Raw genomic sequence first — 143,625 nt, forward strand, 5'->3', positions numbered from 1 at the left:
ACCACCCCCCGTCCTCAAGGCAAAGGGGCCGCGGCAGCGTCCTGCTCCCGCCGGGACCCCGCCGCTCACCTCGGCTCGGCTGGAAGCCACGGCCGCCCTGCGGGCACACAGGCAGGCGTCAGGAGAGGGGCGGGATGTCCCCGCGTCCCCCGGCCCCACCGCGCCGGCCACTCGCCGCGGCGTCCCTCGCAGACTGTCCCTATTGTCCGCCCGCCGCCCCGCCCCGCCCCGCTCCGCCCCGGCGGGGGACACCCGCCGCCCCCGGTGGCCCGGGCGGTCGCTGCCGGCTTCGGGGGGGGAAGGGGGGGAACGCAGGGTCGTGCCGCCCCCCCTCCTCCCCCGGGGCCGGGCTGGCGCCGCCGGGCGCCGTCCGCGCCGAGGTGGAGCCGGCGAGGCCGGGCTGGCCCCGTGGACGGTCGACCAGCCACCGCGGTGGGGTGGCCCCCGTCACCACGGCGATGGGACGTGAGAGGACTCTGGCCATCACGGCAGAAGCTCTGCGGTCGCACCGGTGGAGGTGGCGAGTGGGACGACCAGGCCCCCCCCCCCGTCCCCTTTTTGCCAAAGCACCCCTTTTCCAAAGGGCTTCGCTTGTCTGTCGGTGGGGCCGGGTGTTTTTTCTCAGCCCCCCCGAGCGTGCCGGAGCCCACACCGTCTCGTATTTTGTAATTTAAAGATAGCCTTTAAAATGTTGGGAACTTTGCGGCATTGTTCGCTTTTGAACCGGGAGGAGCAGGTTTTACTCCTAAGTGTGTTCAGAGCAGAAGCGAGCCGCGCGTGCATTCCTCGCTGTCCCCAGGGCAGCTGAGGGAAGAAGGTTGTAGGCAGAAAGGAGGAGAAACCCCGGCAGCACAGCCAGGGCAGAGTTCCTGAGGGCTTGAAGAGAGAGACACCCACGGAAACCCTGCCCGACCTCTTGCCCAAAAGGTTTAGTGAGGTCACGGGACTTGCAGTGTTTTTCTTTTGTGCTGTGGATAACAGGGTGGTGACGGATCCAGTCGGTATCACCCATCACTGGAGAGCAGGGTTTACGGCGGGAGAGCTCTGAAGAACCAAAACCCCCTGTTGCCCCACGCTTTATTGTCACGTCAAACAGGAGGCTTTAGCGGGTAATGCCAGAGCGGACTTTGCCCTCTGTTTATAGTATGATTTCATCTCTGTGTGAGTGAAGGTAAACACCAGGAGAAGCGGAACAGTGGCACAGAGCCGCCGCTCCACCTGAAGCTGGGATGTCCGTAGACCTTTGCAGCTAAATTTTTAAATGTTGAAAAGTGCTTATATGTCTGTGTATATATGTACACTTACGCAAACCGCTTCTTTTTTTTGCACGATGCATAATAAGCCTCCTTGTAACATGGATGTTTTTCTCTCATCTTCCAAGCTCCGTAGCTGAGGCTGAGTCATCTGTAAAATGAACATGACAATGCTTATCTTCCAACTCATGCCAAGGACTGTGTTGCGAGGATGGTGTTTACATTTACACATAAAATAGGCTAGATGAAAATTGCCTCGAAAGTACAACATAATAAAAGGGAAATTAACCTCCATAATATCACTTCTTGCCAAGACTTTGCCCTCTTTACCAGTTCTGATATTTCAATTTTCGTATTTACTTTGCTTCAAATCAATAGTAGTTCCCCTCCTGAAACCAGGCTTAATTTTGCACATATAGGCAATCTTGCTTAATTCAGTGAGTTGACTCAAGCTTAAAATAAAATACGCAAATGTCATTGTAGGAGTGATTTCTGTTGCAAAGATAGCATGCTGATGCTGCCACAGCATTTCTTGATACAATAATAGTAAGTACTATTGAGCTGCTCTCAGATTCTCCCCAACTTCCCTTGGTGGAACAATAATGTCCACAAAGTGGATATGCATTAATATTAAAAACCAGAGCATCTATTATTAGCTGTGATGTAATACTGTCGATGTAATTTTCAGAGACACACCAAAACAACAGCTTTTTATACCATGGAACTATAACTTTGATTAAAGAGTGCTGAATTAAGCTAAAAGATTCTTACATAAAAACAAACAAACAAACAAAACAAAACAACCCAAGCAACTGTTTCTGTCCTTAATGCATTATTTAATACATTTAAAAAGTGGTACTTTTTCAGCTTTCCCCTGAGGTATGATTGATGCAAGGACAAAAATGGATTGATAGCAAGGAGAAGATTCAGGTTCACTTTTCTTGCTGCCAGCTGTCACAGCAGACGTACCTTCTTGGTTGAAAGACGGCTGTGAAGGCTGCTCCGTGCTCTCCTCTGCTGCCAGAGGTGTTGTGGTGCCAGGAAATTTCCACTGCACGTGACTGAAGGAAAACGCACTGTGTTTTGTGGCTGCTTTCATAGTTAAACTGGGGAATATTTAATAGCTCCGGTTATATTAATTATTAAATTTAACTGTTTCTTTGTAGTTGCATCCTTGAAACTGAGCCTATTACCATAGCATGACATGGTAAATCATAGAGCACATTTATTATATTCAGCTTTTTGGGGGAATTAAGGTTCTTGGGGAATATAGATTGTCTTGTGGTACGCCAACACACTGCAAACTGCTTATTTCTGCTACTGTCTTGATGGATCTATTTTTCAATAACTAATTTGTCTTGCAGAATCAATAATTTATTTTACCTTTTTTCCCAGAAGACTCTTCAAATCTCTTAAGTTCTTTAGGTAATACCTTATTGTTTTGTATTGAGCCTATCACAAAATGTCAGTAACCTTAATGTATGTCAGGTGTCTTAACATAAACTCTCATTTTGGAAGGAATTTTGTATGTGTAAATCAGGCTTCTCTACACAGACACTAACACCATATACTACATAGTATATATATATATATATATATAATGCCAATACTACGACTACATAGTGTATATATATATATAATGCCAATACTACGTAGTATTTCTCTCACCCAGTTTTCACTGTGAATTATATTTCCTAGTCATTTTGGGGGAAATTTACACACTTCCTGAGAAGACTATCGATACATAAAAAGATATTCCGGCAGCTGTATGGTGATGAACCTGTTAGCACTTGATGCACTGCAACAGGGACTTGTGCTTTGGCATCCGAGTGACCTGGGTTTTTTTAGGTATTCTGGGAACATCGACGCATGTTTTGTCATGCTATGACCTTCCACAAACGTTCATTTACTCATCATCAGATGTTTATCAGGGACTTTTTTCTGACCATCAGGCAGGCCCAGGCCACAGCACCTTAAGATCAAAACGGCCCCACATACAGTGGATGACCGCGCGAGGGTTGGGGAGGTTTCAGGGCCCTCCTGTCAGGCTCACAGTATTCAGAGGGTTATGGAAAACAGCACGCAAGGCCAGGGTCTGCCACAGGCCCCAAAAGGAATGTGCCCCTTCCCTTCTTTGCGGCCTGCACCGGGGCCTGCGCCACGCCCCGGCCTCGGCTGGCACCCTCTGCCCCTCTCCTCCCTCGTAGGGCGGATACCGAGGGTTTGCCCTGACGTGGCTGCCAGCCCTGGGCAGCAAAAAGACACCGAAGCCCAGCCCGTCCCGCAGACAAAATGGCCGCCGGCCGCCCCGGCCTGCGCAGCCCCTCGCGCTCGCGGGGCGGGGCCGCTGTGCGTCTCCTTGGCAACCGCGCCACCCCCGCCACTGCCCCTCCGGAAGTCCCGCCCCCAGCGCGTCGCGGTTGCTAAGGAGCTGCGCCGGAAGGGGCGGGGTCAAGCGGGGGCTGGCGGCGGCCGGGCGGGGGCGATGGGAGCGGCCGGCGGGGACGGCGGGCCGTGAGGGGAGCGGCGGCCACCCCTCCCTCCTGCCGGCAGGTGAGCGCGGGTTGGGTCCTCCCACACACACGCACGGTGCGGGCTGCAGCCGCCCTCCGCCGTCGGAGGAGGCGCTCGGCTTCCTCCCCTCCCTCCCCGCGATTGTCGCGACAGCTGAAGATCCCTGTGGGATCGCGACCCTTCCTGGGAGGTGGAGGGGGAAGGTAATCGTTTGGCCCAGGTTCCCCGTGCGGGCCCGCTCTCGGAGGGTGCCAGGGAGGGACGGGAGAGAAGCCAGGCGGGTTCAGCCTCTTCGTGCCGCTGTCGCGACAAGACCCGTCACGGGTGAGGCGTTGGTGGAGGCCCGAGCCTGGCTGTCTTCGCTGCGGTTCCCGGCGGGAGTGTGTGTCGTGCGCACGTGTCTGCTTCTGGGGCATTTGGTGGTCTGCTTCCCCGGGCTCCCCAGTTCCGATGGTCCAGTGACCCGGCGGCTTCATTCTTCAGCTCCTTTTTATCCCTAACATATTAGGACTGGCTCTGGCAGGCCCTCCCGGTCTCCTGTGATGGCACAATTGCATCATCCGAACTGGATTTTCCAATAATAAACTTAACAATGAACCACAATTAATGTTTTCAGTTGTTAGAAGCAAACAGAGCTCGCTAGATCAGAAGAGAAGGCTCGGAGGAGACCCTATAGGAGCCTTCCAGTACCTAAAGGAAGGATGGGGAGGGACTCTTTATCAGGGAGTGTAATGACAGGACACGGGGCAATGGCCTCAAACTGAAAGAGGGTAGATTTAGATTGGACATCAGGAGGAAATTCTTTATGGTAAGGGTAGTAGTGAGGCACTGGAACAGGTTGCCCAGGGAAGCTGTGGATGCCCCATCCCTGGAAGTGTTCAAGGCCAGGCTGGATGGAGCTTTTGAGCAACCTGGTCCAGTGGGAGGTGTCCCTGCCCATGGCAGGGGGGTTGGAACTAGATGGTCTTTAAGGTTCCTTCCAACCCAAACCGTTCTGTGAATGCTTGTCCCCATGCAGTCGCCGGCACTGCTTACATACACTTAATTTGCAGCATGAAAAGATGATCTGTGATCAGTGCGAGTAGCTTCCCTAGTGGCAGTAAATCCCGGGAAGAGCGATGACTGGGATGGTTTGGGGTCTCGCCATCACCTTATGAATTTATTCCAGTCATGTGCTGGGGCAAGAGGGCCTCGCCTTGGGTCTGGCTTCTGCCAGGCTTCCTTAAAGTGCTGTTGCCATGACCAGTAAAGGCAGTGTTTTGGGGAAGTGTCAGGCCTGCTGTGCTTATACTATATGCTTCCTGTCTTCTGGGTAGGAGGTCTGGTGCTCTGAGAAGGATTTGACTTACTGTACCGTTACCCTCCTATATGCGGGTTAAGGCCATGTTATACAGCTCTTCTTTGATGCTTACTGAAGCTGTGTATCTCAGCTGACCATAAGTTTGAATGCGTGGTTATCTCGTGCAATCTCATGAGGTTATCTAGAATACCTAGTTGCAGATTAGAGGATTCCTGTGGAAAATTGTGTTGTATTAAAATTATATTATTGAAAATAAGGCAGTTTTTGGTACAACTTATATTATTTATTGTGACTCCTTGTTTTGTGGGTTTCAGTAATCAAATTACACAAAATCAGCAGATTTTATTTACAGGCCCGTTAAACATCATCTGAGATGATCAAACAGTCCACATAAACCAAGGACTAATTTTCAGTCCGCTGTTGTATTACTATCCTTTTAATCCTCTTGTAGTGGAATGGCTTTATAAAGCCTAAAGTTCCCAGAACAGGAAAATAATGAAACTCTTGTAATTTTTATTGTTGTAGTAGAAGTTATCTTCAATTTTTAGCTTTGGTTTAATTTTAGCTTGCCGCCTTGTGGGTGGATCTTCTGTTGAATTGTCTCTGGCTTCTGAAGTCAAACAGTGCAGTCTCTGGGAGCCCAGTGAATCATGGAGCAGACCCACCTGCTACCACAAAATCCGCTTGCTGGTTCAGTACATTCAGGGTTCCTTGCCATAGGATGTGTAGCATGCGTTGAAATCTCTTCCTAAAGAATCCTACAGAATGGATGCTGTGACAGCTGTCGCATCCCAGGGTAGAAATGAGGTTGCAGCGTTAGAAGTGTTGTCAAGCTAGCCCTGCTTGTGGCAGTACACCAGGTCTCTTAATCTTTGCGAGGTGGCAGCTATGTGCTGCTATAAAGACAGAGGAGCAGGCAGCTACATTTGTCTGAGGCAGCGTTTCTGGAAGAGCAAGCCCTGAGGGTACTTGTAGCTTATGTACTAAGGATGCTGGAGTGAGACACTTGCAAAACAGGGAGCAAGATCAGGGAGTCGTGTGACAGAGACACAGGTGTGTACAGCTCTGTGTATAGCATTGGTGTTGGATGTTGCTAAACCTAATAGGGTAGTTTGGATATGTGGGGGACACGTTTTAAGGCTTCTTGAAAATTTTATGTTGTGTTTGGTTAACGCATCGTAGCATTTAGCGCATTTCCTTTTGAAGGGACAATTCTATTCCAAGCTGACTATTTCCTGAACTTTTAAAACCACAACAAGATAGTGTGTGGTACTGATGAGTCACTGATTGTGAGTCATACATACTTCAGTACAAATAAATGAATCCCTTTGTTTCATTTATTTTTGTTTTGTAGTATTTGGAAGGCCCAGAGAAAGATCACAACCTTGTAGAACTAGGTACGGTATAATCACAGACAAAAAAGACCCTGGGCCTGTGTATACTCATTTCTATCTGTCTATTTAAGCTTGATTTCAACTTGTTTTATCAATGTGAATAAAAATAAGTGTGTCTAAAACTCTTTGAAATGGAAGTCTAATAGTAAACATTTCTGCCCTGTGGAGTTTAAATAGTCTAGGAAGGAAAAAGTGGGAGCACTATGTAATGGGCTATGCCTCCCAGGAAGAGTGAAACCATAGGGGTGTTAGCTTGCTAGCAGATGTGCATCTCCATATCTAGTCCTAGAAACTGAATTCCAGAAACTGACCCCTTGAATTCCAGTCCAATATTGCAGAAATTGTATTAACTACATTCATTACTTACTTGCATTAGTTACAGTACTACATTAGTAAAGATAATTTGAAGTTTTAATTGACTTTTTAATGGAAAAGTATATGTAGAGGGAGCAGTAGATGGTGTTATGTGTGTGTGTCTCCCACTCCCTTGCATGGTGGTTTTTGTTCTTGGGAGAGAGGTATGTGCCAAAGAATCTGCTTTTGGCTCAAAGAGATTTTCTTCTGAATCAGCACTTCTCTGTGGTTGATTTTTGTGAAACTAGGAAAATTCATTAGGCTGCAATTGTAAAACTAATTTGTGGAATGAACTGCAGAAAGAGTAAACAGCAATATTGAAACTGCTTATGAGAGCTGTCTACCCCCGGCCTTATCAGTTATTATCATTTGCTTATGAATATGTTAGCTTGCTTAATAGTTTTATATCAATCAGGCCTAGATCCTGGGAGGCTGGGCTTCACCACTGAGAGATGGGGTAAATATGTTGTTCATTTTATAAAATATAGTGTTCTGTCCACATCAGCTGGATTGTAGGTTTTGGCTCTAGACTATGTATGCATGAAGGACGTCCTGCTTTGAGGGGGAAGAGCATCGTTTCAGTAGTCAGATCGGCACTACCACTGTCACTGGTGGGCCCAGCCTTGGCTGGCGGTGGGTACATCTTGGAGCCAGCTGGCACTGCCTCCATCGGACACGGGGGAAGCTTCTAATAGCTTCTCACAGAAGCCATCCCTATAGCCCTCCTGCTACCAAAACCTTGACACACAAACCCAATACACTTGAGCCTCCCAGAACAAGACAGACATCAATGAACTGGAGTGAGTCGAGCGGAGGGTTACCAAGATGGGCAGTGGGCTGAAGCATTTGTCTGGTGAGGAGAAGCTGGGGCAACTGTGTTTCTTCAGCCTGGAGAAGAGGTGGTTCTAGGGCCACCTAAAAGCAGCCTGCCTGTACCTACGAGGAAGCTATCAAAAAGATACACCCAGGTTCCTTAGCATGGTGAAGGGTGGAAAGATGAGAGACAACAGGTATAAGCTGAAAGAAGAGAGGTTCAGAATATGTGGAAAAATATATGGGAATAAACCCTTCCCCATGTGGCCAGTCAAGCGGTGAGACAGGACGCCCAGAGAATCCGTAAATCTTTGGAGTTTTTCAAAATGTGGCTGGATAAAGCTCTGAGCAACCTGGCCTGACCTCATAGCTAACGCTGCATTGAGTGGGAGGCTGGACAAGAGACCTCTTGGAGATCCCTTCCAGCCAGAATGATCACCTGATCCTAACAGAAAAGGCTGATCTGGACAAATGAGAGATCTAATGCAGAAAGTGACACCTAGGTGTCATGAGTTGAAATGCAGCTTATAAGCACTGTTCCTTAGGTTTGGGGAAATCCTGCTGTCAAGGATTTAGTGGTATTGGTTTATCCATATCCCCTCCAGCTGGAGCAAAAAGCACAATCATGGCTGCATGAAATACAGAGAAGAAAACATAAAGTTGGTAATTTTACTTTGGTTCCTTTCCTCGCGGTATAGCAAATCCTAATTCATGATAGAGCATGTAAGGGATTTCTCTTGGAATCGTTTACTTTTTTTCTACAGTCACTAAGTGATCCATGTGAACTCTCCTACTTCAAAACAAAGCAAAAACTTATATGCATCTAATTCTTGGTTAGAAATAATAAAATGTCTGTGCTCTGTGCTTGGTTCTGTAAATATTACCCAATAAGTGTACAATAGCGATTTCTGTCATTAGTGTATTTAGGGGGAGACATGAGTTATGTGCCCATTCATGAAAGATGGATTGGCTGGGGAGTGTGAAAGGTCCTTGTAAGTAGTGTCCTTGTTTCTAGTTGTCCAGTTGACAAATGCAGGGTTTCAGTCTGAACCTAAAATGTTATTTTCCTTGATTTTTAAATTAATTTACTACTTCTATTTTACTTACGTTAAAGTGCTTTCTAGATGCAACTTTTTTCTCACTTTCTTGGTTTGTATTCTCCCCTGTTTTCAACTTCACATCTTTAAACGTTTCTTTGCTAACAGGTTGATTCTGCTTTAGAATAATGGCAGGAAAAGTGAAATGGGTAACTGACATAGAAAAGTCTGTTCTGATAAACAACTTTGAAAAAAGAGGCTGGATTCAGGTGGCAGAAAATGAAGACTGGAATTTTTATTGGTAAGTACGTTAAAAATAACAATTTCTAAATTTGTGAAGCATTTTACCATCTTATGTTAATACCATTAATAATATATTAAAGTGCATACTGAAAAAAGAAAGATGCAGAAATTGTCACTGATTTACTGCAGTGCTGCTAAGAGTGTAATGTTGTTTTATTGCTTCTGTAATGTCTTATGCTGTTGCTGGTCTTCTGTTCAGATTTGCATTGGTACATTCCTGTATCTGTGCAGACCTGCTGAAGTCATTTGTGTTCCTCAGGGCAGAAGGTCCCATCTGCACGAATCCATTCCTATGCTACTGATCTCGTGTAGCGTTAGTTTGCCAAGGGTTTTTTTGTCAAGGTGTGGAAAGTCACTGACCTAGCAAGATATCAATTACTTCTGGGAATACCAATTGTAAAAAGTCCAGGGCAAAGGCTGTGCTCAGTGTTTTTTGTTTTGAAATGTGATACCTGATTTTATTTGATTTTTTTTTTTTTTTTTTTAATGCAGTAAGCGGGATTTTTCATTTACTGTTGGAGGGCATTTGTGGCCTGAGGGGAATCTTTGAATGTATCTTTTCCCAAAATTTTCTGGCTACACAACATAAGGAAAATAATCCCAGAGTACACAGTTCCAATATATGATAAAATATTCTTTTATCAGTGTGACAGGGGCTTGCCCTGTTACCAGAGTCCAGGCTCCTGTAATAAAGGCCTTGAGAACTGTACTTTCCTTCTCCTTCATGGTAATGATTTATATGCAGACTAATTATTTGGCGTTTCAATACTGAGAGTGAATGTGAAATTAAATCAAGATAATGGTGAAAGGAGGACAATAAATAATCTGGCTTCTTATTTGGCATTTGTCTACTATAAGACTGTAAAATGCTGTCCTAGAATGCAGTAATCTTTTAATTGGCAGAAACAATACTGTTTAAGTAAACGAAACAATTTATATTGTCCCTTTCAAATACGACAGAATGGCAGTTTGTGCTGCCAAATGTACCCTTTGTGAACCACTTATTTAAATGGGTAGGAATCTAGTAATCTGCTCATGCGTTTGGAATGCGGTTAGGGGGGAGTGGGGGAACAGGGCACTCATGGAAACTGTTGTGTGACTGGTTGTTTTGTTTTGATTTAGGGTTGTGGTTTTTTCTTCCTGAAATGATAACGTAGCGGATTGATGGCATTCAGGAAATATTCCTAAATTTCCAATGTGAGACATCTAATACAGAAAGTTCTTCGTATCTCTTATCTTCTCGTGCTCTTATCTTCTGTGAAAAATGAAGTAGATAACTGATTTGATGACTTTGTCACTGCAGCCCTCTGATCTGGTGTTTACAAGTGTTTTTAGCAAGATCTCTGAATCACTGTTTTCAGTTCATATGCTTGAAGTCCTTTGCAATTGGAGTAGCAAGGTAGTCACTAGGAAGTTATTTTTGTGGCTTTTTTTTAAGAGGAAAGCTGAATTTCCAGAGAGTGAAGTAACAGATTTAGAAAGATGCTTCTGTAGCATTTGGGTATGCATCAGTCATTTTTAGGCCCTGCTGGGGGTTGACCTGACTGTCCACAAGCCGGAGTCCAGTAGGACCAAGTTTTCATCTTCCTTTCCTCAATTTCTGTGCCAATTTCAGTAGTAGTAGAGGGATCAATAAACCCTCTGGCAGGATTTCACTGGTTTTTCTAATAGAAGTTCGGGATATGTTGGATTGTTGGTGCAGCAAAATATTATACTATAAAGAGAAATGAGATGGAGAAAAGATGAAATTAATGTAACAAAATAATTTCAATTTTGTCCTCCTGAATTGTGTTTCTTGGTAAAAATCATTTGGTATCTGTCTTTGCTTTCAGGATGAGTGTACAAACAATCAGAAATGTTTTCAGTGTGGAAACTGGTTACCGCCTCTCTGATGACCAAATTGTCAATCATTTCCCAAACCACTATGAACTGACCAGAAAAGATTTGATGGTAAAGAATATCAAGCGCTACAGAAAAGAACTTGAGAAAGAAGGAAGTCCTCTTGCAGAAAAGGATGAAAATGGGAAATATATTTATTTGGGTATGTGGTTCTCATTGTAAGCATTAATCTTTTTTCCCGCGTGGTCAATAACCTGGAACTGAGCTAGCTTTTCTGTGCATACGGCACTGAACCTCTGAAGTGTTAGAACGTTAAAGTGACTATCTTGAAATGCTCTGTCCCTGTCAATTAAATAAAGTGCACTTTGTCCTAAAATTATTTGCTGCATTTTGCAAACCTAATAGCAAACCTAATAACCTTCTCTCTCTGTCTTCTCTTTTTCCCTCCCCTCAAATCTGTCATTAGAGCATAGGGAAACACAAGAATAGTGAAAGCGATAAAAAAAGTAGCAGTGAATATTTCATATGAAATACTATATTTTCAAAGCTTTTCACAAACCTTGCTTTGAAGTATAATGGCTAATATTTTACAAATTGAGAGGAATAGAGAGGATGTCACTCGATTGGGATCTTTATTGAAATTAGAGACAAAGCAGGAATATAAGATTGAACATTTCTGTTACCAAAGCACTAAGGCCCAATTCTTCCACTGTGTACTTGCTAGTATTCAGCAGTATTCAAGGAGGAGAACAAACCCAGTTTGTATGCATGGAAGTTGTATTTAGACTTAGTTTTGTAAGTAGTAAGGTCCTTAAAGAAGACTAAATTTAACAGTGCAACATTAACTGAAGCAACATTGGATGAAGTGATAATGAAATTATTATTTTTGAATGTAAGGGTACAGAAATAGGTGTGCAACCAGGCTTTTTGTGTTTGCAGGGAGGAATCTGGGGGACGTCTTGGTTGGTTGGGTTTTTGTTGGTGTTGTTTTGTTTTGTTTTAAATTGTGTTGAAGAGGGAAAATTGTGGGATTAAGGTATTTTGCAATAAGATTAGTGGTGAAACCAAAGGGCTTTGGAACTTCATATGAGACAAGTTGGAGTTTCTTCAGTGCAAAAGTGAAACAACATTATCTGAAAATCTTTTACTGGAGCAAAAGCTATGTTAAACTTTTGCAGAAAAGCTCTATACAGAACTGAACGAACAAACTCTTCAGAGGAGAAATTTGGGGGAAGTTGGAGAACAAGTAATGACTGCTAGAAAATAAAAAAACCCCAAACTTCAAAACCCCACCAAAAAAAAAAACAAATCCCAAACCAAAACCAAACCAGCTATAGATCAGGAATGAGGAGGGTAAAGTTGTTTTGGAGGCCAGAAAGCACTGGAGTAAAACAGAGACAGGGGTATGTTGAGTGGATTTACATCTTGGAAAAGTGAAACGATTCATCCATGTAAGAAAAAAAGCAGTCCTGTATGGATGGATGTAAGGGTAATCTGACAGCAAAAAGCGAGAAATGCTTTTCTTTAGATTTCAGTAAGCATGGTAATACTGATTGTGGAGCAAATAAGAATGACTAATGGGAGTTACATGGAAATAAAGATGACCCACATTTTGCATGTGCAGAGAATGATAATCGTTGGCGGAATGGTAAAAGATGACGTAAGAAATTGAGAAGGTTTGATAGTTAAGTTGGAATTGTATGTAATACTCTAATTTCAAAGCATATAAACACAAGAAGAAAATTGACTCATGAATTAAAATCTATTAATCTGAAGTTAGCAGCATGCAATATTTTGCAACTGTTTGTTTAAGTAAAAACTACAACTAGAATTTAAATGAGGTAAAAAGCAACATGAGTCTTAATGAAGGTGGATCATGCCAGGCTGGAAAACTGAAAAGACTGAAATTTTTTTTAGTCTGTATTTGTCAATAGCCTTACCAGATACAGTGTCCTTAATTGTGCACCTTTTTTTTTTTTTCCCTTAACTCAGATTTTGTTCCTGTTACTTTTATGCTTCCTGCCGATTATAATCTCTTTGTTGAAGAATTCAGAAAAAATCCCTCCAGCACTTGGATTATGAAACCTTGTGGCAAAGCTCAAGGAAAAGGAATATTTCTAATCAATAAACTCTCCCAAATTAAAAAATGGTCTCGAGATAGCAAAACATCTTCGTAAGTTCTTAAAACGCAAACCCTTTATTGTACTTTCTATAATCAGGTGAACTTCATCAACATGCTAATTATCTGATGCATGGGAAAAGTACTTCATTATTATTGCTTTGTCATTATATAGTTAGTTTTGCATTTAATCTCAGTTGTTATCTGACTTCCTCCTTCAAGCAGATTTTAATACGACTTGTTTTGGTATAAGGAGGTACAAAGAACGGTTCAATTAACTATTCTTTATACAAATATTTTCAGTGTTGTTGGGGGAAAAAATTGCACAAAAATAAATTGTTCTGCTTCATATTATTAAATAACAGGAAGCAAGAGAAAAATCTTTCCCTAAGCAATTTCAATAATTATTTTATTTAATATATATTAAATCACTTTTTAAATTAGTACAAAGCATTTATATGAAATAAATACACTATCTGTTTGGACCACAAAATGATACACCTCATGTTGGCGATCTACTTTCAAATGGATGAAACAGGTTAGCAATCTATGTTTTTCTCTGTCTACTGAAAGTTTTGATCACACAACTAATGTTAATTTTTTTCCTGCTATAAAGCGACTGGCCGAATATCGCGTGAGTCTTCCCCCCTCCATTTGACCTGGAATCTGAAGAATGTCACAGCCTGAAAGTTATCTTAGCTTTTCACAGTGGTTTGCAATTGCACATTAAGCATAAGTACAAATATTCTAGGAGTATAAGACCTTAACTAATGAATGTAATGTCATACATACTCTTTGCTTGTCTGAACCATGCCAAGCTCTAAATGCTCTCCTAGGAAAAGACTGGCTGGTAGAGCGGCATTCTGAATAGTTCGGTCGGCTACCCTGTTTACTTCAAAACTGAGTTTAAATGGTTCATTGATCTTGGTCATGTGTTTAGTATTTTTAACTTTTTTTAGTATGTAATGCCTGATGCCAAGTGTGTATTACTAACCACTACAACTTTATACATTATCTTGGCAAAAGGTGCAAGATTTCTGTCAATCCAAAATTTACAGACTGCTTCTAAAGAGGAAAGAGACTTAGCAGATTGTGTCATTGCAATTGTTACATTCTGAAACATGGTTTGTATTTTTCAGGTTTGTATCTCAGTCTTCCAAAGAAGCCTATGTGATTTCTCTTTACATCAACAATCCATTACTTATTGGTGGAAAGAAATTTGATCTTCGTCTATATGTTTTAGTATCTACGTATCGTCCACTGAGATGTTACATGTAAGATTGTATATATTTGTATTTTGTTTTGAGAGAATGTTTAATGTAGTCAAAATAGTGTTGCACGCATTGCACAAAGAAGTTTAACATGTACATGGTATCCTAGGATGCTCTTTTCCTTATTTCTTATTGGGGTTTAACACATTTTAATGACTTTTTGCATTTAAGGTATAAACTTGGATTTTGCCGGTTTTGCACAGTAAAATATACACCAAGTACAAGTGAATTGGATAACATGTTTGTACATCTTACAAATGTTGCCATTCAGAAACATGGGGTAAGTGTACTGAGTTCCTAGGTGCTCTTTTGTAGCAAGACTGATTTTCTTACATTGTCCCAAAAAACTTGGAATAAAAAAGTTTATTTGTCATATTCTTCATCATCTTGCAATTAAAATACTTCATCTTGAACTTACAAATAAATTTCAGAAGACTGCAGATGAAAAGTATGCAAGATAACAAGTTGCAGCTCTGGAATAGACTGTGATATCTCAGTATTGACTTGCAGTAGTTAAAAGCAGGGTGTTTTTTTTTCTAGTCTCCTGTCATTTAAATGCTAATATGCTCACTTAGCAGTTGATTCTGTGAGCAGTGGAATTAATGAAGCCTGGTTCCTGTGGATTTGTATTTTATAATAACACTTCAATATCGCCTTCCTGATCTCCCCTTCCCTCTCCCTCTCTCCCATGCAGTTAATTCAGGTTTCCTATTTCTAGTACTTATTCATCACAGTACTTTCCAGCTTCTTCCTAGGTTTGCCCCCCGCCCCCAGCTTCCTTCTCTGGGTAAGAAAGGGAATGTGCAGTTGTGAGCTTGGAGATAAATGTTTGCTGCCTGGCCAGATGGTGGCTTCCTCTTGAATGGACAAAGATGGAGCTCTGCCTGCAGAACTGTTCTGTCCTATAATTTGCCATTGATATTCATAAAACATGTGGAAACCTGATAGCTTTGACAGCACTTCCCTGTGTCAAAATAGGCTGAAATTCGCCAGTAGGAGGAAAGGCTAGTGGGTCAGGGGTGACATGAACAGCTGGGCATACACTGTCACTGCACAAGCCTTGTTTCTTCAGGGAATCCACTTGATGATGATGACTGTCCCTTTTGCATTTTTAGCGGAAGTCTGTGATTTATAAACCGTGCCTCTGTTACAGTAATTAAAGCTCTATTGTTGCACTTCCTAATTTCATAGGTTTTATTTTAAGAGTATGGAAAATGTGTGTGTACATATGCATATGCATACACATGCATATATATATTCATATGTGTATACACATGCAAGATACATATAGTGTATCTTAAATTGCAACCTTGCTAAATGTGCCTTGTCTCTTTTTGTTCTGTAAGATGTGCAACATAGCAAAACTGTTTTTATCTGGGTATTCCTGTAACAACAATGTGAATTATAAATATCACTTATGGCGGTAGTTATATACCAGGGAAGTGTCAAAATATGGTGTTTTTCAGCACGACAAATATTTTCTTGCTCAGGTGCTGATTTGCGAAGTGCTTCAAACACATTATTGTTTGACAGGGCAGACTGAGAATTAGTTGTGTTGAAAGCAGATCTCATACAACTTAAAACATAAATCACGGTGCAGTTGGCAGTAGCAGTGAACAAGCGAGGCACGTGATATGTTGCCTATCCCACTATTACGCACCCTTTCATCTTCTCTACCAGTTAAAGAATGGCCTTCAAGATTTCTCCCAAATAAAAGTAGAAGTGAAAGTAGCGGTGAGGTCACTTTGAGAGAAGAAAGGACAACAGAAATAATAGCTTAAAGATGTGGAGTCATTACTAGAGTATTTGAAAAACTTTTTAGAAATTCTGAACTGCTAATACCTGTTGAGGTTTGCAGAAAGAAGTGAGAAAAGTTTAATGTAGAGCCACTATGTCCATCCTATCTACCCTTCCGTTTTAAAGGTGTCTAGTAACTTTGGAGGCACTTAGGCTATAGAGTTTTAGAACAAGAACCTAATTTGAACTGTCAAGTGATTTGTCAAAATTACGATGACGTCTGGAAAAACTCTTTAAGTTCTAGCTGTTAATCTCTACTGTAACCTCTATGTGAACCATAGAGTTACATTGTGTTTGAGCCCTACAAGCTCATGGGAAAGCATCCCTAATTGGAAAAGCGTACAATTCAATATCAGGGAGAGGGAAAGGAGAAAATGAAGGAAGGGGGTAAGTCAGTATACATTGCAATGTTTGTGCTGGACAAGACAGTTCTAAGTCATTATTCACTGCATGTGTAATACAAACAAAACAACAGTAATTCTTCTACTTAATTATTTTAAGTTAGTGATCTTCTAAGTAACCTGCAATATTCTACTTTGTTTTATTTTTTTTTTTTAAAAACAGCTATGATTGTGTAAAGCTTTTCTACCCAGTTGCAATCTATTTTGATTTGAGTACTTGTTCTGAAATGCAAAAAGGGTTGAAACTTTGATCTCTGTTCCCTTGCTGGAATCTGATCTCAAGACATTTTTTCCATGCAGCAAGTCCTGAGAACAGTGTTTCAGATCTTTATTTGTACAGTCCAGTTTTCCAAATTTACTAAGGGGGGAGCTGTAGAAAAAGCCTAAAAATAGATAGAGGCTTCTCTGACCTTGTCTTAGAGGACAAGAGATTTCATTCCTCTGACAACTTTTTTCTGCTCTGTGCATTCTGTGTTTTATAATTTAGTGTGCATACAATCATTAATTCTTAGAAATGCTCTGAGGAGAACCTTTATAGAGGGACAAAACATTTATTCTGAGAGTTATTTGTGGTCCAGATGTGTGTCTTTACATCAGTAAGAATACCCTCGGTTTGCTTTTGTCTTTCCATTTAAAAAGAATATAGAGCAGAGCCTTGATAACCTCTGAAAAGACAAATATAAGGTAACCTCCTTTTTTCCCCTGATCTGTTTCAGTAGCACTTAGTGTTTTTTCTATATCAAAATACTGAATTACCTGAAAAATAAACCTTTAAAAATAAACTCACTGTCCTCTTGAATGTAACTGTTGTCAGTATCACCATTAAGAATTCACAGTGTCTGCCTTTTGGTAAACAGACAAATCGCATTTTAAATGAATAAACACAGACAAGCGCTTTCAAGTGCTGCATTTTAAAACAGCTAACTTCAGTTAAATTTGTCTATTGCTGACTTAATTACTTCTCCCTTATCCCCAGAGGAGGAAAAAGTTCAACTCTTTCCTTTCACGTTTTAAAACTTGTATTTCCCAATCATAAATTATGTTTTACTATAAAACTGTCAAAGTAGAGTTGTTTTTTTTCTTCTGAGAAAGATTTATTACTTGATTTGCAATGTGTGATATAAACATATACAGCTATAATAAAGACAGTTGTTTATATAGTGGGCAGTTCAAAGTAAAACAGAAGTCTTCATAAAGCTGTAGAGTAGAGTAAAAGCAACTTGCTGAGCTTGTTTCTAGAGCAATACTTGCATGTAAGTATAAGTGGGATTTTTTTGTGTGAATGAAACAAAACTGCTGAACAACTTCAAAATCTTAGGCTGAATTAACTTCTTAACTCTTCAGGATGATTACAATCATATCCATGGAGGCAAGTGGACAGTGAGTAACTTACGACTGTATCTGGAGAGCACCCGTGGAAAGGAAGTCACAAACAAATTATTTGATGAAATTCACTGGATAATTGTGCAGTCACTGAAGGCTGTTGCAGTGAGTACCGTTCCTGGAATGCTGCCAGCGATAGCATTACGGCCACAGGCTTCTGGTAACCATGAAAGCGAGTTTGCCATCAAAACCCCTAAAATCTGTTTCCTGCTGTTTGAGTGATGGCGTTGATGCTGATTTCTGCAATTCTGTTATCTCTCGATTTCACTGAGCTGAGTGAACTTGAATCTTGGGTGGGTGGGTGAGCTGTCTGTGCATCTTGGGTGTGCTCTCTGGGCATGTCTTTCCTTGAGGGCTCTGTGAACTATTTAATATGACTTGATACTGCCCTTGTGAATAGAATTAAGCTCTGCCAAGTTGCGTGACGTCATTTCAGCAATAACAAATGTGTCAAAGAAAAAATAGCTCTGGAGGACAATTTATCAAAGAAAATGTAAGGCTATTAGTTCAGCAGAGTTACATAACTTACTTTCACCGCTTTTATACATGAGTCACATACTTATCACAACCTCATATTTAAAAAAAAAAGCAAAGAAAAGTAGCAACCAATCCTATGCTTGAGTGACTTTCTAGCGTTTGGGTAATATCCCATGAGTCCCTTAGAGAGCAGGTATCACCCTGTGGGTCAGCTGGGGTAACTGAAGAGCTCACTGATGCCAAGGACTGTCCTATTCCCAAGTGCATGGTCGTGTCATCTCTTCTGGGTTGGTCCTGGCTCCGTCATGAGCTGAATCAGCTCACTCGCCCAACTGACAATTACTATCTTAGTGTTCTGCCAATGTAATAAGCCGAATCACCTCACTGAAGGACCATATGAACACCAGAATCAGCAGGAGAAAGAGGGGCAAGGTCGTGAAGTGCGGATGAGTGGGAGATGGGGAAGGATAGCTCAACTCAGCCTCTGATGTGCAATCAAATTTGAAACCAGATGAGAAGAAAAAGGATTTAATACAAATGTTAGCAGAACCTTAAAAGAGAGGAGAAAGTGTTGAGAATTACTGACCATGCAACGCTTTGGTCCTCTGTCTTTCTGACAATGGCAAATGCAGTGAAAGATGCTCGTTCTTCCTTCCCCCTTTCACTCCCTGAAGAACTGAAAAGCTTTCATTATTAGTCTAGGGGAAATCATCGCACTAATCTGTTACAAAGGTTTCTTTAAAAGATCTGGTGAGATTTGCATAGAAGAAAAGTCTTACCATGCATACTGCAAATGTTTAGCAGATACTGGAAAACTACTGATTCTCTAGAGGATGTGCATCTCAGCACAACTTGGTCCTTGGTCTCTCTTGGCTTTTGGGATCATAGTTGATTTAGGCTAATTATAATTTTAAAATGTATCTGGTAATTGTTTGACCACAAATGTCTGCATAGTTACAGAGTATAGTTAAAGAAATGTATTTGAATAAGTCTCCTTTTCTGAAGTTTAAAGATTTCATGATTATGTGAAGCTATGTTATGTAAATTTTATAACTTCCTGATTTCTCCTGATGTGTGCAGGCTTTAAATATTGCTATTACTTTTGCAAAATATGAAACCACTTTTATTTTCACGCTAGAAACATAATGTAAAAGTAATGTAACTTAGTAGTTGGCATTAATGCAATCATTAATATTGAAATATTTACTTACAGTACAGCTTGGAAAAAAGAGGCAATCCTGAACTTACTAGTTAGCAAGCTTTTATTAGAATTACAATGCTGAAAACTGTTGTAGAAGATTCATAATGTAATTGCATGTGGTTTCTAGCAAACGAAGTGTGTAATTAGGTTACTTATTGAATTGTTGATTTTAATATTGTTGTCTCTTCTTTTTTTTTTTTTTTAATTAGCCTGTTATGAATAATGATAAACACTGCTTTGAGTGCTATGGATATGACATTATCATTGATGACAAGCTTAAACCATGGCTAATTGAGGTAAAGATACAAAAAATACAGGAACGAAGCTTCCTTCTCATTTCACAGAATAAAACTAAGTAGATGTCACTGTAGTCTTTCCTCTTTTGAAACAATATCTTTTGTTCCTCAGGTAAGTGGATTAAGAAAAATGCTGGAAAGTAAAATGGGCCATGTGATGACCCAGCTAGGATATGCTTTTGTTTCCTATTTGTTTCGTGTTTCTATTTGTTTGTGGCTTTCTGTTTTGTCTTTTAAATCCAGTGCGTCCATACAATTGGACTTCAGAGGCAGCCTGAATGTTATCAGCCCCATTAGATACTGTATCAGTAGCTGGAAGATTGGCGTTGGCTTGAGCGTAACATCAAACTTAAATGCTGTCATGGCCTTAATGTTGCAGCTTGAGAGGATAGAAAAGGGGCACATAAAGGATAATTGGGATATTTGGAAGGCTTTTTTTTCACGTAGATTTCTCTGTAGCGTATTAACTTTGGATCTGTAAGTTCAAAATAAATTATAAACAGCCCTCTTCCTTCTCAATCTAATTGGAAGTGAAAGATCAAAGGTAAATGGACTTTATAAAAAAAAATATAAAAAAAACTGTTTATTGTTCTGATACCACTTCTCCATAATAAATGTGGAACACAAGAGAGATGTTAAATGAAGCCCAGTTTTAATTAAAACAAGATGCAATGTAGTGCTTTGACTAGAGATGACGTATGTGTTTCTCCAGCTCACAGTTTAACAGGGGAGAACTCAGATTAAGAACATAAATAAAAGTTGTTTACCTAGAAGAAACCCACAGATTCCTGTATATAACAGCTGTTGGAGTGAACCAGGCAAAGTGTAAGCCCTGAAATCTATGTCTTGTCGATTAACCCTGGCGAATCTAGTCTCAACAAAAATCTTCAGGCTGACAAGGCAGACACTTAGTGGTGTGATGCTTTTGTTTTTAAGTAAAAAGAAAAATGCCCAGTGGGGGATTCCTTCTAGTATCTGAGGAACTGAAAGATGTGCTTTGAGACACTGAGTCTTAGTTTCCCACATAGTACATATAGTCATGACACATGCTGTTTGGAGAACTATATAACACTCAAAAAATTGATGCTGACATTTTTTTTTTCTTTTGTAGGTTAATGCTTCCCCTTCTCTTACTTCCAGTACTGCTAATGATCGCATCTTGAAGTATAATCTTATTAATGACACACTTAACATTGCTGTGCCTAATGGGGAAATTCCAGACTGTAAATGGAATAAATCTCCACCAAAAGAGGTTCTTGGGAATTATGAAGTCTTGTAAGTTTTATCAGTGTTCTCTATATATATGCAAATGTTTTTCAGTCACCTCACTTTTTTAATGTGCAATGTAGACGACAGAGATAAAGTGAACTTCATTCTAATGTGAAAAATGGGCACAAAGTGCCACTTCATTTTTTTGGTGCTGCAATAGCAACGTGGGAGGTGGACGTGCACTAAAGCAGGGTTACCTCACCTCATCTCCAGAGGGAATGTTACTTGCTTGGTAGGCCCCTGCCTGCACCTTCTGAGCTTCCAGCAGCTGGATTTGAGGGATAAAGGCAAAGAGAGTGTTTGTCTTCTACATGTGTAGAACTTTAATTGTATTGAATGTAATATATAGATGGTAGTTAAATAGATATAATAGCTATTTGATACAAATTTTCTCTCAGTTCATAGAAATGATGCCACTTGACTCCTGCATTTCATGGATATAATAAAAATTAGTTTTTTAGGTATTTTTTAAATTCCCCAATCTGTATTACAAAGAGAGAAATGAAGGAGACAGAGTTCTTTACATTGGAGTGTCTGAAGGACTTATCTAGGATTTATTGGTCTTATACAGAGGAATGCTGATTTAAATACCATATTGATGATACAGTTTCTCATATCTTTTGAGAAAATGTTCAGACAGGTTCTCTAGCACTAGTGGTGCAATTGTTCAATATGTCAGGAATGTGGTTATGTATGTAGCTGATCCACTAGTTCACACTGATCTTAAGTACTCTTTCTATATTCTAGTAAAGACAGTTAACTATATTTGTGTTGGATGAACTATCAGTTAAGTTTTAATGAATGTTATATACATGATAGCTGTGAATACCTATACAATAGTGTAACTAAGTGTATATTATGACTGTTCTACAAAATATTGTAGTATTGTCTTTATGCATCTATAGCCAAATTCTGCTTAGAATTTGCATGGCGGCTGAGGGATAAGTATATACTGAGGTTATCTGAGGCCATAATGGGCTTAGATATTTAAATAACTACTTGTCACTGTGGTTAAGTGTTACAAAATATATGTCATCAAATGCATTTAATTTAAGCACACTGTTCACCTCATTGTTTCCCTACTCGCTCTCCGATGCAACAGTGGAGTTTTTTAGCACTGCAGCTAACAAGCCGCTGTTTGAAGCAATAGCTTAAGACTTTATTAGAACTGCCAGCAGTCTTATGTTCCTGCTTAACCACAGACCTACGTAGTGAGGAGAAATACAGAAGTACGTGTGAAATTTCACAAGCATAACATTTCACAAACTCAGGAGTTCAACCAAAGCTGCCAGATGATTTGTTTCTTTCAAAAAGTAGCTGAAAGTATTTCAGTTGGTCTGTATTGTAATATCATATGGTAGTATACTTCCTTGAATAATAGCTGCATATCAAACTATGCATGTGTAAACCTGTGTGTAGAACAGCTTATATTAAATTCCAGTGCTAGATGTTAAGCAAAATAGAATATAGAGGACCCACTCTTGTTCGTGTAGTGAATAGCAGGACAAGGCATTGAATGGGTTATCTTGTTTTCAGATATGATGAAGAGATGGCGCAAAGTGATGGGCCTGATCGTGACTTGCGAAGTCGTTCTGGCCAGTCCAGTGGAGTAAAAGGAAATCGTGCAAGAGATTCAGGAAAGCCTGTACTAACCACCTGGAAGTGATAACAGAACAAACAGCTGCACTCTTGGTAGGAAGACATCGTGAACAAAAATGCAGTTTTGAACATATTCCTCTATTTTGCTGCGTTGCATGTGGGAAATATTAAAAGAGGGCAATACAGCCTTTGAAAAGAAGTGAAATAAACAGTCTAAAACCAGGAACTGTACTAGACATACACTGACTTGATGATTATTACAATAATATATATATAATATGTATATATAATTATTTTATATACATATACTTTGCATAAACTAATGTTCTCTCAGTAATGATTATTTATAAAGATGACAACTTTATACTTTCTTTATAAAGATGACAACTCAAAATATGCTTTCTGAAAGAAATGCCTTGCTGTTGTGGATGTTATTTATTTCCTATAGTAGCCTATCCCTAAGCCCCTATAATAAATGAGCTGTGGATTCTGTAAAAGTGTTGTAGTGGTGAGTGTTAATATTGTCACAATGATTGTTCAGATTCTTGCTAGTAAAAGAAGAGCAACTAGAAGAAATAGCAATGCATGGAGTTGAGGCTATTGTCAGTTAATGCAGCTAATGATTTATAACCAGTATTAAGAAGTAGAAAAGCAGCTCTTTATACGCTGAGGGTTTGGGGTTTTTTTAATTTCGTTTAAGTGCTTTGAGCTGCTAACTCTTTAAAGGTAGAAATATTCTTGGACTGAAGGGAGTGTTTCAAATGGTATTTTGATGCATTATTTCATTAGCCATTTTTATTTCAAGATAATGCATGTCTGTGGAAAAACAGACAGAACAACTACATACTGTAATAAATCTTGTTGCTTGAAGCTGATGATAAATCCTTATTTGCACCAGAATCTCTTTGAGTATTTATGTATGTATATAGGAAGTACATTATCTGTATATTTTTGTATATTTTTTGTGCACTATAACAAAAATATTGTTGCACGTGGTAAGCTATTTCTGGTAGCTCTGATTATTACAAAAGTTGTGATGATTACCTACCAAAATGTATAGAGCAAAAGTTAAAAATAGGTATTTCAGTCTTCTAACAGCATAGCATAAAAATAAACTAGTTGGGTCTGTGATTGGCTGTTGCTTCCACTTGCATTTCCACCAGTTATTGGGCGGTTATTTATAAATGTCGATGTGTAGTTTTGGTCGTCTTTATTCTCCTTCCCCCTCCTCCCTTTTTATGTTTTTTTTTTTTTTTTTTTTTGGATGGTGGAGTATTGCGAGAAAGAAGATGAAGGGAGAGAAAGATGAAGGAGGCTGAGAGTTGCAAATGTCCATGTAACCATAATACACTCTAATCTGGATGCCACTACTGCAGTGACACTCAGTCTGCCTGCCACAGCGGGTTACGTGCTTTGCCCTCCTATGTGGCAGGCCACTAAAAGTGTATGCAAAGTGAACTTTAACCTCTCCCAAAAGTTTAGAGTTTCTTGAAAGCATAAAACAGATCACCTGCACCACAGAAAATGTCAGTCCTTTTCCTGCTTTTGAAGGTCCTTCTAGAAGAGGGCAGCTGGTCACAAACTGCGGCCTTTGGGACAGTTGGTGCTGATGACTCTCAGTCTGAACAGAATCTGGCAAGAGCAGTTTTGGGCTCCCAAGGGAGGGCAGATGTGGGCTGGGCTGACCAATATCCTTACACGTGATCTGGGATTCATCCTTGAAGTAAAGAATGAAGTACGTAGACTGAATGAGTCACTCCCAAGTGTAATCCTCATCTTGGTTAATCTTGTATATTCCATTAAAATAAAGACCAAAATCCAACTGATTCTCTGGTCATGAGACTTGAATCTTCTCACTGGCCTCTAGAAAAGCACATTCAAGTTGGCTCTTGAAATAAGGCTAAGAAAAGATGATTACCGCAGCATAGCAAAGCTCCTCTAAATCCCATGTCTCATAGTTGTTGGGGCTGGGGTTTTGTGTTTGGTTCGTTGGTGGTTGGTTGTTTTTTTTTCAGTTTTGAAGTGTGAGTCTTGCTTGTATACTTGAACCTTGATACCTGTGCTACTCTTAGGTAGATGTGTGGTCAGATATCAAGGGTTGTTGTAATGATGTGATATTTAGTGGGCAGATGTTTCCGGCTTTACCCCCAGCTGCCTGTTGGGGGTAAAGTAGGAAGTAGCGTCAGCCTTAGGAACTGTGAGACTGTAGTAAATAGTATTTTGTAGTATGGCTATATTCCTTAGAGAGGTAACACAACAAGGATACTTGGACAGAAGAAAAATGCAGCTTTCTCTCACTTTAGTTTCCACGGCTTATAATTCATTTCTTTATTAGCTTGGACAAAGGAGGTTATTGTAGTCTTGTTCTGTCATAACAGCAGCACTAGCAAGGATGGCTACAATGGAATGATTACTTCTTCCCTTTAGCTTCTTCCCTGTTCATGCAGCCTACACTGGTGGGACTTTATAGGGAAGAGGTATAGTGAGAAATGCAGATGCTGGTAAAAAAAAGTCAACTTCCCACTGTTGTATCTGGAAGTCATAACATATCTGAGCTGCAGTGACTTTCGGTGTCCCTTTTGTGAAGGCTTATTGTAAAAGCAAAACCACACCTGGGTTTTTAGGCTTTAGTGCTGTAGAAGGCCTTGGAGACTTAATTCAGGGGCCACTTTTAGCTGTAATTTCACCATGAAGTAAAACTGATGGTTGCGTCTAAATAGTTTTGTTCTTCCAAACTTGTTTGTAGGTGGTGCTCTGTGTTGGCAACGGTGTCTTCTCAGGTAGGCAGTGAATTGAATCAGGGCCTGCAGAACGCGTTGACAAGACAGAATTGGAATGGCATTACCTGTAATACTACTAAGATTGAATGTTTTAATTGTTTGGGCGTTCTCTAATGGCTTGGAAAGGGTCAACTCATTTGAGCTTGCACTCTTATTACTCAGTATAATAATGCACGTCTTCCAGTCCTGACTTCTGACAAATTGTCACCATGTTAGATCAGAGAAAGTCTTACTATTGCTTTCAAAGAATAAGGATTTCTGTCCCAGTGTGTAGCAGATATATTTCATTCACATATAGTATTTGGAGAGCAGTATTTTGTATGGAAAATATTTTTGTTGCAGAGCTATGAATTTGGAACAAGCAAATCCTTCTCTCTGGCCTCTGTAGCATTGGGAAAGTATATTTCAAACACTTGAGGATGTAATATCTGAATGAAATATCTCTGTATAATATCTAGTAAATTATCATTACTACCTCAAAATCAAAACACTAAAGTATAACTAATTGGTGGGGGGAAAAAAGAAAAAAGCTTCAATAGGAATCTTTGGTTATGTAGTACTTAATCTCAGAACTAGAATTTAGATTTCAAATGTTGATTTCACATTTTACATAGTTAGATCTCCAACCAATGTATTGCTAGTAATTTATCCTGCTGACCCAAACATGAATTCAGTAATGCAATGTTCGTCTTTAAAGAGCAAGAAGTCAAAGAGGCTGTAGATACAGTGACCCTCTCTTCCTGATACCATTCTGCTTTCTTTTTAAAAACGATAGATCAGTGATTTAGATACATCAGACTGCTTTCTCCTCATTTCCTTTTCCAACAGGCTTTTTGCAGAGGTTAAAGTTTGAAGTTATTTTTGCTTCTAATACATGAAAAACCTACATATGCAAAGGGAGTTTTAAGGAACAAAACTGAAATAACATGAAATTCTAGATGACTAAGATTGGCTTTCTGATTATCAGTAACAAACCAACTTCCCAAAACCTTTTCTTTTCTACAAAGAACTTGAAGCCTCATATACATAAGAGAAATGTTCTTGAGAAACTCAAAATTAGGAACATCCATTGCTATGTAATATCAATTTTTTTCTGTGTAAGACCTGTTGAAAAATACAATGCTTCTTTGACAGAATTTGAATAAGGAAAGGGTCATGTTCAGTGTTAGCTGGAATGAGAGTTTGCTCTGTGCATGAAGCAGCTTGTCGCAGACTCTGAAACAGGAGGATGGCAAGGAAACAAAAGCAGTCATAGCTTACAGTTCTAGGGGAGGGGGAGGAGGGTAGTACGTGGATATCGCCGTGTGAGATGCTTGTTTGTACATGGCCTTGAACGATAAAGGTGAATGTCTGGTAAGGAGGAAGAGAAACGAAATGAAAACTTTAATTGCCTACTCAGGGGTAAAATCTTAAACCTTTCAATCCTGCGTCCTTAACTAAATCTATTGCAGTAGTAGGATAGAACTAGTGGTACAAAGTGGTGTATAAACTGATAACAGCCGGGGGCGTGCCCTGCTATCAGCTGGAACGGAGGTGATTAGAGAGATGGGTGCACCACTTGGTCTACGATAGGAGTTAAGGCCGAACTGATTGAAGGTGCGATGCTAACATGTATAATAAAAGATGTTAAACCTTGTGTGGATGCTCTCATTCAAAGGTAAGGTAGCTTGTTTTGCCCGAGCCTAATTCTCCAAAACGTTAAAGACTTTTACCTCTGACTGAGAGGGCTTAAGCAGGCTTAAATCTGAGTGACTGCAAGCAGACAAGCTCTTAGTTCTGAGTAACTAACCATGGCCCTGGGCCAATCATCCTCCACATGTATTTAACTGTAGGATAAAGAAACTGTTTTGCCTTTCAGTGGGACAAAATAAATCAGAAATAACAGTTGTCAAAAGTTCTGACTTTGGCTAGCGTAGTAACTTGCCAGGCAGAGCTAAAATAAATGTGCGTCTCAGTCCTCAAATACTGTTCTTCATATGCTCAAGTGATCGCTGGCATAACGACAGTATTGTACGAAGAATTAAATAGACAAGCTCTGAACAGCTATGGGAATTGTTATAATGACATCAGTGTAGAAGGAACTTATTGCTAGAGCTGAATAGTGGGGCTTGCTTCCTGGGCACTAACCTTTCTCCCTATTAATTCTTTGACATGGAAGGAATTAATAAGATTCTCAGAGAATAGCTTCTTTATATGACTTTAGGAACTTAATTAGAAGAAAAGAAACAGTATTATCCCTAATGCTACTTTGTTGCTGTTGGCTTTACAATAGAACTTCTGCCTAAAATGTCCCTGTCTCCTGATTCACTTCCTGCTATAAACTTAGCAAAACAATAGGCGTTTCACAGAAGATATATAGTCCTGCATTTCAGCAGCAGAACATGTCAGGCAGAGCTCATTTATCTGTAGCAAAGGACGGGCTTTACTCTGTCATTATAAACTAGTGCTGTTTCTGAAGTGGTTACTGTTCAGTTTACTTTTGTGGAAAAAAACAGAAGGCAACTTAGATTTGTGCCTGCTCTATAAAATAGCTCACTCAAGCCTTCAGGTCAGTGGGAAGGACTCCGTGCCATCTGGTGCGTAGGTATCAAAATATAACACTGGTGTCCATAGCTAGTTGTGCTAGGCTGTAGGGTTCCTTAACAAAAACAAACAAAAACTTTATCCCTGTATTCTCTGCAGAAATTAAATTAAATGCGTATAGCTGGGAAAAGCTGACTGTAGCCACAATTTTGTTAAAAATTTGATTATTAAGAGGAAATGGGAACATAAACGAGTATCTTGGAAAAACTGATTGTTTTTACTGAATAGTAGGAAGTTGTTTGTGCTAGACTGTACTTTTTTCCACTTATTTTAAGCTGCCATCAAAGCTTAGGCAAGCTTAAAGAAACTCCCCATACTTGAAGCAGTCCATAGCCAGAACTTTTGCAATTGTTATGATGACATAAGGCTATCTTCACTATTGAAAGAAGAGTTTCTATGCATGAATTATTCTCAAAGTTTGTACCTATTAAAAGCATATCATTCACATCTGAGATAATCATGGACAATTGTTGTGAACATAAAAGTTTGGTTTGTATGAAACACTAATTAAAAATATTAATGGGAAAAACAAAGAGATAATAAAGAGTATTTCAATGAAGAATGTATTTTATATATGAAAAGTTCTTTCCTAGTGAAAGGTGGGCAATGAAATAGTAACATTGATTGATTTGAATGGAATTAAATTTAATATTCTGAAATTCTGTGTCATTGGTTGGCATATATAATCAATAATGGCATTACAGTTGCAATCAAAATATGGTTCAGCATTTAAATTTAGATTTAAAATGTAAATAGATATATATATATAACACATGGAGTTTCTTTGTTAGAGATAAACATTCTAAAGAGAATGCTAAAATGTTATTGTGAGAGTCAAGAAATGACACTAAAATTTGCTCTGAGTGAAGCCAAGAGACAGAATTTCTTTACAGAGAAAGTAGTAGTGCTTAAAAGGACACATGGAATTTCTGAGGACAGCAAAAGACGCATCTTTAAAAATAGACTGTGTTAAAAGTAAAAATAACCGTGGGATACTTATCTAAAATGAGAGAGGAATTTTTTTCTTTCTTTTTTTTTCTTAATTTTTAATTTTTTTAGTTTTTTCCAGAAACTTCCTGTCCTGTTCCTAGCAGTCTAAATCAGATGTTCACCAGCGGGGCTGTGTAGATGGTTTCTTCTAAGAAAAAAGATAGAGATAATCTTTCCCAGGATGTCATATTCTGAATGTAACTGAAAATGTTCAGAGAACAACTGAATTTTAATACGTAAGGAAAAATATCAAAATACTAAAATCAAAATGATTAATACGTTAAAAGTATAATTCACTATACCAGTGAATTATTTATGGCATCATAACAGTGTCATCATGCTGGGACGTTGTATCACTGATGATAGATATAATTAGACCAGTAATCTCTTTTCATTCACTACAAGAAAAACTTACTGTTTGAATATGCATAAAGATAATTTACATTTTATAAATTGAAAAAAATAGTACTTTATTAACCACTGAGTTATATTTCCCCAAGCAGTTCTTCAAGTGCATATATGTATTTATTCAGTGCATATGGCCTCAAGTCTGTATATTTATACATACATTAGACTGTGTTACTATTTGTAATGAAGTCTAATTACTGCACCAGCATGTGTATTAACCTCAATGCAGGCAAATTCTGCTTTTGCATATAGAGGCAATTCACAGGAAGATCTATAGTGTTGATCCAAAAAGGAGACTAAGATGTCTCTAATAATGTTGCTTCCAAATTGTTTCAAGTGATACACTTGGAAAAAGGACAAAAATTTTACAATTAAAAATGTATTTTTAAAATTCAGGTAGCTGTTATTGTATTATTGACTTCCAAAGGTGTCTAAGCATTTTTTATCTTAGTGTAAAAAGCACAGGAAAGAAACATCTTGCAACCAGAAGAGAATATTCAGTAGCTTGAAAATACTGTTCCCTAAAGTGGTGCCTGGAGGAACCTCCAAATATTAATTAAAATGTTCATATAAATTGTCTTTTAGTGAACTTTCTTTTTTCCAATTAATAGCCCTGCCTTTACCTTTAATCTTTAAAATTATAATTTCATAGCATTTATAAGGATGTTTCATAGCATTTATAAAGATGTTAATAGATTTATAAAGATGTTTAAGTGAAAATTTGGAAAACACAATTGTTCTTTCTCAAGTTGTGTTAAAAACTGAATTCCGTTGTTAGTACAAAAGTGTTGTGTAAATTAGTCATGTCTGATCACCCTCCATTCCCTTGGAAGGCAGAACAAGTTCAAGTTCCATAGGAAGAGGACTCCCAAAACAATGCTGCCGCCTTTGCACTGTGACACAAGGGCTGAATTTACTGTATCTATATATATATTTTATTTTTTAAAAAAGTAGCATAGTAAATATATATATGTAAATATAGGAAATATGGATGTAACTATACTAATAAAATATATACAATGTATATATATATACATGATAATGTAATATCTAAAATAATAATATATATAGTATATACATATAAAATGTATAAGCAGTACAGAGGCCTAGCAAAGTCCACTCATGAGAACAGCTGATCTGAAGAAAAAGGCACTATTTTCCTAGTAGTTTTTGCAACCAGACCTGGGGTCTGAATATACACCTCTTGCCCCATTTACAGTCATTGCCCCCATACTGGCCTAATATAAGAACGTGAGCCCTGGTTTTCACAGGCACTAACATATATGTGATCGATACTGGGTTTGTGCATGGTAAAGTGATTTTTGGGGCACAAGGTGGCATTTGATCAACTCTGTGTGGAACATTTCGGGGGTTTTTTGTGTCAGTCCACCACTGGCTGCAGGTTGAACTTCTGTCCTCTGCTGAAATGGAATTCCCTTTCATCACAATACGAACTTCGTTCTACCAGGGAGTGCTATGATTTACACTGAATTCCTGTTCTGTTTCTTCAATCTTCGAACAAGTTTGAGCATTATTTGACCATACAAAGAGATGAATGACTGTTTTGATGTTGAGGTTGAAGAAAGTCTAAGTGCTTTGGCAGGGAGGATTTCCAGCTTTGACAATGCTCTAGGCAAAACGGAAGCTTGATTCGTGTCCATACAGAAAGAACTGTATTTATGATTATATATATCACTTGTAATCTCCTGTAAAGAGAGCTGGTTTATGCAAAGCTTGATCTCATATTTAATGAGACAGACTGTGCGGAAAACTGAAGCGCATCTGTGGTCAGAAGTGAGAGAAGAAACAATAAACTTCAAGATTCCTCCTCTCAAATGTGAACTTTTAACTTTCAACCCGAGAGAGAGAGAACAAACTGACATTAGGGAAAGGAGAAATCATGTTAAATCTTAGAAACCTTACCAACCTGACCAAATTTCGCAGTAATGTGAATTGCAATTAATTCAAATCGATTTTTTAAAGGACATTTCTTCAGAAGGTAAAATTTACCCCAGCGCTGTGGTCTTACAGTCCTATGGAGCTAATCTAAATTCCCAGTGAACCTAAAACTCCTTAAGTTAATGAGTCACGCACTTAGTGAAAGAGTACAGGAAGACTTGGCGTCTGTGCTGATTATACGCAGGCTTGCATAAGAAACATGGCCAAGAGGAAAGTACTCTTAGGACTGTTTTGCAGCCCTACCCAATGGTCCAAAGCTCGCTCTGTCCTCAAACCAGGCTGTCCCCTGGGACAAGGCTGGAGGCAGATCCGCGATGAGAAGGGCAGATGGGAGGGAAACGCTGAAACTGGTGGAGGAGAAGGCATAGGCTGAAGGGACGAAATAAGGTTACCGTGACGGCTGCTGCTTGGAACTTGCAATAACCCTCCGTCTAAAGCAAATAAGTCTAAAAGATAGGCGAGGGCTGGAATAACAGTTCTGCCGGCGATACTATTGAAGCGCCGTGTACCTCGGCGCGCAGAGGTTTAACCAAATCAGCCACGTTATTTTTAAAGGTGTCTCTGCCCTTGAGCCACCTCCCCGTCAAACGCAGCCGACGGACGGGCCCGCCGGAGTCCGGCTCCGTCTCCCCGAGCGAGACGCGGCTTCAGCTGACAAGAGAAGAGCCGGAGGAGGGAGAAGCGTTAATAAATGCAGCACCGTCATTGCCGCATTGTGGTGTCGGAGGGCACTGCCTTACACGGCGGGGCTGATCAGCAGGGAAATTAAAGCCTTCGCCGCTTTCGGGCGTTAAAAATAAGTCCCTCGTCACTTTTCGGGATCTGTCGGCTCCGTCAGATTCCGCTTCGGGAAACCCAAATCTTCTGCTCCTTCGCCGTCCCCCCACCCCCCGCCACGACCCATGCAGTGGAAACAGGGCCACGGGCGCGATGTTTTTATTCACGTCGCGCCCTGCCAGCGTGACCCTCGGCGGTTTCCGACCACGTATAGATATGTATACATCCCCCTATCTATCCGTAACCAACAACCGCTGCCCTCTCGGCCAGCCGGTCCGGGCGGCCGGGCTGCCCGGCAGACGCAGCCACCCCCTCATGAGGAGCCTACCCTGCCGCCCCGTCATGAGGAGCCCCCGGCTCGGAGAGTAGGGGGCTAACGGCCACCGACAGCCGTTGGGGAGCGCGCGCCCCCACCAACTCGCCAGCTACCTTTGCCCCCCGGCGCCCCCTTCCAGCCCTCGACGAGGAAGCGGCGTTAATTGGCAGTCTCGGAGAGCCAATGGGCGGTGGCGAGGCGGGAGGTCGCTCTTCGCCCTCGCCCAATCGAGCCAGGCGCCTGGCGCGTCCGCCAATCGGAGGGGCGGGGGAGGCGGGCGGACACCCGCCTCCCCCGCCCCTCCGATTGGCGGACGCGCTAGGCGGGCGCGGGGGGCGGCAGTCGGTGCGGCGGCGGGGAGGGGAGCGCTGGGGATTGTCGTGAGTTCCTCTGCACTCTCTCGCCGTCTCCGTCGGCTCTCTCCCTTCTTCCTTCGCTGCCGGCGGGTGCAGCGCAGGAGACCGGCAGTTCCCGGCGCTTCAGGTGAGGGCGGCGCCCTCCCCTGGGGCCCTTAGGCTCAGATGAGAGGTTTGAGTTGGAGGCCGGGGGTTTAGACCCCTGTCAGAGCCTTTTTGGGGGTGGGGGGGACGCGGAACGGCGGGCGGTGGGACCCCACCGGCGGGCGCGGGGAGGGCGCTTGGTTCAGCCGTGGCGCCTGGGCCGGCGCTGCCCGTGCCCCGTAGTGTGCCGCGAAGGCCGCGTTGGGTGCCGGGGGGCTGAAGCGGGGGGGTGCGGGCCCGCAAGCCCCGCGGTGGTGTCGGGGTTTCCTCTCCGACGGGCGCGGGGAAGGTGAAGGTCTCCTTGCCAGGGCGCCTGGCGGGGAAGGGCAGGGCTGGGGCTTGCCGAGGGATGACGACACTGGCTGTGGGGAGGCTCGGTTCCTGTAGGAGGGAAGAGCTCCCTGCTCGGGGAAGTTTAGTGACCCACTCGGTGGTGGGTGACGGCGTTGTGTTTTGGGAGGGGAGGAAAAGAGGGCGAGGAGGGAGACCTGAAATTGAGCCGTTGGGTTTTTCCTTCCCGGCTTTGAAATCCCGGCGTCCTGGATGACGGCAGGTAACGATGCAGGTTTGGTGGAGGAAGGTGTTTCTATGGGAGAGAGTGAGATTTTAGACGGTTTACAGCCTCCTGAGTACCGGTAATGACACAGCTACGTCAGGCTTCTCAGTCTTGCCATTGCTGCCTTCTCCTCTTGACTTTCCCATTTTTGGTTTGTGGAAAGAATCTCCTCATCTCCCAGAGTGAAATGTCTGTGTGAGAGACAGAAGTCTCTTTATGTGCATCGAGGCTACCTGGTTAGAGAAAGACTGGGTATCTACAGCGTCTGCTTGGATTGCTGTATCCATCTTTCCCGGCTGCTTGGCTGTCTCTGGTTGGAGTGACTCAGAAGCTGATAGTCTCAGTCTTCTGAGCCTTCATCCTTTTGCCCTAGCAGTAGAGGAGGCCAGAAAGGTGTGAGTGACACATGTTGTCCTTTGCAAACTGAACATTTGAAAACTAGATGTAATCTGGTAGTTTTAAATGTTTAGTTTTTTTGGTAGCTATTCTTGATTAAAACCGTAGATTAGTTAAGGTAATTTAAAACAAGTACACCACTGCTCATGTTCCCTGTACTGATTTCAGTAAGTTTGACCATTTGTACGTGACCCACACTGGGGTAAAAAATGAGCCTTCGTATGTGCTAGACACTTTTGTTTTCTTCTGTTGCACTCCACGACCTTGTAACAGACTGCTTGAAAGGTTGCCATAAGACTGTTTTCTCTCACTACAGGGGTATTTTTTCCCTTCTGTTAATTTGGATTTAATTTCAGGGTTTGCTCTGCCCTGCTGTAAAGACAGAGCCTTTCCACTGCTTTGAAAAGGTAGAAGTATGAACAGTGCACTATTATAATAGTCATAGTGAAGACTGCATTATGTAAGCAACTGAGTTTTCATTCTGGTTTTAGTGCAACAAAAAGGTCATTCTCCTCTGTCTGTGATGGGACTAATATAAAAACATTGCTTCATTGCTTTCTTGGGGGTGGGGGGGAAAGGCTTGTATTTCTGTTTAAAGGTGAGAGGTAACTAAAACAGTTTGCCAGCTGTATTTCAGATGGGCAAAATTTCTTAATTGTGTTTTTAACTATTAAGGTTATTAGCACCAAGGGCTAATGTGCTTGCTTTTTCATACCTGTACCTGCTTGAAATTATGTTTTGTCAAACTTGCAATTTGCCTTCAAAGATAGAGTTATGTTCTGCCAGTTATGACTGAATCAGCTTACACAGTAGCAAGTATTAGTGCACAGGGCATGTTTAATTAGCACAATGCAGCATCATTTTAGAGATCTCTGATCATATTATACCACAGCTTAGGTGTGGTAAGCAGGAGAGGATTGCAGGTGCCACCTCATGCTCTGTAGTGTTAACCTTGGCATGGCTGTTTAGTGTTCAAGTGCTCCAAACTCCCCTTGGTGCATAGTTCATGGTTCTAGAGTCACGTTCTTCAGCTCAGGGTCTATGTGTTATGCAGTACCGTACTAGAATAAACATTAAAAACTGCCCTGTGGGGTTAAACTGCATACCACACATCAAGCAGCAATATCAGTGTTAAAAGGAAGATACATAACACAATTGTAGTTAGCGATGAAATAGTTTACTAATGGTTGATAGGCAAAACTGTTTTGGAATTATTTTTTCACTGAATGTTTTTTCAGTCATTTTGAAGAGGGTGTGCTGCAAGTGGATGCAGTAGTTAATATTGAGCTGACAAATTAGATGGCATTTGTGATTGCTGGGTTTGATGTTAGCTGTATGCCTCTTTGTGGATGGTCTTAAGTGTTTTTAACTTTGTTTTTTAATGTGTCATAGGTTCATGAGAGAGTTTCTATATTCCACAAGTCATTTCTGTGACAAAACCTTCATTTTACTTTGTAGTGTATGTTTAACTGTATTTTTCTAGTTCTTCTTTTTAGTTCTTTTAGTATTTGAAATACTGTTATAGTAACATGGCCTTCTGATTGTGCAGTGATATTCTGGGCGACGTTTTGATCGATGACTGTTTGTAAATAATACCCTCAGAAAATACCTAGATGATATATTTTTCTAATGGGTAGATGTCTGCTTTCTTTTGTTGTATGAGGGCACTTGAATGTTGGTCTGAAAATCAGTATTGTGAAGCCGTTATTTTTACCAGGTGACATGTTTGAATGATTCAGTGTTAGGCATAAGAAGTTTTTTTTCTCGTGGTCTGTTTATACAACATATGTGTACCTCTTTCTTCTCTAGAGCTGAGCAAGCTACTTGCTTAAAGATGACCTTATGTCAATTCTGTACTTCCCTGATTGTGGTTAAAATGAGCCCAAAAGTTTCTGTGACTTGAATTGGTAGCCTTTAAATGCAGGACAAGAGACTTCTATGCGTGTTACAGGAATGGCAAAGGGTAAAATGCTCAGTGGTGCTGCTAGTCAAGAATTGCTTGTGCTTGTAGGAACCTGTGTGAGTAATATAAACTAGCTAAAAGGTAGCTTTCTGCTTCTGAGATGGTGCATGGTTTTCTCAATGTGGGAGTAGCAGGTCCTGGGAAAAGTTGCGTCGTCTTGTACAATCGGGCAGGAGAATGGTAGGTGCAGATCGAAGTTTTTTTTAAATAGATTTGTTTAAACATGCACGTAAACTAATACATTGGAGTAGTGTTTTGTTGATTCTTGGGATCTCTGCTTTTTAAAAGAAATTCTAAGATTTAATGACTTACTCCTTGCCTCAGCCCAGGAATGAAGTCTCTAATGCTTGAATTGAAGACTAGTCCGTGGGATGAACAACTTCTTTGTAACATAGGATTTAATTCAAATTCTGTCTTAATCCCTAAAACTTCAAGAAATGGCATTGTTCCTTTCAACTAAACCTAGTTAGTGATTTTTGACTTGACTTAATGTAACAATGAATTGTTCTCAGGACATGAAAAGGAAGAAAGCAGGAAATAACAGTGATGTAGCTGTATTGAGATAAACTGAGCTAAGTATTCTAAGTCTGTGGTTGAATACAATGGTGTACTTAATATGAATGTTAGCTGGCTAGCTGGCTTACTGGGGTTGGGAGGAATAACCTAAAGTCAGTGGTAAAAAGGCTGTTGTATCCTCGCATTGGTTGTCAGTTGAATTTGTCATGAGACTTGAATGTCATCCCTTTATGTGCTGTCCTGCAAGGTTCCTTGCTTGGGGCAAGGGAACAGTCAAAGTTTTTCTAACGGTGGTGGTCTAGAATCTGCCTTGATATGTGCTCCTTGGAGCGTGAGTAATTCTGCTTGAGCCACTGTGAACTGGTGTGTCTTGGTAGAGTCCCGTGAATCTTGGTGGACAGGATGTGTCAATATTTGAGAAGGTACTCAGCCCTAATTAGTAAATAGGGATAGAGCTAGCATGGATATTATAATGCTGCACAGTAATGAGCTCTGAAGCAGGAAGAAAATGTCTCTAAGGCTTTAAGTGATGTAGTTTGGTTCAATTTTTTAGAATATGCAAATATTTAAAAACTGTTCTGTCTTACACAACGTGTTGTAAATATTTTGACAGTGTTGGAAACCTGTATCTTGCAATGTTTAGTTTTGGGCCAATGCATGTTATTAACCCCTTTTGCCTTGTGTAGGACTCTGCTTAAAGTTAAGAATTAATTCCAAGGCAATTTTAAACAAACAACTTTGCCTTTTATCTTATACTCTAGACCAGTGAATAACAAACCAGATTACAATATAACAGCAAAAATGGCGCGGGTAAGAACAGTCTGTCAAATCATATTATTAAATGTTTGTTTCAAACAATTTTACTGAATGAGACTGGGTTTTATGTAATCTTTTGATGTAAATTTATAGATGTGACATAGTAGGTGCCCCGAGAATGGATGCCATGCAGGTTCTAAGTAGCACTGTGAGGTCAGAGTTTGCAAGTATGCATTTTAAATATCGTGTAATGCCTGTTGTGATTTTATGTATCACAGAATTGCGATGTACTTGGAAGCTCTTAGCTTTTGATTATAAAGTAGTAGGTTGTTTACTAATATTAAAACTGGATGACTGTGGTGTTTCTGTAATCTTCATTGTGAAGTGTCTTTTTGCAGAAATTATCTGTCTTGTTATTATTATTGGGTCTTTGTACATGAGTAGCACAAATAGGACTCATAAATCTGATTTTTATGTACGATAAGAAGGTAATCTCCCCCACATATCAGGCACTGCCAGCTGGTGATTGTAACAACAAAAGGTGTGTATTGACTGAGTTCTGAAAGGGCTAGCAGAGTTCTCATGCCTGCATCTGCAACTCTGCTTTCTAAGCCAAGGGTTCTGGGTTCCAAAAGCAGCTTGCACAGAACTTCTTACTTAGTATTGTAATGGTAGGTGAATATTGAAATAAGAATTTTAGTTGTTCTCAATAGCAGATGCACAGCCATACTTCAGTATTCTTTTAAGCTTATGTGGTGGGTTTTTTTTTGGTTGGATTTTTTTTTTAATTTCTGACTTAATAGGTCAAATGAAGGGTATGGGGTGAATATGGTTCATGTGTCCTTCTTAAAAGGAGTAATGTGAAGTACAGATTTCAATAAATGACCTGCTATGAATCATAGGACAAATGGGACATCTTTTTAGTTCGACTTATGTCTCTGATCCTCTCCCTTAATAGAGTCTTTCTTGGCAAATTGACAGGTACCTGGATCACTGCTGAGTGGAACAATGCTGCTTTCTTGTCAGGAGAAATGATAAATCTATAACAAACAGGTCTAGGTATGTTAAAGCAACGTTTTGTATTTAATGGAACCACATGTATACAACATCATCTGGTAGGCATGCTTACTTGCACAGTCCTTGAATAACATTTTTTTAAAGCATTTTTTACCAAAGTCTTCAGGTTTTCTCTGTCCCTTAGTAGTTACTGACAAAAGCTTCAATACTCTTTTTTGTCTGTTTGTTCTTGTCATTTATCTGAAATAATGTAACCAATCTAAGTAATCTAATATCTGGTCAACATACAGTTGTGCTTAAATTGAAGGAGAAACTGGACAGATTGGTTAAGCTCTAGGATGACGATAACTGAAGGGAATTATTTCCAAGTTCTTGCTGGTTTGAGGTGACGGTTCCATTCCAAAATGTGAGCACTCTGGTTTACGTGTGAGAACTGGAACTGGATAACCATTTTCTTCAAAGACCTTTTCTTTAATCTTTGTGTGTTAGGATAGAACTTCATATAAAGAATGCTGTCAGTCTTGTGTCATTCAAATACGGTGAGAAATAAATTGAGTGTTTAGGTGTTCCTCTTTTGGCAATGAAATTTTTGTCCCAGGGAACTTTTAGAGCTGCAAGTCATTCTTGCATTGAGTTGAGGTTTTTGTTTTTTTCTGAAAGCTGGTTCAATTGAAAGTAGGAACAACTGGCACATATGGATAAAGTATGATCAACCAATAACCTGTGATTCATAGTGCCGCTTCCCAAAGCAAACTTTGATGCTGTTTGAAGTAAACAGAATCATAAATGAAAAGGTAAGTGGAAGAAGTTTTATATGGTTATCATATCATTGATGGTCTGTGGTGGGTTGACTTTGGCTGGATGCCAGGTGCCCACCAAGCCGCTCTATTAATTCCCCCTCCTCAACTGGACAGGGGAGAGAAAATATAACAAAAGCCTTATGGGTTGAGGTAAGGACGGGGATTACCAATTACCATCACGGACAAAACAGACTTTACTCGGGGAAATTAAATTAAATTTATTGACAATCAAATCAGAGTAGGGTAATGAAAAATAAAACCAAATCTTAAAACACCTTCCTCCCACCCGTCTCTTCTTCCTGGGCTCAACTTCACTCCTGATTTTCTCTGCCTCCTTCCCCCCTAAAGGCACAGGGGGACTTGGAATGGGGGTTGCAGTCAGTTCTTCACGTGCTGTGTCTGCTGCTCCTTCCTCCTCGCACTCTTCCCCTGTTCATGCATGCCAGGAGCCTGCTGCAGTATGGATTTTTCACAGGGTCACAGCCTCATTCGGGCTGCTCTGGCATGGGGCCCTCCGTGGGCCTCAGGTGAATCTCTGTTCCACGGTTACCCTCCATGGGCTGCAGGGGGACAGCCTGCCTCACCACGGCCTTTACCACGGGCTGCAGGGGAACCTCTGCTGCAGTGCCTGGAGCACCTCCTCCCGCTCCTTCCTCACTGACCTTGGTGTCTGCAGAGTTGTTACTCTCACATATTTTCACTCCTCTCTTCCGGCTGCTGCTGCACAGTTTTTTTTTTTTTTTTGTCGGTTCCCCCCCCTTAACTGTGTTATCACAGAGGTGATGCCCATTGCTGATGGGCTCGGCCTTTGCCAGTGGTGTGTCTGTCTTGAAGCCGTCTGGCTCTATCGTACATGGGGGAAGCTTCTAGCAGTTTCTCACAGAAGCCACCCCTGTGGTCCCCCTGCTGTCAAAACCTTTCCACACAAATGCAATACATGGTCTAACAATGAATTCGATGGCAGTTGTATTATACCAGAAGTTCTGCCTTTTGGGTTAATACATGTGATGATTTGGTGTAGATTTTTTTTTTAAAGGTATTTTAATGGGATGTACTCCACTCATGTTCTTTGCAGAATAGATAAATTTATTTGCAAATTCAGAATTAACTTCCTGTTCTTCTGGTTTTTTTCCCTTATCTTCGTTTCTTGCAATTTTGGAAATATCCTCAGGAGTGTGTTTTGGAGATGGCTTTAATGAGTAGGCACTTTTTAATCTGTGGATCATGCATTGATGTTCTGTAGGTATCTGAAGAGATGATCTTCAGATAAATGGATTTAAATTGCTGCTGCTCTTAAAATATTAAAATAGTTTGATTGTCCAGTTGCTAATACTACACAGTACAAATGCAAAAGAATTATTAATAGATTTTAATCTAGGAAGGAACCATTTGTAATCAGCTGGTCTTATCTGAAAAGACAAGCCATAGGACTTCTGTGGATGAATCCCTGTTGGAATATGATTTAGCCACAAATAAAACTTCCCATGTAGAAAGAATGGATGTAGGGTCTACCACAACCCTGTTAGTTGCCCAGTTGGCTAGTTAGTCCTGCTGTCTGAAACAGGGTACTCTCTCTGATGTCAGATAATATATCCTTCTAGCTGCCTACCTCACAACACTTTGTTTATATCCTACAATTCATTGAGCACGTTCAGCTGAGTATTCCTCTCCATTTCATATTGCTTCAAATTTGGTGCTTAAAATATTAGGCCATCTTTATGAGATAGGAAAATTAAACTTTGTTTTGGTACAGCCCAATGTGGATTCCAAATTAACAGCTTTAGCTTGTGCTTATTTTGGCAAACAATCCAAATAGGTTTATCAGCACTGGTTTCTCTGTTATTTGCTATTTCCTCAGGCTTTTTCTTAAATCGGTTGTGCAGTGGATCAGTCATGACTCCTGATCTTGTTTGACGTCACCAATAATAATGGTAAATAGCTTAGCGGTAGCTTGGTGGACACATCCTGCTCCATTATATTTTTTTGACTCTGTATTTTGAGAGCTTAAAATAAATGCAATATCAGACTGAGCTTGTATCATTCTGTACCTTAATCAGAATACTTTGTGATAGCAAATTGAATGCTATGTTGAAACTTGTGTCTTCACCGTAGTCGTTATCACTCAGGATGGTGACCTCTTAAAAAGAAGGTGCTGTTAAGAAGTTGGTTGTATTGATTTTTCTTTTTACCTATGTAATAATAATTATGAACTTGTTATGCTCAAGTGGAATCTTATTTGTTCCATTTTAATTGACTTGTCTTTAGTAAACTAACAGTGCCCCTTTTAAAATGCTTATGTGACATCAGTTTTTCTCTAGTCTTCTGGGACTTCCCCATTCAAAACTTCTTAAAAGTTCATGACTTAAAGCCTCCCAAATTATATTTTAAAATTCTTGAACAAAAAGTAATTTAGACATGCTTGTTTTGACTCCTAAGCCCTTTTGATTTCTAATTTGGGGGCTAATAATCATGTCATTCAGATATTATTTGTCAGCATTCATAGATTTTCTGCCTCTGTTACAACATTAAAACATTAATACTTATGAATGATAGCATTGTTGCTAAGGTTATAATACGGACAATAAAGGAGCTTTAAATATATTTGAGGTCTATCACTACAACTATTTCTGTGTTCTTTCTGGTGTCTTTCATCATTCCTAGCTCTTGTTACATTTGTTACCATGAACTTCCCCTCTTTTCCACTTTACCTGTAGCTATTTCTGTAGCTAATTTGTTTTCTTCGTCCAATGTGGTTTGGTGGCAGCTGTTAAAAAATCTTGTGTGATTCCCTGTGATTCTTGCATGATAAAGTAATATTATTTTATCAGATTGCCAAATCTGAGTCATCTCAGTTGACGCTGGAAGTGGTCCGAGTCAACTCGGGACTGGTATGCAGGTAGTCACTTTTAGTTCTGTCATCCATTCTCTTTTGAGGTAGAGTATACATAGAGTTCCTTCATATTGCATGCAGTGTGCTCTTTGAATTAGGGCATTGTCACCTATAACGCATGTTAAATTCCATGCCAATTTTAGAATTGGGAAAGTGAAACATGGAACAGATGTCAGTGGGACCAAAGTGCCCCACAGTAATGCAGCGTTCTCCTTCACACAGCAGCTTGCTGCAGAAGGAGCTGACTGCGCTGTGTTGTTTAGTGTGCTTTACTCGTCTTGGGTAGACACTAGTCAGTGCTCATGTGGTGCATGAGCTATGGAAGACGTTGCAGAGGATCTGTGGAGTGTTAGTGTTCTTTAAAGTTGTTAATTCAAATGAGTAATGAGTATTATTGCAGAAGTGTCACTGCTCCTTTCTTGACCATTTAATCCTCTTTACATACATTATAACCACTTACAGACTGTTCAGTCATGTGACTTGTACAGTGAGGTTTTAAGTGTTATGAAATGTGCTTGATTTATGTTCCCAAATGCAAAAATCTAACTTTTCTTACTTGTGTGCTTACCACTTTCACATAAACAACTGAAATATCTTTTTGCCTGTCTTTCAGAGTTTCAGACTTTTTGAAGAGTATCTTTCTTGTTCTATGCGCACTTGCTTATTCCTTTTATTAGCATAACTTCTTGTAACTCGTTAAGCTAGCTCAGAAGCTTGTTGCAGCTACTACTCACAATGATAAGTAACTTCAAAACCAGTGATGGTTTGTGTTGCTACTAATGTGGGAAATCAGGTTCTTTCCCTGGTGCCCAGCTATTTTTTCCTGCGATGTGCTCTGTGGTGGCACTGTTTAGGTGGCTGTACTGTGACTGGAGTTGGTTCCCTGGTCCGGCAAGAAACTTTTTGACAGTAATTTTCGTCTGGATAAGGCGTAGCACCTGGTTTCCTGAATAGCATCAGTGGCATAGGAATTGGTCAGGAGGAGTGACTGGGGATGTGGGAGAATACCAGATCAACCTTTGTCAGCAGAACAAATTTATACCGCAATAAAATTGATTAGGCTTGGTATTGAGATGAGCAGTACGGTGAATAATTTCCATAAAGTTAAGCTGTAAAGTGAATGTTGGATGGAAACAAGTCCTCATGTAAGTGCTTTTATAATCTCATGTATGCCAAAGATGGTCAGGATGGAATAAAGTAAGGAAAATGGAGTGTATATAAGTGCAACAGAGTTGCTCATCCTAGCAGCTGAAGCTGTGCTACGTGAGCTGCTGAAATACAACTGAGTAAGATTTAACACTTATTGCCTAGAGGCTGTACCCTTAAACTATTTATAGTTAAGGGAATTGAAGATGGGCTTAAACTTATGTTTCTTGATTTTTACCAATTTATATGCATGGCTGAATAGGTAATAAGTTTCAAATGATCTTGAATTCATAAATTTAAAGGTAAACTTGCTGGGTTTTTTCTTGAATTCTTGCTTAAAATATTTCAGTGTGGAAGGACTAGAAGACAGAATTGAAACAGTTTTCAAAGTTGAACAAGTTCTAAGTAGAAAGGAGCTAAAAGTCTTTGCCTTTTGACTTCTAAAACACTCAGTTCTAAGTAGCTTAAATGTTTCTAATGTGTAACGCTGACATATATTCTTATGTAATGAAATGCTGTATTTATAAAAAAAGTGAATGCTAAATATTTTTTTTAAACTCCTAGCAGATTTAAATTAATCTGTTTAACACTTTATTAAACCAGGTTTTGAAGAACTGGCTTTGAATACCCACTCAATATTTAATTTCCAAGATTGAATCAATCTTGCGGAAAGAATCAAGTTAGGATTTTTTTAGTGTTAGGTTTTTTGTTTATTTGTTTGTTGGGTTTTTTTACTGGGAAAAGTCTAGGTATACACAAAACCCATACCAGCTCTTATTTCCTAGACTGGAAAAACTGCTTCCCTACCTTATTGTAGCCTGTGCTGTTTGGCTTTTTGGTTTTGTTCCCTCAAAAATAATTGAATAGAATTAGTTGGATCCTCCTGTGACTTTTGTTCTATGATACTGCCCAGTCTGCTTTCTTAGCTATTCTCAGCAAAGCACTGTTCCACTTGATGTTTTTTTGATGCAGGTGCACAGATTGGCTAGCAAAGAACATTTTTCCAAAAAGCAGACTGAGCAGTATTGTAGAACACTTTTTGCTTTTCTTTGTTTAATTACTCGCTGCACTGGGAAAAGTGAAAGTTTATTCACTGGATATCACGAATGTCTTATCTGTTCAGGACCAAATATGTTATTTATGTTCCTAACCACAAATTTGAAGAGTTTAAAGGACAATCCATATAGTTTAAAAGGATCTGTAGTTGAACCTTGAAATTGGTTTGAATTTGGCTAAGAAATGCTTTGTCCAAAGTAGCATATAAGCAGCTGCTTCTGCTTTGGCTTGTAGTAATCGTGTGTCACAGAACAATATGTGGGTCTGGTCTGTATTTAATTACTCTATTTTTAGAACTTGGTTTAGATCAGGCCATTACGTAGTTTCTGGTAGAAAAATTCTGTGAGTTGTATGGGTATCATGAGTAAAATCTGTGCTGTGCAATTTCAATCATTGTCAAGTCAGTAGCAGTTCAGTAATTGATACATGCAAATAGATAGAACAAATATACATTAATTCTGGGTTTATTTTAGGGTTATGCAAGACAACCTATAGCTTCTTTGCTTTAGGCTTTGATCAGTCTAATAAAATATGAAGTAGTCTAACTTTCTCTAAGGATCCAATTAGCTTGTTTTTTTTACTAGCCCTGTAGAGAAACTGAAACTGCAATTGGAGATCTTTGATATTTCTGCCCCTTTTGCCCTCCTCCTCTTTCTTGCAAAACAGGCTAGATAGGAAGCATCTTTGTTTCTACATGTTAAGTATTGCAGAAACACTTTCCTTTGTGTAATTAAACTGTGCTAAATTTAGCATGTAATGCCTACCAATTTATTGCTGAACAAAATTACTAGTTTTACAGTAATAATTTTAGCAGTTTTCATGCTGTTTCCAAGAGATCTTACTGCATAGAAAGGAAATGTGGGAAGAGTTGAACAGATTTTGATGTTTTCAAGTACATCCAAAGGTATTTTCATTGTGCACATTTTATGTATTTTTTGCATTTGCAGTGTTTATTTCACATTTCATACATATGGATAAAATACTACATTTATTTAAATGGATAATGCTGTACTAGTATCATATCTTTTGTGATTATTTGTCTGAGTTGTGACTGATGATGGCAGTTCAACTGTGAAGTTTATAAAGTTTCTATGAGTTTATTAGTATTGAGGGTTGTGTGTAGTATCCCATTTGGCTAGAGTACTCACTGAAATGCAATTTATTAGATAGGAAAAAATACCGTGAAAAGCTGTTGTACAAATTGTCTCTCTAAAGCTGAAGATTTTATAAACATGCTTCTCTAAAAATGTGTTTTGAATTTGTCAAGGAAAAATGTATCACATGAAACTTGAATTAAACTTGAGCTACTTTCTCTAGTTATGCAGCTATGCTGGCCTATGAGAATTACTGGAATATGTAAAGAATAGCATATTGCACCTAGACATTTACATCAGAGTCAGCGTGCATGTTTAAATTTGGAGTACTGTGAAAAATCTCAATCTGGCTATAGTATCTGCCCTAAAAGAGGAAGGAATGCAAGTCATGTCTTCTGTGTGTTTCACCATCGCCCAGTTTCAAGTGCTTAACAGCCTTATGTAGCTATGAATACTAAAAGGGATGCTGGAAATCTAACTACATAAGCTTAAAAAGACATTTTTAAATTTTGCTTCCCAGTTGGCTAACCTTCTTTATGAATGTTTTTTTTTTTCTGTTTTAAGAAAAAAAAATCATCTTTGGTGAAAGACAAGTACAAGTAAGGAATTGGCATACATATGGCAAATGCATAAAATGAAAATGGGACAACTTTAAAGTTTTGTCTAAAGCTAGCCTACTGAAACTTAAATATTGAAGCAAGAGAGACCTTACCTACTTGAAAATCTACTTAACAATCTGTTACTGGATTTCTTCTCATTTTGTCTAGAATTTAAAACTTGATATAGAATTACTGGTGTTAAGGTGAATGAATTCAGATGGTAACTTGCATCCAGATCCTGAAACTGTTGAATAAATTCTTGGAATATTACTATTCAAATACCCTAACTAGAGGACTCTAAAAGGTGAGTTTAGAGAATTTCAGAATTTGGATAAGCTTTCAGTGCCTTTATCTTGTAGGCAAAAGTGCTGGATTTTTACTTGTGTGTCTTGAACCAGAAGTTTTTCATGTAGCTAAAAGAACCCTTTCTATGGCATTGTATTATGATTATTTTGTATGACTTTTTTTCCTCCTTTCTACCTACCCTACTTATATTACTTGGTGCTAGCTTCTATTGACTTTTACCTTTCCCAGACACTAGAAAGTGGACAGTGGTGTTGTGTTTTGATTTGTGTCTGTCAATTGGAACCATATGGAGATAGTAAAACTAATTTCAATGTTAATTATGCTAGGACTTAGTCAAAGCTGTGAGTCAGCACTAAACCTGTTCAAGTGGCTGCCTTTGACGCTGCGCTATTTTTAGGTTTAAAAGGCCACCTTTAGAAACTTCTTTATTTGATGAATACTGTAGGAATGTAGTTTACATATTCTCATACAAGCAACGGGGGAGAACTTAAAAAAAAACCAACCAAACCCTTAGAACTCTTCTGGTCTTACATAACACTACTTATGTTGCAACTCTAAATTGTTCGAGTGAGTACCAGGCACTGTTATTCTGAGCTTCAGAATGAAGACCATTTGCAGATTTTTGTGTGAACCACTGTAGCTTCTTTTAGAAAAAGCTGTCAAAGCTGAATGACAGGTGTATACTGTATTCTAACAAAATGTTGGCTAGACTTAGACTGGTTTGGTGTCATTAGAATTCTTCAATTTGTGTAAAAATAAAAATAAACACATCAACATTTCTGAAAGAATAGCTGCCTTCCGTTGAAAGGAGTTTTAGGTGCCAGCAGTAGAAATGCAAGACTGAAATATTAGGGGTTTACAGCTTTATCTTTTTTTGGGAATGTAGTTGGGCATTGATCATTACTGACTCATTTCACATTCTTGTGATTTGCATTGTGAATTGCAATATTGGATTGCCTATGCTCTCAGAGCAGCATTAAGCCCAGGATCAGCTAATTGAATATTTAATAATTGTGTGAGGGTAACATGAGATAACAATGCAAATACTGAGGGGGAGGAGTTAGTGACAAGAACAGACTTCATGCCAAAGGATGTTACAATAAAAGCATATTCATATGATAAGAGGCAGATAGTTGTACCAGGATGGAACAAACCCAGGACAAAGACTATTTTTTGAGTATGTGTGTACCGAATGGGTGTTTTCACACTACTAGTTACTTGGGTATTTTCCATTTCTGTTATTCAAAATGGACTATAATGGAACCCCCACATTATTACATGAATTAGGTATAGCTTAAATTTTCTGTGTTGTACCAGAAAAATGTTATGTTACCACGAAATTTTTCTTCAGGTGTTAGAATTCATAGTTAAAGGATTAGTTAATGGCTTTGGCCACAAGATTCAACTGTGTAGCCTTTTACTTTAGCATAAGGAAAAAAAAAAAAGAAAAACAGACTACAATTGTGTGTGCAGGATGTAAACAAGCAAATGAAATGTAGCTGACACTGAGAATGGTGCTCTTGTGATCTAAGTTCTTCTTGTCTTTTGAAAGTTGAATGATTGAAGACGTCTGGTGAGTTGGTAGATGCCAATTTTAGAGTCCCTGTCACTGTAGGTGTTCAAGATACCACTGGGCAGGGTGCTAGATAATCTCATCTAGGCTCCCTTTCCACAGAAGGTTGGACTAGGTGATCTTTTGAGGTACCTTCCAACCTGGGCTGTTCTGTGCTTCTGTGATCGTTATAAATTGACAAATACTCAGCTGAAGCATTTCTTATGGCATCTGGTTACTGTAGCAAAGCCTGGCTATTGAACACTCTTTGAAGACCTACTTGACGCATTGGATAGTCCAGTCTCATCAGCTCCAAGGAATTGATCTTGTTTTCAGGATCCCTGTGACCCTCACTGTAATCCTAGTTTTTTGCCAATCCAATCAATTATAGCATTGACTATAAAAATCTAGTGTTAAAAATGTGAGTAGATCTTACCTTTATTTTCTGGGAAGCTGAAAGGAAAGGATTTCTTTCCTGTTGAAAACAAACTCTGGTAGACTGTCCTCTGTCACAGTTAACTAGCTCGTTGCTTGCCTGAGTCAAATGGAGCAAAGTGTTTCCAGTGCTCAAGTGTTACCAGTCTGTGAAGGGATCAATAAACATTAGTTGTCTTTGTTTTCAAATTGGCATTTTGGGTTGGAATTATCGCTACAGGCTTTTTAAGATAGCGTGGTGAATGTAAACTAGGTAATAAGATTGTTTCTCTTCCTATGAAACATACTGAATATTCAAATTTCTTGTAGCAGTTATAAGGGGAAAAGGTAGGCAATTTGTTTGAAGGTGTTAGTTAGACATAATTTCATCTTCAGTTTCATAAATTGCAAGGTAGAGAATAAATGCACATTGTCTAAGGAATCAACTTAAGGTTATTGAGCTCTTGACTACTCTATAAAGCACATTCTTTAGTAGCGCTGTTTTTTTAGATGTGGTAAAATACAATTATGTTTTAAGTGTAATACCTGTTTTTCTTTTTTGGGGTAGCTTTGATGCATCAAATATGCAGATATTTTGCCTCAGTGAAGCAGCTATTATTTTGTCTTTCAGATATGGACAGTTGTACAGATTCTTTCAGTATAAACTGAATTTTAAGTTGAACAGAAATGTTAGTATTCCTACTTCTGCTGTGAGGATAGCGACCTTCTTACAAAAGGAAAGAAAGAAACTTTGCTACAGCTGGAGTATGTGTGTATGTAGCCTTCAGATAGTTGTACCAGAGGTAATGATACTCAATGGCATGAGAAACCTTGCAGCTAGACTCACCATCTCTTTCACGCTTTTAGTGTTCTTTTTTTTTATAATTATACATATTTCTGAAACACTTCTTTGCATGTTTTGAAATAACCTTACTAAATCCAAATATACATCCCCCAAAGTGTACTTTTAAAACATATCTGTAATTACTTTGTTCTTTTAGGAGTAAGGGCAGTTGATTGCTCTTTAAAACAACAGTGGTCAGAGACCTAGCTCGATTGTGTGAAGGTCATTTATGATGATGATGACTCTTCAGCTATTGAGCAGCCTCTACTAAAAACAAACAAATGTTACCAACATCATAGCTGTAGTTACTGGAAGGATTCCCTTAGTGGGTTTGTGAAACTTTTGGCCTTTCCAAGAAAGCTTACAATGAATGACTGAGGATTTACCACGTGTACTGTTAGTGGAGCTGACGTTAGCTTTGTGGGTCTAGTTGGGCTTTTGTCAGTCTAAAGCCTCCTGGATTTGGTATGCTTTGCTATCACAGTTTGCCTCTTGTTTGTGCTAGGAGCTAAAGGGAGAATGCCTGCCACTCCAGTAAAGCTGTTGTATTTTGAAGTCCTGAAAATTGAAAAAAATGATGTGCAGGAAACAAGAAATGAATAGGTTTTAGGAGACTTTCTAGATGCAGGCTTACTTTTTCTAATGCTGTTTGTATCAGATGATTATATTAAGGCTTTAAGCCTTCAGAACTGGAAGTGCAATATGCCTGTACTTAAGTTTCACAGGTGTTCTCAGCTGAAGTGTTCTTGTTTTGACCCATGATGCTGAAGAGTATGATTATGAAAATCATAAGTGTAGGACAATGAAAAAGATCATTATATGTCACTTGTAAAGTTATAAATAATATATTTTGTATATTTTTCATCACACTTTCTTTGTTGTCTTTATTTGTCTAAGCTTTTTTCTGCAGTATTTTAAAATCTTAAATACTTCTTTTATTCTTACCCCAACCATATAGTAAAGATAGTTAAATGTGAAGTTTATTATTCATTGGGTAAGCACATGGCTTGGTTTTCTTATTCTTGGGGACTATATGGTCAAATAGAAATGTTATTTTCAGTGATACCTTTAAGGCATTTCTGCATAATCAAAGCTTTCAACTTGCAGCTGTTTCATCTGTTGAACCATTCAGACTTCTTTTTTGATTCCTTTGCTGCTCAACCTATTAGCTAATGAGCCATATGGAGATATGGCTTTGTAACTGTAGTCATATGTAGACAGGTGACTCATTTCAGTAACCACAAGCTATTCTAGAACACTGTCTAGATTAGTGTGACCAGTGACACAGAGCCCTGCCTTTATGGTGTCATGGTGCAGTTCTGCCTATATGTCATTGTCCCCCTGCCCCCTCTCCATGCCTGATATCACAATGAGTATTTCCATACTAGCTGTCAGCTTGAATACAGTGCTTTCAAATCTTGGAAGACAAATACGGTGTGTAATCTATTCAGACATTCAAGCTGAACTCATAAGCACAAGATCACTGGCTAGTTAGTAAAATCTTGAGTTGAAGGTGGACCCTGGTAGCACCTCTTATAAGATTGCTGAAAATTCCCAATGTGTTAAACATAGCTTTAGGCTAATGGAACAAAACCGCTGTAGTACTGAAGAGAATTATTTTCCATTCCTGGCTGGTAATATATGTATGTGCATGTAAGCTGTACATATGGTTTATGCACAAAGTATGTTTTAGAAATCTGGCTTAAGCCATTCCTTTTGAGTGTATGCAAGTTTGATATCTTCCAGCATGATTTTATTCTGTGATACTCACCTTTTCTACTCTGGTTACTTCGTGTTACTATGCATCATACAAAAATACCAATTGAATTCTATTTTAATTTAAAATGTGATGTTGCATTTGAATGTAATGACTCCAGACTTTCTGGAGTCTAATGTAATGCAGTTTTCCAGTTTGATTACAATGTGTAGAATGATTTGCAGTAAACTAAATAGCTTAAGAAATTTGATCACTTTATTCTGAAGCTATTTTTGCCTGCTTTTCTCAGCTGTTATGACTATCATACCACTAGTTTGTGAGCGTAGATGTTACTGACATATGAATTTAGATTAAGTTAGTTCATAAAGCAAAAAAGGTGTATATTTCATGCATTAGCAGTAGTTGTTTCTGGTTTTGGGAATCATTGTGCAGCCATTTAAAATGCTGAAGTTAGCAGCATGTATGATGAAAAAAGGCAGTTGTGTATTATGTGCTTTTACAAAGACTTTGCTTCAACATTTTGATCTGCTTTGCATCTGGACCACATATATTTTAAAAAAATAGTCTTGCATACTTGAATTTTCAACACTAGGGTTTTTCAGGCTCTAACCTTGAGAGAGCAATAAATTGAACTTTGTATTATTTGCCTCTCTTCTTTCTGTCTTTCAATTGTTGCTGAGATGCAGGTTAAAGGCTGTTGTTTAAATGCCCTATAGTTAGGGATGGCACAGCCTTATTAAATGAAAAAACACAATGGTAATTGCAAGTACAAGAACTGGTAGCTAATGGGGCCTCTTGTCCCAGTTTCCTTGAACTTCGTTCTAATTTAGATTGTAGAGTAGATGGCTGACCTACTTGTATATACTTCAGTCAAGCATTAATTGAAAATGGCATAAAAAGCTTTCCTTTTCCTGAAAAGCAGGAGAAGGGTAGAAGAGACCAGTCTTTCTGAGACTGGTTGATCAAATTAAGTATTCATTTCACATTATTGCACTTAGAGTTTCTACGTTTGTGTAATTTGTGTGTTTGAGAGCTATATAAGGTCAAGTAAAATGTGTATCCAGATCTCTGAAAATCATAAGGAAGACTAGCAACTCTGTGTTGTTTTTTTTTTTCCCCTCTAAACCCTTAATAAGATTACTGAAACTCTGAGAACCAAAGAAAAACTTCCACCTTCTTTTTTGCCTAATCTTGATCTCATATGCCTCTTTTAAAGCAGCACCCTGTTTTGTACACTGAGAACTTTAGATTTCCAATTGTGTTAAAGTAGGGTTAAATTTTTAAAAACAAAAAAACCCCACAACAAACACAAAAATTAACTTCCAGTTTAGCTTGTCAAATTGTGCATACAAGAAAAGCCATAAAATGAGATCTGTGACCTTAATACTTAAAAGTGATACTTCCAGGTAGGTTAGACCAATGATTTTAGTACATGGTAAGGAGCCAGTATGTTATATTTATTTTTAAAAAAATTAAGTGTTTTTAGGGAATATTTTATTCTACTAGGTCAACAGCCCATGTTACATAGATCACTAAGTGGTAAGTAAAGGTCTTCTATCCTTGTTGCAGTAATTACCATTCCAAGACCAGAAAATTAAATTGCCTGGAAACATGAGGAGTCATGGCTAAAGTTTACCTCAGATTCACTAAGCTGAAAATCTGTTTAAAAAGAATTCAAGAGAGTTTGGTTGGGTTTTTTTTCTTTCTACTGTTCATGTTAATGTAACTAAGTATTAAGCAACATTCTCCCCCACTTTAACATAAGCAAAAAATTTAAATGCTCCTTAACTGTTCTTTAGAAGCTGGGCTCATATTGCTTGAAAATCTGAATTAATCTTATTTAATCTGAAATATGAAATACTGTCACATGGTGTTTTGTACTGTTACAGTATAGCATTGATTTTTGAAACACTTGAACAGATCTTTTATTGTTCCTAAAAGAATAATTGGTTATTTAACTTAGTGGAAGGAAGGGTAGTTGACACTAAGTGTGCCTGTTATTGTTTTCTTTTTACATTTATGAATTGCATTCTGCAGAGGTCTATAAATTCGGTATCAGTTCCAGACATGACACTGCTGAAGTGATGTATAAAGTTTATCTGGCAGTGATAACAGCATACATTAATAGTGTTTTCCCTGAAAAACTACCCTTGAATGTATTTTGAGAATTGAGGAATGTTGCGTGATGACTTGACCTGCTTTTTGTCATCAGGGCTATGATAGTGAGGGGATAATGGCTGCAGAAAGGATTGGTGGTAGTTGAAACTACTGTTTAGAGCTGTTTCACAGCTCTGAACTGAACCAACAATTATGGGGTAGTTATTTCACTTCTGCTTTAGAAAGGGTCCTTGGGTACAGTTCTGTGCTAGCTTACACTGGTCCCTTGAACAAAAGCTATACTAGCAAAACATTTCTGATGTTATAGGATATTTTTGTTACTGTACATATTTTGAGTAGCTATCCTAGAAAGCTGGTGTTTTTGTCTAGTAGAGAATAGTCCGTTGAGCCCTAAGGAGTTCTGCATGAAAAAGTGATCCCTCTGCACTGTTCTAAGCTAAGTATAGTGTGAGCACACTGCGGTCTGAGAAACTGAGCTATTTTCCTCGGTCTTGGAGTATTTTCCTCTATCATCTTCAGTAGTGTCCTTTTGAGACACAATATAAGAAGGTCAACTTCTGTTTGTGCTTTCTCTTACTTTCTCCATGGTAAGAAAACCATCATTTCCCATTTTCTTTTTTTCTTCATTTTACTTTCATCTCAAAAAAGTGACAGAAGAATTAACTAATACTTGAAGATTGCACAGTTTGGTCTGGGTCCACCTGTGCAACTAGCTTCCCCTGACCCAATCAGTCCTACTAGTGTCTGCCAAGCATAATCATCTGTATCTCTCTAAGAAGAACAGAAGGCATAGTATGCTGACATGTTGTTAATACACATATTTACAGTTTCTAACAGTGGTTTAGTCTTTGGAAACAAGTATCTGTTAGAGACCATCTCAGGATTAGATTTCGTTCAAAGGAGGCTTCTGAATTGGTTCTCTGCTGAAGTAGAGAAGAGTAGCTCCTTAATATAAGTTTCAGATTCAGGAAGACTAGATTGTTTCACCTTAATTTAAGGGTTTAGATATGTTTCTATTCAATGCACGTCAGTATTTCATTAATTAATATTACAGCCCCGTATTTCCCGAGATGGAAAAATACAGCTTTTGACTGTGGAACACTGAAACAACACAGCTGTTTCCTAAGTGACGCATCTGCAAAATGTGTCTACATGTTTCACTGAGGTATTTAAAACCACTGTTCTCCACTGAAGCCAGTTGTATGGTTAAAAATACCTTCCTTTAATATGGGCTATTAAGACCATAGTAAACCTGAATGTTCAACTTTATGGCTATACAGAACCGTTAGAAATGTGTGTGACTGAAAACCCTGTGTTGGTTTGAGTGCTGCCGTGTGTGTAGGGGAAAAAAAAATGACCTTAGCTTGAGCTACAAGGTTTTCATCAGCCCACAGGAAATGATGAAGTACGTTCTGATGAGAGAATTCTGTTTGTGGAAACGGAGGCCAGGAAAAGCTGTGCAGGTACTGCAGCTATCTGTGCAGTTATGTTGCTGAAGTCCATATTTGGAGAAAATGAAAGTGAATTAAGGCATGTCTTTTAAGGTAAGTATTTTGCAAACAGTAATCTAATGACTTGCCAAACAACTGTCCTAGTTGCTTTTTTCCTAGCAAAAATTTACTATACTGTGTCATAGCTGATATGAGAGTATTTTTGGGCAAGTGAATCTAATATTTTGCAATGTTTGTTTGAATGTAAGAGGGTGTGTTTGATCATGTTTGACTGTTCTGGGCTCAGTCTGCTGTCTAAAACACACATCTCTTTCTAGAATGGTTATTGTATTATTTTTATTTGTGTAATTCTGTGGGGTTTGCTATTTTCAAGTACAGTAGTGTTCATGTTTTGTGTCACTTGTGTGGTCAGATAAGTGCCATGGCACCTTTTATCTTCATAAAGTTTTGATGTCTGAGGCAGTGCTTCTTGTAATGCTCTATTTTGCTTGTTAATTAGATGCCATTTTAGAACAGTTGTATACATGCCACTTTTTTCTGCAGCTACTTTGTCAGTGCAGCTGTAAATGCTCTTTCATGTTTTCTCTGCTGGAGAATATGTCAGTATTATTCCTCTGCACTACTTTTTGCACCATTGCAAAATTGTACTTAAAGCGAATATTAAGCGTGTACGCTTTAGGTATTTCCCTCAAGACTTCGCTAAAATAAGGTTTCGTTCTGAGTGTGTATAACTAGCCATCTAATTTCACTAACTAAAGGACTATCTGATTATTTATTTATTTTTAAAGTATCTGGGCACTTTAAAGATTTCTTGCTAACTAAATACTTATGAAGTGTAACTTGCAAGTTGAAAGCATGTTGTCTTGTGCCCCTTTCTTGCTTCTTTGAAACAAACCTAAAGGTATATTTATGTCAACTTTATTTGGGGAGGATGCCAAAATATTAAGGTTAATTTCATTTTAGGAGACTTTGACAGGACATGTGAATTAGTGGGTAATGTCACAGGAACTACAAAAGTGAACATTAGAAAAGGGTGAACACTTCTAACCAAATTGAAGTTTTTCCTGCTCTCAACATTTCAGTCACTCAAACCTAAATAATGGAAACCTCTGATTTAAAAAAATAGTCTTTGATCTTTCAAGTTATTTTAATTGCCAAACGGTCTTGAGTTCTTCAGGTGGTTTTCTGGCAAAGTTTATTCAGTGCCAATTTTGATGTGCAGTGAATAAAATGTTAATATGGGTTTTTCCTTGATCAGAAAGACCTGAGGCTCTTAAAGAAACACGTTATAAAGATTATTTAGAGGTTGACCACTTAATACTATATTAGATAGCATGATACCTAGGTCTTATGGTTCTCGATACCTTACAGTCTTTTCCTGGATCTATTATTCAAGAAGTATATCTTTGGAATGGGAAACTTCTTCTATAATAAAAAACAGTGTTGCAGGGGTTAAAATCTAAAACCCAAGGAGTTTTGTGACCAAAAAGTCTGCTGTGAAATTGTTCTCTTATGTTGCTTCTCTTTTGTGCATCTCAACAGAAACAGGAGGATGTTTTACTTGTTTTAATGTTTCATGGTTAGTTTCAGTACCTAATGTCAGTGAGGTATACTTTGTCCCGTATTTTCCCTTGTTACCTGAAGAATCTGCAGGTAGTACTCAGTACTCAACAGGCCAGCATGCCTCCAAAGTTTATTTCAAAAATTAAATATTGATTAAAGTCAGGATCAGTTAGTCTGTGTGCAAAACAATTTAATACAATCTTCACCTTACTCATTATAAAAAAAATCTTGAGATGCTTTTTTAAGAGTTTTTTTTTAGCCTAATTGCAGTACTTTAAATTAAAATTACATTATTTTCCAGTGTCTCCTTTTACGTTTACAAGAACAGTCAATATAGAAATCAGTCTTAAAATTTGGAGAGAGACTTCGGGGAACAGTTGTCTCCCTTCCATGGTTACGGATTAATATACAATAAGTTTGTGATAAGATACATAATCTACAACTTATAGAAGTAAATCTACAACTTATAGAAGTAAAGAGACAATGCTTATGGTTTGGGCCTTTTCATGTGATTTAGCAACTACTTTTTTTTTTTTTATCAAGGTCACCTTGATTTCAGCTTCATATCTGTTACTAATTTTGCCTTTTTCTTCTACAGAAGAATCCTGAAGGAAATGTTGCTAATAATGGTTTTAGTAGGAAGAATTAATTTGCCAAGAAGTACTGTTGATCCAGGAAACAATATACAACTCTGTATATCAAAACTACTCTAAATTGAAAATATTAAGTTTTAGAGCATAGTGTACAAACAATTGAAGTATTTTCAACACCAGTGGGATGAAATGAAATAGCTGAGCCTTTGGCTCCGGCTAATTCCTGTAGTGAGTTCAGATTTCTCCTAATCTTAAGAATTTTTAAAAATGTTAATGGAATGCAAGAGTTTAGAAGCCTATGTTGAATACTTTAACCTAAAAGACAAGTGCTAAATAAGGGTTAAATCGGATCGTTTATCAAACAAATTATAGTGTCTGTTTAATACATATTAACTGCACAGTTCCTTTTATGCCAGATATGCATCACGTACACTATTGAGGGAAATCATAGAAGAAAATTAAGCTTTTTGGCTACTAGATGCTCTAGATAAATTTGCCTAGAACGCCTAAATGGCTGTCTTGCAGGTTAATTTAAATGCATGTCACAGCTTGACATTGGTGTTTTGTTTTGTTTTTTTGTTTGGTTTTTTTTTTACACAAAATTAAGGCTGACTCTACAACAGAAAAATACTTTTAAAATGGTATCTCTATCCTTTGAGGACTTCAGGGTTTGTCTTTAAAAAGGTACATTTCAGTAGCTTTTTAGGAGACAATTTTGAATTCTCAACTGTGGTGGTCTTTTTGGTCCATTTTTCTGGATGTAAATACTAAAGCTATCGAGTTTTAAAAATAGTTGAAACTGGAGTTGCTTTGTGTGAGAAGAAACACTTAAGCATTGTAGTTTCAAAATTCAAATACTAGGCAAGGTCATCAAAGTTTATCTCAAATGACTATCTGAAGTTTTTGAAAGTAGTGGGAATACAATGCATTTCATAGAATCTTCATTTTGTATTACATATTCTTCTCATACCTTTGACAGAAATTGTTGCAGCTGTACGCACACAATCATAATTATTTTGTTGTATTTGTCAGGCTTTTCTAACACTGTGTACACATTTGAGTTTACAATGTGATTTTCAAGTCTGTAAAAGCTAGAATGCTCTCTGACGCTAACTTGTTTTAAAGGAGGTCTAAAAATGTGAGAATTAAATTTTACAGTAGATTCTGAAGAACAGGAAATGAGCTGAGAAGGTGTTTGAGAGATTTCCAGATCTTGTAGAGAGTCTATTTAACTTACCTTCTAATTATATTTCTTGCTCTGACAGCCCTCAATCCTGAGATCTCTGTATTCAGAAGCGTATTTGAGGAAATTGGATATCCTCGAATGATAATCCTCAGATTATCATGCCCTCTCTCTTCATGAAGTAGTAGAGATTAGCTCCTTGTTTACATTTCCTTTCTTATACAGGATGGCGTTCAAAAATGTTACAGGCTCAATTTTTGAGGAGTACAAAATAGCATGGATGAAATCTATTATATTTAACTTTTCCGTCATTTAAAACTTGTAATGAAATTTTACAATGTTTCAGTATTAGAGAACCACTTAATACGCCTCTCTTCTGTCTTCATCTGTGTTGAAGGCCCTGTTTTGGCCTTCGGCATAGGCCTAACAAAGTCATGTAGGGAGGAAGTACCTTGCAGTGTATTGAGTAATTTAAGAGATGTATTCCCTACTTAAGGACACCGTAAGTATCACTTTTGTATTCAGACAGTATCTTGTATTTGAAATGAAGAGCTCTGTCTTCTAAAGTAAAAGAAAATGCACAATTTTACCTAAGAATACATACGGAGGTGTCCCCTTGTTGAAACACTTTCAATAGTAATGTACTTTCCTTTAATGACACTTAAATTCATGGAGCTGTTCTTTAGCAGCAAGTGTGACTTCAGTACCAGGTTGGAAAGACAAAAGATGTCTCCTTGCCTCTGTTCAGCACTCCGTGTAATCTCTACAGGCTTTTTTCTGTAACTTGTATGATGCTTAATGCTCCATAACCTAAAGTCTGTTGGTCATTACAGAGAAGAGGAGATGTAGGAAAAAGCCACAAAACAGTACTTCAGAAATTCTGGCGTAGTAAAACTTTGGCTTAGGGAAATTGAAGTCTTTATTATTAAGTGCTCATGTTGTTCAGTCTGTAGTTTGACATGTCTCCTGCAGTACGTAGCCACTTGTGGAATTAAATTTGCAAAGCTGGAGGTTTTGCTCAGTGGTAGGCTTCTGGAGTTGAAAACTGTTTTTAATTAAAAATAGGAAACAGTGCACACACTTTTATTTTTTTTTCTTCACTGAAGTAATAGTTTTAAGAGTTCTGAACTTAATCTTCACAAGTCTGCCTGAATGAAGCTGAAGATAGCCATTTGCATTATTCTTGGTATGAATCATAATTGCTCAAACATCTCTGTAATTGATTTTTCCTTTGCTGACTTTCAAGGTAGAGAAAAAATTGTATCGGAACACTTTCATGTAAATCAACTTCAAATGTAACCACTTAATGTTGTGTAGTGCTCGTCATTTAAAAAAATAAATCAAACTTTCTTGATTAAATACAACAGAAGCATGTTAAGCAATGGAATCTTTTATCAGCTTTGGATATTTTAAAACTAAAACCTAGTGATGAGGTAATTTCCATGCAGATTGGTACTAGGGGTTCAAAGTGAAAACTCATTGTTGGCATGCTGTGGGTCATATATTTGATTAGTGTACAACTGGAGCATTTTAACAATGCTCTCCAGCTTTGAGCAGTGTTGTAAATGCAGGTGCAGTTTCTATCTGCAGAACTAGATTTTTTTTTTTTCCTTGCATGATTTATTCTGGCTACTGCATCATCCCTCATGCTTCCAGCTAAGCAAAAAGTATAACTCAGTACGTTAATGCTTTTATTGAGTATGTACAAATATTTTAAAGGTCTCTGCACAGCTGTATATCAACTTTGTGTCCTTAGCTGGTATAGCTATGCCATTTGAAGCTTGTCGTTTGCAGTGTTAATAATTTTCTGTGGCCAGTGTCCATTTAACTTAAAATCAGAAAACTCTGCCAAGCCTCTGAAAGTGATTAATAACTTTACTGATTAAAATAAAAAAATGCACAATTAAAATAATACACCTAGGCAGAGTGGCTTGTCAGGCAGAGAAAAACTATTTATCCCCAAAGTCAGTATTTTGCTATTTAAGGCATCTCCTGGTTAGTTGGAAAAATGCAGAGGGAGGTTATGCGGGCAGCATGTAGGAGCTTGTAAGGACGGCTAGGTCTTGAATCTGCAAAAAACCAGCATGTCTAATAGCAAATTAAGGGGAAGAAGGATAGGAGATGAGAGCTAGATCTGACAGCTACATCGTTCTGCCATTGCTGCTCACGCCTGCAGTAAAAGCATGCATTTCCAAGAGAGAATCGCCCGAGAGGCTTGAAAGGTTCAGTTATGTTGTCCCTGAATGTAAAATCAGACAGAAACTGTGGCTTATAACTTGGGTCCAGCTTCTCTAGAGTACAAGAGTGAGATAATATTTGTGTACATATATGAAACGTAATGTGCAGGCTAAGAGTCTGTTTGACAATGTTTGAGCCACTGTCTTGCATTTCAGAGATGCATTTCTGTGCTGTGTGTGTTAATCAGAGATGACCAATCTTAAGTAATTTTAAGTTTCATTTATTTAATAAAATATTCAAATGGCACTTAATAAAAATGTAATGACTAAAATAGCTGTTCTTATTCCTTATATTATGCATTGTGAAATTTATACGTTGTAATATTTCAGTCATGCAGTGTTGATGTGTCTGGAGAGTTTAATTTGAGATACTGTCTTCTCACTATAGTTGTGTTTTTTTTTTTTTTACATGTGGTAAATATCAAGGAAACTTTAACTGCTTTAGTGATGTTCTGATGTGAACTAGAACTATGGCTTGAATTAGTGTTCATTGCTTGTGTATTTAGGCAGTGAATTAATGCTACTTTCAGTGGTTTTCTGTTGCATGTTACATATGCAGCATTTAACAAACATGGGTATGGGTGAATATAAGCCCGTAGCCAGGAAGTTGTTGGGAACCAAGCAGCCTCAGATCAGGGGGCTTACTTAACTGGCAGTTAACACCAGCTTCTGACTGCTGACTGGAGCATGGGGAAGGGGGCATGACCCAGAAGCATTTGCACACCTGTGGAAGCCCCTGCTCTCTTCTGTCCTCTGGTCCGGCTGAAGCCAGGCAGCACCCCCTCCCTGCTCCCACCACTGTCCCTCTTGCCCTGGTGACTCCTACACTTGCCCTCCCAGTTCCCACCAGCTTCTGGCTGCTGCTTGCGCCTTTTCCCACTGAGGTCTGAGGGCCACAGAAGCTCAAGGAATCTCGTTACTCTTGCTTAGGGTTATCAATGACTAGTATGAACTAGCACCTTCTGTGCTATTTAATGACATTTTATGTTATTTCCTAACAGAAAAATGTCTACGTGGCAAAATACTCAGGCATTCAAACTAGAAAATGTAAGAATATTGCTCCCAGTCTCAGAGGAGCATGCATAATAGGAAATAGGCTTACACAGTTTGTAACGGCATGCATTTCCTAGATTCCTTCCTTTAGTGCTCAGGATACAGGGGTCACCAAATGGGTTGCTGTCAACTTCTTTCAAAAAAAAAACTCAAAAAACATTTGGTGCCTGGCTCTGTTAACTTGAACATACAGGCTGAATTCCCCAGGAAGTAGTAATTCAATTTCCTTTTATGGACTTTTCTCTGGTATTTGTTGCTGTAATTGTTTTCTTGGTGGCAACTAAGGGATTTTCTTGAATCTCTGTGAAAGAGGATTCTATTCTCCCTATTTTATAGATTGAAGAATAAGAATTAGGCCAAAGGCATTGATTTGAGACTCTACCTTTGAAAGTCTGAGACCTGACGTCTATTAATAACATGCACTCATGTCTACTGATTGCAGTTAGAAGACTTCACAGCACTGAGTACTAGTGAATGATCATGGTTTGATGCTTTGTTCCCTGCACCCAGGGTCTAGAATTATTTGGTGTCACTTGAATGTGTAATCCAAAGCGAACTTTTTTCCTATAGTTACTTGTCCTATTAATTTCTGGACTTTTCATTGTCGATGCCTGTGATTCTTTAGAGGTTTTGGTACATGATTTCACAATATTTCTTGAGAAGTTACGTCGATTTTTTTGTTTGTTTGTTTTTTTCTGTCTATGTAAGCTGTAACCAAATTGCAGCCCTGAAGAAACTGGGAACTTTTATAGAGCAAGTTCTTTGGACAGAATAGAAAATGAAGCGATGTCTAAATTGCTTTATTTAACCAGGGAATAAGAGATACAGCATATTCATGGTAGCTACACTTGGTAGCAAATCACAGTAGTTTGCGCTTAAAGCATGGGATATGTTTGTTTCTGTACAGTGAACTACCCTTTCACTTGCTATTCTGTGTGGAACAAAACCTGAGACTTCAGTGAGTAACAAGGAATAATACTATAGCTGAAAGTTTTTATGAGCAGCTAATCCAAGTTGAGTGGTGTCCTTATACATAAGTATTTCACTCCCTAGTCGTGAAATGTGGAATCCTGCTGAGTCAGATCCATGGTTACAAGTCCTGTTGTTCCAAATATAAGTTCAAAAGGTAATGTGACCAGGTGCTTTTCTCTTCAAGAGGTTGGTAGACTGTCTCTGTATGAGCTTGCTTCTGTAGAGTCCTTAGAGACAACACAAGGATACTATTAATAGCTGAAGAGACCATTTGGTTTTCTAAATATGGGTTAATTTATTTTCTTCTGTCTCTCATCTTGAAGACAAACACTAAAATAGGTTGTGTAGTCTCCATCCATGGACCTTTTCGAGACCTGACTGTCTAAAGCCCTGACCAACCTGGACTGACCCTGCTTGAAAGATTCTGTCGTTCTATGATTCTGAGATTTTTCTCTGTTGTCGACCAGTTTGTCAGAGACATAGTAGTAGTGATTGTCTTGCTTTAAAGCAGCCTCTTGTACATGAGAGAATAATTGGAAGAGGTAAATATTATGTCATGGTGGCACTGAGAACTTCTGTCAGTTCTTTGTGTTCCAGAAACTGTGAAGTTCTAGAAGTAAGGCACAAGGAGTCACGTCTCCTGTTTGTCATCTGAATTGTACGTATTGCAAAATGTTGATCAGGTCTGCAGGATGAGGATGTGTGGTATTGCCTTCAGGTTTCAAGTGTTTGAAAGAGTGTTTTGCCTGCAGGCATTCGTTGTGTTAGAATATCAGCCATGGAATCTACTCTTTCTCATTATAGGATTCAGTAAGCAGCACCAAGACCTTAATTAGAATTTTTTCTTCTCAATACTATCTTTTTGAATTATAGTGAAATATCTAATAAAAATAAACGTAATCTTTCAAGGGGGTTCAGAATGTTAAAATCTGTCTTTCAACAAACAACTCTGCCTGTTTCACGGCAAGAGTTCATCAAACAAATTAATCTGTTAATGGGAGCTGAGGGGGATAAACAAAAGGGTTTATTTAAACGCTTTTTCCCCCCTTTTCTGGTCGGAAAACACCTTAAGAGAAACTTTGGGATTCACAGGATTATTTTAGCACCTTAAAAAACCTGCATTTGTTACACAGATTTTTGCAAGTCATGTGTTGTGCTAATCTCCACCACCTGACACATGAAGAAAAAGGGAGTAAAAAAAAAAATAATTTTTTTTCAATGTGAATGAAACAAGGATTTTTGTAAATTGCTTTCAAGGTAACAGCATCAAAACCAACTTCTTGAGAGCAGAGGCAGCGTATTCTATTCAGATGTTTTTGTATGCGTTTTCTGAAAGTCTGCTTGCTCATTATTAATATTTTCTAAAATCCTTATGTGTTAAGCCTTCAGGATACTTACAGCAATTCTTTTGACATTGTCGGGCACCAGCAGTAGAGAAGAAATTCAAGGTCTCGCATATAACATTGAGAGAATGTTCCCTAAGAGGGAGCTTTAAAAAAAGGTCTAACTTATTTATTTGTCAGTTTCCTTGTGTTTAAGATCAATGTATCCTTGTATCCTAATTTACAAGAATTGCTTAAAAATCACTGTCAACAAACTAGAGCATTGCTTGTTTGCACCATTTCAAAAGCTATTGCAGCATGTGCTATTTAGTATATAATTACTTTTTTCAGTTAGACTTTGTGGTTTATTATTAGCCTATATAAGTTCTCTTGGCTAATGTGTGTTGAGACCTGTGGTGACACAGGTAAAAACTTGTTTTAAGACCTTTGGACTTGATTAATGAAATATTGAGATTTTGCTTTTTAATGGAAATTCCAAAGTTCTATGACACAGGGGAAGAAAATATCCTGAGAAGTAGGGAAGTTATGAGATTTCATTTGTGTTGGTTAAGAGCATGCTGAGGAAAAGGAGAGCTTGATCCAGAGGTGGTTTCTATTCAGTGGAGATCTTTAATGTGCCTTCTGAGGAAAATGAGGTTTACACCTTTGTCTTCTCTTAACATCCTGCTTCCGTAATTTTTGAATCGATTGGTCAGTTTCAGACAAATGTTAAAGAAGAGCAGAGATAAAGATACACATTTCTTATTAGTTCTGTGAAAATTGGCAGCTGCGTGGGAGAAACCTAAACTGATGTACCTGCTCAAGAAAATCTTAATGTGAGCTCAGTAATAATCTGTCCTGTTTGGTGAGCTGGTTTACCAATCGGTGTGAAGGTGGGTGGAAACTCCTAGAGCACTGTGCTACTGCTTGCTCAGCAAGTAGTTGAGGGACAAGAAAGAGGCAGCGTAGGTACTTCTGAAGAGTTGAGCCTGCAGTTGCGGAATGAGACGATAAAGGCCAGAGTGGATAAAGCCAAACTGTTGTGGGAATATAGGAACTGGGTGTGTGCACCATGCTTTCCTATGCATTATTGGTTCTGCTGCAATCTAGCTGACGGATGAACCCCAAACTTTCTAAAATGCAGACGATCATGTGTGGAGAATCTGAGCAGAACTCATCTTTTTTGTAGTCTTGATCTAAATTTCCCAGACTTTAATTCACCAGGTTTTTAACCAGGCTTAGTTGTTCATAGGTTTACCTTTTGTAGTGAAATGGAAGACCCTGCAAATCAAAGTGCAATGAACTTTCATTATGAAACCTCTGCAAATTCACTTGAAGGATGGGAGAACCAAACCCTAATAAAAAATGTGCTAAAGGACTGGCTGCTGTAATAATTCTGTTTCATGAGGGTAGCATGACTCATACTGCTTAATGTTCCTATCTCAGTATTCAGTTTATTTTTAAGTAGAGCTGTACAAATAGTGTTTTTCTGTGCCAGTTGTTGCTATGACTTCATAATATTTCCCTAAATACGCTTGCTCATACTTTCTCACAGCATAGTATTTGGCATATAAAAACCTTAAATCCATCAGAATTTCCTGAGTGCTGATCATTTTCATGCTTTTATGGAAAAAAAGGATAGCTCTGTGTATTATGTAGTTTTAGTTGAGGAGGAATAAAAGTTTAAAAAAGAAAAATAATTCCCCACAACCTGTTCCCTCATTTAAGAAAATGTTCCTCCGTTTCAGCTTTTCCAATTTTTCCATGTAGCTTTTCAGACTAAATTTCCAGCACTGCTATAGTTTAGGCTGTTTTATTAAAGGTAAGTGGACACTATATTATTACTTCAGAACACTTTTGCTGTCTTTTCATAATTAGAGGGGAAGAAGTACTTCTTGTGTGGTTTGGAGAGGTGGATGGGTGACTTGTTGAAACTTTCCTTTAGGCTTATACTTTTGCATAAGTGTTTCTATTTCCAAGATGATGAACTCTACAGTTGTCTGCCTATCTCTTCCAAATGGCAGTGAACGCTTTGGGTGAAAGATCTTGGTGCACTATAGGAAAACAACTACAACCCTTCTTGAGAACCTTTGGAATCTTGTTCCTTCTGTTGTTCTGCATGGCATGCCTGGGTCACACGCTTGCTTCAATTGCTTACTTGGTTTCAGAGTAATGTGTGTGTTAGTGCTGTCCTAATGAGAAAAAGGCAAGAGGACACAAAGAGGTAAAAGAATTTAGCTAGCAATGTTTATTGGTCTAACAAGTTGTCTTTAAACTCTAGGTCTCCCTTTGATCAGATAAAATAATACCAAAAATTATGGTTGAAGATACCACTGCATAACCATATATTTTTGTGAAAACTTTAAAGCAAACAAGCTCTTAGTAAAAGCTGTTTGATGTCAAACTATTATGTAGAGTTTGTACAATTAGTTGCAAGTTTATTGCGCTTGTGTTTCCTCCTTCTGCTGCTTATGGCTATTTAAGAAAGGCTATCAGAAAAGATAAATGCTTTCAAATGTGATCATTGCTTACCTTGATGTATTGTAAGAATTGCAAGGGCCAAAATTTATCTGGAAAGAACACGTTCTGTGTAAAGGTGTGCTGTTAAGACACTTGACTCCCTCTTCGTTCAATAAAAGCACAGGTGGAAAAGTGGGTTTTTTTGGTAATTACTAATAACATAACAAGTTGAAGATTAGTACACTAACATGTAAAAATACTTTGTCTCAATATATCATCTTCCTTTGTAATTGTTGCCATTTTGCAGAACCCTTCCTGTATTTTTGGCTGTCTTCTCAAAATAAAAATCTAACAATTGTTGTTCCCATTGTAGTTTTCAGTTCCTTAGTCAGTGTTAAGGTTATTTAAGCTTTCTGTGAATTGGATTATGGAAATGAATTGGATAAAAAACTGTTCAGGAGAAACAGCTTGTCTTCCAAGCCAGAGCAGTTCTCTGTTCTGTTTGTGCTGTAACCGTCCAAACAACTGTTTGGTTTCAGTAGCTAGTTTTTGTTACAAACAAGTGGTTTATGCCTACCCTTGTGGCACAGTTATTTTCAGAGTATCTAAAGAATGCGAAGTTAGTGTTGAATTCTCCTCTGTTTTGGAGGCTTTCAATTACATTGCTCTCAGCAGCATGTCATAACCACTAGGTTGCAAGGTTGGCCAAGTTTGTAGGTGTTTTCTACTCTTCCTGTGGAAGTGGCCCTATTGCATTAAGGGAAGCAAGATGCATAGGACAGAAGAGAGAGGGAGCTTCACCCCTCACACGCTTTCACAGAGGTAAAAATCTGTTTACCCATGTGTAGTCCTGCCAGTAGTCGTAGGCAAATTTGTTAGGAGAAATCTAAACAGGAGAACTTGATTAGGCAGGGGTTTGCATGTGTGTGTTCTGGGAGGGAACTGTTTCCTTCCTCTCCTACCTCTTGGTCTCCACCCCGCAAACCACATTTGTGGCTATAAGTGCTGGAATTTTTGCCTCAGTACGGTTTTTGATATTTATCTTAAATGTTAACTTAGGGTAACCCTATTTTTTTTTTATACACAGTACTCTATAAACACTCATCTCCTTCGATGAGGATAGATCATGTTTTTCTTCACATGCAGCAGTGTCTATATAAGTGATGATGCCTGAATTTTTAAAGTAATTACTTCTAGTAAAGATCAGAATTTGGAGTTGATTTTTTTTCTGTTTTGCTAAAAGAAAACAATGAGATAGTGTGGTAACACGTCACAAATAAAATGCAGTTAAACTACGCGTGGGAGTTTCAACTTCCAGGGCAAGTAATTGTCAGCTTCAAGGAGACTGTCATGGAACCTATAACTTTTTACTTGGTACATGTGGAACACTAGATACATGCATCATACCATTGTTTAAATTCTATTGTCTTATTTAAAATGCACAAGAGTGTTGGCAAGAAAATAACAAGTAGCTCAGGTATTTACTAGCCCAGTAAGAGATCTAGTCACAGGTGGCTGGGTGAGATAACTGGGGCTGTCTGAATGTCATAAACTGTACTAAGACTTTTGGGAAGGAGGCTGGTCTCGTCTTCTGTGTTTGACTTGCATAGCTGCAGTGCTCTTCATGTTGTTTTTGCTTTACATTGTTGTTGAGGAAGCTCTGTTTTGGGTTTGTGGATGCCCTTTAGCTTGCAAGTAGATGATTTGAATCTAAAGTTCTTGGAGAAATAAAACTTTTTCCATCTGAAAATAAGATTTATTTATTTTTCTTTAAATCGGCAAGTGGTTTTGGCCTTAAATATTTCCAGTGGTTTTCATTGTATAATATAGATTTCCAGTGAAAAAGGAATAGGAAGCAATGCAGGTTAATGTATCAGTAGCAAAGGGCAGTCGATTGTCTCTTATGGAATGCTTTGAAGTGGAATACTTACTAAGTATTACACTACTCAGTCTTTTCTTTTGGTTGTAAGAGGTAATTCTATGATAAAATAAATTCAAGAGTTTGGTGAAATTTGATATAGGCATATGGATTGAACATTTTCTGAACAACAAATGTCACTATAAGAGCCAAGAACTTTGTGTGGTAGAATAGTGTTCTGTTGTGAAACACGCTTATTTGCATGCCCTGTGTGATTGTTTTTATTTAGCATCACTAGATATAAAAAGAATTGAAGGATGTTACTTAACTTAATTTCTCACTTGATAACTGTTTTTCATTAATAATGATCACTTTTTTTGTATCTTTTTACAGATTCTGAAGGTGTTTAAACTCTGAATACTTTCAAGTTCTTCATACATAGAAATGTCTGGCTCATACGATGATTCCGTTGGAGTAGAAGTTTCAAGTGATAGCTTCTGGGAGGTAACCCAAATGTTTTTTCATAATATTTTGATTTTATTTCACTCTTTCTATGGAAAACCTGACTTTTGTACATTGTAAACTGTGGTGAGAGCTGCAATACAAGACACTGTTGGTTATTGTGATCTGCAGGATAGAAATGACCTTTTAGCTTTTGTCCTAGTTCTGTCAAGGGTTTTTAACTGGCACAAACTTGAGGATCATCCATTTGGGTAGGATATGCAATTCAGAATTGAACCTTTGTCAGTTTTTATTGCTGAAGAGGAGTATGGTTGGGTAACTTTTAAAATTACCAAGGGGGTTGAGTGATCAATGTTAAATCTTAAATAACTGGTTAAAGGCTACTGTAAGTGTACATAAGTTACAAATGTAAGATAGTGTGTGAATGTACTGCCTGTCTCCTGTTTGTGTCTAGATACAAGTACACACTTTTTGGAGAGAAGTTCTCATGCTTATCTTACTGTAAGAGCATACATGCAGAAAGATAATACAAAGCACATTGTAATATCAGTAATTTGTTCTGCCCAAATCTGAAGAAGGCTTTCAGATGTTAATGATAATTTGATTAAGCTTTACAGAGAGCAAACTTCATAAAGCAGAAAGGGTTTTACAAAAAAAGTTTCTTGCAAGAAAAAGAAAGGTTTGACAGTGTCAATACTGACATAATTGGAGGTAAGCACTCTGTCCAGATGAAACGTATTCAGTGAGGAAAATTTCTGCAATGGACTGTGAGCTCTTTTGAGTTTGAACTATAGCAAACATGAAAATGGCTAGGGGGAAAATGTCTGAATATTTCTGTGACCAGAGCCTATGTAATAGAGCTTGGTTTTGGTGACCTAACATTGTGCTTTCTTTTGAATGAAAGTGTGGTGGTGAAGGCATATTTCATATTGATGCGGATCTCCCATTATTTTTTGATATGTTATCTGAAAGACCCTGATGCAAATGGGATTCTTGTTTAGTAGAGAGCTTTTTTTTTTTTTGAGGAGACATATTTACTATTATGTTAATATGTTTATGCTATTTATAAAGAGGCGGTTTTAAAGTTACTGGATTCTGAGTCTTAACCCCTTTTGTTGTAGGGGTACTCTGTAGTATGATGCAGAGAGGATGTGGGACCTCTGCTCTTGGAGGTGTCTAAGACTCAGCTGGACATGGTCCTGAGCAACCTGATCTATCAGACCTGCTTTGTGCAGGGGGTTGGACTATATAATCTCCAGAGGTTCCTTCCAACCTCAGTTATTCTGTGTTTTTTATTTTATGCTGAGGCAACTTTCTGGGCAGGCTTCCTTGGTAGAAGTGTTTCGTGTTTCAAAATAAAATGAGGAGGCAGTCAGGAAGAAGAACCTTGGACCAAAGGGGATTTTTCTGGTACGTATTGAGAATCCTATACTTGGCAGGAGAACATGACTTCTGTCTGGCTATTCCGTAGTAAGCTGTTGTCTTCCATCAAGTAATCGTGTCTGGAAGCATAAAAGATGAATGAATGAGAATGGGAATTCTGTAAAGTAGTATGATTGTTTGGACAAATGTGAGCTCTAGTATTTAATATTAAAGGATGATAGATGATCAGAAATAGCAATTAGCCTAAGCTAGAACATTTATGAAGCATAGCTTAAATGTATTTGATGCTTATTACACATGGGTTAAAGGTGTTCTTTGTGTTTGTGCTGTTGATGGCTTATTTTATATCATTTTGTAAACACTACTTCTTAATCTGTTTCTTTGAATTTCTCTATGTATTCCTTCCAAAAGGTCAGAACTGCAGTCTATTTCATAAGGAATATCAGTAATGTGTAATTTATTTATCCTTGGATAAGAAAAAGTTAGGCTTCAGTATTGCAATCAGTTTCTTTGTAGGATTAATTCTTTTCACTGCTTTTTTCTTTTTTGGTATATAACCACAGACGTTGGTATGTTAAAATGGTCAAGAGGAAAAATTTCAGATTGAATAATTAGTTTATTTTTTTTCTGAAACTTTGAGTACATCAGCCTGGAAAAGTAATATGTTTTGAGAGTTGACAAGTGCTGACTAGAACAGGTATGCAAGTTGCTCAAAGGTGAAAACTAGCATTGTTTATATCATATTAACTAATAATATGACAAAACCATTTAAAGTAACTCCAAAATTGGAGATGCAATTATATTCTCATGGAATGGGCTCAGTTCATCAGGAATTCTACAGCACATCTTCACGCTCACCTCTTAAGGAGTGAAACAATGGTTTGGCTGCCGTAAAAAATGCATCCCAATGATAAGTCAATGGCTTTGTTACTAAGGTGATTTTAAGGGTGTTCGAAGTATTAACAGTTTTCCTGAAAGCAAAATGGGACTTTCCATGCAACTGATGAGCATATTAATACATAAAAAATATCATCTTCCCTTGTACTAAGATTTTGACAGTTTTGCAATATATGAGGGAGTATCTCACTGAATTTTGGAGTTTTGAGTATTGATTTATGTAGGAAACACTACTTGTTTTGCTGTTCTGCTTTGTGGTGTTTGATTCTTAGGACAAACAGACAAATTTGGGGGTTTTGTGCCTATGAACTCTCGTTCTTTAAAAAAACATTAATAGAGGTGGTTGTGTTCTTAGTATGGATGTAAAGGCTTTCGTTATTTTAGCAAAGTAATTAAACGCTTGAAATTTCAATATGTTGAAACTAAGTGGTATTTGAGTGAAACAGAAGGGAGGCTGTAAAAGTTTTGTAGTTGATTTGTGCTTAGAATATCACCTGACATTTTTGTTATGGTTTAAAAAAAAAAAGCAAAAAACAACAAAGAATAGGTTAGAGAGATATATCAGGTTGTTGTAAAGTGGTTGTATGGTTGTATGTATGGTTGAAAGACTGTAGTAGGTATGCCTAAATGTTTATGTAACTACTTTGAGAGTTGAAAAATGTGTGGTATGACATCCCTGGTGTTCTGCGGAGCTGGAACTTTTACGGATACACTAAGATACTTTGAACTAAACATGAAAAAAGAGTACTCTGATATAAATGATAAAAGATTTTATAGTAATGCTAAACTATTAATAGGAAGGATTGACATGGTAGCCAATTTTGACCTGCATGTATGCTGTATGTGGTAAATTTACAGGCTCTGTGTAGCTTGAGAGAATAAACATGTTTCAAAGCTGTCTTAAGAAAACTATGTATCTAAACTTTTCTCTCAATGGAAATAGCTAAGAGAATTTATTAAGCAAAGAAATTACTGTTTCTTTGCAGTCTGATACTTATCATAGGATGACTCCTTATTGCTGGATATTAAGCTACGAAGAAGACTGGTAGTCTTGGCAATACCCTATTATAGTGAGAAATGTGAATGACGTGGAACTTTTGGTTGACAGCCTTTATAGTTGCGTATAGCACCAAGTGGCAGGGAAGGTGAGGTTTGAACAAAATGCTCGGACTAAAGCACAGCATAAGGGAAAGCAGTAAATTATCTAAAGCTGGGCTGCCTCCTGTAGCCTTGATACAGGATATTTTGGGTGATTACTTTAATCCAGGAATAGTTTTGTTGTGACCTCTGCACTCTTGCTTCTGTGCATTTCTGTGAGGGTAAAGGCATTTTGACATGTGTGTCTGATACTAGCCTGGAATGTATTTTGATTTTTATATACTTCTAATGATTTATTTCAGTGAATAATTAAGGTATCCAGCAGTTTTATTAGGCCAAGTAATGCCTTGGCAGAATGTAGCATTTGACTTTAAACCTTGCCTTTCTACAGAGAAGCCTGACAAAACAGTAAGACAGGAATTAGCCTTCAGATCAAGAGTGGGGAAGAGGTTTTCCAGGCTTCTGCTGTTGGTAGAACACGAACATAAAGTAAAGGAAGTCCTGTGCAAGTCTTAATAAATTTAACTTAAGAATAACTCTTCAGTGTTAAGTGCCATGGAGAAGCTAACTGCAAGCCTGTCAAACTTAATTACCAAACTCTTGTTTAAGTGATTCTGGTTTGGAGCCATCTTTCCAAACTGAATTTGACTGAATTGTAGTCTAAACTTGTCCATTTCCCATATGTTCTGAATTGGTTATTTTGTTTCTGAGGATTGCAACACTGAATTCCAGTCTTAATCTTTTTCAAAATGGATGACTAAACTGCTTTGATCAAAGTGTTTTGACTGACTTGATTGATTAGAAAAGATGCAGCATCTCTGGAATGCCAGCCTCAGTAGTTCATGCCTCAGGTAACAAGAAGTAAAGAACTCTTAATCAGTTTGGAAATTGTATCATTACCACAGGTTTCGTCATTTGTGTCCTTTCATTAGAGTTTTTTAAGATATTTGACAGGATTTTTTTTCTTTGTTTTTAAAGATAGCCTGCAGTTTGTTAAAAGCCACCTTGCTATGTTTTACTGCCACAGCTGAAAGCAGTGAATGTATTTAAACATGACCATGGCACAGAAAAGGGTCTGGCATGGTGAGCTTTTGAGTTTGTTCCTTCACAGTCCAAAATAGCTCAAATTTATTTACCTTTGGAGTGTGCTGCAAAGCCCATCTTTTTCTTGAAAGACACTTAGGAAAGAGTGAGCTGGCTGGGTGTGGGACCTATCTGAAGAACTTACTGTGAAAACTGTTTTTTGCTCACTGCATATCTTTGAAACTAAAGCACTTTTATTTCTTGAATGTTTGTGTTCTGTTGAGCTGCTAATAAGAACTGTACTTAATAAAATGTTGATAAACCAACTTCAAAAGTTTTGCCATTGCTGTTGACAGAAATTTTATACAATGTTGTCTTTAGGAAATAAGAAACTTGGTTCTTAATCAGTTTTCTGTCTCTAGATGCATTTGCTTTCTTTTGGAGTTGTCACTGCCTTTGCTAGAGTTCCTTGTTACAAAGATAATTACTAGCAGTTTGATCACATTTTAAAAATGTGAATTTAGAGTATATGGTTGCATGGTACTAAACTTCCTGCTCTAAACTTGTCTGTTTGCGTATGCTCAGACTGTCTGTGGAGCAATTCAATGAAGGTTACTTCATCTATGAAGCTTTTTTAATTACATTGCTATTTCAGTACTGTTCATGGAAACTTCTGGCATTGAGAGTCAAGCTCAATGCTTGAAATCCTATGTGAATAGTAATTTGTTTCCTTTAAAGACTAGTATTTTTTTTATTAGTACATAGATGTTGTTATCAGCTTTAGATTTGTGGTCGGGAAAATAGTCTTGTTGAAAGGGAACTGGAGAAGTTGCTGTTTGGACTTGTGTTCTTGTTGTTGACTTACTGTAGATATATCAGTCCAAAAATGTGGGTAAGAGAAGGCTTAGGCAGGGGTAGTATCGTATATCAGAACAGCTGATGTAACTGAAAAAATTAGGTTTTCAGAAATATACATCTTTATTTAGCATGAAGTAGAAATAGCAGCAGCTTTCACAGTTAAATTGAGGATTTTTTTCATTATTTAGTTAACCCAAGCTACTACTAGAAGTTTTTTTGTCTTCTAGCAGGATGGTAAATCCTTTTCAGGAGAACAGATATTTCCCGCTAATTTTTCCAGGTGTTTACCAAATAGACATACTTTAGGAGACAGGAAACTTTGTACATATTTTCATGTAAGCTTGCTTAGAGAGCAGGGAATTGCAAAATAATACGAAAAGACATTCTGAAAGATGTCAATAACGGTGGAGGATTTAATCAAAGTTTCAGCTGTAGTAATGCCTTAATTTACTTCTGAAATGGAAGCTTCTTTTTCATTCTTCTGTCTTTCTAACAAGCCTCAGTGTACCTTGATGTATCTGCTTAAGCTCATGGCTTGCTCTGTGTACAGCAATTGAAGACTGAGGAATCTTGTTGATAATGCTCCAAGAAGGAATTCCTTCATCTGTGTTACGTAGCTGACAAGGGTGGCATGCTTTGGGTAGTCAAAGGTTATTACTGATAGCCTGGAGCAGGACAGCAGTAACTTTTCCAAGGGAAAGTGGAAAATTTGGAACCCGATGTGCAATTTGAAACCCCTTGTATTTCTTTCTAGTCTGTCATATGGACTCTCAACAATTGCGTGACTGCTGTAAATACATTTCAGTTTCATAATCATTCATACCACTTTCTTGCATCCAAAACCAGACTGTGGCAAAATTGGTTGGTTCCAACATTGCACTGCTTTAGTAAAACATGAGAAATAGACAACCCTATTTGTCTTGTTCTACTGAAGTAGTTTTGAAATGGACATGAAAGCATTTAGTATATTAATAATAAGTGGAAGGCCAATTTCATGATGCGTTTTGTTAATTAAGCTCTGGCCTTACGCTTGCTAATCACTATTATTATGGTCATATTAAAAGAAAAATGCCTTGAGCAAGCTGAGACCAATGCTATTGTTCACTTAGATACCTGTGAAGGTAAGAAAGGTGATGAGTAAGTGTTCCTAGAGATCAAAGTAGAAGTGTATGCGTATCTTGCAAGGTAAGACATCAAAAGAAACAGCTACCCTGCCTGTGGAAGCACTTATTTTTAATGAGCAATGGGTCCCTCACAGGCTGTGCCACTTATACCCTAGATGTGAGTCCTGACTCTCGTATTTTCTACTAGCATCAGCAGTATGGAGCCCTCTCCATTTATTGCAGGGGTGTTTAACTGCCCTGTGAAAACACCTACTTATCAAAAAAAAAAGTCATCTGAACAGCTGCTAAACCAGCAACTGGCATTATCTCTATGAACTCAGGCTTGTGACTGATTCCGTTGGAGGATATGACTTGATGTGCATTTTGTGGTGTTCAGTACATGGCTTTCATTGCGTTCTATAGTATTAGTTGAGATATTCGTTATCAAGATAAGATTTTCAGCTTATTCAGAAAGCGGAAGTTGGTCCCCTGTGTAGTATGGGTGGATGAAATTTGGCCATCATATGCATTCCCATTCTCCCCAAAAACCTCAAAGCAAGCTCCAGACCTGAGACTCTGGATAGCAGAGGCATGCCTCCCATGAACTGCCTTATGAGCTGTTTGTTCAGATGGTCATGGTTCATTTGGTACTCCTGATACCTGTGCTTCATGCCTACTACTGTTGGCCAACATCTATATGAGGTCTCTGTTGAGGGTGTGTGTGTGTTGGATGCAGGGAATTCAAGAGGGAGAAGCTCCCAGAACTTACTCCTGAATATTAAAAAGGTGTTCCTATGTTGAGGGATTTCAGTTACTTGTGAGTGAATGCTTTATGCTGATGAAGCAGAGTGTTCTGTTTTGCTTTTTCATTTGAAAAATATCTGGAGTCTGTAATAGTGGATTCCTGTCCTGTCTCCTATATGCATTTTTTCCTCCTTGTAATGTCAAGCAACATGATGTTCTCCATTTATATTGCCAGGTGTTTGCTTTACTGGTATGTTTGGCTTATGATTTTGTGGGTTTAAAAGCTTCCTTGGGATTTTTTTCTTGCAACCAGCAGTGAATTTATATGGGTAAACTTACAAAATTTAAATACACAGAGTTAGTGCTCTTAGGTACTTGGACTGTGTATGTGCGAATTACGCACCAGGATAATTCTTATTTGAAAAAACCCCACAGTATTATAGGTGTTACTGCTGGTTGAAATGTTTGGAAACTTCCTGTTTGACATAGCTGGAAAGAAATTGCGCTCATGGTTGAATGGAATGCTGGAAATAGTAAGTGTGTCCCTATATTGGCCATCAGTATGTGTGGGTTTGACTACAAGCCTTCAAAGCTCATTATTGTGTTTCCTGCCTATGAATATTTACCCATTAAAAAAACCCCTTGTTGTATGTTGTGGTGGCTGACTGACTTTCAAATGGTTCCAGTTCATAAAGGCTGACTAGTTATGAATAAGCTAGGCAAGCTTGGAAAAAGAGTTGACATCAAGTCTTACTTCAGGCATTTGAAACTCTTGAAGTATTTGTGGTTATAACAATTATCATGATATACTAGGATTAACTGGCTGAAGTTTAGCAATAGCTGAATGTTTGCCACCTTCTGGGCTGCTGACAAATTAAAGTACACTTATTTTTCATTCAGTGTACTAGAAAAACCTGCTAAGTGTGTTTAACTCTTTATAGGCTTTTATCCTACTCAATGAATATGCTAAAAAAAATTTCTATTAGTTGAAGTAAAGGAGACGAGATAATTTAAGGCTCTCCCTTTGTGTTTAGTGCTGTGAAATTGTAAAATAATGAAGCTGTAAGCTTTTAAATATTCCCACTAAAGATCATATCAATGACAGTGCTAGGCTATGTTAGTACACTGGTTGTCACAAAGGAGAGATGCCTGAACTGCTGACTATGCAAAGCTAAATGCCTTGTCACTGTGTGCTTTTATGTTTTTTTCTGGTTATTACAGTTTCTCTAGATTCGGCAAAGGATTTGAGGTGACATTGCTGTGCTCAGGCATGAGAGGAAATACCAACATGAGAAGGAATGTTTTCTTGACTAAACAAAATGGAGATCTGAAGGCATCCATAAAGCCCGTAAGAGATAAATGGGGCAAAATAGGATCAACTGAGGCTTATTTGTATCGAAGCTCAGTGTTTTTTGCAGTGGAAAAAGGGAAATTGGTGGCTAACTCAACTTAGGAAGGGGGATGTGTGTGACACAAAACTGTGAATCACAATTTTCAGAGAATTCACTGATTGCGTCAAGAGAGTGACCATTATAGTGGCATTCTTAAGAAATAAATGCTTGGGGTTATTTCCTTTTGATGAAGTGTATCTGGCAACTAAGGGTAAACAGCTTGCAGCCCAGAAGGCCAACCACATCCAACTGCATCAAAAGAAGTGTGGCCAGCAGGTTGAAGGAGGTGATTCTCCCCCACTACTCTGCTTTGGTGAGACTCTACTTGGAGTTCTGTGTCCAGCTCTGGAGTCCTCAGCACAGGAAGGACATGGACCTGTTGGAACGAGTCCAGAGGAGGGCCACAAAGACGATCACAGGGCTGGAGCACCTCTCCTATGAGGACAGGCTGAGAAAGTTGGGGTTGTTCAGCCTGGAGAAGAGAAGGCTCCAGGGAGATCTTACAGCAGCCTTCTAGTACCTAAAAGGGGGGCCTACAAGAAAGCTGGAGATGGACTTTTTACAAGGGCATGTAGCAATAGGACGAGGGGTAATAGCTTTAGACTGGAGGAGGGTAGATTTAGATTAGATATCAGGAAGAAATTTTTCACTGAGGGCAGTGAGGCACTGGAACAGGTTTCCCAGAGAAGCTGTGGATGCCCCATCCCTGGAGACATTCAAGGCCAGGCTGGATGGGGCTTTTGAGCAACCTGGTCTAGTGGGAGGTGTCCCTGCCCATGGCAGGGGGATTGGAACCAGATGGTCTTTAAGGTACCTTCCAACCCAAGCCATTCTATGAATTTGGTATCATGTAATAAAATGTCTCTTTCAGACGAGTGAAGTGTTGATGCTAAAATGAAAGCAGGGTATAGTTTCTAAATATCTCTCATTCTTCATGAAACTGTAAGAAAGATTATAATCTTACAGTTTATCTTCCTGAAACAAATGTTTCATTTGTAGGACAAGGAAACTAAAAACTTCATGTCTTTGTTGCCTGCTGTATGTTTAACAGGAAGTAGCGCAATGCTCAAAATGATCAGAAAGGTATTCTAACTAGTAAAATCATATGTTCATGTACTGAACAGCGCTAATCGAAAAATCTGAAAATGGCAAGGCATTATGTAAACATGGCCCTGACTGAAACAAAGAAACACAGGATTATTATTTTTTTTTCCTGGTCAGTTGCTACAAATAAAAGAAGTTGTCATTTTTGTTTTAGCTCAAATACTTCTTGTGAAGGGGAAGAAGGAAGTCTTGCAGAATGTTTGCAGTCTGCCTCAGGAATTGGAGAAAATAGTCATGAATAAAACAATGTATTAAGTCATGTTTTTCTTCTCTAGAATTCAGGGTGTCTTTAGTTTATAGGTTTTAATTTTTTTTTTTTAACTTACTGACAGTTAACCTAGTAATTCCTTGGCTGCATAAAGACTAGAGTTCTTCTCACTTTACTTGGCTCTGTGGTCTGAGTACCTTGTGCTCTCATACCTCCAGGTCTGCCTCCTACAGTGGCAGGCTGCACATTCCACTTTTCAAAAAAATTTGTCATTGCAGTGTCCATAACTTAAAATGCAATTTTTTTAAATTAACCACTAGGTTTTTAAAATGTTAAATGCCAAGTATATAACTTACGTCATGTGTGTCATGAAAACCAGAAAATTATGTATTTCCAAAATTCTAGCATTCCTCATAGGGCATGAAATTTGAATGTGTTGTCTAAAATCAAGTGAACATTTTCTTTTTTTCCTTGAAAATATTGGTATAAAAGGCTTTCTTTGGAATAGTAGGTTGTTATTTTCTAGTATTGTAGGCCTGGTTCTTCTTTATACCAGTTCTAAACTATGATGCTAGTTCCTTCAGTCTTCCTCTGGAGGAGGAAGTAGCGTGGATGAATTATCTGTGGTCTGCACGCAGCTCTTTAAAGGTGGCTTTATGCGATAATAGTGAGTGAACCGTAATAGGTAAGCTAAATTCAGTTCTCTGAATACCTGTCTGAGATTTGGCAACTGCTAGATATTACCATGAGGTTCGAATTTGCTCAGACAACACAAAGTGAAAGCATTAAAAATACCGTGAGGCAGCCAGATCCCATTCAATATTAGCATTTTAAATGCTAATTTAATAGTGAAAATTTATGAAAGGAAATGTTCATGCTAGAGACGTAAATCCCTGGGTGCATAACTGGAGACACAAATTGATGCTAATATAAGGCTTCAGTAGTTGTGCCAAGCTAGCATAACCTGTTTTAACAGTCTGCTTGGCTGTGAACCTACAGCTGGATTAATTCTGAGCAGATGAATGATTTGACCTTCCATCAGAAAGGCTTTAGAAAGTATTCTTTGAGGTGCTTGATTTTCTTAATGCTTTGATTACCTGTGTATATTGTATTTGTTTGTGTACGGTGTTAGTTTGAAACTGCTACTTCTCAATTTCTATTTCTCCTGAAAATAAGAGGTTATTTTTCTTGCTTTCTTATTAATAGATAAAACGTGTTTTGACATGGATGCATTGACTGTCTTGATTTTTGGTGTCAGCTTTTGTGATGCTGGTAGCTTATAATCTTCAATTATATTGTGACTTATGTTTGAAGGCAGGGTGTATGTGTGTACTTCTCTTACATGATTTGGACAAATCAGTGACTGCTAACTAATGCTTTTCTTAGATACTACCTAAATTTCTTCGATCTGTTGAAATGGATCTAGTCCAAAACCTGAGAACATGCCCAAATGAATGCTTTTAGGCAACTGTCTAAAGGAATTGGTTTTGTCCTGTCATTGTTGGTTTTGATTTTTTTTTTTTGCCCCCAGCTTTGATGAGGAGTCCTAACATACGTCTGTATTTATCACATAATCGCTTACTTTTCCGGCACTTAATGCGGGCTTTTCCCCCTGTATTTAGAGAGTATTTCCCTATATACTTTGAGTATTTTTTTCCTCAAGCAGATGGCTTGCATGTACATCTGCTGACAAAATTCTGAATAAATGCAAACCTAAAGGTTGAGTGGTTTCCTGTATTTAAGATGTGAATTGGATATGATTCAAATGTAAAAATTACAATCGTGCTTTAAGTATTTGAATGTTTAATCTACTGCCTTACAGCTAATCTTTATTTTTCAGCCAGGTGGTTAGGGCAGATAAGAAACTGACTGTGATATTTAATAGGCTGTGCAAATTCTGTTAACCGAGTTCTTATGTCTTGTTTAATGTTTACAAAAGTCAATCTGAGTGACCTTGAAATCAATGGAAATCTTACTCTGGAAGCAGTATCAGGCTACTTTTCCCTTCAGTCGTCTAGATCAGTGATTCCATGTTGATGTGTACACAAAAATTAAAGGAGTGTGTTAATTATATAATGAATTTTTATTATATAGCGTGCATTTTCTCCATATCCTTGTCCTTTTGTAGCCTGTACATTGAGCAACTATGGTTTTTTTTTTCTTTAGAATTCGCGAGTTAATTCTAGGTATGGGAACTCCATGTCATTGCTGTCAGTATCTTCCCACATTAAATTCTACAGTATACTTTTGAAAAAGTTGCTATCTAGTTTGTCAGCAGTGAAGCACAGCTATAACAAAGGGCACATCCAGTCTCTGCTATATATATATAGTGGTTGCGCCTTTTCCATACTGCATTTTTTAAAACCCTATTATTACGCTTGATAGAGATGTTGCAATGCTCCTTTACATGTCTTTGCAGTTTTATTAATCCTGAAAGATTAAACACAGCACAAAATTAAGGTACTTAATAATAAGCATGGAAGAGGGAAATACTGTATTTGTGTTAAAAATCTTGTTTATCTAAAACATTACCAAGCAATAATAATGCACAACAATTATGATGACTGCCCATAATTACATTGAAGGACTAATAAATCATAATAAAGCTTTGACTTTTAAAACTTTTTTACAGGAGAATCTGTGGCCTTTGTGGTGGTGTTGCAGTCAGGTTTTGAGATTAATTGAAAAATAATTTATGCTATATTGATGCTATATTGATTAATTCCTACTAGCAGATTCTCTTGTTCCTAGGTAACAGTATTTGTGTTAATTAGGTTTATCTTGTTTTCAGAGCTTTCAAGCAGTAGTTGTTAAGTATTTGTCTCTTTATAGGTTGGAAATTACAAGCGGACAGTAAAACGAATTGATGATGGTCACAGACTTTGCAATGATCTTATGAATTGTATTCATGAACGGGCAAGAATAGAGAAGGTCTATGCTCAGCAGCTTACAGAATGGGCAAAAAGGTGGAAACAGCTTGTGGAAAAAGGTAATATGTTCTGATTTTGAACTCTGAAAACTTTCTCAAATGGAAAAAAATGTTTCTGTATATCTTTGTTTTGGTAAGTACAAAGTAGAAATTTTGTACTTTTTAGCCTATAATGGAGTCTTTGCAAAAGGCCCAGTAATGTCACAAATGATTAAGCTTTTCTTGATTAAAACCAAACATAGTCCTGCTCCTTTGCTAGTTTGCTTGTTTCTTACTGAAGCAGATGAAACTTGTCTCCAGTGTTGAGGTATCCAAATAAATTCAGTTATAGAGAACTGTCTGTTTCTAGGTAACTAAAGATATAAAACACAATTTGAAAAGTGTATCTGAATAATAAGGGGGCAGTGGTTGTGGGGGAAAGACTAGTAATAAGAGCTAGGCATTGCTCTAATGGAAGGCTAATCTGAAACCATTTTAATGTATTCTGAAATAGTTTCTCCTTTCCTAGTTATCCATGCTTCAATAAGTATGTTGAGAAATTGAAGGCAGTTCAAAGAGGAGCTAATTGGTGGAATACTGAGAATCATAGTACAGGGATAAGGAGGCCAGACTGTATACTACTTCTGGTGTAAAAATTTGTAATTTTCTAAATTTATCTGAAAAGAAACTGTTCCCTTTTCTAGGTTTGCATCAATATTGCTGTTTACAAGTGAATATAAGTCAATAGCTTCAGGTAGTATCTTGGGAATATAAGTTCCATGTGGGTGACGGTTACTGAGAATGACACTTTCTGTTGTGTTTAGGCCCACAGTATGGAACAGTAGAAAGGGCTTGGTGTGCTTTTATGTCAGAAGCTGAAAAAGTGAGTGAACTACATCTAGAAGTAAAAGGTTCACTGATGAATGAAGACTTTGAAAAAATCAAGAACTGGCAGAAGGAAGCCTTTCATAAGCAAATGATGGGAGGATTTAAGGAAACCAAAGAAGCAGAAGATGGATTTAGGAAAGCTCAGAAACCCTGGGCAAAAAAGCTGAAAGAGGTACAGCAGTAGATTATGTACTAGATATCCTGTGTTACAATATATTAATGTCTCAAATCTCTATAAGGGAGTAAACTCCCTATTCTCTCTGCTGGACCCTCCTTTCTCAAAAAGATCTCTCGCTTTCTGTCCTCTTCTGAAAATAAGTATTTTTCTCTTGGTCTCTCCTAATCTTGGTGACTTCAGTGAAAATATGGAATAAGTGGAATGTAAGATACCATTTTAACAGTATCTGATTTCATGCATTTGAAATTAAGAATTGCTCAAACAAATAAGCAGAAGAAAAGTGTTTGTGGGTTTTCTCCCTGGCATGTAACATTATTCTTAAATAATAGGTTTGTAGAAAAAGGGGAGCAGGAGAACATGGGCATGAGGAAAAAATGTTCCATTGAGGACTTTCTGTAAACCTTTTCTTGAGTCTGTTCCACACTTCTCTGAGATGTATGAGTGACATTTCTTGTATGGTGAGAGAATGCTGATTCATAAGAACTACAATAATTTCCTTATGTTGGTTATTGCGTATTGTTCATTCCTTGGCCTAAATGGAAAAAAAAAATCCAAAAAAAGAAAGAACATCCTGAAACAAAACCTGACACTTTCTTCACTGCAACATGATAAGGCAAAAAAATTCAGTTGGTGGTTATTGTATAAACTGTCCAAGATGCAAATATTTGAATCGACTTTGTAGGTGGAAGCTGCAAAAAAAGCATACCATGCGGCCTGCAAAGAGGAGAAACTGGCTATATCCAGAGAAACAAACAGCAAAGCTGATCCAGCACTAAATCCTGAACAACTTAAGAAGTTACAAGACAAAGTGGAGAGAAGCAAACAAGATGTACTAAAGGTATATTGTATGCTAACACATTGTTTATATGCAATCTTTTAACCTATATCTTGTGCAAATTTAAGCTTTTTTTTTCTTCCTGAATGGGCTGTGGACTGCAGCGCAGCTCACTTTCTGTAACGGTCCTATACCAAAATTTAGAGTTTTCTCCAAAGCATGTGTTATTGCTAAGTTCTTCTGTGAAGAATGAATAATGTATTGCCTCTATTTCACCAGACTGTCCCCTATTTTCAGCAGGGAATGAAGCAGAATAAGAGTGAGCTTCTAGGACAAAGTTCTACTCATTTAGTAGTGATGATTGAGTTATTTCACTTGAGAGGCTGTGAGATAACCACTTAAAACTTGCTGACAACATCTCAACTTGTAGTCGTTCTTGACTGCAGAATCCATTTTTTTAAAGAAAGCAAGCTGATATAGTCCATTTAAATAAAAATAAATACGCTTTTGGAAATGCCATTCTGTTGCCCAGTTTAGTTTATCTCTTTAGTGGGCTGCTATCAAGAGGCTTTTCTTGTGTAACTTTCTTCAAAGACATCTTTTCCCTTTGAGAATGCTGTTCTGTGATCTGGAAGGCTAATGTTACATAAAATCATAGAAAGGTTTTGGTTGAAGAGACCTTAAAGATCATCTAGTTCCAACCCCTCTGCCATGGGCAGGGATGTCTCCCACTAGACCAGGTTCCTCAAATCCCCATCCAGCCTGGTCTTGAACACTTCCAGCATCCACAGGATGCCCCACAATGGGGCATCCACAACTTCTCTGAGAAACCTGTTCCAGTGCCTCACCACCCTCACAGTAAAGAATTTCTTCCTAATATCTAATCTAAATCTACCCTCTTTTAGTTTAAAACCATTACCCCTCATCCCATCACTTCACTCCCTGATAGAGAGTCCCTCCCCGTCTTTCCTGTAGACTCCCTTTAGGTACTGGAAGGCCACTATAAGGTCTCCCTGGAGCCTTCTCTTCTCCAGGCTGAATAACCCCAACTCTCTGTCTTCAGTCTTCATAGGAGAGGTGCTCCAGCCCCCTGGTCATTCTCATGGCCCTCCTCTGGACCCACTCCAGCAGGTCCATGTCCTTCTTGTGCTGAGCCCTTCAGAGCTGCACGTAGTACTCCAGGTACTACGCTCTCACCAGAGTGGAATAGAGGGGTAGAATCACCTCCCTTGACCTGCTGGCCATACTTCTTTTGATGCAGCCCAGGATGCGGTTGTCTTTCTGGGCTGCAAGCACACATTGCCGTCTCATGTTGAGCTTCTCATCCACCAGCACCCCCAAGTCCTTCTCCTCAGGGCTGCTCTCAAGCCATTCTCCGCCCAACCTGTATTTGTGCCTGAGGTTGCCATGACCCCGGTGCAGGACCTTGCACTTGGCCCGATTGAACTTCATGAGTGGGATTTTTTAATTCCTGTCGGTGGATTACTTCTGTAAATTAGTGTAGGGTCTGAGGGTTCTATCTGTTAACTGAGCTCACAAAACATGCAATTTATATTCACAGGGATGTATACAGTGTTTGGGTTTTTGGTCGTAACTCACAGCAGGCTATGTAAATTACCAAAGGAGAAAAGACAGCACTTAGAAATTATATGGAGATCTTTAAATAAGTGACCTGTAACTTGAGAGACTGCCTGCTCCGATTTACTCTGTTGCTCCTTTGTTTTTTATCTTTAGTATTGCATTAACAATTGTCATGGTTTCCGTTAAAAAGCCAGAGAAGAGGCTTAGATCTTTATTGTAACTGTTCTGCAGTTTTGTTTGGTAACTCTCATTGTGACCTAACATAAATACGGTGGTCATGGAAAGAGAATGCAGTTTGGGAACTTCTGGTCTAAATCTTGGCCATTACTACATTGCTAAATCTGTTATGTAGGGTAGTAATAAAATATATTGCTGATGTTGTTTTTTTTTTTTTTTTTTCCACCCCAGACAAAAGAAAAGTATGAAAAATCACTGAAAGAATTAGATAATGCCACTCCCCAATATATGGAAAACATGGAGCAGGTATTTGAACAGTGTCAGCAGTTTGAGGAAAAACGCTTACGTTTCTTTCGAGAAGTGTTACTGGAAGTTCAAAAGCACCTTGATTTGTCTAATGTTGCAAGGTAAAACTGTAAAACTTCAAAATAATTGCTTATTACTTTTCAGTGAAAAGTAATCTGTACTTTAAGTAGGTCAGAGTTTGGAACCTGATTTGTTTCTAATGTGTTGCTTCAAATTATTTAAAGTTGAAGTGAAAGAGCTTAATTCTTTGTTTTGTGTGGAAAATCAGATTAGCATCTATCACTAACACTTGCTAGTTTTGTTTAACACAGTGTTAAATAAACCAATAAACCCTCATTTTTGCTGTATTTTTTTATAGTCAAGTGGATGCCAATTAGTAAGGATTCCGAGTTTAGAATCAAAAAATGCTGGATCAGAGATTTGGGAAAGGAGGGTTTTGGTGTATTATGTGTCTCGTATGTTTATCGTAGAACAAACTATAATTTATTAGTATAAGACAGCATGAACTTTGTAACATAAATGCATTTATTGTTAAAATATTAGAGCTCAGTCTAAAGGAATTACCTTAACTTGGGGATAATGTTAAAGATCTATTGGTTGACTGTTGATGAAGTCTTGTCCATCTTAATTTCAAAGTCTGGTCTTTATACTGCAGTGTGTATAAAACATGTATTTTGTTCTTTCTGCCCGGACCCTCCACACTACATTCCAAGAAATCTAAACTTTTGCTAGGGAACTCAAGCCAGAGCTCATGCAGACCGTGTGGCAGGTCATCAGCTACTACAGGCCATTTTGATATGAAGCTACTTTAATGTCAGCAAGACAGTGGTTATAGTGTTTTTGTTTTCTCTTGCATTTGAGAAGACAAACACTGAAATACGTGCAGCAAATGCTGCAACACTGATGGAATTTTACATCCTGCTTGTAACAGCAGAGTTTCGCTTGCACTCTGGTTGGCACTTCAATTAAAAGAACAAAAGTGTGCTCCTGGCTGGCTGCTCAGTTCTGTTCCCTCTTCTGCTAGTGACAAAGCTCTTATGGTAGTCCAGCCAGTGGAATTAAGGAGCTGATCAAGGTAACCTAGGGCAGGAAGAGTCTAGTTGGTTTTAACCCTGGTCAGTGTTCCAAACTGACTTGCTATGCAGTTGCATGGATGTTAATGCTAGCATAAACGAAGGGGGTGACATAGGGGCAAGAACAAATAGAGAGCAAGCAGTAGGTAAGGGCAAGATCACTTATTTTAGTATCATTGTTATTTTGGGTTGCTTCAAAGTTCTTATGGAACTGCTGTGGAAAACAGGCTCTTTTTACTCTCAGAGTAGATTAGATAGATATTTAGGATTGTTGCCCATTTGAATTCATTTTAACTAGGTTGAAAGAAACTACAGACAGAAATAAATAAGTAGTTGACTTAGAGGATAAGGTTGGGGGAAGACTACCAAAGGTGACCAAGGGGAAACGCAATGATTTCCTCTTAAGATACTTAGGGGCTTCAGGAGTGATGTCTTGTGGTATGTTAATAAGGTGCAAACAAAGAAAAGAACTATTAGGATAAAACTAGGGATAACGCAATGGGAACTCTTTATTTCATTATCTCTTTGAATACACAGAGATAAAAAGTACAGAGTAAACCCCCAAAAGAAAGGCTGATTTTTAACATTAAGACTAATAATGCTGAAGAGCACAGTCCAGAAAATAGCCCTGCCCTGTTTTCTACAGATGTAGACCTTCAGTTCATTGTCGATTTAACTGATGGCTAGTAAGTAACTTAAAACTATTGATTCCCTATCTCAAAATACATGCCTTTTGGTTGTTTAAATACATTCAAAGAACTACTGATGTAGAAGAAAAACCACTCTGCATACATGTTAAAGCGGTCAAGTAGTATATAGAAATTGAGAAATTTGGATGTACATTTTGAGAAAGTTTGATTCCTTGACAGTGTATTACTAATGTATTCTAATTCTAAATTTTGTGTGACTTGGTCTGGAAGGATTTTCCCAAATTCTGTCTAACTTGAATACAGATTAGCAGTTCTGTGTCTTCTATTTTAAGCCTTGTGGCTGTTGTGTTAAGATCTCTTTATACCCAGAGTTCCACATCGGGTTTTTTGGTATAAAACAATTGTATTTGTAGTCACAGTCTGTAGAGCGAATACATCATGTGCATGGTCTAGGATCAGGGGATCAAAGTTGCATCTGCAACATGACTAATGTTCTGTAAAATACTTTGAGAACTCAACCTTAACAAAAAAACAATTAGACTAAGACATAAGTAAAAGTAGTAAGGTTCTATTTTTATAGTATTTGATATTTTGTATAAACAGTACAGTTAGTAAAATCAGAAAATACCTAAAACATAAAAGCAGCTAACATATATTATACCTGCGTAGGAAAGTCCTCTAACTCTGCTGCAGGTTTGAAATTTTTATTTTTATCATGATTTATAATTCTCATTGGATTAATCACAGAATGTTATGGACTTATCACAAAAACAGTTTCTACTGCGTTGTAGACAAGCTTTTAAATTCAATAAACTTCAAGATTGGCATTCATTAATTTAAATACATTCCTATGTAAATCTTACCTTTAATGACAGACAATTAAGTTACTTTACACAAGAGTCATAATTCTAAACCCTGGCAAATAAGCGCTTTATGTTTTTGTGAACTTTAATAAAGCTTACTTGTTTGGACTACTCTTCCTTTTTTACAGGCAGTTAATAGGTTTGTCAGTTTTAAAATGTCTGTCTTGCTCTAAGTTTTTTCAATACTATTGTGAACTTTGAAATATTCCTATTTTTTTATCTGACTAGGGGATTTGCCATGTTTCTAAATGTTACACTAAATTTGAAGACAAATTTGTTTTGCAGTTACAAAAACATCTACCGTGAACTGGAACAGAATATCAAAACAGCAGATGCTGTTGAAGACTTGCGGTGGTTTAGAGCTAATCAAGGTCCAGGGATGTCAATGAACTGGCCTCAGTTTGAGGTAAGGTCAGAGTACTTAAAACTCAGTCTCGTTTTATCTATTTTTTCCTTTTTGCTTTTTGTCCTACCCCTTTCTGGTGTAACTCTTAAATTCAGGTTTCCAGCAGTGAATTTTTTTGTTTTTACAAGTCATAGTGGTTTTATTTTCTTGATTTCCATTGGGCTCTCCTCATCCCCCAGCTTTTGGAGGCAATTATATTGGGCACCTATTTAAAGAGAAAAGGGGTAAATCCTGTAGTAACTTTTTTTAAAATCTAAAGTCATTACTGAAGTCATTAGTAAGCCATGGTTTAGTTGATACATCTGACACCTGTATATGTTATCCTGGATGTTTTACTTCTGCCCTTTGATGTCAGATATCAATTTGAATCTCCTTGTTGTTAGGTAATTATAATGTAGGCAGCAAGGACTTTGAAAAAGTTTGAACTAAATATTTCAAGCAGTCCTGAAAATCAGTATTTATACGTCTCAACTAGTTTTTTCAATACTGTTATAGTAAAAAAAGTTCCACCTCGAACCAGTTGGTAACTTTATTGCTGAATGCCATCTTCAAAAGAAAGTTGTTGTGTTGTTTTTTTTTAAAGTGGTGTTCTGCTAACATAGCCTACAAGAAACAAGTACCAAAATGTGTCAGTGCAGATCATAATACCAGAGTATCAAATAGCTGGAACTGGGATGAGTTTGACCAGAATCATGGGTTTAGCGGGAATAATTTCTAGGCATTAAATTAATGGAGTGTAAGTGTCAGCTCTGGAGTGTTCACTGTTCTGTTATTAACCATAATGGGAAAATATAATTTGTTTTTAAAATTTTGAGTAACTTTAGATTAGAAGGTTTGAGGAAGAAAACTTATAATAGTACTGCAGAATTTCTTTGCCTGAAACACTGAACTACAGTTACTTCTGTGTAGGGAAATTACCATCCTTTTTCATAAGCATTATAATTAACAGATACTGTTGTTGCAACGTCTCTAATCAAGTTTTTTCTCATTTACATGCTACAAGGATGAAGTAAGTAAAAAAAAAAAAAAGACATGATCAAATAAATATGAAATTGCATTATAAACTGCAAATATGCTTAGATCAGTGGTCTTTAAACTATGGTAACTCAGAAATCCAATATGTATTTGTACAAAGTTAAAATAATGAGGCATCTGTGTGAAGTTGGCCAGTGGTTGGACTGGCACAGACCACAGTTGGACTGTGCTATATGTATAAAGCAGTAGTAATAGCAACTTGCAAAATCTGAATTTTCTGTTAAAAATGCTTAGTTTGCTATAAAAAAATACAGTGTTTATCTCCTGAATTTTTTTTTTACCTTTAAGGATTCTGAGATGAAACATGTCTCAGCATGGGGTATTTGCTTGCATTCAGTTTGTTCTCTGTTGGTTCCTGCTTTATATCAGTATGCATCTTAGTTTGACTCGATAGGTAGAAGTTGTGTTTAGGTCTCATCATGCCTGTCTGCCTTGTGAAACATCTGAATGGTTCAAAACATCAAGGAGGGGATACTTTACAAATGGTGTTATGAGTCTTGTCAACAGTTGTGTTGATTTGAGCCTTAACTCTTCTGGGTAGGTTTTAAGGGCAATAAATTTCACTAAATCTAGAGTGAAGTACCTTAAGGGCTCAAATCTTAGGGACAACAAGTTTAAAAATGAGCTGCTTCATAGGTCATCCCTGGAGCACTTGAGAAGTAAGGCCTGTTTTAAATTAGATTATAATATCTCTTTAAATCAAATGTAAGCTTTACCTCTTAAAGTCAGATGTCTTGGCATTATTTGAAACAGTGAGACCTCTCATACAACTTTTAAAGAGCTGCATTGGCTAGCTCCTTTGATTTCCCCAGTTGTCTGCCAGATGTCTGGTGTGTTAAGTCTTTTCAAGGTGTTCAGAATACTAAGCAGGGAAGTTCAGGTAACCTTGGGATTTTGCAAGTAGCACAAATACCTGTTTGCGTTGCTAGGGTAGGAACTAGATAAGAACTGTAACTGAAACATGTAGAGTAACCTATCTTTTTAATAATTATTTGTACTATTGTATGTATAGATGTATGTTCCATAACTTGGTCTGAAAATTAAATGTGATAATTACTTGTCCAGTTAAATTTCTCAGTCACAGTTTGCATTCATTGACAGGAGTGGTCTGCAGATCTGAACCGCACTCTCAGTAGAAGAGAAAAGAAGAAGGCTTCTGATGGGGTGACTCTGACTGGTATTAATCAGACAGGAGATCAAGTTTCACAGCCTAACAAACATAGCAGGTATTTTTTTTTATGCCTAAAAAGTCTAATTGGAAAGGCTTGTTATCTTCAAGTACGCTAAGCTCTGCAGGATCAAAAAGTTACTGTCCCATCAAATGTTAATTGTCTGAGCATTTAGTGATGTGTTTCTGCAGCTTACGAAATATTTTGGGAATTAATCTCCATTTTACAGTTCACTTTGCATTGTGAATTAAAAGAAACCAAACATCATGAGAAACTGAACTTTCTGTAGCTAATCTGGTAGTTAGTCTGTTGCTATCTTCCCATCTCTAGAAATGACAATTATACTTTGAAATCTTACCTTGCAAAACGTTCAGTCACTTCAGAATCCTGGATGTGATTAATACAAAACTGTTAACATCATCTGCTTTGGAAAGGAATGAAACTGTCAGGAAAAATCGTGCTGCCATTTATAGCAGGTAGTAATAAAAAAAACCTATGTTCTACAAAGGATATTCTAATTATGGAGGAATGTATCCTGTGTGAGACTTCCTGAACTTTCTTGGGTCTTATGCTATACTTGATGGATGCTTGGGTTTTTGTTTGTTTGGGTGTTTTCTTTTTTTTTGTTGTTTTTTTTTGTTTTTTTTTGGTTTGGCTGGAGAAGGGGTCTGCTAAGAAACTTCTTAGTGGGACACCAATGACAGTGTTCTACTTTTAAACAGACAGGGTCACCATAATGCTCTTTCTTTTCCAAATTAGCAGTCTTAGTGTCCAGAGTAACACAGTGCAGTCAGTACAATCAAGTTACAATCCCTTTGAAGATGAAGAAGATACTGGGAGTACTGTCAGTGAAAAGGAGGACAATAAGATCAAAAAGTTGGTGAAATGTTGTCTTTTAATTGTTTTCACACTTGCACTTTCTCTATCCAGGGTTTTCTATTTTTGGTTTCTTTAACACTATGCTGGTCAGTGCATGAAGTCCTTTTAAACGTTTGTGTAAGCAACACTGTAACCTAACTTGTCTTTCCTAACAGATGCCATATCTGTTGCCTTGATCTTTGGTTTGAGACTACTGGGGTTATTGGCAGTTGCTAACAGAACTGCTGTTGCTTTTTTCCTTCCTTTACCAGTCCTATAAAATGTTAAAACTGACAGTTTTTTCTAGTGAAACTGCTTCTGGAGCTTTACTGCTCTGTGTGTTCTTGATGAATAAATCTGCTTTTATGATTGCTTTCTTTTTATTTAGGACCTTCTCAAACAGCTGCCTGTTACTTCAATACACACACTAGGGATGTCATACCACTCTTAAATGGCATGTGCATGCTTAACAGTGAACTTTTCTTTAAATGATCAAGTTGTTGCAGTATAATGAAGTTTCTGCTTTTGGTGGAATGCAATATACAAAAAGTGTTAAAAGCTGTTGCAGAGGTGCATAGAGATTTGGGAGGAAGGTTCTGCAATGCAATTTAAATGTCCTATCCTAAACCAGATAATTCCTGTCATCTACTACTTGCATAGCTTTCATCTTTCTAGAGTAAATCATCCCATGGATTATAAGGATTTCTTGATAGAGAAGTTTTTTGAGTTTGTGAGGAAGTTGTCTTTGATATCTTTTTTCTTTTGCCTTTTTCTAACTTTCTAAATGTATTGCAAGAATGCCTTTTCTTTTTTTTGAATGCGGCAAACCAGAAATAAAGTTTCAAAACTGGGCCTTAGAGTGGAGTTTAAGTTTAATTAGGGAAACTGATATCTTAGTGGTATTTCTAGTCTCCTATTTTAAGAGTGGAAAAGAATAATTTCAAAATTTTTTTCAGTGTTAGCAGCTATGAAAAAAACCAAAGCTACCCTACAGATTGGTCTGATGAAGAGTCCAACAATCCCTTCTCTTCCACTGATGCAAATGGAGACACCAATCCATTTGATGAAGATACCTCTCCTGCAATGGAGGTGAGAGTACGCGCACTCTATGACTATGAGGGCCAAGAGCAAGATGAACTCAGCTTTAAAGCTGGTAAGTGTACAGGATTCAGCTAAAATATTTACGAAAGGAGAAGGGGTGGTGGTGGTGGGAAAATTTTATTGTAGCTTTAATTTCCTGAAGTCACCTGTTTCTCTGAACGTAGAACTCCACTTACAAGATTCTACCTAACTGTCACCCCTGCTGAGAGGCCTTCTTAGTATCCCCTGTTTGGAAGCACGAACTTCTAATCTGTTTGGAATGTGTTGGGATGTATCCGTTCGGGATATTTCTTTCTTACCATTTTCTGTTAAACAAAACGAGCTGCAGAACTGATAATCCTATCTCTCGTTTTCTTAGTTTGTGACAGTAGCAGCTGCTGCTTTTTGCTGTCTAGAAATGCCAACCCTACAAAGTTGTTTGTTTTTTTTTTTTAAAGGAAAAGACTATAGCAGCTAACCTTAAAACAATATCTAATCATCTGGTATTTTTTTCTTTTTAAACTGGAAGCATCCCTTTTATCCTCATACAGTGCTAACTTTTTAAGGTTGAAAAGTTAGCTGTGGACAGATAATTTTTTCCTCTTTCTTTCCAGCCCCCTTCAGCATATGTTAACTGTCTTTACCTGTTTTCTTTGGTCTTGCATTATATTAGGGTACACTTATTATACATCTCCCTTCTTAGGATGTTGTGTTTCCCTTGAGCCATAAACCCCGTTCCTTTTTTTACCTCATTGCTATAGGAGTTGAGAGAACACAATAGAGGCAACTGACAGGAGAGAGCTGTGCCACGGTGTGTTTCCACACATACGAAGTTGGCACAAGGGTACAATGGCTGCACGCCATGAATGCTGCTGCCTTCAGTTTCTCTGGGCTGGCTCTACCAGCCGTTGTGGGCTTCCCCCCGCAGACTCAAGGTTTTTCACCATCTGGCCAGCCCGGAGGCAGCACCCTCTAGTGATGAAAGGCGAAATCTTACACACTGTCCATGCCATTCGAACTCTCATCTACTGGCTTGCCCAGGATTGCACATGAAAAACTTACTAACCAGGAATTCCAGAAGAAGATTGTATAAGTAGTTTAGCAAAATAAACAGAACTTCAGTTTGTGAAAATGGCAATCTCATTCATCTTGTCTGTTTTCCTGTTAGCTTGTCATTTACTCCCTTCTCCTGTAATGACTGACTTAGAGGAAAACCAGGGTTCAAATGTTGAAAGAAAGTTTGAGAAATCTTTTGGTTCTGCATCTCCTTCAGCTGGGGTTCGTAGGAAGTATGCTACTTCTACACCACCTACAGTGGATCTTAGGTGTCATGGCTTAAAGTTAATACAGTAAACAAGTCAATAGCTAATTGGTGAACTGCTAGACTTCCATTCTGCTTATGGAGAAAGTTGGTGCTCAGAACAATGTATTTCCAGGTCATATTCTAAATGCAATTTGTGTTGTTTTAAACCAAAAAGCCCCACAAGTCAGGTGGTGGGGCTGCCACCTTCCACTCACCTCACTCCTGTTGTAGTAGTGAAACTGTGTACATCTGACTCTTCTTCTTTGTAGACCGGTATTGTAGGTTTCTGGAGAGGAGGAATTGATTGGTTTGTCCATTAACTTTGCTGAACTGTGCCCTGAGAGAAGGCCAGTACTAACAAAACATCTGGAGCTTTCTCTGGAATGCACAGCAGCTAAAATTATTCTTCGTTCTGTAGACTTTAACTGCTCCTTTTTTCTCAGCAGGGGATGGAAGTGTGCTGATCCTCTTGAAATATATGTATTGTGCTTGTCAAGCAACAGGGTGGCATTCCAAGGGTTTACAGTAACAAGCCTTTAAGTGGCAAAACTATGCAATGTTTATACGCACGGATGTAATGGTTAAATACAAAGTTAGGCATTCTGTGCTTCAGTACCAGCTGTATGACTTGCATTAAACTATTTGAACCAACTGGTTCTCAGTGTGAGGTCTGTAGAAATAAAAGTACAGGAAGCATGAACTGTAAGAGACGTACGTAGGCTTAACTTAAAAATAGCTTAATACCTTTGAAGGAAGAGCTTTAAAGTAAGTTTTAACACCAAATTTTATGATTGTATCAACTGTAGGAAAGGGATCGCATGATAGACTATCAGTCTCCTTACAGAAGCTGAATTGTAGAAAGGCTACAGTCAAATTTACTTTGGTTTTTGGCAGAAGTATTGGTGTGACTAGGTTTACACTGAGCATACAAAAGACTAAGGAAAAAAATTCACGAAGTCATGCAGGAGCCAATTTAAAATGTACTCGCTGTTATTCCTATGTAGACTATGCCTAGACTCCTGAGCAGCTGTCAGCAGAGGATTAATGCATTGTAGGGGTCTCTTTAAATGTATGCTGATATTCTCAGATGCAATTTCCTTGGATATTCAAAGAATTTGCCTACCGAGTTTTAGTGATCACTTCTAGGTACATGCTGTAGTATATATGCTCTGCACAGGGTCCATTAAATGTACTTTAATATGTGAAACTCCTTTTTATTAGTGGAATACTTTATACATCTGTCTCTTTTTTTTTTTCTTGGCAAACAACTGTGGGAGGCTTCCAAAGAGGAAGAATAACTTTTGTTTGTTCATACCTTATGAGAGGTTTCATAATCCTGTAACAGGGTGGGACACAACCATCTACCATATGTCTAGCTCACTGTGTCTCTGCCATGTCTGAGAATAAATGTCTAAAGGAAATGTAGACCATGCAATGTTGTCAAAATGTGTTATTTTATATACTATCGTTATCACAGTTGTTAAAGACTGTTTTCATTATAGCTGTTGTGCAGATGACCCTTAAAAGTGGTAGTATTTTCATAGACCTCCAAGGTCACTTGAGTTTCCAAGTCCTAGCTGTTAATACAAGTGCAACTGCATTGGGGCTGACTGTTAATGCAGTGTGGCTTTGATAGTCATTGTTTTCAGTCTTTATTAAAATACACGTCATAGAAGTGGCAGGAAAGCTTGAAACTGTATACTCTGCAGCACCAGAAATGGTGGAAAAAATTGTAAAATGTCTACATAAGCCAAGTACAGTCCATAGTGCCAAATATTTGTTTATAACATTCTTTTATTAGTTATCTGGTAAAATTACAAACTAGAGGAGATGAGGCTTTAACCTTTTTTAGCTAACAGAAGAGCTATAAAAGATATATATCTGAGAAGATTTAACATGAAGCTTGTGCATTTCTGCCAAATAACTGATAGTCCCTAGGCTAATTTTTGTTCTCCTAAATTATATCAAGACTGTATATTTATAGCCATTTGGGACTGTACTAAGTGGTTAATATCTTCAGTGTGTACTTCCTAGTGCTAACTAAGATGAAACACAAATCAGTTTTGTCTAGGGAAATAATTTGACACAATTAAGTTGAACCTGAGGAAGTAGTTCTTACTTAGTCTGGCCTTTTTTGCCTGGCTAAGGTGGACATTCATTTGCTCGTATACAACATCTTGGAGTCTGCAGCCTCTCTAATGCTAAAGTATTTCCTGAGGATGTAGAAGATTAGATGTGAATGACAGTCAAAACAAGGTTATGTTATAGTTCATAAATGTCCGAATGGATAATCGGTCATAATCTTTCTGCATCACAACTTAGTGGTGTACTGAAAAGCTGCAAGTATAATTCAAGAGAATTTTACTGCCAAGTTTTAATGTTTGTAGCATTTTCCTCCTTATGTTCCATGAATGTAGCTATTTCCTCCTTATATTTCACAAACTCTTAGAACAGTATATATTCACAGTAACCCTAATGAAACATTTATTTCACTTGCAATGACTTTTTGTTGAGGGCCAAAAATGTAGGATTATTCTGCTTGTTTAGAGGTACCTTTACTATTCACAACTGTCTTTGTTCACACCCTTTAGATATAAGGGAGTCTTTGATCTTAGAGTGAAATAACACTGTATGTAACTTCAAAAGTTTGCATTCTTTATTGTGCTTTAAAAACAATGCTATGACCTTTTTGAAATGCCATCAGTGTGAAGCTTTAGGTTCAAAGTAGCTTGCTTCTTCCTATTTTCTTGCAATTGGGGGCCTTTCATCCCATAAGTAAATCTCTAAGTGTTATTCTTAGTATCAAAAGCATGAAGAGCAAAGAAGGGAGGCTTTCTACTGGGGCCTGGGGTGGGCAGGGGAAGAAAAGCAGACATGTAGATATTTGTCATATTATCTTCCAGTTGTTACTTAAAAGGTTACAGCTTGTTAACAATGCTGCTTCTTTTTGCAGGGGATGAGTTAACTAAAATGGAGAATGAAGATGAGCAGGGATGGTGCAAAGGACGTCTGGACAATGGACAAGTTGGTTTATACCCAGCAAACTATGTAGAACCAATCCAGTGACAAAGGACAAAATAAATAAAGTGTTACAAAAGCTCTGTAGGCCTGTACAGTATATATTTAAAGCAAGAGGAAGCTGAATGATGTATAGAGTGTATATATTTTAATGAAAAGGCGAGAGCTTGATACTGAAATTGTGGTGATTTAAAGGCAAAAGTTTGAACTAAAAATTTGACATTGTTTTCACAACTTGTGCACAATGCAAAGGAAAGGGGTCAGGTTGAAAAAATAGTATGATAGGAAAAATACTTTTTAAGCTTTTTCTTCCCACATGGTCTGTCATTGTGACTCCTAAACATTTTTGCATTTTCTATGCTTGTGCCTCATCCTACCCTAGGTATGTGGCTTATGCTCACTTTTAATTAATCAGTTATTTTAAGTGACCTTCAGTAACTTGCAACTTGAATTTTAAAGATTATTATAGTTAATTTTCTATTTGTTCTTAGCGATGTCTGAAAGATGCAGTATTTTTTTATTTAAATGCTATGTAGTTAAGCACCTTTTTGTATGCTTGGATTTATCAATTGATACTTAAATTATGATACAGATTGAGTCACCAGTTGACTGAATGAAAACTCTTTCCATGTTGTAGTAATCTTTCTATGTTGTCAGCATGGCTTGAAGTTGTAAAACAAATACTGTATTTAATAAATATCTGTTACAGAGGCTATTTGTAGCAGAGATATCTGCAGGTGTCATGGGTTGGGATTCTATTATGAATATTGCTTACATGGTTTAACACTTAAACTAAGAGTTTTCCATCTAGATCTTAAATGGCACTCAAAAGAAAGATAAATTATACGTAAGCCCCGGAACAGGAGCTATTTCCAGCACATGTTTGCAGGGAAAAAAAAATAATCTCCTTTGAACTGCTAATGATTTTTGAGTGATTTGAAATGTTAAATCTGTGAAGACTAATTTTTTGAACAGAGAAGACTGTAAAATAGACTAAATGCTTTTTATTAAGAGCCTATCTATGTTGTGTATATGTACATATAATTTGATATTCCAAAATACAAAGAGCATGGCTACTAGTTATCAAGCCTTTTAATGTCAATAAGATTTAGACTGTTTTAAGAGTTTAAATTATAGGTATATTTAAATCTGCTTTCCTGCCATATTCATTACTGTACCATAGATGAAGTATTCTGTGATTAGGTTTTCAGAAGTACAGTAAATACACTAACATACTCAAAATCAGTATTTGTGGACAAATTTGTGGGTCAAAATATAAACTAGCTTTAGTCCTTACATGGATTATTGTAGCAGAACACTGTAAAATCTACATTTGTTTGCAGTTACAACTCAGTCATCTGTAATCGTGTCAAATAGTATACACTTGTGACATTTAAAACTGGGTTGTAAAATTACAGCAGATTTGTGTTTTAAAAAAAACCCTAAGTATCAGGTAAGTAGATATGCTATGTTAGGAAGCTACACTGTAATGAAGCTAACACATCTATTTTGAGGTAACTATAAAACACTGTTGGTAGTCTTGGACTTTATCGTTTGCTTTTTGAGCTTATAGAGATATTTAGTCATCATTTTCAATGAATCAAAATGTGCAAGCTTAGAAAACGGATGTATGTATGTGTCTGTCAAGGAAAACTTATCAACATAATTGTTCATCCACAGGATGATTACTAAGATTGTCAGGAATTACTGGTTTGGGTCTCTGTATTGTAAAATATTTTAGAAAACAATAAAATCTGTTAATCTCTTAAATACTCAGAATGCACCTCTTACTATTTCCATGTATGTGAAAATAGTCTTACGAAGCAAACAACGTGTGCATTTCATTGCAGTTCAAGGTGACAAAATCTGCGTTGTCTAAAAGAACCATAAAGAGGAGTATGGCATTAGTGACATTGCGCTGTTCACAAAAAAGGGGAGGTGCAGTGCACACGGGCTCTAGGCAAGGCATTCCAGCAAAATGTTTGTGGAAGAAGAGGTGACAGTGTCTTTTATGGATATGCAAAATCTACTGCGATGCTGCTTTCTGTGGTACAGTCAAGTCTGATACAGCTTGGATTTTTTTTATAATATCTGAATCTCTTCTGCCTTTTGTGAGAGTTTTCTTGGTGACTCGCAGTGATTAATGTAGAAGTGTTTGTGATGGCTAGCTGAAAGTTTTATTTCGACTCCCTCACAAATACTGCATCCTTTAATCTAAATAAAGTACTATTTTTTTCATTTTTTTCTTTTTTTTATGCTGGATGTCCAGTTTGATGAAAGCACCATAGAATCCAAGTGGAAGGGACCAAAGGAAGTCTCTAGTCCAGTGTCCTACTTAAAGCACAGTCAGCTCTGCATTCAGACCAGATTGCTCAGGCCTTTGAGCTAGTCTGGAAAAATCCCAAAGACTGATTTCATAACCTCTCTGCTCAAACTGCTAGAATGCTTAATTATAAATTTTTTTCCCCCATTTTATTTGCGGTTAGAACCGGCCATATTGCAATTTATGACTATTGTGTATTGTTCTGCTGTGCTCGGTTGGAGCCTGGCTGTGTCATTTTGATAGCTTCATTGTAGGCGCTGGAAGGCTGCGGTTGGGACTGCGAGACTAATCTCTTCTCCAGGCTGACCAAGCCCCATTATCTCAGCCTCTCCTCTCAGAGCACGTGCTCCATCCACCTGACGTCCCTCCACTGCACTTGCTCAGGCTTTTTCAGGATCTCGTACTGAGTGTGGGTGGGGAGGGAGGGTGTCCAAAACTGGACAAAGTCTTCCATCATACTGAGTAGCAGAAGCTAATGGCAAACCCGTCAAACATTTGAAAATTAATAAAGTATTTTCAAGAAGTTATTTGACTGCTAACAAACAAGCATAAACAATAGGACATTTTAAGTGTTTGAAACTCTTACTATACTTTATTTCAGTGATAACTTTGTGAAACAGACTTGGATTTGGTTAAATGAAAATGACTAGTTCCATCCTCATTTTGAATGGCCAACTGTTTACCTTGCACAGATGAATTCAGTTGAGAATTTTGCTTTAAGAACATGGATCTTAACTTGTTATCTTGTATACTGAGTTTCAGTATACCCATCATAGCCAAATTAGAATGAGAATGCAAGGGATTTCTGGAGGCTACCTAGCCCAGCCAGGGGACCTCAAAGCAGGCCCAGTCAGAGCAGGTTATTTAAGGCTTGTCCAGCTGAACACCTCCAGGGATGAAGAGTCCACTACCTCTCTTAGCAACCTGTTTTCACGGTCCATCGCTTTCCCTGTGAGGAATTTTTTTTTCCTTATATGTACCAGAATTTCTCGTGTTTCCTCTTGCACTTTGCTTGTGCACCTTTTAAGAGTCTGGCACCGTCTTCTCTGCACTTTTCCATTAGGTAGCTTTAGCCCGCTGGCCACACTCTTGCTAATACAGCCTGGTGTGCTGTGGGCCGCCTTTGCTGCAAGGACATGCTGCTGATTCATGTTGTTCACTCCAATTCCCATGTCTTTTTCTGCAGAGCTTCTTTTGATCCTGTCAGCATCCAGCTTGTCCTGTTGAGGTGTAGTAACTCTCTGCAGGTACAAGACACTGCGTTTGCCTTTGGTGTTCATGAGGTTCCTGTCAGCTTGTTCCTTGAGAGTTGAGCTCTCAAGGAGCAATGGCCGTCTATAAGCTCTCTAATTTGGTATCACCTACAGGCTTGTAGAGAGTGTGTTCTGTCCCATCATCGAGGTTATAAAGGTGTAAGTAATATTGGCCCTAGTACCCATCCCTCAGGATGTCAGTTGGGTTTCCTATGCCCAAGCACAACCATCTGAGTCTGACAGTCCAGAGAAATTTCTTTCCAGTCTATTCAGTCACCTGTTTGGCCACAAGGATGCTACGGGAGGCTGTGTGAGAAGCCTTGCTACGGTTAGCTAAAGCGGGGAACTAATAAAGCCTATTAGGTAACAGTAGAGAAATTTTCCTTGTAAGCTTATCCCAGGTTTAAGCAACTATACTTCACTTTCACGGGATTAAATTTACAAGGTGTAAAAGGAGAATATAATTCTCAGAATGTAGTTTCTCCCCATGCTGTCCCTTCTGTTTCCTTTAGAATTCTGAAGGGAAATAGTATGTTTCAAAACTTACTAGGGTATATTTCCTTGTACTGATGGAGCTACCTGAATATTGTGGTAACCTTGAGCATGTTTCAACCCTTACAGTATGAAAATACTTGCCATTTGCATGGTATTTCTTGAATGCTTTGAAAAAACACGGTGCGTTATTTCACAAAAGCTGTTGACTTTTTGATCTAGATATTTGCAGCGATCACCTAACAAATTAGGTGCTTTGTCTTTTTTTTTTTTTTCTTTTAGTGTAATACTGGTATTTATTTCCAGTAATTGATAACACTGATGAATTTGTCTAGTTAAAATAGAATATCAAGAGAGTCTTTGCAGGAACATAACAGGCTATTTTATTAGAGAAGGTGCAGAGTTTAGCAGTTCCTGATGCGCAATCCAAAGTAATATTAAAATTCCTCTTAATTTGTTGTTTCTGAGTCTGCCAGCTTGACAGCAAAATTTTGAACACAATTTCCCCAAACTGCCTCTTAATTTACTTTTAAGTTATAATACGAAAATATATATATTTGCTATACGCATAAAAGATGCCAAAAGCAAAGCTGTACCCTCAGTGTAACAAACCAATCCTTTGCTGTTCGGTCTTGCTGAGACGTCTGTGAAGTTGGCCTGAGGTACTAAAACTGTTCTCACCATGGCTGAGCTGATTTTTTTTTTTTTTTTTGTTCTAATGTCGTCTTTCTTCCAATTATGTCTTTATTCTCAACACTTGCCAAGCAAAAATTAAGGCAGGCTTCACGATTGGAGATAAATAGAAATACTGAGGCTTCTAGTGGGAAATCAAAGTAGGCAATAAATGAGATGGTTTTGTACTAATCCAGTATGCGATTTGGGTGACTTTTAAAATAACATTTGTGTTAGCTGTGTGTTATTGTAAAACAAAGAAGAAAAGGGAGAGAATAAAGAATGGTATACTGGGGGCTGGATGTCCAGCAGCAATACCCCCTGTTCTCCTGGAGTTGCAGCTGTTTTTAAAAATTAACTTTACGGTTACATGAGCGTTTCCTTAATCTTTCTCCAGTCTTTCTGGTTTGGCAGAAAGTCGTTCATTGACCTGGCCACAAGAGGGAGCTTGCTAATTGTGGCTGAAAGCATCCCTAAGCGTCAAACTGAAGAGCTGCAGATTCTGTTCCTGAAATGGAAGAGTGCAAAATAATCCCACTTTTACTGGACTTACTTTTGCTTTCTTTGAACTAAAACATAAACGGCAATTTCAGAACCTAAGAAGAGCCGTGTGGTGATTACTGCAGTAGACAATACCTTCAGTGTGTTCGACACCTAGCAATTTACCTGTTAATGTATTCTTATCAGCTGGTTTTACTTGTTGTCACCTGTTAGAAATTCCAATTCCTGTCTGATACTGTATTAATCCTTTAGCACCAAATTTCATAAATACTTCAGGTGCTTCTTGAACCTTCTATTCAGGGAAGAGTACCTACGTACATCTGAAAGTTTTAGTGAGCACCTCTCCACATTTCAGAAGGTGTAACCTCTTCTCTGAAAATGACTGTAGTAGGTCAGACGAAGTCTGTGCCAGAGGTATGTAGTGGGTGCCTTGGGAAGAGTGTGGGAATAGGACAATATGCAGTGACACTTCAGCTGTATTATTTTTGGCTTTCGACGAACTGAGTCTTTGGTCCTATGAAATACGATAAAATTAATTCTTTCCTCATCATTTTGAAAATTCAGTTCACTGCTTTGGCAACAACCGAACGCCACGCTGTTGTTCATACAGATCTAAAAGTCGTTCAGAAAAGTTTTGTTCATACAGATCTAAAACAAGTAGGTCAGAAAAGAGAACCAGTAATGTTCTTTCTTAGTAGTAGCTAGTTCTGACCCCATTAGAGAGGTTCAGACTGTGTTTTTATTTTGCATTTGACTTCAGAATTCCCTTGTTGCTTTATCTGGTCAATCAGTACTCTACAAGACCCTTTTGCAGTTGTTTTCCACTTCTGTGATCGTAAGGAATTTGATATCAATGAACGGCCACCTTTCTATTCACCCTTTTTGTAGATAAATATTCAAATCTACAAGTCCAAGCATGAATCCTTTGGGGGACACACTGGTAATCTCCCACTTTTTATTACTGTAGTCAGGTCCTGGCAGTTAACTTTGGCTTTTATGGGGGACATTAGCATGAACTTTTTGAAAATCCAAGTCACCTGTTACCTCACCTAAATCACCTTTCTGCATGACCCATGAAATCTCCAATCCTGTGAGGTAAATGACCGTATCAGTTGCGAAGTACTGTGATGATAGGTATTTCTAGAACCTCTATGCAGAAAACACTGAAATTTGATTGCCCTGGCATAGGCAAAATGCTGTCATGTGGCAAACATAGGCGGGTTTTGCAATGGGATGCTACTTCTAGCTGCAGCTTTGCAAGTCCCTTGCGTTGCTAACGTGAACAGGCTTACCTAAGCACACCTGAGAACAGCAGCAGCCTTCCCTCCTGACACCTTGCGTGAGGGAGCAATCGCTGGACACTTGCAATTTTTGGCCCTGGCGCTGTTGACCTTGAGAAATGTTGTTTTGAGGATTCGGTCATTAGACAAGCGCAGACCCCCAAGGTTTGTGGTACTAGGAAAGCACTGCCAGGGGACAGTGAAGAAGAGCAACAGCATTCCCTCCTGTCACCTTTCGTGTGGGAGGCTGAACATTTGCAAATCTTGATCCACGGTCTGGTGAGAGCAAAAAACTGTTGTTTTGAGGATTATGTTGTTAGGCAATTGTGGAGCCCCAAGGTTTGTGTGGCGATGAAAGTGCTGCCAAGGGACAGTGAAGAAGAGTGACAGCGTTCTCTCCTGGCGCCTTTTGTGTGGGAGTAATCGTTGGACACTTGGAATTCTTTACCCTGGTGCTGGTGAGCTGAGAAAAATTCTTTTGAGGATTGTCTTCAGGAAAGCGCAGAGCCCCAAGGTATGTTGGGTGATGAAAGCACTGCCAAGGGACAGTGAAGAAGAGCAACTGCGGTCTCTCCTGCCACCTTTCATGTAGAAGCAATCACTGCACATCGCAAAGTTTCTTGCCTGGCCCTGGTGAGCTTGAGAAATATTGTTTTAAGTGTTAAGCCTCCAGGAATGGGCAGAGCCCCAAGGTGTGTTGTGCTATGAAAGCTCTGCCGAGGGACAGTGAAGAAAAGCAACGGTGTTGTCTCCTGGTACCTTTCGTGTGGGACCAATTGCTGGATATTGCAATCTTTTACCCTAATCGTCATAAGAGCGAAATAATTTTGAGTATTAAGTCACCAGGAAATCATGGAGCACCAAGGTTTATGGTGCTATGAAAGTGCTGCCAAGGGACAGTGAAGACGACCAACAGCGTTCCCTCCTGGCACTGCTGCTGTGGGAGCAATTGCTGGTCGGCTGGAATTCTTTACCCTTGTCCTGATGAGCTGAGAAATATCGTTTTGAGGATTAAGTCACCAGGAAAGAGCAGAGGCCCAAGGTTTCTGGGGCAATGAAAGCACTGCCAAGGGATAGTGAAGACCAACAGCATCCCTCCTGGCACATTTAGCGTTGGAGCTGCAGTTGGGCGTTTGCAATTTTTGATCCCTGGTCTGATGAGAGTGAAAACATGCTGTGGGAACAATCGTTGGTGGCTTGTAATAATTTATCCTGGTGAGCTGAGAAATATTGGTTTGAGGATTAAGGCTCCAGGAATGTGCGGAGCCTCAAGGTTTGTGGGGTGATGAAAGCACCGCCAAGGGACAGTGCAGAAGAATAACAGCTTTTCCTCCTGGCTCCTTTCATATGGGAACAATCGCTGGACATTTGCAACTTTTGATCCCAGGTCTGGTGAGAGTGAAAAAATGTTGTTTTGAGGAATAATCACCAGGATACCATGGAGCGCCAAGCTTTATGTGGCTATGCAAGCACTGCCAAGGGACAGTGAAGCAGAGCAACATTGTCCCCTCCTGGCACCTTTAGTGTGGGAGCTGCAATTGGATGTTTGCAAATCCTGAGCCTGGTGCTGTTGAGAGCAAAATAATGCTGTTTTGAGGATTAAACCAATGGTGCCAGGAGGGAAAGCTGTTTCTTGTCCTCCCTGTCCCTTGGCAGTGCTTTCATAGCCCCACAAACCTCAGGGCTCTGCGCTTTGCTGATGACTTGGAGTCATAGATTCATAGAATTGTCTAGGTTGGAAGGGACCTTCTATCGAGTCCATCCATTAACTTAACACACTTAAAACCACCACAAAACCTTGTCCCTAAGAACCATGTCTACCTGTCTTTTAAATACCTCCAGGAGTGGTGACTCAACTACTTCCCTGTGCAGCCTGTTCCAATGTTTGATAACCCTTTCTGTGAAGAAGTTTTTCGTAATATCCAATCTAAACCTCCCCTGGTGCGACTTGAAGTGGTTTCCTCTTGTCCTATTACTTGCTACTTGTGAAAAGAGACCAACACCCACCTCGCTACAACCTCCTTTGAGGTAGTTGTAGGGAGCAATAAGGTCTCCTCTCAGCCTCCTTTTCTCCAGGCTGAACAACCACAGTTCCCTCAGCTACTCCCCATAAGACTCATTCTCTAGACCCTTCACCAGCTCCATTGCCCTTCTCTGGACACTCTCCAGAATCTCAATGTCTTTCTTGTAGTGAGAGGCCCACAGCTGGACACAGTATTCGAGGTGGGGCCTCACCAGTGCCAAGTACAGCAGGACAATCACTTCCCTAGTCCTGTTGGCCACACTATTCCTGATACAGGCCAGGATGCTCTTGGCCACCTGGGCACACTGCTGGCTTATATTCATCCGGCTGTCTACCAATACTCCCAGGTCCTTCTCCATTGGGCAACTTTCCAGCCACGCTTCCCCAAGCCTATAGCACTGCATGGGGTTGTTGTGACCCAAGTGCCGGACCTGGCACTTGCCTTGTTGAACCTCATACCACTCGTCTTGGCCCATCAGTCCAGCCTGTACAGATCCCTCTGTAGAGCCAGATGTAGGTGGATGAGGGGCAGGGGGGAGAGTAGGATGGGAAAAAAAGAGCAGGGAAATCACAGGGTCACAAGTTCATTCAAGTTGGAAAGGACACCGGGGGCGGGGAGTTGTTCATCCTGCAGTCCTTCAGGTCCTGGCAGCACCAGTGAGGATGTCAGACCATGATGCCTGGCGTTTTCATCCAGTAGAGTCTTGAAAGCCTCCAAGGATCAATGCCTGAAATAGCATGGCTTCACTGTTTGGTATTAGCCACTATTTGAATTGATGATGTCTGTAGCAAGGTGACTCTCCCAGCCATCCTCTGTTTACATTGCTCTAAATAGCTCCCTAACAGCAGCAAACATTGCCATCTCATGCTCTCTCTCCCTTTTCAAGTTTCCTGAGGATTCATGAAGCAACACAGGTTGTGCTGCAGGTCTTGTGAGGGACCCCACTAGGAGCTCCCTTTATGGTGAGAGTCACTATTTATTCTGGGCGAATGTGAAAATGCAGGGAAGTGGAAACAAAGAGGCACTTTTGGCAGTCATGAGAGAGAGCGGTTTTAGCAAAGCAGCTTAATGAGCAGCTGTCATGGAGAAGAGCTTGTGGAAGGAGGTTAGGAGACCACGCAACAGCCAGAGAAATGTCTGTAGCAGGCTCCCCTACCTCAAAAGACAAGATATCATACCATGAATGTTGCTCACGTGTGGCAAATTTTCAAGGCCTATTTGACTGCTACTGGACTTTTTACCAAAGAGCTAACTCCAGGGAGAACAGTGGAAGGGAGGAAGAAGAGAGAGACCATTACAACAAACTATCAGTTCAATACTTTCAAGTCATTAATTACTAAGCAGAGAAACTAGAAATACTGAAAACCAAAATGTCTGGGCAGATGGAATATTCCCAGGCACGCTGACAGGAGAGTTCATGGCAAAGTTACACGACCCACTTTGCCTTCCCCCACCACAACCCTAGCTCACTGAGAATAGAGAGAGCCAAGAGCTATTTTTAGTGGACATTGGACAGATACACCTGGAAAAAAACTTGCTGGGTTGGATGCTGCCTTTAAACTTCTTCCTTTCTTCAAGGCTGAGGTACCTGGACCGAATCACAGGGATAAGCCAAAAAGTAGTCAACGTCTTCACACTAACAAAATCCCATGAGAGCCCAAAGCCAGATGCCTTCCCTGCACTCAGTCCCACCTATCCAACAACACAAAATCTTCCCAAAGCAGACAAATCAGCCTTGCAGATAGGGCATTAAGCCATACCGCAGCCAACAACACAGACCCCACACCAACCAAAGGCACAAGCAGAATCAAGCAAGAAACTCACAGGCAACCTCGGCACCAAGTTCAAGCTAGAAGCACTGAGCTAGCACAGGGCTACAGCAACCACCACTGCCACACACAGCTGAAACTGCCTATCACTTTGCATTTTTACATGTGTCCTGATGATGCATTTCTGCCTTTCTCTCCTGCATTTTATTCTTTAACGGGGAACACACATCTGGTTCTATTTAACAGGTTATTAGATTATTTAGCTACCCAAAACAGAGAGGGAGAGAGAAAGAGAGAAATGCAAATAAAATAAACTGCAAAACAATATAATTGATTACAAAGCAAAAGACCTAGAGAACAGCTGTCAGTTTTACAGGGAGAAAAGCAGATGCATGTAGAAGTACACAGAAGTGTTTACAGGGGAAAACTTATCACAAGACTAAAGATTTGTGGTCATATCCAGCATCACAAGAAGGCAGAAGATGCTATCAAACCTGATCTGACATATGCCAAGACATAAATAATAAACTCAAGTTGCTGTTTCCATCCAGCTTAAAAATGCTAACTTACATCCCTCTCCTGTTTCTGAATATCCAGCTAGCAAACCATCACTGGAAGCGTCGTTCACTAGACGGTTGTCTGACAAACTGCTTTGTGACAAAAAGCAGCAAAAAGATTCAACAGGAGCACAGGCTGCGTGAATTCAGCGCTTGCCAACGATCTCAGGAGAGAGGCTGAGGTGCACCCATGAAAAGTTAGAGAACTTGCCAAGTGATGTAAGTGTCATGGCAACTCCATTGGCAGAAAACTTCTTGAGCTTCAGATAGACTTGGGAAAGGATTTCCTAAAGCCTCTTTCTTCCATTGCTATCCCAGCAACCAGCAGCGGACCAGTACTGCCCAGCTTCCCTCCTGCAGCACTGACAAACAAAGCAACAGGCATGAAGCAAAAATCAACTTCAGTCAATGTCCCTGAGTGATCTGCATCAGAGATTCAAAAGAAGGAAGCGGGCAATGAAACTATAAACAGAAACCCATAATTTACCACCAAGGCAGAGCAGATAGCATGGTGTGTACTCTAAACGAGAGACATGATTTCACCTCAAACAGGGCAAGTTAAAAACATCCGAGGGTTGCACTCTGGCTCTTCTCAAGGCTGGCCAGATGGACACCTGAGCTGCTGAAACAAGCAGCCAGAGAGCACAGCATAACCACACCGGTGAGATCTCCTTGGAAACCTTGTTACCTCCTTTTCCAAACACATTGAACAGCAGACATCTCAGCTGTGACCCGCAGGCTAACAAAGGTGTTGCAATCCCCACTTCTTGAAAACTGATAATCTTTCTCACTTTCTTCCCTCCTCCCATCATTTTGTCAGGAACCATTCCTTTTTAGTCTAGAACAGTGTCATTTCTGAGTCGCAGATCCTTCTTTCCGCTCTTCCCCAAGAGACATGGTGACTTTTACACAAACCAGCAGAATCTGTTGCCCAGTTCTTTTCTTAACGCTCCTCCTGAGTGTTGTGCTTCTTTGGAGAAGTTGGACTGAGTGAGAGTTTTAGCTCTGTCTCACCTTAGGAGACTTTTAGGTAAGTGCTGCTGCCACTTGGTTACTTCCCTTCGTGCCATGCCAGGTTGGTGCAGGGTTTTCATGCCTTCCTATGTGCGCTCAAACACATCACATTTGATCCCACTGGATTTTTCTTGAGAAAAATAGAGAAAGTACAGGGCACTTTGTTGACCCTCAGGCTCCAGTCAGGGCTCACAGCTCTGTCATTCTCTCGCTTCTGCTGTGCAGAGCTGTGTGATAAAAGCAGTAGGTGGAAATGTCAGCGGAGAGAAAGAAAACTAGTGTCCTCACATCCAGAGGAAGTACAGTGGAGTACTGTGTCCAGCTCTGGAGCCCTCAGCACAAGAAGGACATGGACCTATGGGAGCAGGTCCAGAGGAGGGCCACGAAGATGATCCAAGGGCTGGAGCACCCCTCCTACGAGGACAGGCTGAGAGAGTTGGGGTTGTTCAGCCTGGAGAAGAGAAGGCTCTGGGGAGAACCTGAAGGGGGCCTATGAGAAAGCTGGGGAGGGGCTGTTTGCAAGGGCATGTAGCGATAGGACGAGGGCCAATGGCTTTAAACTAGATCAGGGTGGGTTTAGATTAGACATGAGGAAGAAGTTCTTTACAGTGAGGGTGGTGAGACACTGGAACCTGTTGCCCAGAGAGGTGGTGGAGGCCCCATCCCTGGAGACATTCAAGGCCAGGCGTGATGAGGCTCTGAGCAACCTGATCTAGTTGAAGATGTCCCTGCTTACTGCAGGGGGGTTGGACTAGATGACCTTTAAAGGTCCCTTCCAACCCAACACATCCTATGATTCTATGATCTCAGTGCTCTGCAGGTGCCTGTTACTCTTATCAGACAGCACAAAGGAGCAAACACCTTTGCCAGCAACCTCTTGATGGCCCTGTCCACTGCAGGCATTAGTGATGTTCCAGCCATGTGAGAGGGGAGATCCTGTGAGGATATTCCAACAATTTGAAAATCAAGTATGGACTATAATCTGGAAAGTGGAATTTCTTCTTTACCCACTGGAGACCTTGACACATTGAGGGAATAGTGACAAGAGGACTGGGACTGTTTCCAGGCTACTCTTCTCATCATCCCTGGATGTCATATTTGAGAATGCACTCTGCATGATGATAAAAGTATTTTTTCCCCCCCCATTTTCATCCCACCATCCTTCATCACATCCTCTCCTCTGTCCTCCAACTTTTCCTTCTCCTTTCCCCTAACATACCAGCAAAGATATCAACCACCCTCCATTCACAGTGGTCAGGGAGGGAGACAGGCTCAGGCAGTCACAGGGCAGGGACCTGTGACTTTCAACTGCTCCCGGGTAAGACCTCTGTCTCCTGGCGAAAACAGGATGAAGGGAAGGATGCCAGGCTATGGCTGAGGGCGTTTTCTGGAAAAGGGCAGATGCTGAGAAGGAATTCATCAAGTGCTCCCAAAGCAATGGGTCACAAAGCTGGAGTGTGATCCTGTTTGTATACTGTGCCTGTCTCAGTGACTCAGGCACCTATTAATCTCCTAGGAGGTATCTCTGTGACAAAGCATCTGAGAGCGCCAGGCACAAACATCTCTGTAGGCAAATGGCACTAGTTCCTCCATGCCCTGCACTTTTCCTCTCCTTGCCTTTCCTCCAGTGTTGGATTTCTTTTAAATTTCTCCCCATTTCACCTGTTCTCTGTTTTTTCTATCCTTTTATTGTGCTCAAACTCTCTATTTCCCTTTTCTTTTTCAGGAGGCAGCTACCCAGCCTGTTGGCAACTTTGGCAGCTTTTCCATAGACTTCCAATTCCAGTGCCAGTTGGGGTTAGGAGAAGTTAAAACCAGAACTCAGGAACATCTCTGTCCTTTTGGCTCTTGCAGGAAAACTAAGCAAGCCCAGCATAGAGATCGGCCTCAGTGGCACTGGTCCACGAAGTGAACAAGCCCTTAGCAAGAGGTTGTTTCATTCCCCAAGTGGAGCTTTCGGAGAGGTTCCACTAAGGAATGTTCAGTCATATAGTCGGGGGTGGGGGTGAGAGTGGGGGCGATGGGGAGCGTTTGTGCTGCTGCCTGCTGTTTTCTACAGTAGGAGTCTGCTGCCTGTATGATTCAGCGCACTCTGTCGGCTTTTTTAGGCAGTTTTGTAGCACCTGAGTACATGCTGATAAACAGAAAAGATGGCTGCCTGTAACTCACTGACAGGCTCCTGAAGATGAAGCTGAAAAGTGTTGCAAGATCCTGCTAGTTGAGAAGCACTACAAATATTAAATATTTTCCTTGGAGTGACATTCCCTGCCTCTGCCCTCCATACAAATGGCCTATGGAAGTACCCAGAGAAATGTTGCACAAAGAAGGGGTGCCTGAAAGTCTTTATTTTTTGATAATTTTGGTGTGTCCAGTCCCAAAACGGAAGAAAATGATGAGGAGAAGAAACAGGTCACATCACAGCATGAGAGAGAGCGTCTCAGTTGGCAGCTATAGTGTCTTGGATCCAGGAGACGTAGTTGCAAACCTTAGTGTAAACTCCGGGATAGCCTCTCTGCGCACATCCAATACCCCAGGAAACAATGCCCTGGAGCTGCCCATTGCAGACTACTGGACCGCCGGAATCCCCCTGTGCACATAAAGGATACGGATATTCAGCAAATGAGAGGAGCGTGAAGTGATGAGCCAGAGATCCCAGAAATCACTGACAGTCGAGGGAGCTCCGTTGGGCTTTTTCTGCACTGAAGTTCTACAGAGGTCATTTCTGATTACCACTCTACACCTGATGCTCCTGTGCCTTACTTTAGCTCCAAGGGCACCGCAGCTGAGGATGAGTAAGCTGCCTATTTTGGATGGATGCAGTCCTTGGCAGACGCTTAGGATATGGGTGTCTTAAACATTATTCTGCCAAGTAACTCCGTGGAGCTCGGCACATGTAAAATGCAGACCAATTGTCAGGTGTGTTCGTTTTCCAGACTACCCGGATCTTGGCATACTGGCTATGTAATTTTTGGTGAGTCCAAACCTAACATTTGTGTCCTAAGCTCTGAAGTCACCGTGATTACTATTGATTCTCTGGTGCAGGACTCCTCCCTTTTCAATAGCCCAAGGTGCAGGAGGTGGCATAGTCTGCTTGTGGAAGTTTAGGGCAGAGGTATTGGCCATCTCAAAAAGGGACAATGACCGACGGAGTGGGAAAAAAGCTAGCCTCACTCAGTAAGCAGCTTTCACCCTAAGTCTCTGCTGTTGTTCAAAAATACGACATTCAGACGCGCCAGTGCAGTGAGAGTAGCAGATTCTCTAATGCGACGGCCTCTTCTACTGGCAACAGGCAGGAGAGAAACATATGGGAAAGGAGAGACAGATGTTTTACCTGGCAGGAGTCTTTCCCTCCCTCCAGGAATCCTACACACATCATATTGTTGGTAATTTGCCGAGGGTAGGCATCGCTGCACTCTCTTGCGGAGAGTACGGGAGCCTTCAGGCACTGCAAGGTGTCTGGAAACAAATCTAGAAGAAAATAGAGAGAGGTGGTTGATGACATCTCTGAGTTCATTTCGGAGCCCGGAGAAGATCTTCCTTATCAGAAAAGTAATGACTGAGCATCCTGTTTTAGTGGTCGTCATTTTTCCTCTGAACGGTAATCGCAGCATGGATTCCTTTTGTTCAGATGGAACTGCAGCCACGTTAATTTTTCTGATACCTAGGCAGTCATCAACTGGCAAGCGTGGTGCCACGAGCTACTCTTGTAGCCCATATGCTGGAGGAAACCTGCGCCTCAGGAAAACCATCCTCTCCTCTGGTGCAGGTTTTGTTGTCGTCGCTGGATTAGACACCAGTCACCATTCACACCTCTGACCATTAGCGTAAGAGAACGGAGCTCTCTTGTAGTAATTTGAGATCCACAATCACAGATTTTGATCTTGTTCTCAGAGCACTGACAACTCTATTGGCATTAGTTAAATTGCCAGTGCTTGGCACTGCACAGCTGATAGCGCCAGGCCACAAAATTTAGGGCGGAGTGAACATGCTGGTGAAGAGCACATGGATGACTCGAGTGATTCCATGTTCGTACCACAGAACAAGAGGAAGGACCTTATAAAGGATTTCCTTCAAAGCAGTTCAATTGTTACCGTCCTATACGGACCCATCAGTGAAAAAGGCCCGTCCCACAGCACTTCTCTGAGCTTTACCCTGCACAGTTTGGAGTTAATTGCGGAGTCTTAGAGCGTCTCCCGGGCCCTTGCGATGCTGTACATTCCCACAGAGTACTCACTGCCATTGCTGAGTGTGTTGCCCCAGCCAGAGATGAGGCACGTGGTGCCTGTGGTCACACAGCTGGTAGGCAGAGGAATTGTTTGGACAGCTCGGTTGAGCTGGGCTGGTACGGAAAGCTTGATGAGCATAATGTCATTGTCCAGTGTTATGGAGCTGAAGCGAGGGTGGCGGATGACTTTAGCTGAATTGATCAACTGCTGTGTCGATTCTGTGAGTTCCAGGTTATGTTTCCCGAGCTGCACTTGGATGCGCCTGGAAAAGAGAAGGAATGGCACGTACTTTACTGCTACCGCCTGCTTATGAGGAACCTCCCCGTCACCGTATGCGGTCGCTGCAACATCGCTACTGTGGGAGCTGTTTTCATGCAGGTCATCTTTCTTGTCCTGCAACGCGTCCTGGGGATCCACACTGAGATCTTACCCACTCCCAGCACAGCTGGTGAGTTTCTGCAGGTTCCTTTTGTTGAGCTGGGACGAGTCGGATATATAACAGTGCTTTATACAAACATTCTGGAAAAAGGCAAACTGCTGTCACCCTGACCTCATTGCCCTTCCTGTTCTCCGGTGACTAAGTTGTAGCAAGATTCATGCAATTTGTAAGAAGTCACAGCCCGTAACTCATTGCTCGATTATCACATTGCCATTTCAGAAAGTGCTCTGCATTCCCAGAAGCATTTGCAGAAAGGGAAAAGCCCTCATGATGCCTCAGCCCAGCTTCCTGAACGAGCCACCCATTCCTTGGTTGTCCCCTGTCAGAACAAAGTCCCTTCCAGATTTGGATCTCACAGCTCAGACTTCCTGCTAGAAGCGAACTGGAAGAAAGAAGTAGCTTTAGGGAAGAATATAGTTTTTTGTACTCACGACTTGTAGCAGTGGGCAGCCGACACAACCCACTGGCTGCTGATGAGGGAACCTCCACAGAAGTGATACCCAGAATTCAGGGACACCTGGTAGGGGACAGAGTTCTCTGCACAGGTGTAGCCTCCCACGATCTTGTCATCATCATCGTCAGCGTTGACGGGGAAGGCAACTGGGAGATAAGAAGTGGCATATGTCAACATCTGCCATAAGGAGTCTTGTCCCCCTGCGACTGACTGAAGCGTCTCACTTGCAGGCTGTACTTCTCTAAAAACTCACAGCATCAGCGGGCAAGCACGCGGCCATTGTCCAAAACTTTACAGCAGCTTTAGGACTTCCTGGCCAGCGGTGTTACCTTCGTACTTGGTACTCCTTAAGGGAGAGACAGGCTTTTTTTGAAGCTGACGCACACATTTCAGTAGTGCTGGGACGAGAACCCCTATGAAGGCTTTCGTTCCCCATTTTGTGACACAAGCAATTGTGAACGGACACAGTCAAAAGAAGTTGCAGTGCTGTGCCGTAAAGTTTGTGCAAGTTGAAACTGGACTTCCCTTTCCCCCAGTAGACTGCCCTGTAAATTTGCTCAGAAAATGGGCTTCCTTACAACTCACAAAAGCAGAAGTACAAAACATACTCACCAGCCACCCCAACAAAGGTGAGAAACAGTATGAATTTCATGATCTCGACACAGCCTCACGCCCCGACTGGTGGACTGCAAGTGTGAGCTGCTAGAAATACATTTTTTGAGATGGCCTTATCTCTAGTCCAAGGTTTTCTCCGGACAAAAAGTACACAGTGGAAAATTTGAAGATCCAAATGTGGTCATTAACAGGCACAGGCAGAAAGTAAAAATAACATATCAGTTAATAATAAACCTTTCCTAAGATAGAGAGCTATTTCAAATTATTTCAGAGGGCAGCCTTCAACTTAAAAATACCTTTGGGCTTTGGAAGGTGTGTAGCTGTTTGTCTATCTCATTCCTATACGCAGCACCTGTTGAGGGCAACCCTCAAACCCCTTTGAGATTCCTCTGCGCTGATGGTGTCATTATTAAAAATGTATATTTTTACTGGAAGCTGAATATTGTAGGTAATGGACAGTAATACTATGCATTTAGATTTAAATAAACAAACCAAAGATATACAAAGTGAAGCAAAACAAAACAAACCCAAACCTCTCAGTGTTCATTTGTTAATTGTATTTCAGCAAATTCCTTTTCTTGAGTAATGTGTTCGTGTGTGTTTTTATCATATAGAACACAGTGTTTCCCCATATAAAATGATTCAAAAGTAATTTCATTGAGGATGAAAAAACTATTCTGTGCCCAACCCCACCTTCCAAGTTAAATAGCTCAAATGTGGGAATTCTCACCACATCTCTTTGAAAGCATTTCTCTCACCTAATCCTTATGATAATATTGGCCTAAGTACCAAAACATGTATTTTTTTATTTAGGTTTGGAATGTTCTATAGATACTAATTTTTGCCACGGAAGAATTTCAGTATAACATTGATGCTTATGGATGTAATGTGTATGAACAAAAATACTGTGAACACAAATAATGACATCTTCTGCAATCCTTCTTTGAAAGAGTGATTATTTCTCTCATGATGCTGCCTTTGCTAAAGCTTAATGCGTTTGATGAATGATCGTTTTTCCAAGCAGCTGCCAACTTCATCATGCTAGCTCCTGAAAGACATGGGGTAACCTCAAGTGACTGTAAATGAAGTCATGTGCTTTGAGATGCTGAAATGGCATGAGAGACTAAATCGGAATAATCTTTCTACTCCGTTTCTTCATCAGTTTTTGGAGAGCCCTGGAAGACTGGTGTACAAAATGGCACTGTCCAGGTGGAAATTTTCCTTCACGTTAAAGATCAAGTCCAAGACCAAGGGACTCCTCCAAGCAGCTGCATGACTTGTCTTGGGCTTTAAACTGGTATCAGTGCACAGTTTTCTTACAAACATGGTTTATCCTGAGAAACAAATAAGGATTAGAAGCTTCCTGTGGAAAGGGGAAAGATCCGTAATGGGCCCGAGCATGGCAAAAATTACCAAGGCTATCTAATCCCATCATAACTAAGCAGAGAAAGAGCAATTCCTAATCTACAGTAGTGTACAACTTGACATCCCTGTGGATTTTTAATTTCTTTGTTCAAAACATAACTTTGGCATGGAGACAGGTTGTCATCAGATATTTTAAAACAATATTTTTTCCTGAGATACAGCTCTAATGACCTATTAGGTAACACTTAGGCTATGAGGGACAACTTCCTTTTCCTTCTCTTCATAGGGTTTAATATTTGGCTTAGTATCCTCACAAATTTTCGGAAAATCCAATAATTCAGCATTTGAATTGGGAAGCTTGACCATACCTGCCTTTATCTTGGTACTTTTTTCTTTTCCCTTGTTACTTATTTAACCTGTTCTGGTCTTTAACAGATCAGTTCTTCTCAACAGCAGGAAAGGCATCATATAGGGCCAGCTGGTGATCTCCTTGAAGAAAAAGGTCTCTCTGAGACTCTCTAGGCTACTTGCTTAAGTCACCAAGAGGACAGTACTGACCTCTTCCCAGGCTACTGCCAGAGCTCACGGCAAAAGTCCTGGGTCACAGTTCCTGTGGTTCTTGTGTTCCTAAGTCCTTGATGTCAGATATCTAGTGAACATGCCTCACCCGAGTCCCTCCCATTCTCCTATATTCCCCTCTGTAGAAGGGGCCCCTGCTATAGAGGCTCCCATGAATTCCAGAACTCCAGGGTGTGTGCCAGCAGGGCAGCTCCTGGAGGATACTGATCTCAAATGAAGGCAAAGGGCTGTTTTTGATGCACAGCTCAGGGGTCATCCAGCAGACAGGCTGCTTCAGAACAGCCCTTCAGGCCTTTCAGTGGGAACTGTGAAGGATGAAGAGAATCCTTTGCATTCAGGATGAAATTGGAACATCTCCCGCCGCTTCTCCTTCCTTCCTTTAAGATGACGAATCCCTACCTGGAATGTAAATACCCTCTTCTGCTCAATGCTGCTGAACATCCCACAGACCCATTGCAAGGTTTTTTCAGGGTCTTTCAAAAAATACACTCCAGGGATACATCTCCAGGTGCAAACAAGTCTCTCATTTAATGCAAAGCTGCAGCTCCAGGGGCACAGGAAGAAGGAGGATCAGTGAGTGGAGGGGAGCTGTGTTGGTTGGAATGGCACCTTGCATTTCTAGAAATCCATGTTCCTAGTTCAAGTATTTCAGTCAGCTGTATCATCACCGGACTCAGATAAAGTAAATACATTTGCCCAGGCTGATGCAAGATCCTGGGAAAGGGAAAGGTGGTGAGACCATGTACTAAAATAGATAGAGCTTCCCAGGAGCATAAAGTGGAGGAGTTTCTGAGGCTAGTCCTTGTATATCTCACTGAGCTTAGTGGTGGAGGCACCGTTGATTCTCTCTTCCCCAGTCTCCCTCCCTGCCTGGTAGGAGCTGGTACAGTCTCCAAAGAGTCCTATCCTATAGCCCTCTACACCTGAGCAAACCTTCTTTCACAGCCTCTTGTCTGGTTCTTTCTGCCTGCATTTCACTTTCCCCGGAAAGCATTCTGATTTTCTTCTATTTCCACCCATGTCAGAGACTTGGACTCTCAGCGTCTTAGAGAGACAGAGGAGGTAGGACATGACAGGGGTGTGTAAAATTTTGAGTGGCCTGGGGAGACTGGGGAAGGATGGTTTGCTTGCTGTGTCTGCCTGTACAAGAATTAAGGGCTTGCAAGAAATGCTAGGGTGTTTGGCAGGTTCAAAAGTAGCAAAGGTCAATTCTTCCTCTTTTAGGATATCTGTGAACTCCTTTCCAGAGGTTTTTGTAGATGCAAAAAGTTTACATGGCCTCAAATAATGAAGGGAAGAATTTGTGGAAGAAAAATCCATTGAGGGCTATGAGGTTGAAAGACACCCCATCTGACCTCCCTTGTCCCCTGGAACCTCCTCGTGTTTGACACTTCCCTGCCCCTCTGTCCCAGTAAGAGACCAAAGAGAAGTGTGGAAGCCTCTAGACTCTCACTCATCTGACAGAGCGTCTCCCATGACCCAGAGAAGGATAGTCAGGGCTGCCAAAGTCCTGCGAGAAAGTTTGGAGAGTTACCCAAACTCATCCCTTCATTTCCTGGAGCGTAGATGGGGCCCTGGCAGCAGCTCAGCCCCTTTTGAGCAGAATGGGAGGGGTCAGGTCAGGTCTGACCTGACAAAGATGTATGTTAGAAGGAGGGTTTATCTGACAATGCTGCTGTGCTGTTCTTGTTCTGAGATGGGAAACAGGCATGGGGCTTAAATCATTAAAACATTTGCCCTAATGGTCCCTAGTTCTGGAAGGGACTTGCCTGGGGAGTAAAGCACCTAGCTTTCCTAGGCAACACAAAGACCCCTCAGAGCATCTCTTTTCAGAGGATTCCTCTTGTGTTCAGGTACTAGGATTTCTCGGAAAGGATCTCCATGTAGAGATCCCTTCTGCCTTCCTTCCCCTACAGCTGGTTCCTGTATTGCTTGGATAAATCGTTAAATCGGATCGAAAGAGCAACAGATTGTGATGCACGTTTCCTTCTCCAGCCTTTAAGCGATATTTCCCTGGGTCCTGGAAATTCTCCAGTTGCCTTGACAGATATTTTTTCCTGCCCTCCTCTTTCTTCCTTGTCCAAAGCATAGAACCCAGGCATTTAGAGAGGAGTGTGGCCAAGGGAAGCTGTGGCACCTAAGATCCTGTTCTGGTGGAGAGGGACTGGGCTGTGAAACCAGGAGAGGGAGGGGGAGAGGAAGGGGAGGAGGGAAGGAGAGAGGGAGAGGCTTTGGCGTGGTGGAAGACATACTCCAGGGAGAGTGGAGGGAGATGAGGTGGATCATTGTAGCCCAGAGGGTCCAAGAAGAACCAGGACCAACTCAAGAGACACCAGAGCTGATTTATTCTGAGTGATGGAACATGGAGCAGCAGGCAAAAATCAGATGGCAGGGGATAAGGTTGAAAAAAATACAAAGATCCCTTTCCAAGACTAGGACCTGCCAAGAGTCCCTTCCCAGCTGCACCTCTGACTGCCCAACTCTTCCCCAGTTTCAGAAGTGGGGTCCCCCACCCACTCCAGATGTGATAGAGCTGGCTGAAACAAAATGGAGGGACAGAAGGTCTCCAATATTGACAGAAATCTGGGCTTCCCCATAGCCATTCTGAGTGATAGAAAGATGTGTTATGGCTCTGAGGCCATGGCTCTGAGGCCATGGGACAGAGGGAATGAAAAATCCTGGGTCTTTTATTAGACCACTCTGTTGGAAATGGCATAGTCCTGTCCATGGATCCCTTGTTCCCAGGTAATACATCCCTGGATCCCATGATCCCTGGATTCACATGTTCCTGGGTCCCCTCTCCATGAGGCCTATGTCTCAGGCCCTGTGTCCCTAGGGTCCCTGGGCCCTAAGTATCTTGTCTTTCAGGTTTCCAGTTCCCTAGTCCCATGTCTTCAGTTCCCTTCCACCAGAAGCTCAGTTTCTGCACATAATAGCTTTTCCAGGAGCTCTTTTTTTAACTTTTTTTTTCCCCCAGAGAGTTGTAGAGGAGTCAGCTATATTCTCCCATCATTTTCTGGAACATTCACATTTAAGCTTTGCATCAAGCAGATTGGTGTTTTGGAGCTGATTCGATCCAGTTATCCTGAATTCTTCCCTACTGCTTGGACAACCCTGGCCTTCATTCTGTTTGTGGGGACATTGATCCTGACTAATATTAACCCAAGCAGAAACTCCATTTCAACTTATGCTACTGCTGTAGAAACTGCCAGACCCTCCAGTGTGCCATCAGAGCTACTGACATTCTGCTGAGGAAAGAGTATAGGATTGGAGGAGGGGAACTAAAATCTCCAGAAAACACATAATCAGATGTGGAAGATTTGCAAACTCCTGCTCCCAGGAATGCCAATGCACTGGATGGACCTATCCCATGCTCAGTGCTTCCCTAGGGCATGGAGGATCTTGACCTTTACCCAGAGAGCTCCAGTCTCCCCATAAACTTCTGTCCTGATACCAGAGCCTCTTAAAAGAGTTATTAATCTCTTTTGACGTGTTTTCTGCTCATCTCCCTCATTGCTGTGGAGCTGTGACATCTGCCTCCACCTATGGAAGTCCCATTGTAGACCCATACCCTCCCCCTCCTGAAAATTGTTGCCTCCCATTTATTTGGGGACATAATTTCCCCTTGAGACAAGGTGGTCATGTCCACACAGAGTCCACCACTACTCATCCCATTGCCACTGAAGCTGTCAGCATTCTGAAAGAAGTTTGTCTGAGTCCTTGGTGAAAACCCAAACCCTGCCACTTAGACATTTGTGTGGGAAAGACACCTCTGCCTCTAGTCTAAATCTCACTTTCCCTCTCTGTGTCTATTCCAAGGCACCATGATAACTAGGGAAAAGCTCATTTTACCTGAAAGCTGCCATGATGCATCTCAACGCCAGAAGACAGTCAGGAATGTAGCACAAATTTGCCCCTCCATTGCTCTTTCCTCAACCTGGGATACCTGTGCCCTTCAGGTCGGGACTCTGCAGGATGCTGAGCCTGAGGCTGGATTTATAAGGAAGTCAGATTCTGCCACCTCAGCCCTGCCTGAGCCAAGCCCTGATTTATCACCATCAGGTTTCTTGGTACCGCCAATATCTGCCATGGCTTGTCACTCTGTCTGCCACTCCCTTTTGCCTCAACTTTGTTTTCTTTTCATCCACATTCTCCAGTTTCTCAGGGATGCAAGATTTTGGCTCTGAGACTTCAAGGCCATGCCAATGAATTGCCACAGTCCCCAGTCAGTGGCTTATAAGTGAGGTTCTTCCTGTTGTCCTGCTATGGGTCCTCCAGGGAAGGACTTCTCTCTGTGCCCTCATGGGATTTCCACTGTTCCAACTTGTGCACATGGGGAAACTGAGACCAGAGTAGGATCTTCCTAAAGTACAGTGTGTAGTGCCTTGTAGCATTTACCATGATTTGGTAACCGCCAGGCATGGACAGAGCTACTGCAACCCCAGAGAAGACATGACAACGGTGCATGAAAGCATGAAGGGCTTCCTATTCCACAGGGGCAACTGTCCCATCCCAGAGCTGAACTGCAGTCTGACAGGCACGGGACCAGGGCAACTGTGAGAGCACTGGCTCCTACCCTGTTCCATCTTGTAAGCCTCAAGTTCTGTTGCTCCTCTTGAAGCTGGGGTAAGAACTGAGGTATCCAGGTCCCTAAACCCACGTGGAGAGAGAACCCAGGCATTCTACCCCTTCCCTCGACAGCAGTAGAGAGTGATTAGAGCCAGCCAAAAATTCACTCTGCTAGGAGGACACTAAGAACATTGAGTTTATTTTGATGAATGATAATCTTTGATTCTCTTTGTGATTCCCCGTTTCCCAGTAGAGGAACTCCACTGCCCTAATTCTCAGTGGAGGGGCCATGGCAGAGATAGTCACTGGGGGGTTGGGGTGTAGTGGTCAAATGGGGAGCTGCAGTGACGTCTTGGAAACAGCCCCCTTTTCACAGAACAGCCTGCAGTGCCTCTCACAGCAGAATCAGCAGAACCAACAGCTTCCCAGCCTCCTCCAGGCTCCCTGCAGGTGAAAGACATTGGTGACCCTCACAGTCCCATAGGACTGGGAGCCAGGACACCTGTGTTCTCGTCTCAGTGCCAGGTAGGTGGTAGGAAAGGACTAGGAGGCCAGATGCCCACAGGGCCGTGACTTGATCTGCTGGGCAACAACCCATGAGCCCACAGGACGGGACACAGACTTGATCGTTTTCACACTGTCATTCATAGGTGCTTCACCGTGTTCCCTTACCACACTAGCGAGATGTGCCCCAGGAGGAAGAGAAGGAGGAACAAGAAGAGGAAGAGACAGAGGGCGAAGAGTCTGTCTTCCACGGCTGCCTCTAAGCAGGGCTGACGGGAACCAGAACTTTGGCCAGATGGCTGCACCGGGCCCCTCCTCTCCACCCACGGGGAAGAGCCTAACCCGAGCAGGGCCCTTGCCTAATGTGCTAGGCACTTCACATAGGCCCGGCAGGCATTGTGTATGTAAGCTGTAAGGTTTGTGCCTCTGTGTGTGTGTGTGTGTGTGTGTGCACACATGCACAAGGTCGGTATGCGTGACCATGGGATTGTGTGGCAGTGTCTTTCTGTGTGAGGGATGGTGTGTGTATAATGGTGTGTGAACACAACAGGGTGTGTGTGTACAGGGAGTGTGTTCAACACTGTTTCTGGGCGTGCGCATGGAATGAGTGTGTATGAAACACTGTGTGAGTACGCAGGAGTGTATGTGTGTGTGCGCACACCATGGTGTGCAACCAACAGTGTGCATACATATCCACGTGTGTTTCTGTTTGTGTGTGTGTGTGTGTCCCCATCCATTTGTCCATGTCCCTCTCTTTCCCCAAACATGATTTCTGAGAAACTGTTTTCCTCTCACTGGCCTGCTGCGTCAGGGAGTGGTTTGCAACAGTTCCAGGGCCTGGGATTGCGATTCATTTATCTGGAAAACAGGAATCCTGGAGATCTCAGGTGATGGGCAGTGGAAGGATAGGGGGAGAGAATCATCGTCACTGGGAACAGCCTTTCTAGGGGCAGGGTGGAGGAGAACCTGCCTAGCTCTGGATGGACGGCCACATATGATGCCTACAGAGAGAAGGTCTCAGTTCTGGCACTCTCTGGGGCACAATACACACCCTACAGGCAGAGGGGGCTGTAGGGGACCGAGTGCTTGAATGCTGGGGTCCTCCTCCCTTCCATGGGGAGATTCCAGGTCTTAGTGGAATAGAAGTGAGGGAATGGGGGAGCAGCCCAGGTGCCCAAGCTGGACTGGAGGGATTAAAGCCCCATGTGTGAGTAATTAAAGGTCTTGCATTTGTGACAATTGTGCCTGTCTTACAAGTGGGGAGGGTGTTTTGCTGACATCCAAAGATGTCCCCTGGGGCAGAACTCACTGCTGTGGGCATCACTCTGGTCCTGCACGTGTGATGCCAAGGACCGTAGTGATTAACAGCCAGGAATAAAATCTCTCCGCATGAAAGCAGAGAACAGGACGCAGACGTCTGGCTTCTCAGTACCTCCTTCCCTTTCTGTATCGCCACAGTCGTCTGCTCCATGGCCACAGCCAGAGGGAATCCAGATGTTGGGGCTGCTGTTCCTTCTATGCCCTTCCCGATGGAGAGGCGATGCATCTGATTGGAGGTGGAGTGCAGACAACCTCCCCATTTAATGTGCTGGGTGTTTTATTTGTCTCCTAAATAACCGCCAGGAGAATGCACCGTGGGACCGGTGCAGTTCGGGTTTTGACCCCTGGGTGGCACCAGTAACTGCTGACAGAGCGGGACTCTTCTGCCGCCCCGTCCCCGCGTCTCCCCTCACGTTCCCGGCCGGCACCTGGCTCCTGCCAAGCGTGCGGAGGAGTTTCAGCCCCGGCTCAGCAGGAACCCGCCACCCCACTGAGATGCGGCACCTCACTGAGATGCTCCCAGAGCTGAGTCCCAGGCGCGCTGCCCACCCCCACCCCAGCGGTTCTTCCTGGTAATCCATTCACGCCCAGATTCCCAAAACCCTCTGCCCCCGTGGCAATCCCAAAACCCCCGGGGGGCATGAGGTCCCCCAGCCAGGTGGGGGATGTATGTTCACCTGCCACCTCACCACCATTGGTTAATTAGGAACCACCTCCCGACCCTTTCCCCAACAGTGACTGTGGGAGGCTTTTCCTTCATCTGCCTGTAAACCGCCTCCTCCTCAGGGAACGTGACGTTCAGGCATACCCTGGTCTAATTCCCAAAACCCACTGCCCTCCAAAGAAAACAAGGTGTCTGGGCCACTACACCTGACTCTAATCTGCAGACGTGGCTGGCTTCCCACAAGTAGGCTGAGAAAACCAGCATAGAGGCGGTCCTTCCCACTCCCAGATCCACAAAATCCTCAGAGAAAAGAAGAAAAATAACCACTTCACTGCGTCATGAAGTAAATAAGCTTGGGGGGCACTGGAGGCCAGTTATCCCAGGGTCAATGGAAAGGAGGGGTGGATGCATCACATCTGAGGATGCTTCGTGTGTGTAGATGAAACAGCCATGGCTCAAACAGGGATGCATCCAATTTATACCCGTTTGTCCTCATTTCTCACCTGCAAAAGACAACCTCAGGCTTCCACCTCCTTCAGCTCTCCGCTCCCTTCAGCATGGAGCCATAGGGCTCTGGGTTTGTGGAGAACCACAGTTGGGAAAGCAAGGCCACAAACGGTGATCACAGAGAACAAAGCAACGTGGAGAGGGTGAGGAGCGCTGACATGCAATTTCTACATTTGAATCTGTTGGGAACGTTGTGGGAGTCACAAGCTTGCAAACCACAACCCCAGCTCTCTAGGACATGGGTTTATCAAGACCACAAACCTCCAGGAGGATGCAACCCAGGAATTACCTGGAGCCAAACGCATGGGCGGTCTCCCCACCTGACCTGTCCTGGCAGGCAGTGGGATCTATGGCTTAAAAGGGTTAGGCAGGCAACAGGAAGTGAGCTGTTCCCACTCCCAGCAAGCGACATCCCAGGTGAGGCATGGGATGGCCAGGATGAGAAAGTCTGGAGAAGTTTCAGAAGGAATTGTTGCGACACCCGTTGTTTCGTAGCATCTAGTCTGTCCCACCCACTGCAACCCTTGCTGCTTGCTGCAAGACAAGAGGGCTGCCCTGACTTGCCCACTCTTCTTTTTCTCCCATGCCGGTGAATGGCAAAAGAGAGTGGGAGTCCCCAGGGGAAGCTGATGCTCAGGTATATTTTCAGAGTTTACCAAGGATGGGAGCTGAGAAATCCTTAATGGAGTGTGAGGCATAGGTCCAGTCCAGGTTGCTCCAGCTCATGCTGTAACTGGGGAGAGGGAGATGCTGTCTGGTGTGCAAGTGGACTGTGCAACACCACAGTCTCCACCTGTTGATCCAGAGTCTCCCGCTTCGCACCCGCATACAGTTTTCCTTATGCCTTTCCTGAACTGTCTTCTTCAGAGAAACACTGAGCTGGGTGACATCCCACTAGCCTCCTTCTTCCCAGCATGATGAGGCAGGAGTACCACCCGGGATCCTAGCCCATTGCCATTTCTTCTCTTTGCCTGTCACCAGGTAGAGCTCCAGGCACAGGCTCCGACAGTTCCTATGAGGAGGGAAAGGTGCTGCCAGCAGCGCTGGGCATGGTGGAGACCTCTGTCATTTGTTGCCTGGGTTCCTTTCACTCTTGCCACTCTGCCAGCTGCGCATCCCTGCGCTGAGTTTGCCCCATTCAGGAGAGGCCATGTGGCTGTCCCCCTGGGCAGAGACACCCGAGGGCGCTGTGGGGAGGACGGCAGTGGCTGGAGTCCCCTGAGCCTGTGAGCAGAGCAGTAGAGCGGTGTCACTGGTGGAGCAGGAGTGAATGAAATCGCACTGTACAGCTGCAGCACCAGGCTGAGACAACCAAGGGTTCCCAGCTGGGTCCCAGAATCATCAGAGAAATCACCTCTGGAGGAAGCTGGGCTTCTGCCTGTCAGCAAGGAAAGTGGAGAGAGAAGCCACCCTAGCCCCAGTCCTCAGCGCCTCTTCTCCCTCATGCCTCCCCCTTTGGGCCACACTCTTCAAAGGCATTTACCTTCCTCTCCTACTCCTCTCCCCAGGTCTGCTGAGCCAGGGCTGGAGGGAGCCCTGCACACCCCCACCCCCACCCCCACACAGAGTGACACCTCATATACCTATAAAAAAAGAATGAGCCATGGCTGGGGGAGAGAGGGAAAATGCCTGGGGAAATGCAAGGGACCTCTGTGTGTCCTGCATAGCTCATGACTCCAGCTCTCGAGGACTTCAGAAGCAGGAGGGGAACTCTCAGCATTTCTCTGCCTTGCACACACTCAGACTCCCATGCAACCTCAGCACGGTCCTCTCCATGCAACCCCCCTTCTCCCCTCACCACACACACACCCACCGCCCCCCATCTCTGCAGGGTTTATAGTTTCCTGTGACTGTGTGTGTCCTTCCCCACTGTTCCCAGCCAGCCAATCCTTTCTCGCCTTTCATGTCCTGCCCAACCCCAATATGTCTAATATGTCTCACCCTCCTCACCCAGGGCTTCCTCTTCCCATGTCTCTGGGCAGCGACAAAAGGCAGGTCCCTGAAAGGACAGGGGCTTTTCCCGCATGGCTCCCTGCTGGTTCTTTGTGGCCATGCTGGCCCCTATGGGTAAGTGATCTCAACTCACCCCTGAGCACCTACAGCGATTCCACTGCTGCTGTCCCAGCTGCATCCCCGCTTGCTGGCAGAGCTCCATTCCCCAAAGCTCCCAGTGCTGAGGAAGGGCACTGAATGCCGTGGGCAGGAATCCCTGAATCTCCTGCAAGGGCTGTCTATTTTTTCTTCTGTGCTCAGCCCCCACATGGTTCATGTTTTGGACACAAACTGCCCAGGAATGTTTCTTGCCTCTTGGAGAGAGATTGGAAACTCCCCTGCTGATCGGAAGAGCTGTCCCATCCCTTCCACTGCTCCTTAATCTGTCCTGTTCCTTCCCACCCTCTTCTCTACCAAGGCGTAGTGCCCAGTTAATGTTTTTCCATGTTTTCCTCTTCCTCAGTGATGTTCCTCCTTTTCTCTTCCAGTGCTGGCTCTGGAACAGTCCCCAGACACAGTGATACGAGAAGGCCAGTCCGTGAGTCTGAGCTGTTCCAAGAAGAACCCCTCTAAGACAGAAATATACTGGTACAAGGTTCCTTTGGGGAGGGACTCCAGGCTGATCCTGGTGGTTTCTGCATTAGTCGGTGGTAAAGCAGATGTGGAGGAGGATCTCCGCAGCCATTTGAAGAGCAGTGGGATACAAGGAGACGCGATGACCATCTCGATCGAGCATGCCTTTCTGAATGACTCTGGCACGTATTACTGTGCTGAGGGTGAAACACAGTGGGTAGGCTGCTGAGGGAGCTGAGCGCAAACCTGCTCCTGCACAAAGGGGACCTGCTTTCCTCCTCGTCAGAGCTGCACAAGGCAGGATGAACCCTTTCCACTCCTTACCTCCTCTGCTTCCTAGCCTGCCCTTCATCCTCTTCTCAGACTCTGTGAGTTTATTTGTCCTGCTTTCTCTCCATGCCACCCCACTCCTCCTTGCCTCTCTCTCCATTTAGCTCTCATTTCCATTATAGCCACTTCCCTCAACGCTTCTTCCCCTCTCTGCCTCCCTTTCTCTCCCCACCTTCTTCTTTCTGCCTCTCCTCAATCTGCACTCTGCAGACCTCCTCTCATTTAACTCCAGGCAGCCCTGGAGTTCATCATTCTCACCGTCACACAGAAAGGATGTTTGCATGAGAGGTTCTTGGTGCACCTTTAGATAAAGACAAGGCCAGGCACGTGCCGTAAGAGCCGGTACCGAGCGGGAGCCGCCCACGTCCTGCTCCGTTACAACGACCTGCCTGAGGTTATCCTGTGGCCAGGGGGAATGTGCAGCACAGCAGAGGCCTGAAGGCCATGTTGCAGGTGCAGCACAGCACAGGCGGGCGCGTGCTCGGGTTCACTGTTTTGTGCATCACTGACTCCTCCATCTACAGTGGTCTCTGGGTCAGGATCACTGCCTTCCACCCCCTGATCCTCACACAGTTTACCTTTCCCAAGGATATATCTAAATTCCAGATTACGTTAGCAAGCTGTGCAGCTAACAGAAGGTTTCCTGATGGGTTAGAGTGGTATCTCTGTCTTAACACACACCGGTGCGCAGCACAGGCCATCATGGGGCTCTCCAGCAGGTTCCCACAGTGCAGCTTCTCATGCTGACAGACGGGCTTCTCCAGCCCTAAGCACAAGGCCCAAGAGAGCAGGCGTGCCCCGTTTGACATCTCTAACTCCTCGCATCCCATGTGCCCGGCAGGGCTCCCAATGCCCTGCCCTGCCGCCTGCGCACCCCAGGGAACACCATGGGAAATGGAGACCCTTCCCATGGACACATCAAGCCCAGCCTCCTCTCAGCTGGAGTGCTGGGGGTATTGTGGGGTATTGTGGGGTTTCTTCCTGTTGCCTGCACAGTTTAGCCCACCCTCTTGGTTCTTTTCTCCCTTTTCTTTTGTGGAAGCTGGAGTCATTCCTGAATCTGCTACAGGCATTTTTGTGGCAATGAATGCAGTGGGATACACTCGGACCTGGAACAGAGGGTGTGGGAGGTGCTGGCATTGCTGCACCCTTCTGCATGGACACAGGGGTACATCTTCTCTGCAAAGCCCATGACAGCCTTGAGCAGCCAGATCCCTTGCTCTCTTGTATGGGCTGTCCATACACTGCCGTGCATTGCTGGGCCCACAGCATGGCAGAGACGTGCAGAAGCTCTGTCAGGCCTCTGACACACAGAGAGGGTGTCAGTGTGGACACACTGTGAGCCTCACTTCCTGCCAGCAGTGATTCCCCACAGCGTTGGGTTGGTGAACAGGCTGTGCCCCATGTAGAGAAGAAGACAGGATTTTCTCCAGCTCTGCCCATCCTCGTCCTGCTGCTCCTTTGCAGAATGCTCCAAGAAAGAGAGTGTCATCTCTTCTCTGGCATGGAGAAGGTAAGTCTGTACCAGCCTATCCCACGGTGAATAGCCTTCTCCTCACAAATTGCTCTGTGGTGCGGTCTCCCAAGAGGCAGTCCCAGTGCAGAGCCAAAGGCAGCCTTTTCTCTCCTTGAGATGTCCCTTTGGAGGAAGAGAGGAACAGTTACAGAACTCCTCTCTGGCATACTACAGTAGACAGCAGGGTGAGAGGTCAGCAGCCTTTCCCATACCTGGGCAACATGACGAGCAGCACTGGGAGAAGCAGAGAAGATTCCATGTTGCAGCTTGCGGGCTGGGAGCCTGAGTGTGAGGCTGCTGGAGAGAAGACTCAGCTGAGGGGCACACAACAAACATGCATCCCTAAGCTCTCTTTCTCTTCCCTTCGTTTGGTGGCTCCTTGTGCATCCCTGTGCCGTGCACGCACTCAGGCTGCCACACAGCCCCATCCTGCTCCTGTGATCACCCCTGTCCCCCACCTCTGCCTATACACACACACAGACACAGCAGGAAGTGCGTGGAGCAGGGTGGATGCACCTCATGCCTGCATGCAGGTGTCATTCCCCGCTGTTGCCAGCCAGCCAACTGCCTCCTCACACTTCAGGCTCTCTCTCACCGCCCTGCCCACCCGCAGAGAGACACGTGTCTCTTCCTCTCTCAGCCTCTCGTCTTGGCACGTCTCTGTGCCTGTGCTGCCACACCGGGCAGGGTGCTGGAAGGAGGTGGCCTTTCCCCATGGTTCTCCTCTGGTTCCTTGTGGCCGTCCTGGTCCCTGTGGGTAAGTGATCTTCTCTTCTGCTTGAAGAGCTGCCCTGGAGCTGCTGCTGCTGCCTCAGCCGTGTGCCCAGTTGTTGTCAGTGCCCCATTCCCCAAGACTTCCTGGCGGAGAATGGGCAATGAACGGGGTGAGCTTTTCCTCAACCTCTAAACTCAGAAAACTCTACACATCTACAAATCTGTTTTTTCTGTACCTGAAGTCATTATTTGTCATAACAAATTTGTCATTGTCTTTGAAGCTGGTTTGTGTTTTTTTTTTTTTCTCCTCTGTGTGTGTCTCAGAGAAACGGGACACTGTCCCATAGAGCTTGCTGTCATCCTTATGCCGCCCCATGCCATGTCTTAATTCTAGGATGTGTTTTAGTGTCCCCTTCAACTCGTTTCACTCCTCACATCTCTTCCCTTCTCTTTGCAGGCTGGGCCCTTCAGCAGTCGCCAGACACCGTCGTCCAAGTGGGAGACTCTGTGGTTCTGAACTGTTCCCAAAAGGGGAGTACAGTCTCAGAAATGTACTGGTACAAGTTGCCCATGGGGAAGGATGCCACTCTGCAGCTGGTTGTATATTCAGTGGAAGGTGGCAGGGCAGAGATTGGGGAGGAATTCAGAAATCACTTTTGGAGTAATGGGACTAAGGGCTACCGCTTATCTGTGGCGATAGATTACGCCCTACTCAATGACTCTGGCACATATTTCTGTGGTAAGAGAGATGCACAGTGACTCAAAAGCTGGAGCAGCATAGCACAAACCTTTCCATGCAACGAGGGATGTGCCCCCAGCACATACACCGAGCCCTGTATTTGACAGTAGACCATGTTCTCCTCTTGCCCTGTAGCACTGTCTACTTCAGGAAAGTAGTGTTTATCATCTGTCTGTCTACTGCCTGATCTCTAATGGCTTGGTTGGAAATCCAAGGCCAACCTGGAGTTGAATCTGGCAAGAGATTCTGGCATCTCCTGGGGTGGCTCACACTGTGGTTTCCGAGAGTACAGGTGCCTCGCTGGTAACCCAGGGCTCAACACACTGCTGTAGACGAGGGGCTCCCAGGACAAGGGAGATGTCCACCAGGGGTCTTGAGATGATGAGCACTGGAACACAGGGCAGGTGGGCAGAGGTTGAAGGTTCTAGGTTTGTCTGGCCAGAAGGTAGGGGAGCATTAGGTGCAGCCTCTCATTTCCTGGAGGGAGCTGAGGACGAGTTAGAGGCAGAGTCTTCTTGGAGGTCCCCATGAAAGGACTGAAAAGTGATGGGCATAATCTGGGATGGGGAAATTCTGCTGAGGCAGGGGGACAAATTCTTTGCCAGAGGAGTGAGGTAGCCCAAGGACAAGGCCTTGTACTTGAAGGAGAGGTTTGCATTTAGGGAGACTTTCCAACCACCCTGGTCCATGCCCTGAGAGACCTGCTCCAATTTTAGAGACAAACCTTACCTGAGTGCAGGGCAGACTGGAAACCCTTGGATACCACACCCCCAAGTACCTCCATCAGCCTTTGGTGTGTTCCCCAGTGCCCTACGTCTTTCAAGAAAAATGGGGGAATGTTTGGGTGAGGGGGTCTTTGTGGTACTAACGTAGACTGCTGGTTGCCCAGTAAAGTCCTGCCAAGAAAGACAAATGTGTGTTAATGCTGTCTGGTGATGGGAGAAAGGGATAGAAAGTTCCTCTCTGTGGAAGGAAGGTGCCCTCTGTCCCTTTTCCCTAAGCGGACTGTTTCACTGCTCAGGTGTCCCAGGTGAAGACCTTTGCTGAAACCAGTTCTGGGGTTCCTAAAAAGCCCTGTGACTTCAAAGAGACTCTAGTGGGGTCCCATCACACAGGATCCCAGCCTTAGATGAGGTCCCCAGGATTTGTCCAAGATGAGTGTCCTCAAGGCTTGACTTTCATCCAGTGCTCCTCACTCCATCACATGGAAGAGCTCAGCTGCCTTTCAGCCCTTGAGTCTGCACTCCACTCTACCTGGATGTCTCTGGACCAGTCCAACCCAGCCTGACTGTCCTCACCCCCACTTCCTTTTGTCCCTTGGTCCAGATGGGATGGGTGGCCTCTCTGTGTGTCTTGAGTCAGGAGGTGGGAGCAAGGCCTGGGGTCTGTCTCTTCTACCTACCACTTATATCCTGTCGTGTTGACCACGATCCTGCTGTTGAACCTGCCTTTGCCCTGGGAATCACAGAATGACAGAATGGTAGGTGTTGGAAGGGACCTCTGGAGATCATCTCATCCAACCCTCCTGCCAAAGCAGGTTCACCTGGAGGAGGTTGCACAGGAACGCGTCCAGGTGGGTTTTGAATGTCTCCAGAGATGGAGAGACCACCGCCTCTCTGGGCAGCCTGTTCCAGTGCTCTGCCACCCCCAAATTAAGGAAGTTCCTCCTCATGTTTAGGTGGAACTTCCTATGTTCAAGTTTGTTCCTGTTACCTTTTGCCCTGTCGCTGGGCAGCACTGAAAAGAGCCTGGCCCCATCCTCCTGACACCCAGCCTTTAAGTATTTATAAGCATCAATAAGGTCCCCCCTCAGTCATCTTTTTTCCAGACTAAAAAGACCCAAATCTCTCAGCCTTTCTTCACAAGAGAGATGTTCCAGTCCCCTGATCATCTTCGTAGCCCTTTGCTGCACCCTCTCCAGCAGTTCCCTGTTCTTCTTGAACCAGGGAGCCCAGAACTGGACACAGTACTCCAGATGTGGCCTCACCAGGGCAGAGGAGAGGGGGAGGATGACCTCCCTCGATCTGCTGGCCACACTCTTCTTGATGCACCCCGGGATGCCTTTGGCCTTCTTGGCCACAAGGGCACATTGCTGGCTCATGGTCATCCTGTTGTCCACCAGGACTCCCAGGTCTCTTTCCACTGAGCTGCTCTCCAGCAGGTCAGCCCCCAACCTGTACCGGTGCATGGGGTTATTCCTCCCCAGGTGCAGCACCCTACACTTGCCCTTGTTGACACTTCAGGCAGATAATGGAAAGTGGCTTGGCGAGCACATCTGCCAACTCTTTCAGCACTCTTGGATGTAACCCATACAGTCCCATAGACTTGTGCGCATCCAAGCGGCGTAGCAGGTCACTGATCACTTCCTGTTTAATTGTGATGGCCTCGTTCAGCTTCCCCTCCCTGTCTCCTAGCTCACGAGGCTGGGTGCCCAGGGAACAGCTAGTTCCACTGCTAAAGACTGAGGCAAAGTAGGCATTGAGCACCTCAGCCTTTTCCTCATCCTTTGTGACTATGTTTCCCTCTGCATCCAATACGGGAGGGAGATTTTCCCTAATCCTCCTTTTGTTGTTAATGAATTTATAGAAACATTTTTTGTTACCCTTAACGGCTGTAGCTAGGTTGAGCTCTAGCTACGCTTTGGCTCTCCTAATTTTCTCCCTGCATAGCTTTGCTATATCCTTATAGTCTTCATGAGAGACCTGTCCCCTCTTCCAGAGGTCATAGACTCTCCTTTTGTTCTTGAGGTCCAGCCAAAGGTCCCTATTTAGCCAGGCCGGTCTCCTTGCCCACCTACTTGTTTTTGGGCACACGGGGACAGCCTCCTCCTGTGCCTTTAAGACTTCTCTATTGAAGTATGTCCAGCCTTCCTGGGCTCCTATATCCTTCAGGGCAGCCTCCCAAGGGATTTTGTCCAGCAGTCTTCTGAACAGGTCAAAATTTGCCCTCCGGAAGTCTAAGGTGGCAGTTTTACTAACCCCTTTCCTTGTTTCCCGAAGAATCAGAAATTCTATCATCTCATGATCACTGTGCCCTAGACGGCCACCAACCTTTACTTCCCCCACAAGTTCTTCCCTGTTCACAAGAAGCAGGTCCAGGAGGGCACCTTCCCTCGTTGGCTCACTTACCAGCTGTGTGAGGAAGTTATCTTCCACACATTCCAGGAACCTTCTGGATTGTTCCCTCTCTGCTGTGTTGTATTCCCAGCAGATATCCGGGAGGTTAAAGTCCCCCACAAGAACAACGGCAAGTGACCGCGAGATTTCCCCCAGCTGCTTATGGAAAGCTTCATCCGCCTCACTGCTTTGGTTGGGAGGTCTATAGCAGACTCCCACAGCGATATCAGCTTTATCGGCCCTTAACCTAATCCAAACACTCTCCACCCCATCATCAGTATACTTGATTTCCGAGCTCTCACAGCATTCTCTAATATCCAGGGCCACTCCTCCGCCTCTCCTTTCCTGTCTGTCCCTCCTGAAGAGCTTGTAGCCATCGATTGTGGCACTCCAGTCGTGTGAGGCATCCCACCACGTTTCTGTGATAGCCACTATGTCATAGTTTCCCTGGTGCATCATGGCTTCAAGCTCCCCCTGTTTGTTGCGCATACTGCTTGCATTGGTATAGATGCACTTCAGATGTGCCAATGACTCCAGCCCCTTTTTGTGAGTGTGGGCCCCATTTCCCACCAGACCCCTCTCAGGTGCTTCCATGATGTCTAAACATCTGTCCCTTCTCTCAAATGAAATGGCAGAGTGAGAGTCCTCGCTAGTCAACCATCCTTCAAGCCCTGGCATGCCTCCCTTGGGTTTATTCCTGACAGGCCCAGTTATCTCCCCTTCCCCCCTCATATCTAGTTTAAAGCCCTGTCAATAAGCCTTGCTAACTCCTGCCCCAAAATTCTTTTCCCCTTCTGGGACAGGTGCATCCCACCTGCCAGCAGCAGGTCAGGTGACTCATATAGCAGCCTGTGGTCAAAAAACCCAAAGGCCTGCTGATAACACCAGTTCCGGAGCCACGGGTTGACCTTTTGCCTCTTCCTGTTAATTTCCTCATTCATGATTGCCACTGAAGGGATAGAGGAGAATACAACTTGTGTTCCTGATCCCTTAAGCCACCGCCCCAAGGCTCTAAAATCTCTTTACATCGATTTTGGGCTCCTCCTACCCACTTCATCACTACCCACCTGAAATACTAAGAGGGGGTAGTAGTCAGAGGAGTTTACTAGGGCAGGAAGTTTGTCCAACACATCCCTGACCCGTGCCCCAGGGAGGCAGCAGACTTCCCTGTGAAGTGGGTCAGGACAGCATATTGGCCCCTCTGCCCCCCTCAGTAGAGAGTCACCCACAACAACGACCCGTCTGCTTTTCCTTTTGGAGCCAGTGGTGATGCTGGGTCCATGGCGACTTGGTCTGTCTGACATTTCTGGCCTGGGTGTATCATCCTCCTCTCCAACAGCCAGTTCCTCCTGCAGGACTCCATACCTGTTCTGCAAGGGCAACTGGGAAGGTGGGAGGGGCCGGGAGGGGATTCTCCTGCTTCCCCGAGCAGGGACCTGTTTCCATTCCCCCTCTTCTCTGCAATCCTCTCTCAGGGAGCGGGTCCACCAGTCACTCTCCCTCTCACATTCCCTGATACTCCTCAACCTCTCCACTTCCTCCTTCAGCTCAGCCACCAGAACGAGCAGATCATCTACCTGTTCACATCTGACACAGGTGTTGTCTCCGCTGCCCTCCATCGCGAGTGCCAGGCTCCGGCACTCTCTGCAGCCAGAGGCCTGGACACCCATATGTTTGCGCGGGGCCTCTGTCTGGGTGCTCACAGTTTTCTAACAGCAGCCTTTGACCGGGTAGCAACCACGGCTGGATCTCTACGCACAAGTGAGACCTTGCGAGTCGACGGTCAGTTGGGGTGAGCACTGGTTGCTCTGTGGCCAGGGACTAGTCCCTGCCCTCCCGGAGGCTTCTTATAAGCTGGTGGCTTGATCGACCGGGGGAGGTGCTGTCTCCGCCCCAGGCTCCCTCAGCAGCCCGCCCAGCAGCTGTCAGCCCTCAGCACAGGCCGAGGGCTGTTGCGGGCTTCCAAAAGCCCCCCAAAGAGCTTTTTGTCGGCCCTTTTCGCTGCAGATCCCTTCCCCAGCGCAGTCTTACCTGCCCTGCAGCTGGCCCCTGCAGCAGTTTGCCGGGTGTGGTGGCGCACGCCTGTCGTCCCAGTACGTGGGAGGCTGAGCCCGCCGGATCGCTGGGCCCCGGGTTCTGGGTTGCAGTTCAGCCATACTAAGCGGGTGTCAGTGCTACAGCCGGCATCACGGCGGCAGTGGGCGCCTTCGGTGGATAAAGGGCAAGCTGCGGGATGTGCTAAGGGGACGGCCGGGCAGACCCCGATGCGGAGTAGGTTTAGAGGTGTGTGGAATTGGTCCCCATGTAATATATATGCTCACTGCTGTGGGCATCACTCTGGTCCTGCACGTGTGATGCCAAGGACTGTAGTGATTAACAGCCAGGAATAAAGTCTCTCCGCATGAAAGCAGAGAACAGGACGCAGACGTCTGGCTTCTCAGTACCTCCTTCCCTTTCTATATCGCCACAGTCGTCTGCTCCATGGCCAGAGCAGAGGGAATCCAGATGTTGGGGCTGCTGTTCCTTCTATGCCCTTCCCGATGGAGAGGCGATGCATCTGATTGGAGGTGGAGTGCAGACAACCTCCCCATTTAATGTGCTGGGTGTTTTATTTGTCTCCTAAATAACCGCCAGGAGAATGCACCGTGGGACCGGTGCAGTTCGGGTTTTGACCCCTGGGTGGCACCAGTAACTGCTGACAGAGCGGGACTCTTCTGCCGCCCCGTCCCCGCGTCTCCCCTCACGTTCCCGGCCGGCACCTGGCTCCTGCCAAGCGTGCGGAGGAGTTTCAGCCCCGGCTCAGCAGGAACCCGCCACCCCACTGAGATGCGGCACCTCACTGAGATGCTCCCAGAGCTGAGTCCCAGGCGCGCTGCCCACCCCCACCCCAGCGGTTCTTCCTGGTAATCCATTCACGCCCAGATTCCCAAAACCCTCTGCCCCCGTGGCAATCCCAAAACCCCCGGGGGGCATGAGGTCCCCCAGCCAGGTGGGGGATGTATGTTCACCTGCCACCTCACCACCATTGGTTAATTAGGAACCACCTCCCGACCCTTTCCCCAACAGTGACTGTGGGAGGCTTTTCCTTCATCTGCCTGTAAACCGCCTCCTCCTCAGGGAACGTGACGTTCAGGCATACCCTGGTCTAATTCCCAAAACCCACTGCCCTCCAAAGAAAACAAGGTGTCTGGGCCACTACACCTGACTCTAATCTGCAGATGTGGCTGGCTTCCCACAAGTAGGCTGAGAAAACCAGCATAGAGGCGGTCCTTCCCACTCCCAGGTCCACAAAATCCTCAGAGAAAAGAAGAAAAATAACCACTTCACTGCGTCATGAAGTAAATAAGCTTGGGGGGCACTGGAGGCCAGTTATCCCAGGGTCAATGGAAAGGAGGGGTGGACGCATCACATCTGAGGATGCTTCGTGTGTGTAGATGAAACAGCCATGGCTCAAACAGGGATGCATCCAATTTATACCCGTTTGTCCTCATTTCTCACCTGCAAAAGACAACCTCAGGCTTCCACCTCCTTCAGCTCTCCGCTCCCTTCAGCATGGAGCCATAGGGCTCTGGGTTTGTGGAGAACCACAGTTGGGAAAGCAAGGCCACAAACGGTGATCACAGAGAACAAAGCAACGTGGAGAGGGTGAGGAGCGCTGACATGCAATTTCTACATTTGAATCTGTTGGGAACGTTGTGGGAGTCACAAGCTTGCAAACCACAACCCCAGCTCTCTAGGACATGGGTTTATCAAGACCACAAACCTCCAGGAGGATACAACCCAGGAATTACCTGGAGCCAAATGCATGGACGGTCTCCCCACCTGACCTGTCCTGGCAGGCAGTGGGATCTATGGCTTAAAAGGGTTAGGCAGGCAACAGGAAGTGAGCTGTTCCCACTCCCAGCAAGCGACATCCCAGATGAGGCATGGGATGGCCAGGATGAGAAAGTCTGGAGAAGTTTCAGAAGGAATTGTTGCGACACCCGTTGTTTCGTAGCATCTAGTCTGTCCCACCCACTGCAACCCTTGCTGCTTGCTGCAAGACAAGAGGGCTGCCCTGACTTGCCCACTCTTCTTTTTCTCCCGTGCCGGTGAATGGCAAAAGAGAGTGGGAGTCCCCAGGGGAAGCTGATGCTCAGGTATATTTTCAGAGTTTACCAAGGATGGGAGCTGAGAAATCCTTAATGGAGTGTGAGGCATAGGTCCAGTCCAGGTTGCTCCAGCTCATGCTGTAACTGGGGAGAGGGAGATGCTGTCTGGTGTGCAAGTGGACTGTGCAACACCACAGTCTCCACCTGTTGATCCAGAGTCTCCCGCTTCGCACCCGCATACAGTTTTCCTTATGCCTTTCCTGAACTGTCTTCTTCAGAGAAACACTGAGCTTGGTGACATCCCACTAGCCTCCTTCTTCCCAGCCTGATGAGGCAGGAGTACCACCCGGGATCCTAGCCCATTGCCATTTCTTCTCTTTGCCTGTCACCAGGTAGAGCTCCAGGCACAGGCTCCGACAGTTCCTACGAGGAGGGAAAGGTGCTGCCAGCAGCGCTGGGCATGGTGGAGACCTCTGTCATTTGTTGCCTGGGTTCCTTTCACTCTTGCCACTCTGCCAGCTGCACATCCCTGCACTGAGTTTGCCCCATTCAGGAGAGGCCATGTGGCTGTCCCCCTGGGCAGAGACACCCGAGGGCGCTGTGGGGAGGACGGCAGTGGCTGGAGTCCCCTGAGCCTGTGAGCAGAGCAGTAGAGCGGTGTCACTGGTGGATCACGAGTGAATGAAATCGCACTGTACAGCTGCAGCACCAGGCTGAGACAACCAAGGGTCCCCAGCTGGGTCCCAGGGAGAAACCATCTCTGGAGGAAGCTGGGCTACTGCCTGTCAGCAAGGAAAGTGGAGGGAGAAGCCACCCTAGCCCCAGTCCTCAGCACCTCTTCTCCATCATGCCTCCCCCTTTGGGCCACACTCTTCAAAGGCATTTATCTTCCTCTCCGACTCCTCTCCCCAGCTCTGCTGGGCCAGGGCTGGAGGGAGCCCTGCATGCCCCCACCCCCACCCCCACACAGAGTGACCCCTCATATACCTATACAAAAAGAATGAGCCATGGCTGGGGGAGAGAGGGAAAATGCCTGGGGAAATGCAAGGGACCTCTGTGTGTCCTGCATAGCACATGTCTCCAGGTCTTGAGGTGTTCAGAAGCAGGAGGGGAACTCTCAGCATTTCTCTGCCTTGCACGCACTCAGACTCCCATGCAACCTCCACACGGTCCTCTCCATGCAAATCCTCTTCTCCCCTCCCCGCACACACACCCACCGCCCCCCATCTCTGCAGGGTTTATAGTTTCCTGTGACTGTGCGTGTCCTTCCCCACTGTTCCCAGCCAGCCAATCCTTTCTCACCTTTCATGTCCTGCCCAACCCCAATATGTCTAATATGTCTCACCCTCCTCACCCAGGGCTTCCTCTTCCCATGTCTCTGGGCAGCGACAAAAGGCAGGTCCCTGAAAGGACAGGGGCTTTTCCCGCATGGCTCCCTGCTGGTTCTTTGTGGCCATGCTGGCCCCTATGGGTAAGTGATCTCAACTCACCCCTGAGCACCTACAGCGATTCCACTGCTGCTGTCCCAGCTGCATCCCCGCTTGCTGGCAGAGCTCCATTCCCCAAAGCTCCCAGTGCTGAGGATGGGCACTGAATGCCGTGGGCAGGAATCCCTGAATCTCCTGCAAGGGCTGTCTATTTTTTCTTCTGTGCTCAGCCCCTACATGGTTCATGTTTTGGACACAAACTGCCCAGGAATGTTTCTTGCCTCTTGGAGAGAGATTGGAAACTCCCCTGCTGATCGGAAGAGCTGTCCCATCCCTTCCACTGCTCCTTAATCTGTCCTGTTCCTTCCCACCCTCTTCTCTACCAAGGCGTAGTGCCCAGTTAATGTTTTTCCATGTTTTCCTCTTCCTCAATGATGTTCCTCCTTTTCTCTTCCAGTGCTGGCTCTGGAACAGTCCCCAGACACAGTGATACGAGAAGGCCAGTCTGTGAGTCTGAGCTGTTCCAAGAAGAAACCCTCCAACACACAAATATACTGGTACAAGGTTCCTTTGGGGAAGGACTCCAGGCTGATCCTCGTAGTTTCTGCATATGCAGGTGGTAAAGCAGATGTGGAGGAGGATCTCCGCAGCCGTTTGAAGAGCAGTGGGATACAAGGAGACGCGATGACCATCTCGATCGAGCATGCCTTTCTGAATGACTCTGGCACGTATTACTGTGCTGAGAGTGAAACACAGTGGGTAGGCTGCTGAGGGAGCTGAGCGCAAACCTGCTCCTGCACAAAGGGGACCTGCTTTCCTCCTCGTCAGAGCTGCACAAGGCGGGATGAAACCTTTCCACTCCTTACCTCCTCTGCTTCCTAGCCTGCCCTTCATCCTCTTCTCAGATTCTGTGAGTTTATTCATCCTGCTTTCTCTCCATGCCATCCCACTCCTCCTTGCCTCTCTCTCCGTTTAGCTCTCATTTCCATTATAGCCACTTCCCTCAACGCTTCTTCCCCTCTCTGCCTCCCTTTCTCTCCCCACCTTCTTCTTGCTCTCTCTCTTCAATCTGCACTCTGCAGACCTCCTCTCATTTAACTCCAGGCCACACTGGAGTTCGTCATTCTCACTGTCACACAGAAAGGATGTTTGCATGAGAGGTTCTTCTACCTAAGGTGCACCTTTAGATAAAGACAAGGCCGGGCACGTGGCGTAAGAGCCGGTACCGAGCGGGAGCTGCCCACGTCCTGCTCCGTTACAACGACCTGCCTGAGGTTATCCTGTGGCCAGGGGGAATGTGCAGCACAGCAGAGGCCTGAAGGCCATGTTGCAGGTGCAGCACAGCACAGGCGGGCGCGTGCTCGGGTTCACTGTTTTGTGCATCACTGACTCCTCCATCTACAGTGCTCTCTGGGTCAGGATCACTGCCTTCCACCCCCTGATCCTCACACAGTTTACCTTTCCCAAGGATATATCTAAATTCCAGATTACGTTAGCAAGCTGTGCAGCTAACAGAAGGTTTCCTGATGGGTTAGAGTGGTATCTCTGTCTTAACACACACCGGTGCGCAGCACAGGCCATCATGGGGCTCTCCAGCAGGTTCCCACAGTGCAGCTTCCCATGCTGACAGACGGGCTTCTCCAGCCCTAAGCACAAGGCCCAAGAGAGCAGGCGTGCCCCGTTTGACATCTCTAACTCCTCGCATCCCATGTGCCCTGCAGGGCTCCCAATGCCCTGCCCTGCCGCCTGCGCACCCCAGGGAACACCATGGGAAATGGAGACCCTTCCCATGGACACATCAAGCCCAGCCTCCTCTCAGCTGGAGTGCTGGGGGTATTGTGGGGTATTGTGGGGTTTCTTCCTCTTGCCTGCACAGTTTAGCCCACCCTCTTGGTTCTTTTCTCCCTTTTCTTTTGAGGACGCTGGGGTCATTCCTGAATCTGCTACAGGCATTTTTGTGGCAATGAATGCAGTGGGATACACTCGGACCTGGAACAGAGGGAGTGGGAGCTGCTGGCATTGCTGCACCCTTCTGCATGGACACAGGGGTACATCTTCTCTGCAAAGCCCATGACAGCCTTGAGCAGCCAGGTCCCTTGCTCTCTTGTATGGGCCGTCCTTGCACTGCCGTGCATTGCTGGGCACACAGCATCGCAGAGACGTGCAGAAGCTCTGTCAGGCCTCTGACACACAGAGAGGGTGTCAGTGCGGACAGAAAGCAAGTCAGATCTTGCCAGCAGTGATTCCCCACAGCCTAGGGTTGGTGAACAGGCCGTGCCCCAAGTAGAGAAGAAGACAGGATTTTCTCCAGCTCTGCCCATCCTCGTCCTGCTGCTCCTTTGCAGAATGCTCCAGAAAAGAGAGTGTCATCTCTTCTCTGGCATGGAGAAGGTAAGTCTGTACCAGCCTATCCCACGGTGAATAGCCTTCTCCTCACAAATTGCTCTGTGGTGCGGTCTCCCAAGAGAACTCTTGGGAGTCCCGGTCCCAGTGCAGAGCCAAAGGCAGCCTTTTCTCTCCTTGAGATGTCCCTTTGGAGGAAGAGAGGAACAGTTACAGAACTCCTCTCTGGCATACTACAGTAGACAGCAGGGTGAGAGGTCAGCAGCCTTTCCCATTCCTGGGCAACATGACGAGCAGCACTGGGATAAGCAGAGAAGATTCCACGATCCCAGCTCGAGTCCTGAACTTTGGGCTCAGCCCTGCCCTGAGATGCGGGGAGAGTGAGGTCCTCAAGGAGACCTCCCTCTCCACCTACCTGGTCCTTCTGTGTCTATGGTCTGTATCCCCCACAACAGGTTCATTACTCTTTGCACATTCCCTAGAGCATCACCGCAGCCTGACTCACCACTGCCCTGGGCTGGGTGCATTTTCACCTGGGCTTGTTGGAGAGGCCTTGGCCCCACTTCATGACCCCATGCAGTGCTTTCAGTCTGGTTGGAGGAAGGGACAACATTGTTTGCTTCTCAGCATGAGGAGAATGTGAAGTCTGGGTTCCCAGCACACGGAAAACTCTGAAGAGTAACACAGGGAGAAAAGCAGGTGTCTCACCACCCCCAATCCCAGGAGTGAGGAGGGACCGCAGCTGCATGCTGGCTGCCCATGGCCACCTTTCTGTTCCACCATTGTGCTGAAAGCTGTTGGACTCCACCCATGGAGGCTCTTGCCATCCAATGGTAAGGGTGGTAGATGGGGATGGAGGTGGAGGGGTATGGGTGTGGGGGTGTGTGTGCTCCCTGCTTCCCTAGGGCATGGGGATTCTTGACCTTTCCGCAGACCCACTCTCAGAATGACATGAACACACAGAGCCAGTCCCCAGGGATCCATGGAACCAAGATTTGACTGTCCCTATGAGCATCAAGAACACTGGACATTTGGAAGTGGATGCGATCCGTGTGAGGGAAAGGAAGTCTCCTGTTTGACCAGAAATAACCCACAAGGAGGAGGCAGGCATTAGATGTTACCTTGTTCTATGTCCTTGAGGGGGAATTCCTGAAGAGCTTCTTCCTACTACCCTCACCCCCAAATAATCATTCTCACAGGGAAGTTTCCTTGGCACGGTCATTGGATCTCTACTCCTAGTCTAATGCCAAGGGTAGGTTTTTCTACCTTCAGATCTCTCTTTGGAGGAGAAAGGTGCATTTCACAGAATCACAGAATCACAGAATCTTCAGAGTTGGAAGGGACCTCTAGAGATCATCTAGTCCAACTCTCCTGCTAGAGCAGGATTACCTAAAGCACATCCCTCAGGGCTGCATCCAGGCGGGTCTTGAAAATCTCCAGAGAAGGGGACTCCACAACCTCCCTGGGCAGCCTGTTCCAGTGCTCTGTCACCCTCACCGTAAAGAAGTTTTTCCGTGTATTTGAACGGAACTTCCTATGTTCTAGCTTGTGCCCATTGCCCCTTATCCGGTCACTGGGAACCATTGAAAAGAGCCTGGCTCCATCCTCCTTAAACCCACACTTTAGGTGCTTGTAAACATTAATCAGGTCCCCCCTCAATCTTCTCTTCTCCAGGCTAAAGAGTCCCAGCTCTTTCAGCCTGTCCTCATAAGGGAGGTGCTCCAGTCCCATAATCATCTTGGTTGCCCTTCGCTGGACTCGCTCCAGTAGTTCCCTGGAGCAACTCCTCTCTGTCAAGCTACAAGCCACGCCACGAGCGTTATGTCATCAGCCTGCTCGGTGCCTGGGGCCATGGCATGGACAGCATAGGGCTGAGCAGAGACAACACCACGCGGTGGCTTGTGGGGTCAGGGCCTGTGAAGTTCCAGGGCGTCTGGAATGGCGTGTCAGCTGTGGGACAGCGAAGCAGAACCCGTGCCCCATATCTCTGTGTCCTTTGCATAATACTTCTTTTCTGGAGATCTCAGCTGATGCCAAAGGAAGAAAGGGAAAACCCCCAGCATCCCCCCTGCCCTGCCTCAAACCCAGGCTCCCATCCAGCCCCATCATCTTCCTGTGATTGCACGCATAATCACACACACACACACACACACATAGCAAGACATCTGTGCAGGATTCATACCACCCATTGCTGTGTGTGAGTGTTCTCTCCCACTGATCCCAGCCAGCCATCTCCTTTCTCACATTTCAGGTGCTCTCCCACTGCCTTGCCCACCCCCAATGTCATGCCTATCTTCCTTCCTCAGCATTTCCTCCACACACCTCTCTGTGCCTGTGCTGCCTGTGCTGCCACCATGGGCAGATTTCCATCGCTGACTGCTCCTTTCTTCTGATTTCCTCCCCATTTCAAATACTGACATTTGCTGTCAGCTATTTCTTCTGGTCTTTCACAGACAGATGAGAAACTTGCCCATAGCTTTTAAACCCATCCCATCTCTTACCCCTGCTAGATTTTGTGGGGTTTTTTTCATCCCCTTCCTCCTCACACCATTTCACCTTCTGCCTAGACTCCCCCTACTTTTTTCTTTTGTTTTTCTTTTGTCCCGGCAGTGTGGGCCCTTCAACAGCCTCCTGATGCAGTCATCCGAGAGGGAGGAGCTGTGACTCTCAGCTGTTTCCAGATGGGAACCACACGCCCCTACATGCCATGGTAGGAGTAGGCTCAAAGAAAGGTTGCCATACGGCAGCTGGTACCATACTGCAGTGTGTGGAGTGGAAAGGGAAAAGGCAGAGTTTGAGGACGAATTTCAGAATGTCTTCAAGAGTTGTGGGAGTATGCGATATTGCGTGTCCTTTTCAATAGATTTTGCCTCAGTGAATGATTCTGGCACATATGACTGCGCTAGGATACACCTTGATTTAGATGCTGAGGCAGCTGAGCACAAATCTCTCTGTACGTGCAGCCTTCTCTGTGTTTCTATAGACAGCAGGGTAGACAGTGATGAGACGGGGTTACTTCCCAAGGCAGATGAGAGTCTGAATGTCTGGGATGTGCATCAGGTATTGTCTCTGTGGAGAAGGTAGGACCTTGCAGGGTGCTCAAGGCCAGCTGCGCTTCCTGCAAGCACCCAGAACCACTGGAAAAGCTGAGGACATTTTGTTGAGGGAAAGAACCTCTAGATGTGCATGAGGCAGGGAAACAGAGCTGATGCTGGGGGGAAAGATGGAATGCACCTCATCAGAGACACACTGAATTTCTGTGCTGCCTCTGTTTGTGCTGATATTGCCAGTACATCATCTGTGCATCATCATGAGGAAAATGTTAGCCACCTTGGAGAGGCAGACAACGATCCCCACTTTTCTAGAGGCAAACGGGAGGAAAACTTCAATGTTAAGCATATGAGACTCCAGAGAGACCTACACACTCTATTCAGCTCGGGCTGTCTTTCTCCGTACCGTGCAGCTGTGTCATACCTGCAGAGCTGTAGCATGCCCATGCATGAAGCCCTTCCCAGTAACGCAGACTGCAGTCTCCCAAGCACAAAGCCAGGTGGTCCCAAGAATGAGGTGTCTCAGAAGTCTGATATATCAGGGTAAAGTCTCCCACTTATAGACATACGCCCACAGAATGAATAGACCCCTGTGTGCGCTCAGAGTCCAGAGATCTGTTCACACCAGCTGTCTGGGGACAGGCTTGCTCACTAATGACATTATTGCTCCTCTGGCAGATTTTATCTTTCCTTCTCTGTCACT

At 41.9% G+C, this 143,625-nt stretch overlaps 3 protein-coding genes across 7 annotated transcripts; 2 read left to right on the forward strand and 1 right to left on the reverse strand.

Annotated features, from left to right (window-relative positions):
- The first annotated feature begins 3,700 nt into the window (after positions 1-3,700).
- Positions 3,701-22,844, forward strand: TTLL1 (TTL family tubulin polyglutamylase complex subunit L1). 2 transcript variants are annotated; one of them, XR_012587525.1, is made up of 10 exons: positions 3,701-3,806; positions 8,834-8,966; positions 10,801-11,009; positions 12,800-12,980; positions 14,066-14,200; positions 14,369-14,477; positions 17,740-17,883; positions 19,666-19,864; positions 20,864-21,027; positions 22,558-22,713. XR_012587525.1 is itself a non-coding variant. In XM_074591145.1 (10 exons), exons 2-10 carry the CDS (start codon positions 8,854-8,856, stop codon positions 22,685-22,687), a joined length of 1,272 nt encoding a protein of 423 aa, XP_074447246.1. In that variant the 5' UTR covers positions 3,709-3,806; positions 8,834-8,853; the 3' UTR covers positions 22,688-22,844. The 2 variants fall into 2 exon arrangements, 1 of the variants encoding a protein (XP_074447246.1); XM_074591145.1 differs by having other exon boundaries at positions 3,709-3,806; positions 19,666-19,752; positions 22,558-22,844.
- A 9,887-nt stretch (positions 22,845-32,731) lies between these two features.
- Positions 32,732-97,674, forward strand: PACSIN2 (protein kinase C and casein kinase substrate in neurons 2). 4 transcript variants are annotated; one of them, XM_074591158.1, is made up of 12 exons: positions 32,758-32,916; positions 38,102-38,179; positions 67,759-67,869; positions 80,469-80,625; positions 81,369-81,604; positions 82,293-82,448; positions 84,375-84,550; positions 87,321-87,441; positions 89,578-89,702; positions 90,405-90,521; positions 91,460-91,656; positions 95,840-97,674. In XM_074591158.1, the coding sequence occupies exons 3-12, from the start codon at positions 67,810-67,812 to the stop codon at positions 95,950-95,952; spliced, it is 1,458 nt and encodes a 485-aa protein (XP_074447259.1). In that variant the 5' UTR covers positions 32,758-32,916; positions 38,102-38,179; positions 67,759-67,809; the 3' UTR covers positions 95,953-97,674. The 4 variants fall into 4 exon arrangements, with proteins under 4 accessions (XP_074447258.1, XP_074447260.1, XP_074447267.1 ...); XM_074591157.1 differs by lacking the exon at positions 38,102-38,179 and having other exon boundaries at positions 32,732-32,916; XM_074591159.1 differs by lacking the exon at positions 38,102-38,179 and having other exon boundaries at positions 32,738-32,916; positions 90,408-90,521.
- A 12,485-nt stretch (positions 97,675-110,159) lies between these two features.
- LOC141737816 (trypsin I-P1-like) lies at positions 110,160-113,657 on the reverse strand. Its single transcript, XM_074572791.1, has 5 exons — positions 113,521-113,657; positions 112,886-113,054; positions 112,024-112,277; positions 111,121-111,257; positions 110,160-110,376 (listed from the first exon to the last, which is right to left on the reverse strand). The coding sequence occupies exons 1-5, from the start codon at positions 113,558-113,560 to the stop codon at positions 110,227-110,229; spliced, it is 750 nt and encodes a 249-aa protein (XP_074428892.1). The 5' UTR covers positions 113,561-113,657; the 3' UTR covers positions 110,160-110,226.
- Positions 113,658-143,625: the final 29,968 nt, after the last annotated feature.

This window comes from Larus michahellis, chromosome 1, assembly GCF_964199755.1.
Source record: "Larus michahellis chromosome 1, bLarMic1.1, whole genome shotgun sequence".
NCBI lineage: Eukaryota > Metazoa > Chordata > Aves > Charadriiformes > Laridae > Larus > Larus michahellis.

Bases quoted from the DNA above. Each gene is read 5' to 3' on its own strand.
- TTLL1 (XM_074591145.1), top strand. From the start codon at position 8,854: ATGGCAGGAAAAGTGAAATGGGTAACTGACATAGAAAAGTCTGTTCTG. The intron at 12,981-14,065 runs GTAAGTTCTTAA...TGTATTTTTCAG, and splicing joins CGAGATAGCAAAACATCTTC to GTTTGTATCTCAGTCTTCCA. The intron at 14,201-14,368 runs GTAAGATTGTAT...TTTGCATTTAAG, and splicing joins CGTCCACTGAGATGTTACAT to GTATAAACTTGGATTTTGCC.
- PACSIN2 (XM_074591157.1), top strand. From the start codon at position 67,810: ATGTCTGGCTCATACGATGATTCCGTTGGAGTAGAAGTTTCAAGTGAT. The intron at 82,449-84,374 runs GTATATTGTATG...TTTCCACCCCAG, and splicing joins GCAAACAAGATGTACTAAAG to ACAAAAGAAAAGTATGAAAA. The intron at 89,703-90,404 runs GTATTTTTTTTT...TTTCCAAATTAG, and splicing joins CAGCCTAACAAACATAGCAG to CAGTCTTAGTGTCCAGAGTA.
- LOC141737816 (XM_074572791.1), bottom strand. From the start codon at position 113,560: ATGAAATTCATACTGTTTCTCACCTTTGTTGGGGTGGCTG. The intron at 112,278-112,885 runs GTGAGTACAAAA...TCTCTTTTCCAG, and splicing joins GCTGCCCACTGCTACAAGTC to GCGCATCCAAGTGCAGCTCG. The intron at 111,258-112,023 runs GTGAGTACTCTG...ATTTTCTTCTAG, and splicing joins CAACACACTCAGCAATGGCA to ATTTGTTTCCAGACACCTTG.